The following is a 105,403-nucleotide window of genomic DNA, read 5'->3' on the forward strand; positions in this document are numbered from 1 at the left end:
ATTTACTTTTTATTTAAAAAAAAAAAATTTAATGACGAATCAAATAAAAATAAACTTTACTTTGGGCGAACCTTTTTTTTATATCTGTAAAAAATGAGTTTAATGCAAGATCAGTAATATTGAAAACAACCCTACAACCCAGAGCCCACACACCCCAACTAGAGGCAGGGGGCAGTCAATTTAGGGGTTCTTTTGCAAATTTAAGGAGCTTTTTTTTAACATGTGTGTCTATAGAGGAACACTATACCCTTGACTCCCCTATACTATACATCCTTTTATGTTGGCAAACTAGGATCTTTAGTCAGAAAACCAACTTTTTTTATTCTATTGGTTAGCTGGCTAATTATGGACAACAATGATACGGTATGGTTTGTTTGTTTGTTTGTTTGTTTTTTTCTAGTTGTTATTTATTCAAAAATATATAGTTATTAACAAGTACTTGTTAATACAAAAGACGCTATTTGAAAAAATAAAATTGAAAAAAGTCTTGAAAGTAGAGTATTCTTACATAATCACATTTGAATGTTTCAAATTTGAAAAAATTCATTTCAAGTTGTTATAAACTTAAAAATCTTAAAAAAATAATAAAAAGGCAAACTTAAGTAGAAATATTTTTAAAATTTTAAACAATGTGTTAAGTTATTATTGTTAGAGAAATTGATTTTTATTGCCTGTAAATGTTTTTAAAAATGCCAAAATGTATGCTTTATTTTGTATCACGTATCGTCAGCCGAGTACCAAAAGACTGTATGTCCACATTGTGTTTTTTCTGTTTATTATCAATAGATATTCAACAATCAATGGGGTATGCGTCCAATAAATCTAGTCTCAAGAATGATACAACTTTTTAAAATATTTTAAAAATTAGGCAAAATATTCTGGCAAAAAGTGTTTACAAATTAAATTTAAAATTTGATTTTCTTGGAATCAAAAAAAGTGTATATATGGCCTCTTGTTTCTCAGCTAACAATATGGTAAACATTATCTTGATTGAAAGATTAATTTAAAACATAAAATTGGTCATATAAACATTCAGTACATTTTTTTTTTTTTTTTATTATTTACAGTTTTTAGAATTTACCGATTTTAGTTCTAATTTATTTATTTTTGTGTTTTGTTTCAAAGAATGGAGTTATGGCATCTGTGTACCGCAAACGTCGCAACATGAAGTTAGCTTTCGATTGTTTGAAGGTCAAACACGGTTCCACATGGGTTCTGACATTTTCTAAATGGAAGCATTTACTCTATTTTCTAAGGCCAAAAATGGATCCATTACAAGCCGTCTTATATTGGAAAGTGCTTGATGAAAATCAAGAAAATGTTATAGGTACTGCTTTTACTTCAACTTGTTAAATTAAATATTAATGCTTATATTATTTTTACATGTTAATATATTTTACCATGTTAACTAGTGATTTCGCCGGTTATCCGGTTTTTCGGTTAACCGGATTTTCTTCGAATATCAAATATCTATTTTCGAATAATAAAAACCGACTTAAAATTTTTATAGAAAGTAACAACTTACTTATGACGCATATTGTTTGACATATCTTAATTGATAAAAGATTAGAAACTTCTTTTATTAATTTAAATGTTAATTTAATCAGTTTTGTTTGATAATATATTCTTATAACAATTTACAATAGAAATCTCAGGGTATTACTTATTACTTATGCAACTTTAACGATTCATTTTTAAGAAAGATTATAACAATTTACAATAGAAATCTTAAAGTATTACTTATTACTTATGCAACTTTAACAATTCATTTTTAAGAAAGATTTTTCGGAATATTCTGGAACTTTTTTTGCTTACTCAGCGTGTTTTTTGAACCAATAGAATTCGTTTATTTGTAGATTTGGCGGTATTTTAGTGTTATCAAATGTTCTTTAAATTATTTTCCGGACCAAGATGTTTTGAGAACATTCAAGTTTATCCATGCTTCAATCTATGTCCGCATAACAATAAGTTTTTTAAATACACGCAATTTAACTTAATAACATCTTTCTTTTCCTGATCAAATGTTTTTATATGAGAGAATGCTTTTAAAAATCCGCTGATATTAAAACATTTTGATATAAAAAAATTTGCAGGGCTTATAATTTGTAATTATATTAAGTTAAACGTTAGAATGTTCCGTGACGTCAAGTGGCTTTGTAATTATAGTGCATATATATTTGATAGTGGTTGTTAATATGTTTGTACGACTTTATGTGTAATTTTTTTGTAATGTCTTTTTCCATGTTTTTACTCTCGAGTTCCTAATAAACGTCACCTCCCCCCACCTCCCCCCCTCTCCCCCTCCCCCCGTTTATTAATTTTTGATTATTTTTCCCACCCACCCCAAGCTTATTAAGACCCCCCCCCCGTTTATTAATTTTTACTTGTTATCAAAGTTAAATTTATAAAAAAAAAAACTCTATAAAAATCGGCCTAAAAATTAAAAAATAATTATATCAGTTACAAATAAAAACAAAAAAGTTCAGCGAAAACAAGCTTTAAAAATCGTCGAACTTTTTATTTCTCACCAAAGTAAAAGCAAATTAAATTATATTGAAATTATGATAAAACGGCTGATAGAAAATGTGCATTTGACAGCAAGCCGCGCTAGAACTAAAAAGTTTTATTCGTGTTTTGTAAAAAACTTTTTAATTTGAATTTATAAATTAAAATTTTTTATAAAAAATCCCCCCTCCTTTTATTTACCCCCTCCGTAACCGAATAGTCGGTTAACCGCAAAATGATGGGAACTGTTATCCGGTTTTTGAAACGGTTAACCGGCGAAATCACTAATGTTAACATATTTTATCATGTTAAGATATTTTATCATGTTAAGATATTTTATCATGTTAAGATATTTTATCATGTTAAGATATTTTATTATGTTAATATATTTTGTCATGTTAACATATATTATCATGTTAGCATATTTTATCATGTTAACATATTTTAATATTGTTATATACACTATTTGTATTTAGGATTCAATAGTTTTTCTCAATTTTGTGATCTGTTGCATATCAAGATGGATTCCATAAATGTTAAAGGACATATATTTATGCGCTTAACACCAAATATATATTTTTCAAAAGTTGGGGTCTGGTTGCAGAAGTGTGTCAAACATAAGTAAATATTAGTTACACTTAATGTTTTTTTTTTTTGTTGATGTTTTTTAATATTAGTTTTTATGTAATCAATTTTTATCACGTTTGTTGTCATTATCCAATTATCACATATGCAGTATGGTGATACAATAAATATATTGCATGTGTTTAATCAAATAATTTAGCCTATACTATTCTTTATGTTTACATTATTAGCTTATTATTGTTACATATAAAGTATTATAAATTGTTACATTTAAAGTATTATGAATTGTTACATATAAATGTAACATTTCTAACTTGTTGTGACTGCAGAAAAAATTAAAACGGGTAATATAAAATGGTTATCTTTATTTTTAAGCAGTTTTACTTTACTCCACTGCGTCTATAGCTACATCCGGCGATGTATCACACTTTATATGAAAATAAAAAAATAAAAGTACAAAAAAATATAAAAGATGAGCATCTTTTTTAAAAATGATAAAGTTTATCACACAACTAATGTAATGTTTTTAAGATTTAGGTGACATTTAAAATTTATTTAGTTTTATAATAAATGTCTTTCCTATCTAGTATATGTTGTATATACATACATACATACATAAAATATGAATATATATATATATATATATATATATATATATATATATATATATATATATATATTTATATATATATATATATATGTATATATATATATGTATATGTATATATTTATATGTATATATTTATATGTATAGATATTAGGTCTACCGAAAAGTTCTGTCCTTTCCATAAAAACAACTTTCAACACGTTAGCACATGTTTATTTAGCGCATGTTCGGCTCATTATTTTTATCGTTTAACATATTCATACATGTATAGCAAGTTAACTCAAATAAAGTTATTTTACGTTTATCTTCATTATAAAGTGATATATTTTATTTTGAAAATGGACAGAACTTTCCAGTAGACCTAATATATATATTTATATATATATATATATATATATATATATATATATATACATACATATATATATATATATATATATATATATATATATATATATATATATATATATATATATATATATATATATATATATATATATACATATATATATATATATATATATATATATATATATATATATATATATATATATATATATATATATATATATACATGTTTACGCACACACACAAATATCTTTGCATACTTAGTGTTGCATGAAATTTTAATAGTTTGAAACCATTAACATTTTATCTTTAAGTTATTTTCCTTTTTTTTTTTTTTTTTTCTTTAAGCTCATTTTTATAATGAAAATAGTTTTTATATATATATAAAAATTTTTTTCATTAACTTTGGCTAAATTTGTTTTTTTGACTTTTTAATTAACTTTTGATTTTAATGCACATGAATTATACTTGCTATTAAATAAATATAATATTTGCTCATGGTAGTAAGCCATGATAAGTATGGTTGTACATGGTAGAAAGCTATGGTAAGTATAGTTGTATATGTTAAATGATGGTGTAATGCATCATACTTATAAAATGATATCATACTTATGTTATTTGGATTTTATATGCATGATATCTGGATTTTGAGCTAGGTATGTATGTGTAAGTATGCAAAGATATTTATGTAAGATATATATCTATATGTATAAGTATGTTAAGATATTTGTATATAAACATAATATAATATAACACACATATGTGTGTATATATGTGTGTGTATTATATATATATATATAAATATATATATATAAATTACGTTTAGATTTTTTGCATATTTTTTTGATATGGTAATTGTTTTGAATGCCATCAGTATTGGTTTGAACTATGAAATTATTGAGCCTTTATTTCTGACTCTCTTCAACATTGAGATTTTTCTTAAGTTCTACACTTTTGGACCAAAAGAGTTTTCAAGGAATATAATAAACAGGTATAGTTTTTATATAATCTTATAGTTTTAAATAATAAATAATCTTTTTTATCATATATATATATATATATATATATATATATATATATATATATATATATATATATATATATATATATATATATATATATATTCATATATATGAAATATAGGTTTGATACTGCTGTTATAGTTCCTGCAACCCTATTGTATATTTTAAAATCAATTACAGAGATTGGTAGTCTTTCTTTAATTTTTTTTATTTTTTACTCTTTTCTACTTTAAAAGTTGTTTAAAACTGTTTAAACGTTTACCATTTTTATTTTTTTATTTAAAGTTCGATATAGTGAATTTATTGTTGACTGCTTACTGATTCTTAGAATACTACGTTTGTTTAAGCTTGTAGCAAACTTCAATCGGTATGTATCAGTTAGTGTGTTCATATATAAGTTATATTAATGTTGACTTTTTCAAACTATTTTTTTCATTTAGTTTAAATGTTATCTTGAAGACCATTATACAAATCGGACCAGCTATAATTACTTATGGGGGGATCGTATTTGTAAGAATTCTTTCTAATTTTGTTATTCTACTCCATTAATACAAATATTAATACATTATACAAATTTCAAAATAATTTGTAATAGATTTCTTTTCTTTAGATACTATATTATATATATGGTATTGTTGGGATGGAAGTTTTCAGCAACCTTATACATGGTTATGTTGCTTATAATACAAGCAATATATCATCAAATGAGTTTTGTGGAAATATAAAGTTGAAAGATTCTGAGTTTGCTAGGTTAAAATATTGTGAAAAAAACTTTAATAATATTGTCAAGTCTTTTAACATTCTATTTGATCTAATGAATGTGAATCAGTGGCACAGTATCTTTTTCTAATTAAAAAAAAAGCAGTTAAACAAATTTTGTATATTTAATATATATATATATATATATATATACACACACACACACACACACACACGCGCGCGCGCGCGCGCACACACATTTGCAGGGTTCTTCTCTTTTTACAAAATTGATCCTTTTTTCATTTACATAGTTTTGTACAGATTTTGCATAATGAGACAATGCCAGATCAGGCCAAGATTATCAGAATGATGATCTTGGCCTGATCTGATCAAAAAAATATCATTATGATGTCATCAGAACGATGCTTTTTTGCTAAATGGATTTTTTTGTTCTTGATACAGTGATTTTTGTTGATTTTGTTGACCTCTTAATGATTGCAAAGCTAATTTGTCTGAATATTAGTGAATATATTCCTTTACTGGAAAAGCAAATCCAAACAAGTCATTTTTTTCATATTTTGCAGTGGTAAATATTGACACTTGCCAATGTTTGAGAAACATCACTTGAATAATAAATGTCATTTCCATTAATCCAAACTGATTAATTGCAAAATACTATTTGTTGTCAGGAATTAAAGAAATTCAATATAGTTGATAAGTTCTTAATGGAATGGCCTGAATAATGAATTTGTTTTCAATGTTTTGCTGATATATTCTTGGCTTGATTTAAATTTCTGAGCTGCTTGTGTTTGCGATATGTCATCTTTGTGGTCAAACATTGTTTTAAGTCATTTTTTGTTAATTTACATTAACAATGCTGCAAGCAAAATAAAGGTCAATAAAATAGCTGAAATATGATTTAAAAATTAAATTGTCAGGAAAGCATGAAGGCAGGAGAAAGTTCTAAAGCACTATTGTTCTAAAATATTGAGTAAAATACTTTATAAAATGAAAGAACAGTTACATTAAAAAGTTTTGACTTATTGAATTACAAGTCATTCAAGATTCTGGTTGGAACCAGAGATGATAGCTTGGTTGAGCAGTAACTGCAGTAGTGTTTGCAGAAAAAAGAAAAAGATGCAGTTTTACAACAATGGGATAAAATTTCAAGCTTGACTGCTAGATCCAAAAACATTTACAATGCATTTTTTGGACCTTGTTTAAAAGAGAAAGGGCCTTGTTAGAACCATATCAAATATATGATGACATACAAGCAGAGACATTAAGCCACTTATAGAGGTTGAGAATGGAATCAGAAGTAAGATAATGACGCAATAAAGTAAAGCAACTATAATAAATGCTAACTTATCAATGAAATGTATATATGGTTTCTATGAGAGATTTAGTAGAGAAATATAATTTGAGAAAGTATAAAGTAAAGGACTAGGTACAAGTGTCGCCATTATCAATATAGCAATATCAACAATATTGCAATAATTATTAATAGTAAAAAACTGAATTTTGTTTGAATTAAAATTCACAAGTCACTTCATGCCTCAGGTTGTCATAGAAACAAGATAGTATTTAAGATTATATTAAAGATTATATCTAAGACGTGTTCCAAATGATCAAAAAGTGACTTTTTTTGTCATGGCTAGAGTATATAGTTATTGTCATGGCTAGAGTATATAGTTATGTCATCAACACTTCGAATGTAAGATTATCAGAATGATCAATAATTGAGAAATAATGCATAGTCAAGGGTGGAATTTTGTGGTACCCCAAGAATTATTAGAAATTTTTTCTATCAAAAATGACTTTGATATTGTAGTTAGAAAGAAATGATTTGATAATTTTAAAAACTTTTGCAATCTGAAGTAAGCTTATGAGAATACCAGCATACCAGACTTTATCAAAAGCCTTCAAAGTTTGGTATACTGATTTTATCAAAGCTCTTAAATAAATATCAAAATCAATCTAGATTAAGAAAGTGGGGCTCATGCCCACTTTCTTAATCTAGTACTCAATAGAATCTTTCTGTTATTACAGTTAACAATATAGCAATAGAACAAGATGTTGGAAAGTTGTTTTATCATAAGGTTTATAATATTAATTAAAACATCTAATATCTTGCAAGAACTTGCAACTGTATTAAAGTGCAAGTATGAAATTTTTCAAAAGGTCATGGAACCAGGAGGCTATTTGTTGTTACAACTAAGGTCACAGGGGTCAGTAAATTATTGTTACAACCCTCGCTCAATCCTGTAACTCAAAAACGCTTTGACAAACGCTGTAACTGTACTCTGTAAGTACACCGTAAGTAACACCTTGACAAACAAATACGCTACTCTGAGAAACAAGTCTATGAAATATAAATTAATTCTGAAATAGTTTTGTACACTTTTGGGTTTAAATAAATACAATTTAATGCACAAAGCAAATTTATAATATGGCTACATTTTTGATCATGTTGGAAAAATTAATAATGTTTTATAATTAATGATATTTTAATATTAATATTTTATAATTAATAATGATGATATTTATTATTAATAATATATTAATATTATTAATAATATATTAATATTACTAATAATATATTAATATTATTAATAATATATTAATATTATTAATAATATATTAATATTATTAATAATATATTAATATTATTAATAATATATTAATATTATTAATAATATATTAATATTATTAATAATATATTAATAATAAATATCATTTTTATAAATAAATAATATTTTTATTGTTTTGTTATATTGTTTGTTATTTCACTTTAACTGTATAAAGTTATAACCGATGGTTTTGTTCGTGCAACCAACTCGTTCGCTCGAATTTACTTTGTGTCATTCCACTTCCTCTGTGTTATTGTTGTCCTTAAGTAAGTTATTTATCTATTTTTGTATTCGCGTTTTTTTCTAATGAGTGTTTTGATTTTTATATATGTATTTATATTTCTCTTAGTATTTTTGTTGCATTTATCTTGGAAGCATTCATTGTTCAGTATTCGCTTTCAAAACGGAATTCTAAATTAGCGTTGGAGAAGAAAATACTAGAGAAAGGAAAAGTCACATCTAATGCTGAGTAATTTTTAACTTTTTTATTTATTTTTTATTTTTTTTTTAATGCTTGTAAAAAAATTTTTAACTCATCTTTTTAAAAATAAATTCGAGAAAAATGTTCTCACTATTTTTAACTTATTTGTTTCACAAGTAATTTTAATTAAATTGAGAAATTTTAAGAATTAGTATTTGTATTTAAATTAAAAATAATAAAATGGAATCATAAAAAAAAATAAAATGGAATCTTATTTTAAAATTTTAATACTCTCAACCATTTTAAAATAATTTAGAATTAAAATAGAATTAAAACTTGGTAGGATGTAAAAGATTTAAAAAAGTAATAATACTGTTATAACAAGAACAATAACGGTGATAATAAGCTGATGATTGATAAAAATGGTGTCACTTGTTCATCACTTGATCAAACGAGTGACACCATAATTATAATATATTATAAAATTATATATAGTATCAGGTAACCAAAAAAGTTCGTGCGGTTTTTCCGTATATAATAAAAACACACAAAACGACAAAAGTAAGTACATTTATTCATCAAAATAGTCACCATTAGCATCTAAAACCTTTTCCCAACGTAAAACAAGCTTATTTATTCCACTTCTAAAAAATTCTCGGTCCTTTGAGTCTATAAAAGCTTTCAACTCCATTTCAACCGCGTCCTGGTCTCGGAACTGCTGTCCTTTAAAATGATTTCCCAGGGAAAGGAAAAAATGGAAATCAGTAGGGGAGAGGTCTGGCGAGTATGGTGGATGAGGCAAACTCTCCCAAACAAGGCTTTGGAGCTTGTCCTGAGTCACGCGAGCGGTGTGCGGTCTCGCGTTGTTGTGGAGAAGCAGAACTCCTCTCCTGTGCACCAGTGCAGGCTGCTTTACAAGCAACAGGTCGTGAACTCATTGCAGCTGTGCTGAGTAGACCAGTCCAGTAATGGTTTGGCCTGTTGGGAGCAGCTCGTAATGCACCACACCAGCTGTAGTCCACCAAATGCAGAGCAAAACCTTCCGCTCGTGGAGATTGGGCTTGGGTGTCTTTGGGATGGGGTCATCGGGGGACAACCAATGGTAGCAACGCTTGGTATTGTTGTACACAATCCATTTTTCGTCGCATGTCAATAAACGATCAAGAAAAGGCTCAACATTGTGGCGTGATAAGAGTGATGTGCAGATCGTAAGCCGTTGCTTCTTGTTGTCAATCGACAATTTGTGCGGAACCCACCGACTCAGCTTCCACGCTTTCCCAATCGCATGCAGATGCAGGCGGATGGTTTCAACACTCACAGCAAACCTCACTGCAAGTTCTTGGCAAGTTTAGCTGGAGTCAGACTCGACAGCGTCCTTCAGTTCATCCTCATCAACCAACAATGGGCGTCCAGAACGCGGCAGGTCTTCGATGGACTCATCTCCCGAAGAGAATCGCTGAAACCACTTCTGTGCTGTGCGTTCACTTACTGTACCTTCTCCAAATGCTGTGCAGATGTTTTTGGCCGCTTGTGTAGCATTCCTTCCAAGTTTGAACTCGTAAAGTAAGCAAGATCGAATAATCGTTGGTTGGGTTGCCATCCTTTCTTTACACAAAACCTTTCCTGTAAGCTCGTTACAAGCCTACACTATATATGCAGCAACTGCGCGTGACACACGCGTTCTATTACGCAACAAAGCTACTTGCCTTGTGCGATGTGGGTGTTGTAAAAAATGCTAAAAACAATTCGATTACCAAAAACCGCACGAACTTTTTTGGTTACCTAATAGTTGAAATCATGTATAAATGTATAATTATATTTAAAAGCTAATATTTTTTAAATAAAATGCAAAGTAAAAAAAAAAAAATTCAAAATGTGACCTCAGTTTGTTAGTTATAAGCATTCTTTATTATAGGTCAACTTAGTCAGTGAATAATGCAATCTTTATTATAGGCCAACTTTGTCAGTGAGTGATACAATCGATTTTGCTAATCTTGACAGCGACTTCAATATACAGGAATATCTTAATAAATCAGGTATGACGTTTCAACTTCGTAAAAGCCAGTGGAATAATGCAGAATATTTGTTACAACAAATGTTTGAAGACGAGCTTGATGAAAAAGATATAGGAGTTGAATTTAATGATGACTTTGATGATTTAGAGCCAATTGCATTTCAATCAACTAGTACTTTCAAAAAAGATAAAATAAATAATCTAGATTTTCTTTAAAAAAATTATAAAACGATTTATTTTACAGTTTTCTTTATTCTGTTACACTAATATTTCTTTGTTTATGTTTTTTCTTTGTACTGATAATCTTAAAGTTGCAAATTGTTCAATATTTTTTTAAATGTTTATAATTTACATTTTTAAATGTATAATTTTTTTTTAATTTATGTTTTAATATTATAATAATTATATATAAAAAAAATTAAATAATAATATTGTAAAATATAAATATTGTAAACGTTTTTAATATATGTTTATAGATATGTTGTATATGATTTATTTTTTTATATTTTCTTGGCTAATTAAAATAAATATTTTTGAGTGTGTTGATTGTTGTTATTTCTTGTTTTGTTGTTTTTGAGTCTTAGTTTTTTCTTTGTAGATTTTTTAGACTTTTAGAGTTTCTTTTTTAGCTCGGCATTTGTAACGGCTGACAAGAAATAACATCTAATAGCTACACTTGCTCCTTTTCAATATCGCTAATGCATATACGCGACATTTTTGTCTTGTGATTTCCACAACGGTTTTGATGATTCTTGACCTTATTTGCCTTTTTTTATAAATAATTGGTAACACAGGTTTTAATAAGCAATTTATAAGTTTTTTCTGGTTGGTCTTTTTTAATTGTCGAATTATTTAAGTCTTTCAATATTGCACTACAAATGAAGCGTTTCATTGATGAAGTTGTTTGAGTGACTTCGACGTCTTTATTCTATTATTAATTTCTTAGACAAATTTAATGTAAACAAAACGACAAAAAGGTGTTGGTTTTGTTAGTTCAATTTTTTTTCTCTTTTGCGAAAATCAATTTAAGCGTTCAAGAGAATTTTACAAATATGTATATATTTGTAAAATTCATTATACCGCTTGCATCAGAATTGACATCATTCAGAAATTTCTGTCTATATTGATATTTCTGTAATCCATCACAACTCTATTTACAATTTAATATTATTGATTTTTTTTTTTTTTAGTTTAAGTTATTGTACCACTTCTTTTAAATACATTTACAATCGTGTAGCCGTACATCTAATTAGAGAATACAATTATTCGTGAATTTTACTACCCGGGTACACGACGCTTCAATTTTCATCTACCCCGATTACCCAGGTAATTGTAGAAAAAAAATCAAACAATAAAAATTCAAGATAATAAATATATTTTGTGTATTATGAATAGTCAAAATTAGTTTAGTTTTCAGTATAAGAACAATTTGTTTTAATATGTAGTTATTTTAGTGTATAATTCATCAATTCTTTAAAATAATACTTTAAAATAGATTCTTTAAAATAATAGATAAAATAAAAGATTCTTGAAAATAATACTTTAACAATACTAAACCACTGAGAGTTTCGGCAGTCTATCTGGAACGTATTTTTGTAGAAAAATTTTCGGCAATGGAAAATACACAATTCACTGATGTAGACTTAATGGTCTGAAGTGCTTTGTCGCTTCTTATTTCCTTCAATAACTTTCGGCTCTTTTTTGAGTTACAATGGTTCGTGGGTTTGTTTTGGTGCTAGAAATGAAATGAAACGTTCGTGGGTTTGTTTTGGTGAAATGTTAACAACGAGTTATGAAGAGTGTCTTCACAATCTTTTTGCCAATTTTAAACTAAAAAATACCCTAGCAATAGATATGCTTAGCAACGGCTACTTTACAGCCTTAATAACTAGTACTGCAATTAAAAATGTTAATATAATATTTTTTTAAACGGAACTATACAAGAATACTTGATAAAACTAGTTTTAAAACTATACAAGAATACTTGATAAAACTAGTTTTAAAACTTTATCAATGAAAGAACCATTAAACTTCAAGATCAGCGTTTTCTCCGTTTAAAATTGATGGGAAATACAGCTTTCTAAGAATTACAAAAAAAACATAAGAAGTTTATTAATGGCCAATCTGAATTTCCACGTTGTCAATATGGTCTTTTGAGAGTGAATAATCTCGAATATTGGAGAATATTTTCTTTGGTTAGCCACTTGAAGCAGTTCTCTCCGGGTGCAACAGAATATTCCATACAAGAAACATAAATATCATCATAATTGCCCTAATGGTTAAGGTAAAGATAAAGTAACATCTAATCATTGCTGCTTCCTAAATATTCCTTAAAATTAGTTAATATGATTAATAAACCAATAATTTTGTAAAAGATCTTAATACACAAAAATACAATAGTATAGTGTTATAACTTCTTACATTTTGAATTATTGCAGGATACCATTGCATAAAGTATTGAACAACAATCTAATCACCGATTTGAAAATCAGCTGCTAACTCTTTTGCAATCAACTGAATATCGTTGTTTAAATCATCTTCGTTTTCAGGTGCATCTTTCAAATCAACAGTTTCATCAATCACATCATCAGTTAAGTTAAACTCTTTACAAAAAGTGGTTACCAACCTTCCTGTTTTTTTTTGTTTACTCCATCTAAAAAATTACACTTGAAGGATAAAGGAAATTGTTTAATATTTATCTTAAGTCCCAAGAAAAGAAAAAGTCACGTTTTTTATCATACATACTTTGGGAATTTGTAAATATACAAGTTAATTTACTTGCCTACAGAATAATGATCGAATTTGTCGAGTTGTCACATTCACTTGGTTTAACATTGCCCTCAGCTGCTGGCGAACTTGCTCTGAATTCATCTTCTTCCTTTTCAAGGAACTGAAAACTATAAGTTGAAAATTCTTCAACTGATTCAAACAGACATAGGTTTCAGTGATGAAAGAGTGCCTTTGGCTAGTTGTGATTCATGCAGATCTCAAGTTGGAAAACTTTGTGCTGGAAATATCAATCATGTGCCTAAACTTTTTGACTTCAAGTCAATTTCTATCAAACCTACAACCAGAGTTTCGTCAGTTTGTGAGTGCCTTTTATGCCAAATTGCCAAGATCAAAGGAAAGGAGAAGCATCCGTTTAACAAAGTCAAAGAATCCGAGGGAAAAATTCCAAAGCAAACTTCTCAGAGTTCTGAAAAGTTCTTTTCAGAACTCTGTTATTTTATTGTTTTCAGAACTCTGTTATTTTATTGTTTTCCTTTGAAGTTTGCTCTAGCCGGCCAGAAACTTAATAATCAAATCATGGTCAGCAACATCAGATTGGCAGAGAATGGTCAAACTTGTCAAGTTGTGCACTGCCAGAGCCTCAGCAATCTCAGTGATATTTTCAGAGCATCACGAAAAGTATCAGAATCTTCCATTTTAAAACTCGGGATTGATGGTGGTGGATCATTTCTGAAAGTGAGCTTCACTCACATTGTGTTGGAAGAAGATGAGACTCCTCCACACAGCTCAGTACAGAAGACAATCAAGCTGATGGCTGCATCTCCAGGTCTTGAAAATTGTGGACAACTTCGGACTTTTGGCCAGATCAGAAGACAGCATTCTGAATACATCCAGGCAGGAGGAGATTCAAGAAAGTCGAAGGAATTCAAAAATGTCATTCATGTACCTTTGATTGAATTTCAAGATGACAAGTTTGTCCTTGAGGCTATTCCACCAATGGAGCTCCACTTTTTACTTAGAGTTGTGAACCACATCTTTAAAAATCTTTGCGACCTGTGGCCAAGGGCCAAGGAATGGCCTCCATCACTTCATATCCCTATCCAGCCTTACCATGGGGGGCATTTCAATGGGAACGATTGCATGAAGCTTCTAAGAGATCTGAATAAGCTTCAACAACTTTCAGAAAAAGAAGGTTTTAGTCCAGCTCTTGGTTTCATTCAAACACTCACACTATTCAAGATTTTTTTTTAGAAAAGAAAATTTTCTTCAGAACATGCCTTTTCTCTGTAATCCATTAATGTAAATCCAAGGTTGTAACAGAACTTGAAAACAAACTCACTTAGAAAATAAATTAATTAAAGAATATTGGTTTTAATTTTACAGGCTAATATGTTGTGTTTTGTAAAAAAAAATGCAAAAAAGTTTTTTTTTCAATAAACTTTTTGGGCTACTCATTGCCTAAATGTCGTTTCGCTTATATAGCAAATATTAGTTGCATGAATAGAAATGCTTTTCAACATAATCATAAATTGATCATAGTTGCCTATGATTTTTCTGCTAAAGATTGTATGAAGTTTGCTGCAAATGAAGTTAAACCAAATGCTGTTGAGATATCCCCTACCGGTGTTCCATTAATACAAATTTCTATTGATGGTACTTGGCAGATGCGAGGATATTCTTCTCTTAATGGTGTAGTTGCTGCTATAATTGGAGGCCAATGTGTTGATGCAGATTTATTAAGCAAGTATTGCAGAGTGTTTCATATTTGGTTAAAAAAAAAAAAACATCCAACAACAATCCAACAACATGAAAACTGGAAAACAAATCACAATTGTTCTTTAAATCACACAAATTTGCCAGGAATTATGGAAAAAGTTGGTGCACTAAATATCTTTCAGCGCTCTTTGGAATTATATGGTCTTATAATACTATCTTGAAGATGGGAATTCATCTTCTTTTAACTATGTAGAAGAAAGTGATCCTTATGCTGAGTATAATGACAACTATAAACCAAAAGTTAATCTACCGATATGGGTCCATCATATTATATTAAGTGATTTTAACAATTTAAGCGATGACCAGTTGTTGAAAAAGTGTGCTCATGGAGAAACATAAAATTTTAATGAAGGGATCAATAATGTTATTTGGTCTAAGTGTCCCAAAATTGTATTTTTGAAGAAAGGTACCCTAGAAATTGAAGTGAATTCAGCTATATTGAGTTTTAACGAAGGAACATTAGGTCTTAGACGTGTTTTTGAATATCTTAATATTGAACACAGTGGTAAGACTGTAACCGGTTCATTGAAAAAGGACATGCGTCGAGTTAGTAATATGGAGAGAAAAGATAAAATTATCAATAAAAAAAGAATTCAATTAAGAGGGTTTTCTAAAGGCTGGTTTAATAAAGAACAAGAACTTGAAGCTACAAAATCGTATGCTTGTGGATGTTTTTAGACCATTTTTTATTTTTTTATTTTTAAAATGTTGTTTTCTCAATTTGTCATTTTTCACTATTTACGTTACGAGATATTTTCAGATTGGTTAAAGATATTGTGCATAAATTTTCAGCATTTGCATTAATCACTTAGATCTAGAGAATGAACTAAAACCAAGACTTAAGATGCTTTATTTACAGTGTTATTGCTCATTGTTCCTAATATTTTTATGCGTACCCCCCGAAAAGTACTAATATTTTTATGCGTACCCCCCGAAAAGTACTAATAGTAATAGTAAAATTTAAATTTTGACCTTTTTACCCAAGCAATTAGCTTCATTTTAGTTCAAAAGCTAGATAATATTATCAAGAATACTTGTGCAAAGTTTTGTGTGAAAAATATATTTTATTTGAGTTTTCTTGTTTCATCTATGTATACAGTTTTAGGCCGTTTTTAGCTAAAGTTTGATTTTTTTTAGAAAAAAAATAAAAAACTTACAGTTTTTTTTGATAACTAGTAACTAAAATGTGTTATTGGAACTATTTTATTAAATTAACAAAAAAAAAAAAAAAATTCAACTTGACAAAAAAAATGTATGTCTTGGTGAACCACCTTAAACAATAGTTACTTGACGTCAACATTACTGAAACAATCTCTTTTTAGAATTTTTACACATATTTTTATTTATCTAATAATTAAAAATGTTTATGGGTATATTTATAAAAATTTAACCAGTTATCATATTATTTTTCCTTTTAATACATTTACTTAGGTACTTTATTTATATTTGCTATAAAATATAATTGTTTTATAAATATTTCATGCCTTCACAGAACCGTGGTCATGTCACTTTTTTTTCTTAAGATTAAACTTTTGTCTTAATGCTACTCGTGCTTATTATGATTTTTTTCTTCATTGCAAAATTCTTTGAGATTATTATTTGAATCTTCGCAATAACTCTCATCAAATGTTTCTAAATTTTTTCTTTTTACCTGCAGAAATGGAAAATTTTATTTTGAAAAGCTTTTACAAAATCCAGAAAACTTTATTGTTTCATTACTGTCACTAATATTTCGAAGATATTCACACCACAATTAAAGAAATTAAATGTGGCGTGTTACATCGGGCTTGGTGACATGGGACACGATAGTGTTTTAGATGTCCCGTGACAAATAAAATGTTTAAACGTCACATCATACTTAAATAATAATAAGTAACAAAAAATAATAAAAATCATAATTTATTTGTTTTAAATGTTGAAATAGTCGAAGCATGAATTCTATTATCTTTACAAAAATTAGTTGATTCAATTGTTAATTATTGTGGTTCATAATTATTAAAAACAATAAGTCTGGAAGAATCTTTGTTGCATCTCACATGATTTATTTTAATTAGAACTAGAGTGTTCTAATTAAATTAGTATGTTCCTGTTGGTCCACCATCTACTATTCTTGTTTCCAGTTTTTGTGGAGAAATATCATAAATGGCAATAAGTGGTTTCCCAAAGCATTTAATCTTGCACACACAGTAGCAATATGCTTATACTCTCCTGAAGATACTTCTAAAACTTGCTATATACTTTTGCTAGCTACAATTTTTTTTTGGTTTATGGGCAGTAGTAATAGCTGACTCAATTACATTCCTAACATGCTTTGGACCAAAACTGTACCTTTTTTTTAAATTCTAAAAAGTTTTTTTTTTTTGTAATTGAAAAACGTATGATGTAATTTAGAACATGGAAGATGTAATTAAGAAACGTAAGATGTAATTTATATATAAGATTCAGTTAAACATCTCATTGTAATGGAATTTAAATTTCCGCTGCGAACCCAATTGTATGCTGTCTAATATTTGACACCTAAAGTTTGCACCAGAGTCACCCAATCGTCATTTCACTCAGCACATTCAATGACTCTTCTTCTATCATTCGATGAAGATAAAACATAATATTTTCTTTCAACTTGTTCAGTTGTATGTATTTTATGTTCTGGTTGTTCCAAAAGTGGTTGAAAATTTGGTGAAATAAATGCTTTCACGGATTCAATTTAATAACAGACTTTCTATTCATAGTGTATTGACAAATAACACAACGATCTTTCAATTCCATTACTGTATTACTGTATACATAACGATCTTTCAATTTCCTTACTGTATTACTGTATTGCTGGTGCATACAAATGTTAAATTTGATACTATTAGCTTATTAAGATGCATGTCTAAAAAGATCTTTTATAATGATCTTTAAGCTTACATTGTGAACTCGCAATTGTAAATAATGTATTCTCATTTATATATTAATTCTTATTCTTAATTACAACTTTTGTTTTTCTAATTACATATCTGCGATATATATGTTGGGTTTCTCAATTACATTTTAAAATTTCCTAATCACATGCGGTGTTTCTTAATTACATATTACGATTTCTTATTTACACGTTGTTTTCTTAATTACATTTTACGATTTCTTAATTACAACTTTCAAGTTCTCAATTACACCTTGAAAAAGTGTAGTTGTAATCCACGTCCCTTGTAGTACCGCGCTCAACTTCTTTCTCAGCGCAGCAGCCTTGTTCGTCATGGTTCGTGTTTTGGAGTAATACACCTTTTCAAGATGTAATTGAGAACATGAAAGTTGTAATTAAGAAATCTTAAAACTTCATTAAGGAACACAACGTGTAAATAAGAAATCGAATATGTAAATGAGAATTCATAATTTGTAATTCCAAACTCACAATGTTCAAAGCTCATAAGTCATAATAAAAGGTTTTCTAAAACATGGATTTGAATAAGCTAATAATATAAAATTAAGCATTTGTATGCACCAGTAGTAATAATGGAATTGAAAGATCGTTGTGTTGTTTGTCAATACACTATGACCCGAAAGTCTGCTGTTAAATTGAATCTGTGTTAGCATTTATTTTTCCAAATTGCTTACATCTACTTCCGGAACAACCAGAACTAATGTATCCAATTTGTCGGCATGAAGCACATACAAACAAACAAGTTGAAAGAAAACATTACACTTTATCTTCACCAAATGACAAAAGAAGAGTTGCTGAATGTGTTGTGCAAAATGACGATTGAGTGACTCTGGGGCAAAGTTTAGGGGTCAATTGTAAGTTAGCATTCAATTGGGTTCGCTGTAGAAATTCAAATTTTATCGTAAGAGGTGATTTTAAACCAAAAAAATTAACTGAGGATCAAAACGAAAATTTTATGACAATTTATCAAAACAAAAATATGAAGACAGTTTGAAGTATTAGCGTCAGAACAACAACAACCGCCAAGGCAGCACTTACCTCGAAGTCAGATAGCTTTCATTAAAAAAGTGCTAAAGGTACTTTCTACAAGAAACAGTAGTAAAAACAAACAAAAAAGAGCTGAATATGTTAGAAACATCAACGAACAAATCACAAATGATCATCAGATAGTTTGGTTTGATGAAACAAATTTTAACCTTTTTTGGAGAAAAACACAAAGACGTGTCAAACAGGAAAGAAGAGCAATAATGAAAATGTATGCTTCAAAAGGTGCAAACATACATTTGATTGCAGCTATATCAACAACAAATGTCGTCATGATGGAAACTCGCAGAGGATCATTTAATACTGATTCTTGCAACAATTAGATGTTGGTTATGTTTCACTAGTGTATTACATTTGGGAATCTTTTAGAGGGTTTGGTCATCGTAGCAGACAATGCTTCATGTCACGCTCGTTTGGAAAGGGTAATTATTCTCAAGCTGCATTGTAACGTTTAGGACCCTACAGTCCAATGTTAAACCCGGTGGAAATAATCTGTCTAAAATTAAAATTTACTTTAAAAATGCGATTTGCATTCGATCTGTATTTGGTGCTGGGGTTGTGGGAAAATGAAAACAGTATATGAAAAGAATTGGTACTGCGGCAAAAAAATAAAATAATAGAGGTGATTGTGTACGTGCTGCTCAACATACTACAATGTATTATGCAACGATTTTAAATATGGAAGATGCCCAAGTTTAACTGTGTTTTAATTGGATATTACAATGATTTGGTAATGATTTCAATACAATAAGGTGTTTAACTGAATATTACAATGATTTTTAATGAATTGTTTAAATGCAATTTAAATTTTTAAATAAGGCAACAAAATTAAAAATACAAAGAACTTCTTTTTGATAATCTATATTATAAACTTTTCTCAATTACAATTTAGAACATGAAAGTTGTAAATTACATGTTACATTTCTCAATTACAATTTTCATCTTCTAAATTACATCTTACGTTTCTCAACTACAACTTTAATCTTCTCAATTACATCTTAGGTTTTTTAATTACAACTTTAATCTTCTCAATTACATCTTGAAAAGATGTAGAGTTGAGAGAGGGTCATAACCACAATTAAGTAGCCTCCTCGTTTGAAGTGGCCTTTTCGGCCTTGGGGAGGTGAATTAACATTAAAAAAATTAAGAAAAGGTTATAAGATAGATTTTCAGAACAAAGTTCCTTGCATTTTTAATTTTGATGCCTTAATTAACCTTGTAATTTTAGTTTGGATCCTCATTTGCCAAGGTGACTTGGCAAATGAGGATCCAAATGGTTGGTTTTCAATAAATAATAATATTCTATCAATAAAATAAAAAAATTATGAATAAGACATTTGCTGTATTAGCGGTATCTGCAAAAAGACGGATGTCAGTTAGAACTCTCTTTTTCTTTTTTTTCTTTTTTTTGTTTGTAAAAAATTCGAGAACTCAAATGAATGATATAAATAGTAAAACACAAATAATTCATTTACAAAAAAATATAAAGTTTAAATTGAATTTAAACAACGTCATTAAAAATCATTGCAATATTCAATTAAACACCAACTTTGGCGTCTTCCATACTTAAAAGCGTTGCGTAATGCGTGGTCAAACGTTGTACAGCACATGTACAATCACCTCCCATTATTGTATTTTTTGCTGCAGTAACAATTCTTTCTAAATATTGCATTCGTTGTTTCATAATCCCCGCACCGAATACAGGTGGAATGCGAATCGCATTTTTAACGTTAATTTTAATTTTGGGCCATATTGCTTTTATTCGATTTAACATTGTACTGTTCGGTCCTTGTCGTAACTGAACTGATGAATTTTCAAACACCCTTTCCAAACGAGCGTGAAATGGAGCATTGTCTGTTATGACGACCAAATCTTCTCAATGATTCCCGGTTATAACCCACTGATTAAACATAGCAAACATCCACTCGTTACAAGAATCTGCTTTAAATGATCCTCTGCAAATTTCTATCATGACGACATTTATTATTGATGTAGCTGCAATCAAATGTATGTTTGCACTTATTAAAGCAGGTATTTTCATTATTGTTATTTTTCCCAGTTGGTTTGTTCCTTGCGTTTTTTTTTAAAAAAGGTTAAAATTTGTTTTATCCAACCAAACTATCTGATGACCATTTGTGAAGTGTTCATTGATGTTCCTAACATATTCAGCTCTTTTTTGTTCGTTTTCATTACTATTGATTGTAGTAGGCTCCTTTTGCACTTTTTTAAGTAAAAATAGTCTGTTTTCGAGGTAATTGGCGATTATTGGTGTGCTGTTAAATTGTAATAATATCCTTTTGTTGATAGCCACCAATGTCAATTGACATTCACTTTCAATCCATGTTCGTGTTTTTTCGATTTGATCATTGGGTAATTTTTTTGATTTAAAACAACCTTTTCCGATAAATTTTGAATTTCCGCTGCAGACCCAAATGTCTTATATTTGACACCTAAAGTTTGCGCCAGAGTCACCCAATCGTCATTTTGCACAGCACATTCAATAATTCTTCTTCTATCATTCGGTGAAGATAAAACGTAATGGTTCTTTCAACTTGTTAGGTTGTATGTATGTCATGTCAACAAATTTGACAAGTTGGTTCTGGTTGTTCCAGAAGTGGTTGTAAACAAATTTGGTGAAATAAATGCTTGCACGGATTCAATTTAATACCAGACTTTCTGTTCATAGTGTATTGACAAATAACGCAACGATCTTTCAATTCCATTATTATTGTTGTTGCATACAAATGTTAAATTTGTATTAGTAACTTAATCAATGCATGTCCAAAATGATCTTTTATAACGACCTTTAAGCTTACATTGTGAATTCCCAACTACAAATTATGGATTCTCATTTACATATGTCAATTTCTTAATTATATTTTTGTTTTTCTAATTACGTATTGTGATTTCTTTATTTTATGTATTGACTTACAAGGAGAAACTTGTGAGAGCATCAAAAAATTGAATCCAAACGTGACTTTCAGATCGCAAACAACGTGTAGTCATAAAAGGAGGTATACCAAATTGAGTACCTGTTTTAAAGGGAATTTCACAAGGATTGGTTCTAGAACCATTATTATTTGTCCTTTTTATCAAAGATCTTTCAAACAACATTGCGCATTACATCAAGTTATAAGCAGATGATAGAAAAATCATTGGTATCATCAAATCTGAAGAAGATTTGATCATACCACGTGGAGTGGTCCAGAATTTGGTGCATGCTTTTTAACGTGGAAAAATGCAGGGTAATGCACATAGGCCGTGGAACCAAAAGATCAACACAACAATATTCAATGTGCAGCAATGACGGATCTCGAATAGAAATTGCATTTACCAAAAACTAAAGAGACCTTAGCGCCATGGTCTCAGACGACTTAAGATGAAAAAATCAATTGTACGTCACTGGAATGTTCTACCGCAAAAGACCATCGATGCACAAAGTGTCAACTGCTTCAAAAACTTTTTTATTTAACTATAGCTGCTTTGTATGGAGTACAAGACTATCAGAACAGAGGAGTTTGATGCTGCCCCTCTTCATCTAATTACACATTAAGATTTCTAAATTACATGTTGTATTTCTAAATTACATCCCAGTAGGCATGTGTCGTCCGGGGGACGTCCGTCTGTCTCCCGGACGACGCATGCCCACTGGGGTGTTGCGATTTCCTAATTACTATTTTCATGTTCTCAATTGCATCTTGAAAAGGTGTAGTAGAACTTTTATTTTTATACATATCTTTTGAGAGACATAATTAAAATTTTGCAAGCAGTTCCACAAATACTTTTACCTTCTAAAACGTCATTCACTTTTTCTTCTCTATTATATTCTGGGGATACTGAATTCTAAAATAAAAAGAAACAAATTTCAAGATACATATGTTTATGGGAGACTTGACCCCCTGATCAAGTATCTCTAACAAAAATGTACCAAGAGTCCCCTATTATGTTTAAGGTGTTAAAATTGTACAACAAAAAACCCCTTTCACTATGTTTCTTTTTAAAAAATAATAAACTATATGACAGATACTTACTGCCGAAAATTATTGCATGTCAATGTTTTATTTTGCTAGCTAAAAATAATATGATGCATCTAATTTTTCCATAATTCTGGTGTACCAGATAGTATACTATAGATACTATGTTCTTATGTACTAATTCTGTGAATTTTTTTTTTGAAAAATGTTATATATAATTTAATGAAATATATTTTGTAATATGTATTGTGTATGAGTGTGTATATTTATATGTATATAGATATATATGTGTGTGTGTATGCGTAAGTATATCTATGTATAAATAAAAAGAAAAGGCATTTCATTTAGCAGTAAGTGTTTTTTAAAATGAAGGTGGAAGAAAATCCATTTGGCTTCATCATTATTGAGAGTTTATTTGTCTTGAATCAATCAGAAATTTTAATTAGTTCATTTTTTATATTTTCAAATAAATAATTTATGTTATTATGAGATAAAGACAGATTAGTTTCATCTGCGTACATAATATTCCTAAAGTTTGAAGCTTTGTAAAGATCATTGATGTAAATAAAAAATATTAAGGGCCCTAATATTGATCCTGGGGTTCTCTACATGTTATATCAAGCAAATTTCTATGCCAATTTGAATCAATGTAGACAAATTTCTTGCGATTACTTAGATAGTTTGTAATCCAATTTAGGACATTACTCGTTAGTCCACAATATTGTAATTTTTTTGTAAGAATTTATGATGTATGGTATGAAATGTCTTGCTAAATTTATGAAAACTCCCAAAGTATATGGGAAATTTTCAAACGATTTAGTTGTACTTCTTGAAAACTGGATAACTGCATGTTCCGTAGAACTATTTTTTTTAAAAGCGTATTGGTTGTTATATATGAGATTATTTTTTAATAGGTGATTATATATTCTATTATAAAAAATTCTATCTAAAACTTTTAAGAAAACGGAAAGAATGAATATAGGACAGTTATTGCTAATATTAATTAAATCTCTTCCTTTAAATATTGGTATAACCTTTGCTATTTTTAATTGATTAGGAAAAATTTCTTGTCTGATGGAACATATCCAAAAAATGATGGAAAGTATCTTGAAAAGAATATTTTTTAAGACATCATATGAACTAATATCAATGTTTCCATTGATATTATCGTGGCCATCGTGGATTTGTTAGGTTTGAGCATTTTAAAAGCACACTCAAATTCATCAAAAGTTTGCTCAAAAGAGTTAAGATGTTAGTAGAAAAGAAAGATATTTTTAAAAATTATCAGTTGATTGAATTTTTTTGGCCATGCTTGGGCCAACAGATACAAAATATTTATTTAGCTCAGCAGCTATCTTTTATTGATTAACCTCGAACACTTCATTTATTTTAATGGTTTTGGGTCAAGACATTTTTGTTTTGTTACTACCTGTAATTTTTCGAATGATTTCCCAAGTGCGTTTAGAATCTATTTTACATTTTTCTAGCAAATTAGTACTCTATTTATATTTAGGATTTTTTCTTTGTCGCTCAAAGACTTTAGCGTAAATTTTATAAATTGTTTTACTTTCCACTGATTTTGATTTTAAATATTTAATATATAGTTTTTGTTTAATTTTCGAAGATTTTATTAGTTCCATGGTGATTTATTGTTTTTTGGTTTAAGATTAATTTTTATTTATGGGAAATTTGATTCGTATATTTCAAAAAATATTTTAAAAAAAGTGTTGTAAAGTGTTGTAACAAGTTCATTACCTAGAATATTTATAAAAAGTTTATAAAATATTTATAAAATATTTATAAAATATTTATAAAATATTTATAAAATATTTATAAAATATTTATAAAATATTTATAAATAATTTATAAAATATTTATAAAATATTTATAAAATATTTATAAAATATTTATAAAATATTTATAAAATATTTATAAAATATTTATAAAATATTTATAAAATATTTATAAAATATTTATAAAATATTTATAAAATATTTATAAAATATTTATAAAATATTTATAAAATATTTATAAAATATTTATAAAATATTTATAAAATATTTATAAAATATTTATAAAATATTTATAAAATATTTATAAAATATTTATAAAATATTTATAAAATATTTATAAAATATTTATAAAATATTTATAAAATATTTATAAAATATTTATAATATATTTATAATATATTTATATGTTCACAATGTTGCAGAGACAGCTGTTCCTGATGTTAAATTTGCTTTATTAAAAATACGTTTAATATGATATTGGTTTGTATGTGGCACTATTTTGTTATTAGTAATAATCGAGGAGAATATTGAAAAATGATCTGAGATATTGTTTTTAATTATGCCTTTTTAAATAGTTTCATTAAGTAAATCATTGTTTATTATATTATTTATAAGAGATGTTGCTGATTGAGTGATTCTAGTTGGTTTATTAATTAGGGGAATAAAGCCAATTTCAAATAATACATTTTAATTTTTTTTTTTTTTTTTTTGAATCGTTATTCGAAGCAATCGAGATTATAGTCTCCAAATATATAGATTTTCTTGTTTGCATTTTTTTATTATATTATGAAATAGAAATGTACTAAAAATTTCAATTACGCCAGATGGCGGCCGATAGCAACAGCTAAGTAAAATGTTTTTGGTTCTTTTGGTTAAGATTTCCATAATTAAAACCTTTATACCGATGTCAGAAATAATCATGTCTTGCCTATATATAAGTCTTGCCTATATATAATCGTGTCATGCCTGATATACTGTACCTTAAAGAGTCAGCATAACCTCGGACTTTTTCCAGCAGAAAATTTTATATACCTTTTAAAACGAGAATTAATGTTGGATGAAAGTTTTGTTTGAGTAAAAATGAGTTTAGCTCATTATATGGTTCTTAGATGGCATTTTTAATAATAAGTTCGCCGTCTTTTGGCTAAACTCAAAACTTTTGAGCTTATTTTATTCTTCAGACAGCTTCCATACAAAATTGCTAAAAATTAAATTTACAGTTTAAATAGGTAAAAATTTGATAAATTTGTTGCGCGTGTAACGTAAATTAAAAATGAAATTGCCCATATAACTATAATTATTTTTTATAGATTAAAATAATGCAAAGTCTAAAGACAATAAAGCTATATGTTTTATAAAACCTGTGACCAAATAGTTTAGACTAATAGCTGCATATTTACATATACATAAATACATATTTACATAAACAAACACTTTATTATTAACAGATATAGGTGGGGTCGCATCCCTATGGCGACTTGTCTCTGCTGCTATTCTAAACAATTACTTACAAAAAGAATTGTCACCTATTACTTACCTTTGGCTTTAATTTTACAGCATATATAAATGTTGAAATAATTTTTTTCTATGTTTTAATAAAATTACTCGTTTTCATAGAAATCCCGCTATAACTACTTTTTAAAACATTTTTTGTATTGTAAATTTTTAAATGTTTTGCATTTGTTTAAATTTTTAACTGCTAGTGAATGAAACCTTATTAATATGTTGAGGTACAAAGTTTCCGATAGTTTTCCTAAATAACTCATTTTAAAGATACGTAAATAGTACTAAAATTTAACATGATTTTAAAGGGCAAATACATAAACTTTATATATTTGCCCTTTAAAATCATGTTAAATTTCAGTACTATTTACGTATCTTTAAAATGAGTTATTATTAACTTATTATTAACTTTATGATAAAGTTAATTCCCGTTAATTTGAACTGCCAAGGGACCAAGGAAAACAGTTCGACTATACGAATGTTCGAAAAAGCTAAACCATTGTTTTTGCTTTTAAAGGACTATAGAAAACAGTTCGAGATAAAAAAAAAAGTCGAATTAACCAGTATTCGACTTACCGGGAATTAACTGTATTCTTTAAAAAAAATCAGTTTCACGCGAAGTTAATTTTACGGCACGTAAAATAATTAAAATGAAACTTTTGTTGTTTTTTGAAGTCTACTTTGCTTTAATATACGTGTACTTACGTGTTTATAAATTGATAGATTGCTTACTTAAGAGATCAAAACACAATAGGTTTTATTCCTACAGAAGTATTGTTTTTGCAAAATGGCGGACGGAGCAGAAAGTACGTTTAATCCACAAAACCCAAATAATTTTAACGTTGAAGCAAAGTTTCTTTTAATACCTGGCTTTGTCATAGTATGTTTAGCTCGTAAGTATAGTAAATTTTTTTGTATTTAATTTTCATTATATTTTTTAAAATTAAAGTAATTTAAAGAGAATTATCTTAGAATTTAAATATTTTAAATATTTTTACTCATAAACAGAGTCAATAAAATCTAAGAGCTAGTACAGTGTTTTGTATTCCTTTTTTATACATTGGATAATGGTTTATTTAATTTTGTTATTATAATTGTTTTTGTTATATTATTATTGTTGTGTTATTATTGTTGTTGTTGTTATTATTTTTATTGGCATTATTACTAATACTATTATTATTATAGCATAGTATATACTTTTTATAATCTTTACTTTTAATTGCTATTATCACTATTATTATTTTTACTACTCCTTCTTGTATTATAATTATTATTATTATCTCCATTTTATTATTATTAAATTTGACAGGTGTTTACTTTATATTAGTACTTATTACTATACGTAAATATCCTTGATGCAACAACTTTATACACAATACATTTGATTTGATTTAAGAGGGATTTTTTTTGTGTATTACTGTCTAGTGATATTAGCTGTCTAATGTCTATAATATTTTTTATTTTTTTTAAAGTGCTTATTAAGTGACGTACTTTATAACTGCTAATTATTATTTTTTCTATATGGTTTTTGTTTAAGATTAGAAATTCTTTCTATTATTATTTATTATTTATTAGTAATTCAATTTGATTAGTTGTTGTTTTGTTTATGTAAATGTTAATTAATTGGGTGAAGTCTTAGATCAAGGTTTGTAATATGATTACTTGACCCTACCCTGATCAATCATAACACTAAATCTGACCCTTGTGTGAGTGACTCAGACATTATTGAGTTTTGTGGAAGGGTGAGTTATTTCAGACATTATTGGTAAGCAATAAAAGCATATAAATAATTTTATGTCACTCTACTGAAGAACTACCAAATAATGTTATTATTGTTATTATTTTTTTATTCTCTATTAATTATGACTATTATTTTGGTTTATAACTAAAACTATGCATATATATATATATATATATATATATATATATATATATATATATATATATATATATATATATATATATATATATATATATATTGGGTTGAGGAATAATTCATGAGCGTTTTTTTCAAATTTATTTTAAACAAAAAAACTACAACGATTTAATCAATAATATACTCTCCGTTGTTGTTTACGACTTCCTCCCATCGTTCAATAAGTTTTTCGATGCCTCGGCAATAGAAATCTCCCGGTCTTGACTCAAAGAATTCATCCAACCAAGCCCTCAATTCCACGTCATTATTGAACGATACACCGCGCAAAGCGTTCTAAAGCGATCAAAACAGATGAAAATCTGACGGCGCCAAGTCTGGAGAGTATGAAGGATGAGGCAGCACTTCCCATTCGAGTTCTTGAATCGCGGCTTTGGTCATATTGGCGATGTGAGGACGGGCGTTGTCGTGTTGCAGAAGAATGTCATTTCGCCTATTTGGTCTTTTTTGCTGAATTGCTTCGTTGAGTCGGTGCAGTTGTTGAACGTAGAGCTCCGTATTGACTGTTTGGTTGTGCTCAAGCAGTTCGTAATGAATTATGCCTTCCCAATCCCACCATACACACAACATGATCTTTCGAGGATGAAGGTCTTTTTTTGCTCGCGGAGTCGCTTGTTTTTTGGGGCTGAGCCATTCTTTTCGCTGCTTCATATTGACGTAAAGGCATCATTTTTCATTGCCAGTGACAATGCGGTAAAGAAAACGCTGTTTGTGACCATGTGTTGAGCGATGTCGAGCGAGCAAACCGGCGGCGATTGTGGAACGTTGATTTTTGTTGTTTTCGCTCAAAGTGTGTGGCACCCAAGCGCCGAGTTTCTGAACCTTGCCCATTGAGTGAAGGTGGTTCACCACAGTTTTTTGATCACAATCCATCTGCTCCACCAATTCTCTGGTCGTTTGACGTGGATTTTCGTGAAGAAGTTGATTCAATCGCTCTTCGTCGAACTCAATTGGTCGACCGGTGTGTGATCCGTCCTTGAGGTCAAAATTCCCATTTTTGAAGCGCGAAAACCAACGGCGGGCGGTACTTTCAGGCATTGCTCCTTCTCCATACACAGCACTACAATCTCACGAGCAGCTTCGGCGGCCTTAACACCTCGATTAAATGCAAAAAGCAAATGGTGTCGAAAATGCTCAGTTTTGTCCACTTGACATTCCATTTTAATGATCTGAAAATACACAAAAATAAAAAAAACTAACAAATCAAAACACACTATCTTGTAGAGCAAAACATTCTCTTTCAAACAACATATATATATGTATATATATATGTTGTTTGAAATGTATATATATATATATATATATATATATATATATATATATATATATATATATATATATATATATTTAAATGGTTTTATATATTATTATTTATTGAGTATTTTGCATTTTTTGTGGCATTCTATTCAGGCTTGTGGAGCTGAATGTTTTTTTTACGGCTCGGCTCTGGTTTCTAAGAAATGTCAGGCTTGGCTCCGGCTCCCATACTTTATGAACAAAAATCGCAAGTTTTGCAATATTTTTTTTGATCGCATTTGCCAACCCAAATCCAAACCAATTACAGAAATTAAGATGTTTAAAACACTCTTAAACAATGCTTAAAAGACATCTTTTGTACGTCCCTGTGCCCACTGGGTAAAGTATGTTAAATTCAAAACAAAAAATTCATAAAAAATGAAAAATAGTTAAACTAATGCTAAAACTTCAATATTTATTTTAATCTTAAGATTTTGAAGATTATAAAAGTTCTTTTTATTTTAATATTTTTGATTATTTCAAATAAATAAATGAACATTTACGCTAATTGACGGTATCAACTTCTGCACAGTGTCTTTGGCAATTTTTTTTCCTACTAATATCCACTCTCTAATCAAATCTTTAGCTGTGCTAATTGTTTTGCCACTCTTACACAAATGTTCTTTGCTAATTCCCCAAAATTTCCTAATGGGACAGAACTTTGGGCAGATTGATGGAATCAAGCTTTTTGGTATGATTTTGGTATGTCTCTTAAATCGTACCACTCTACGGTCTTCTTAGAATAATGGCAAGAAGCAAGATCGGGCCAGAACCAACAGGGGACATCATGATTTCGATAAAATGACATATTCCTGTATTGTTTTATAAGCATATAAACAGTAGTTTTGCTAGATTCAGATGCTTTAGTGATTGAAAGTAACAATGCAGAAGGATTTTGTGATAGTTGTGAAGAATTTTTTTTTTTTTTTACTAACTGTTTCAATGACATTTTAATTAAGAAAAAAATTTTGACTCGTTTATGTTTTTAATTAATACTATCATTACTTAGTGTATTTATGCAAAAAAAATAACTTTAAAATGTATAAGTGACAAGTTTCATAACGAAGTTCTGAATTTATTGATTGCACGCTTTAGTATAATTTTTAAAATGAATAAAAACCTTTGATCATTAAATCATTCATCAAATATTTAACAGCATGATATCAGTATATAAATATAAAATAATATAAAGCAATACATGTAATACTGTAAGAATGTTTTCATATATAATTTACTTGTTGTTTTTTTAATAAAGCATTTTAAGAAATGCTATTAAAGGATAGTATTTGTTGAGTACAAAATCGTTTTAATATTCATTTTTATTACGCTTTGGTAAGACTATAACTGTTAGAAAAAATATTTAAAAAAATAGAAGTTCAATAAATAATTGATTCAACAAATTTTTTCAAAAGTTAAACAATGAATGAATAAAGTGTCTACAGTAAAAAAAAATCATACATTCTATGCCTTTAAAAAAACACAAGAGCTGAGAGCCGCTCCACCAAAAAACAGCGACCCCTCTGCTCTACAAGCCTGACTCTGTTGACTAGTTCGTAATTATATTAGAGACCTTTTTAACACATTTGTGTAATCAGCTTTTTGGTTGCTATTTTGATCTCTTATGACTGAGAATTTCATGCTTTTTTAGAATCATGTAAAAATATAGGTTTAAAAATAGATAAATATATGATCAAAGTAGGTATTGATAGAAGAAATTGTATTTTTAATTGTTTGTATAAGAAACTTATAAGAACTAAAAGTAAATTTTTGAGTTACTTTGTTGTAAAAGTGTTGCTTTTATATTAGCAGCCACTAAACTTGCAAATATTTTTAAAATGTAAACATCTTTTAAACAATGTTTGCTTATTAAAAAAGTTGCTTGAAAATCTTAAAATACCCATTTAACTGCAAGAGGCTTTCTTTTTTTTTCTTTTTTTTATCTCTGCATGATGAATATGTTAAAGTTGTAAAATAAGGTTTTTTATTAAAAATATGTATTGGCTTAAAAGTAATTTTTACATCTTTAAAAATTTAAATGAAAGTTGTCTTATGTGTCCTTTAAAAATAGCCTCCTCAACTGTAGTGACCACCATGGCCTTAGGAAGGTGAATAAAAAGATAGACTATATTTTAAAAATATTTAACTTTTACATTAAACTATAATTTATTATTTATGCGCTTAAAAATATTATAACTAAATGCTAAAAACAATGCTATAAAATCGAAAAAATGCTTTACTTCAAATATTATATATGCAGTGATGATGGATCCAGGAATTTTTTTGGAGGGGGGGGGGGATGTATAATATTTTTGTATTTTATATCACATTTGCATCTCCTAAAAAAAAAGTCCTCCATTTTAGGACTTTTAGACTCTGATGGGGGGATGCATTCCCCCTCCCTTCCTCCCTGGGATCCGTCACTGATTATATAGTTTAAAATAAATTTCATTTTCATCTTTGTCAGTAAAAGGTAAGGTCAGGGTTTATATAAACTTAACATTTGTTTTATTTATTAATATTTCAAGTATCAGACTATAAAAAAATAAGGCATGTAAAATAATTTCATTTCTTTCTGTTTTAGTATTCTTAGTTTATCGCTTGCTAACGAGCTATAAAAAAAAGGAGCTTGAAAAGCTTGAAAAGAAGAGAAAAAAGGAAGAGAAGAAAAAGAAATAATTTTATTTAAAGTTATAACTGAATTGTAATATAGTCAAGAATAAAAGTATAAACAGTTAACAGGTTTAGTTTATATATAATTCCAAAGCATATGGGTAAATGTCTGATGTGTCCTTAGCCATCGCTTTTAGAACAAGTTTAATGAATAAAAATTTACAATTTATGTGGATAGTGTGGTATTTAGTTTTTCAATATAGAATATTTAATGTATTTTTTTGATTTAGATATATTTTTTCAAATAAACAATCTTTTTTTTTGTATATCAAATATAATTATATTTTTATTTAAAGTGTATATATATATATATATATATACATATATATATATATATATATATATATATATATATATATATATATATATATATATATATATATATATATATATATATATATATATATATATTCTTCTCGTAACATTTATAACTAATAATAATTTGAGTTACACAACGCAGATGTGAACCATTCAGTCACCATTACATACACAGTCACAGAATGCAATGCTAGATGAGACACTAACGACCTCATCTAGCATTGCATTCCAAGTAATTTGATTGTTAATCGATTGTTGAAATGTTAAATTAAGCGATGTAGGTGCAGAAACAATTTTTATTGTAACTATTGATAAATACTAGTTAGATAATTCCCTCTGAAAGACTGCATAAAATTGTTCACATCTAATGTTTCCATTCATTTTTGCTAAATTTAATTTGTTATTTTAGTATGATTATTAATCATCTCAAAATGCAGTAAGAGAATCAGCCGAATGGTAAATATTAGGTATTAATAATAATTTTTAGACCATCCGCAGCTTATTAGGACTAATTACGTGAGCAAATTAGTAACATAAGTATCTCTGTCATAACATAAGTACCTTTGTCATGACAACAAGTTTCACACGGTGTTTCTACCTTTCCTTTGTTATAGTATATAATATCTTTAAATATGTTACTTATATAGTATTTATAGAACTTCAAAAAAACTTTATTTCGTATTTTTTTAAATCCTTAATGGAGTTGTTTTGATTTTTTATTTGACTTGAGGCTCTGCCGAGGAAAACTTTTAACTTTTTTTGTTTTGTTTATTGGTGAAATTTAGCGTTGCGTAATTTATGGACGATCCCTTATAGCATAGCATTCTAGAATTTTTATAGGCCAAATGTTTTAAAAGTTGATCGAAGTTGTAAAGAACTTTTTTTCATGGGGTGCTATACCATCTTTTGGTATAGTACCCCATGACAAAAATAAGCTTCTTTTAAAAGTAAGGCATGTTAGGTTAGAGCTTAACTTTTTATAATATGTTTTCTTTTCTCATCATGTACTATAGACAAACCAGTATCCCTTTGTTTTTTTATAAGATAATGAAAAAATGGTAAAATCAACTATTTTTTTCTTTACCACTACCAATTTCTTTTTCTTGTGAACTGTTATGAATTAACAGATTAAAATCTGCGGTTTTGCAGGTTTTTTTTTTTTTTTTTTTTTTTTCTTTTTATTTATTCAAAATAAGTTTTACAATATAAGAATGAATAAAATACGTATAGTCAGAATTACAATTTTGTTAACGTTACAACAAGAACGCGGATACTCGCAGAAGATCATAAGATCTTGTCATCGAGAACCGCCTAAACAGATTTTAAATAATAAATAATCCTTTAATAATTCATAGACAAATATTCACTCATAAATACAAATATAGTTATTTATACATATTTAAACATACAAACGTGTAAATAAATATACTTACACATCAATATATATATATATACACATACAAATAATACGCACAAATACACATACATATATACGTATATATATATATATATATATATATATATATATATATATATATATATATATATATATATATATATATATATATATATATATATATATATATACACATATATATATATATATATATATATATATATATATACATATATACATATATATATATATATATATATATATATATATATATATATATATATATATATATATATATATATATATATATATATATATATATATATATATATATATATATATATAAGTTAAGATAAAAGATTTCGTATATATAAATTACGATAAAATATTTCCTAAGAGTATTAATAAAAAACAAAACAAACTTAAAAATATATCAGAATGTTTTCAACTGAGAAAAGAATTTCTTTCAATTTTCTTTTAAATAAGAAAAAGTTCCATTCATGAGAGAAATCAAAAAGTTTTAACACTATTTTGTTCCATAAAAATGCCCCTCTAAATGAAATACAAAATTTACCAAAATTAGTTTTGAAAACTGGTTGAAGAATAAAATTTTCATTACGCAAATTGTATTTATTTTTAACTTTTAAAGAATATAAATTGTGAAAAGAAATTGGAGATGTGCGAGACTTACATTTAAACATAAAACACAATACATTAAAAATATTAAGTTGATATATATTAAGAATATTCATTTCGTTTAAAAGAGGCTTAGCATGATAAAATCGATGTTTAAAATTAATAAGTCGTGCAACATGTTTCTGTTGGCGATAAAGTGGTTCTAATTTAGTTTTACTTACACTACCCCAAGCCGCATTAGCATAGTTTAGATGGCAATGAATAAAAGAGTGGTAAAGCTGAATTAAAGTATGTTTATTTAGCATGCTTCTTATTTTAAATAGTATTCCTATACTTTTGGAAATTTTAGAGGATAAGTTTTCAATGTGTTTTTTCCATGTCAGATTTTCATCAATAAAAACCCCTAAAAAATTTGTAGCCGTTACCCTTTTAATTTGAATGTCATCTATAAAAAGAGCAGGCAATTCACTTGGTAGAATATGTTTTTTGTAGTATGGATGAAAGAGAGACCATTTTGTTTTTTCAATGTTAAGAGAAAGCTTATTTAATTTAAACCATTCTGAAATTTTAATTAATTCTATGTTCATACTTTGAAATAGGGTAATTATGTTACTATGAGATAGAAAAAAATTCGTGTCGTCAGCAAACATAATTGTCATTAAATTAGATGCTTCATAAAGATCGTTTATGTAAATGAGAAATAGGAGAGGTCCTAGGACAGACCCTTGAGGAACTCCGCATGTTACATCTAACAAGTTTGATTTCAATGATACGTTATAGTGAACAAATTGCTTTCTATTACTTAAATAACTTTTTAAAAGCTTCAAAACATTGCCAGAGATTCCATAATATTAAAGTTTTTTAAAAAGAATTTTATGATCTATCGTATCAAAGGCTTTAGACAAGTCAATAAAAATGCCTAAAGTAAATTTGGAACTTTCAAATGATTCAGTAATATATTGTGTTATTTGGAGTATAGCGTGTTCAGTGGAGTTATTTTTTTTAAACCTATATTGATTTTTGTATAGGATATTATTTTGAGAAAGATGATTAAAAATTTTATTATAAAGAATTCTCTCTATAATCTTTGAGAAAACAGAGAGAACAGATATTGGACGGTAATTACTAACATTAAGTAAGTCTCCACCTTTAAATATTGGTGAAACTCTAGCTATTTTTAATTCATCAGGAAAAATTCCTTGTTGAATTGAACATTTAAATATTTTAAAAAGGATATTTTTTATGATATCATATGAATCAATGACAATGTTTCCATTGATATCATCAGGACCGACTGCTCTATTTAACTTTAGCATTTTAAAAGCTCTATCAAATTCATCAAAAGACAATTCAAAAGAATTTAGATAAGATATTAAAGGAAAACTACATCTGTTTATTGTTTTGTTTGTGTTTGAAATTTTTTTTGCTAAATTTGGTCCAACTGAAGTAAAGAATTCATTCATTTTATTAGCTACCACTCCTGGATCATCAAATATTTTATTATCAATTTTAATAGCTTTAGGTAAAGAGCTAGCTTTCAATTTCTTACTGCCTGTAATTTCTCTTAAAACTTGCCATGTTTGCTTTGAATTATCTTTATATTTTTCTAGTAAGTTTATGTAGTATCTTTTTTTTAAATCTTTTCTTTGCATTTCAAATTTTTTAGCGTAATTCTTATAAATTGTTTTACTTTCTAATGTTCTCGTTTTTAAATACTTTATATACAACTTTTGCTTAACTTTAGAACTTTTTCTGAGATCTTTTGTAATCCATGGTGACGTGAAATATTTTTTTTTTTTTAGTATTTTATGTTTAGGAAAATTAATATCATAAATTTCAAAAAATGTTTTAAAAAACGAATTAAAAGCTAAATTAGCATCATTAGAATCTATATGTTTCCAATGAAGTAAAGATAATTGTTCCTTAAAAGCAAAGCAATTCGCTTCCGTAAAAAAACGTTTGATGAAAGATTTATTATGGTGTAGAATTTTTTTGATGTTTGTGTTTATGGAGAAAAAAATGGGAAAGTGATCAGAGACGTCACTTTTAATAATATCTTTTTTTAAAGATAAGTTAAAAACGTCAGTTGTAATTATATTATCTAATATAGAGGCTGATGTTGATGATATTCTGGTAGGCTTATTTATTAACGGTATCGCTCCAATTTCGAAAATGTCATTGTAAAACTTTTTAATGTTAGTATTAGTGTGGTATTCAAAACAGTTTAAATTAAAATCACCAATTATGTAGTTTAATTTCTTTTCATGTGAACTTTTTTTAATTATATCATTATGTAAAAAGGCATTAAAATCCTCAATTACGCCATTTGGTGGGTGATAACAACAACTTAAAATTATATTTTTGGCATTTTTAGTTAAAATTTCAATATTTAAAACCTCTTTATCGCCATCAGAAATGCTTAAGTCTGGCCTGTTAATAAACCGCAAGTATTCATTCACGTAAAAAAGAATACCACCACCTTGCTTTTTATTTTTACGCGCTAAAGAAATTAAATTAAAACCTGGAAGGTGGAGATTTGAGTTTTTAACATCATCAGAACTGCACCATGTCTCTGTAATGCATATTATGTTAAAAATATTAGAAGTTTCTTCTATATTACTATGAAAAGTATCAAAGTTTTTTTTCAAACTTCTTATATTAAAATGAATAACATTAAGAAAATCCCTATTAAGATAATCTTTCAATTCATTGTTATAAAAATAAGAGCAGTTTTGAAGAGCACTTGCTTCACTAAAATAATTTATGTCAGGATCGGATTCATTATCAAGTAAAAAATCATTAATTTGAAAAAAGTTAAATGAAATTGACTCAAAATTTAGTTGGTTTGAATCCATTTCAGAATTTAAATAATTTTATAACTATGAATTGAAAAAAAAAAAATTTACTTAAAATCGCGTGTGAATAATTTGTTATAAGTAACCTTAGCATACTTTCCTTTACTTCGTAGCTCCTTTGCTTCCGCGAATAATTTTCTTCTTATTTCCATAGTACGTTCGCTAAAATCTTCATTTATAAACAAATTTTCATTCCAGAGTTTTGCCTTTACGAACTTATCCAAAATCGCGTTCTTGTCTTTATAGTTTAAAAATTTTACAATAATAGTTCTATTTATTCTTTTAACACCCATCACCTTTTTTCCAACTCTATGGGCTCTCTCAATTTCGATATTACCATTTAAACCCAATTTAGTTTTTAAAATTTCTCTTATTTTACTTTCAGTCTTGCCAGGTTTCAATTTCTTTTTCTTCTATACCATTAAATCTCAAATTATTTCTGCGACTCCTATCTTCAAGTTCAGCCAACTTATCTTTAATAACGTTATCATTTTCTATATTTATTTTTGTGTCGTTCAGTTGATATACTGATGACATTGCTGTTTTTTTAGAAACATCTATTTCCAATAGTAAATTTTCATATTTGTCACTGACAAATTCAACACTTTTTTTCAGGTCACTTACTTCATTTTTTAAATTTTTATTTTCTTCTTGAATAACTGATATTTTACTCTCTAGTTTATCAATCCTGTCGCTAAATAGCTTCATTATTGTGTTTTCATGAATATCCATAATTTCTTTTAATTGAGTAATTGAAATACTTTTATTAGCCATTTTTAAGTTTAATAATAAACACGTCTGTTCACTAAAATGTTCACGGCCGAAAAGGTTCATAAATAAATACACATAAAAACAGTTTTAATAAGTTTATTCTGAAAAATAGTCTCCTTCAGAAAGAATAACTTTCTCCCACCGTGAAACAAGCTGGTATATTCCATTTTTATGAAAGTCTTGAGTTTGGTAGCTAAAAAATTGAATTAACTCATTTTCGAGATCTTCTCTATTTCGAAACTGTCAATTCCTCATATGATTATCCAGAGCCAAAAACAGGTGATAGTCGCTTGGCGCAAGGTCTGGTCAATACGGAGGGTGAGGTAGAATCTTCCATTGTAAACGTGCTAGAGTTTACCGCGTGACCTTTGCGGTGTGCGGTCTGGCGTTGTCCTGGTGGAATACAACACCTTTTCCCGGTTGCCAAAGCTGCTTGTTTTTGGTGAAGAGCAACCGAAACTCTGTCCAATTGGGCTGAGTATATCTTAGCAGTAATGGTTTGTCCACTTGGTAGCAACTCATAATGAACAATACCTGCTGTAGTCCACCATACACACAGTAAAACCTTTTGTTGGTGAATGCTTGGTTAAGGAGTCATCGGTACTGGATCGTTATTGGCTAGCCAATGATATGTTCGTTTTTTGTTGCAGTACATAATCCATTTTTTATCGCAAAAGCTTGTTTGTTTCACTCAACTCATAAGGTACCCATTTGCTCAACTTCCAACGTTTTCCAAGTTGGTGCAAATGTAAACGAATAGTTTCATCACTCACATTAAATCTTAAGGCAAGGTCCTGACATGTTTGACTGGAGTCCTGCTCGATTGCCAGTTTGATATCCTCGTTGTTTACGATGGATGGTCTTCCAGATCTTGGTTCATCTTCAAGGTTTTCATTTCCAGAAGCAAATTTTTAAACCACTTTTGACCGGCCGTTCTTTACCTTCCCCAAAAGCAGCGCATATCTTACGACAAGCTTGTGCAGCTTTGGTTCCAAGTTTGAACTCATAAAGTAAACAGGCGCGAATTATCGCATCTGACACAGCCATACTCCACTTAAGACTTTTAAATTTAAAACGCACTAAGAAAACTTATGAAACACGCTGATTGATTCTCCTTAAAACAAGCTTTAATTTATATGCAAAATCATCCCCCCACCATAACCAGTTTTCTTAATATATTTCTTAGAAATAGGCAATTAGTATAAACCGCACGAACTTTTTTGGATGCCTGATACTTTTTAGTTCAGTCGTATCAATTCTTTTAATTTAAAGTTATTAATTAAACTTAAAGCTTTAATTGATGCTGAACCACTGTAAATTTTGCGTAACAATTCAATGTGCGCTAAAATATTTCTGCCATAGCCACTTTGACTTCCTTTTAATACTGCAGTGGTAAACTTCTGTCTTATTTCTTTAACCTTTTTAAGTACACGATGGTAGCAAACTTTTACTAATCTACTTTTTTCTTTAATGTCTTGATTTATTTCGTTAACTTCGTTTTCTAAAGTTCCATTTGTACACAGAAGACTTTTTTTTAATTTAAAGGTTTACAAAAAAATGTTGCATGGGCATACAATGCCTGTCAACCTGGTTGTATAAAAGTTTAACAATGTCAGTTTTTAAAAAAACTAATATAAAAAGAAATGCATATCAATATTAAAGAAGCCTTTCGTTTTTAAGATGGTTGAGAGATGTCAAGAAGGATTTTAAACTTTTTAGTGAAGATTCTTTTACGGCGTCATTTGGAAAAGAATTCTATTTAATAATCATTTTTACAACAAAAAAAAGTTTGTACACATACTTAAGCGGGAGGAATGTTTTTTTAGTTCGAATATATGACCATGGGTAATGAATTGCTTATCAATTTCAATTACATTTTAATGATGATTAATATTATTGCACCAATTGAAGACAATTAGATCTCCACGAATTAGTCTGTATTTTACAATTGTCATATTTCAATCCCAATAATCATTGTTCATATGGGAGATCTTTTAAACTTCTAATTCGTTTAAAAGATCTTTTCTATTTTACGTCTATTTGACGTCTAAAATACCTTTTCTATTTGACGTCTGTCGACCAAATCACTATTCCATCTAAATGGTTTCTTTTCTAAACACGCAGCCAATTTAAAATTGTTATCAATATTGAGAACGCATGCGCATCAAAAGTAAACCACCTCGTTTAGGCAAGGTAATGCAATTACAAGAGAAAAAACATCCCAGTCAAAAAAAGTAGCATACCCATATAACCTTCTTGCTAATACACCCATACATCAAAAAAAGTAGCATACCCATATAACCTTCTTGCTAATACACCCATACATCAAAAAAAGAAATAATTAAAATAAAAAATTTTTTGTGTTACATTAATTATAAAATCCTCATAAACAAACAAACTTAAAATATATTTTAGAAATTATGCAGGACAAAACTGTTATATATTATTAAATCGGTCACAACTATTTTATTTAAAATTAAACAAAAAATATTTTGTTTAATTTTAAATTTAGTAGTTGTATTAATACATAACCACAAAAAAAATCTCCTGAAACTATTTGGCAACAATTTTGATAAGCTGACTTATTAGCAATATGCCATTGTAGAGCAGATTTAGATATGTATCAACAGCTTTTCTAATTCTAAGTTCCTTTTTACTTACAGCTAAAACTAATTTTCACTCTACTTTGGACGATTGGTCTTTCTTATATAATTTTTACCATTGTTATTTACATTAAACACTATTAATAATCGAAGTTAAGTTATAAAAATAATAATTTCTTTGAATTTATAACTAATTTTCTGAATAAGAAAAAAGATTTTGAATTAAAAATCATCTAATTGTAAACAGCATGATAGTCACAAAGTATTATATAGTATCATAGTCAATAATATAAATAACTCATTGTCCTGATATGCCCCACTAATGTCATTTTACTAAAATTAAAACTAGGGGAAAGGCGCCTATGATGGCATACTTAACTTTGAAGCTTCATTATTCAGTATCCTGAAGACCAATAATAGAAGTTTTGATATGGATACATTCCTTGTTACATCTAGAACAATAATTACCCTGGGAGTTTTTATCAGTTTTATTTTTTTTATAAGTTATTCTTATTGTAAAAAATAAGTAATAATTGTAAAAAAAAGCACAAGTATGCCATCATAGGCAACCACTGCTCCTATGATGGCATAGGGGAGGATGGGGCTAGTTAGGATCGAGGGTAACTTAATGATTTCATTTAACCTTAGAGTCTTCCCTCAGAAAAGTCAGAAATTACTCGAAACCATCTGAATTTACCATTTCATGCTACACACCCGCATTGTAAAATTTTGCGCATGCGCATATGATATATTTCGTTTTACGTATTTTTTCGACCAAAAAAAAATTTTGGAGCATCGCTTTCTTTTAACTTTACTTAAAAATAAGTTTTCCTTACAAAAAAAAAAGGTTTTCCCAACTCGTCAATATTTCAACACCCCCAACTCGTCAGTATGCCATCATGGGTAAAAGTCATCGTTTTCATTAAAACAAGCTGTGTCTGCTTTGTTCAAAATATAAAATTAAAGTAACTATTCCACTAAATGCACAAAACTTGAATATAAAATGCATGAAAATTTCATTTCTGCACAGTTAATAGAATAATCACAATCTTAAATATATGAAGGAAATAAAACTACAACAGCACATCCCAAAATCGATTTTTGTTGATTATAAAAACAATACTTGTGCGCAAGGGACGTTTTTTCACTAAAACTAATGTAATGTCAGTATAGTCATGTAGGTCTAATCATTTTTTTACCAAAACCAATTTTAATGGAAATATGACCGGTATGCCATCATAGGCGCTATGCCATCATAGGCGCCTTTCCCCTATTCAAAAAGTTCAATTCCAGATATTTTTTTTAAAACCAGATTCTAAAGGAGGATAAAATATAATGTCTGAAAAATATAAACTTTTTATAAATAAAGCGATTTAGCAACAGTTCAAGATAAATCTTGTGTCGTTGTACAAATAAATACAAAAATTTTGTTTTTCGCAAACTTACTGATGTATTTTAGTACTTTTAACACATTTTGGTACTTCTGAAAAATATTTCTTTTTACAATAATGAAACACAATAATTTAAGAAGTTTCATCAAAAAAAAAAAAAAATTTTTTTTAGCTGAGATATAGGGTTTCTGACTAAACTGTCCCAATATACCCCACTGTATTGATATGCCCCCGCTCTACCCTATATATGGCATTTAATTAAGAACCTTTATACTATAATAGTCAGCGTTTAAATGTGTGTTGAAATATAATATACAATGAAAATAGCAATATACATCAGCTGTCTATAAATGGTATGACTGACAACTTGGTATGACTGACAATCAACTTTGGTATGACTGACAACTTGGTATGACATACAATCAACTTTAGAAATAAGTTACACAAAAATTCTAAAAAGTTAACATAAAAATCCACAAAAAGCTAGCAAAAGAATTATATTTATAAACGCAAAACAAAATAAGTGTACAATCAGGGTTAGCAGCAGAGTTAAAACATATTGATCAGAAATTTTTTCCCTCAAGGGATTTAATTTAGATAAAATCTAAATTAAATTCCTTGAGGGAGAAAAATTCTTTAAACTGATCCCATTTATTAAAATAACTAATGTCAATGATTCTTTGGCAAATAATGGACAAAACAGAAGCTTACCTTCAAAATTAGTCTGTAAAAATATCCATCAATGATCATCGGGGATATTCTTAAGACAAGGCCGGCACAAGGGGTGTGTAGGGTTTCTTTAGCGAGCAAGTAGGGGAAGCTGTTCACTACTCCTTTTTAAAGGAGCCATGGAATAACAATCAACAGTAAGTAAAGTATTTGAAAAAGCAGTAGTTAGTTTCATAAGTTCAATTATTATAATAAATATATTAGACACAATACTAAAAATTGAATTTTTTTAAGACGTAGAAGACAAAATCAAACAATAATGTGATAAAAAAAAGCCTCAAAAATTCCTATAAAGCTATTTGCTACCCCATTTCGCAATAGGATAACTCTTGAACTAAATAAACTTATATTATCAATTTTGATCATGTTTACTGTAGTTTTAAATGAAATAAGCGAGACCAATAAAGGCGTTTACAGTAGTTTTTTAAGTGAAATAAGTAATTGAGACCAATTAATTTTTTTTGTGCGTATTTTTTGATAAGATTTTTAAATTCTTTTATTTATTTATTTTTTCAAAAAACTCATATATAGATTCTATACGATCCTCGATAATTTATTAAGTCTTTATCAGAATTTAGTAAGTCTTCATTAGAAATAGTAAGTCTTTATTAGAACATACTAGCTTTTTAGCAAATCGATTCAAACAACGCTTTAGATGCATTTTTTTTACAACTAAATTATGATGCTTGCGAGTTTTAAACCAAAATCAATGAGATAATGTTTCAAAAAGAAATATTATGCTTTGATTTTATTTTAGCTTGCGCTTGACAAAATAAAGAAAAAAACTACATTCTCAACAACAGAAACACTATTTATCAAAAAATTTCTAACAGAAGACCTGGTGTTAACTGGAATATTTATTTGAGAAACTACCGCGCTCAAAAAAAGTTTGGTTCTTATATGTTTAACTTTTGCAATAAGTTTATACTAAAAATAAACAACAACAAAAACAATTAATCAGGAAAAAAAAAGATTTAGAGAAAAACAAACTAGGCTATAAGATAGTTATACAAAGATTCAGTTGAAAAAAATAAACAAATTTAATTAAACAAGTAACAGCAAAGCCCAGTAAGGTCAAAAATATTTTCATAAAAGCCTAATTAAAGAAGCATAAAATAGTTCAATAATCTGTTTTTAGAGAAATAGTTAAAAAATAAAGTTAAAACGGGTAGTAAAACACGGTTTAAAAAGTCAGCTAAAATCACTAAAATAATAATTAAACTAAACAAATAATTTATCAATAGGGGTGGTGAGCAACCACTAGTCTATAGTAAAAGGACAAATAAACTTGTAAATATCGGCATAAATTACAAGCAAACAGTGAAATCGCTTAAAGGTTTAGAAAAAGATGAAGCCATCTATGTCGTCTAGACATTTTAAATGGTGATTATTTCTCTGCTAAATTAATTGCTGTGCCAATAACAATGATATTAAAGAAATTAATTGAGACAATGATACAATGATATTAAAGAAATTAATCAATGGAAATCAACAGATACATGCTTTTTATAAAAAAAAAAAAGAAACCGATGATCAATATATGCCATTAGTTATAGGCCAATCTTGCTAATGCCCATTTCATGCAAAATGCTTGAAGATATAATAGCGAGGGAAAAAAAAAATCTTCAAATATTCTCGTATCTAAAAGTCAACAAATTAAAAAAAATTAGATTATATCACAAAAGCTCTGATAAATGGTAACCCATTTGATGTTTATTAGTTATATTTTGCAAAAGCTTTCGATACAGTACCACATAAAACACTGCTTGTCAAAAAAACTGCTCTCGTAACTGAGTTAGGGTACGTTAAGAGTTACTGGAAAACTGTTATTATTGATCAAAGCGTTTTTGAGTGGTAGAAAGCAAAAAGTAAAAACTGAAAATATTTTTTTGTTATAGATCTTAGTTCTCAGCAGCATGCCCTTAGGATTAGTTTTAGGATTTTTATTATTTATGATACAGATAAATAGCCTACCAGAAATTATAAAAAACGTAATGAAAATGCTGATGACATCAAAATTGTAGCAAAAGTTAGGCGAGAAGAAAAATCAAAAACAGCTTAATTGAATTTAGACAATGGAATCAAATAGTTAAAATAAGGAATGCTTGAGCTCAATGAAGACAAATGTATAGTCATGCATTATGGTTCCAACAATAGCCAAAAGAAGACAAATTTTAAAAAATCCAAAAAGGTTCAAACAATCTGAAAGCAGAGTACAAAGTAAGAGATCTAAAGCTAAGAGAAACAAAACAAGAAAAAAAAATTTTAAATGTAAAAGCCATAAAGAGACCTGCAAATCAAAAACTCTGTGATAGGTATGATCAGAAAGGCTTTCAGCTAGGCTCAAAAATACTCAAAATAGTTTATCTAAGTTAGAATATCTAAGGTTCATCAGACCAATAGTAAAACATGCTGTATGGTTACCATTCTGAAAATATGATATTGAAGAAGTAAAAAGAATACAACACAAAGTAAAAAGACTATTACCAGCCTTTAAAACGATTTCATACTAAGAAAGATTAGAACTACTAAACATAACCACTCTTAAAATAAGAAAAAGCAAAAAAGAACTAACAAAATTTTGAACGACTATGAAAAAATAAATCTAATAAATAAACCAAACTTCTTGCTTAGCTATTATCTCTCCAATAAGAAGGGAATTTTAAATTTGGCACAGTTTTCAAATAGAAAAAAATTCGTTTCTTCTTTTGTTTCGAGCTCCATAAGTCACAACTTTTAGAAGAGCATACTCATTTTGAAATTTTAAGTTTACTCTGAAAATTCCCCAAAACAAGACAAAACCAAGTGTTGCTTCTGTGTTATGCATACCATTATTTTTCCCCTAACTTAGATTACTTCGGAAAAAAAAAGGGTTTTGTAATACGATAGCGTTATCAAGTATTATGTAATAAACTTCTTGAAACTTCCCCCTTCTTGAAAATAGGAAATAACTTTGTACCATAAAGAAATCAAATCAAAAATACCATGTGGGAAAAAATGATATATTGTTTCTTAAAAATATATGGAGGTTTTAAGTATTTGGAATACGCTTGATGGTGTTATTTTAAACTACTTAACTCCTCCCTCGTAGGCTAAAAGCCTAAAAACAAATTATCAAAAATATTTCTACGTTCCTAGTTACCAAATAACAAATTTTACTCCGGTATTTTTTATTAAACCTAAAAAAAAAACAAAAAAACAAAAACAAATCGCAGTCCATGGCGCGTACAACTGAAGTAATCATGATTCAGGATTACTTCAGTTGAATCAGGATAACTTCAGTTCTATTTTTTTATAACAAAAAAATTAGATTATAAAATCATAAAAAACTAATTAATTTTTTAATATAAAAAACTAATGTTTTATATAATACTGTGTATAAAATGAAAAGTTCTGTTTCATGTCATGTCGAACTGTTGTTAACAAGCGTGCTATATAATATATAATATATTATAGAGTTATAAAACTAACTTTAGTGCTATAATTGTTATATATATTAATATGTTGATATATTTAAATAAGAATAGAGTGGTTTTAAAATGGTAGATCTTGCCAAAAAAAAACTTTCCATACCTTTTCCTCAAATCAATTTTTTGCTTTTATTATTTTATAAAGAAACGTATTCTTGTTTTACTCAAATCATATTCTTTACCATTTATTAATGATAAGGAATATATCAGATATCTTTTAGAATTTTTTGTAAATTGCTTTTTTTAAGGTTAAAAAATTAAGGTTTTAACAAAAAGTTACAACAGAATTGAAATTTTTAATTATTATCAGTCATTAATTATTTATTTTACATGATTGTTAACAAATTTGGCCAAAAAAACTCAAAATGAATGATCAGTTTTTATTACCCCATCTTATCACATTATACACTTATAATGTGATAAGATGGGGTAATATTACCCCATCTTATATATATATATATATATATATATATATATATATATATATATATATATATATATATATATATATATATATATATATATATATATATATATATATATATTATATATATATATATATATATATATATATATATATAAGATGGGGTATATATATATATATATATATATATATATATATAAATATATATATATATATATATATATATATATATATATATATATATATATATATATATGTACGTATGTATGTATGTATGTATGTATGTATGTATGTATATATGTACGTATGTATGTATGTATGTATGTATGTATGTATGTATGTATGTATGTATGTATGTATGTATGTATGTATGTATGTATGTATGTATGTATGTATGTATGTATGTATGCATGCATGTAAGATAACTAATAGATAAACTTTAAATATTTTACAACCTAGAGGTAATCCCTCCTTTCAAAAAAAAATTGTATAAAAAATTATTAAAAGACTCTTTGTTTATCAAAACAACTACAGGATTTCTGCAACAAAAAAAAAACAACTAGCCATTACTAGACAGTAGAACTAGAAAATCAAGTAAGCAGGTACATAAATGGTGTGAAAGTATCTATAATATAAGATCTTCAGTGGTTTACCACAAGGTTCTGTAATTCAGTCAACAAAAATACTCTCACATTTATCCTCACAAACATGCGCTACTAAATTTCAAATGGATTTAAATATTGCTGACAAACCTGGCTTCTGCTATTTAACATATCAAATTGTGTATCATAGCAACAAGAATATCTCATTATATATAAATGGCATGCAGTTGACAGAGTCAGATATATAAAGTAATCTTGGAGCGTTTTTTGGTACAAATTTAAAGTAGAAAATCAAGTTATTATTGTTTCTAACAAAACAATTCAATTGTTTGTTTGCATCAAAAAATATTTTGCTCGCTTTGATCATAAATTACTTGGATTACTTTATTTAACTTTTATTTTTGAATTATATTATTTATTAAATTTAACTAGTAGAAAAGAGATTTGATACAAATGTATAGAATTATGTATTATATAGACAAACTAGAAAAATAACATTATTTTCCTTTTGTTAACAATCAGGTCACTGTTTTGAATATTTTATAGGAATGAAAAGGCATAAGCACCAAGTGAATTTGTGAAACACTGTCAAAAAAAGTTTAACTCAATTGTCTTCAGTCAATGGTTTTAAAAGATAAGCAGCAATTGATCACTTTAACTGTCATAGCATGTCTGATACACTTGCTGTGTTTGCCAGTTGCAGCTTTTACTACTAACTATATATAGCCTTTGGAATTAGGTTTGGCATTTGGCAATACTGACTTAACTGCTGGCTCAAATGGTTGACAATTGTTTGCTAACCTTATTTTTTTTCTAATTTTGCTATGATTGCTAAACTATTTTTTAATACAGTTTTATATTTTATTTTTTTATTATTTTGTTAATTATTGTATTAAATTTTAAATTGTATCAACTATATTCTGTAACAACCCTCAGAATTAGGAAAAATGAGGTCGGCAAAAAAAAATTGATATAATAGTATACATACTGAACTTTTTGTTAAAGCCATCACCAGTAAAATTTTGAACAGATGGTCAACTAATTAAAAACTGGTAAACATTAGGCAGAAAATAAAACATTCATACATGTATGAATGTTTTATCTATGAAAATAGTTTAATATACATATATTTTTTGTTTATAGAAACACTTCTTGTGTAATTTTATAGAAATAATTTAAGATGCCATTCAGGCATGTTGTTTTGAGTCATGCAAAGGATCAAAAAATTTCCAATCAAAATAGAAGATATGAATTGGAAAGAGATGAAGCTCTTCGCCATTTGCAGCAGGTATAGTTGTTTATAATATTTATTTTTCTATTGTTCATATATAAAAAATGATATGAATCTCTCTTGTCTTATTAATAAAGTTTAGATAAAAATTTGCTTATTGGTAAATGATTTTTTTTTTGAGGACAAAATTATCCAAGCAAATATGGAAAGTGAGGACCTAATAGAAGAACGAAGAAATTTAAGGAATGCTCAAAGAATTCTTATGGAACAAGAAAAGGAGGAATCCATTAGAAATGTAATACAATGTTGTATCAGTAAACATAGTTTTTTTAATTATTTTTAGTTTATTTGTTAGTTATTTATATCAGCTGGTGAATTAAAAAAGGTTTTTTATAATATTATTTTGAATTCTTTTACAAGAACTTTAATTTTTATACTTAGTTTTCAAAAATGTTATTTTGTAAAATAGATTAAGACAATATACATTTATTTGAAGTGTTAAGGGATCTAGTAGTTTAAGTTTATGTAAATATTTGTGATAAGTAATTTATTAATAAAAATCTAAGTTTTACTCACTGAATAACTAATCACTATAAAAAAACAACAGTTTTTTACAAACTACTTTTATGGAAAGAGTTTTGTTAAAACATTTTTATAGTTGTTGATAAACATAAAATAGAAATCAGAAATTCCCTAAATATTGGAAAAATAAAAAGAACAATAATATTTTTTTAATTTTTACCTTATGTCAGCAGATTAGCTCATAGTAATTACAAGTTTTGTAATTGGTTGGGTGAAGTTATATGAAATAAAGTCTGTGCATGACATGAATGAGTTAATTTACTATACAACTGAGGCATGTAACTTATTTATTCCAACTATAGGCGCTTCACTAATTAAAATTTCAACAGTCCTTTGGATTAACAATGATTTCAAGTAATTAAGATACAGAAATTGTGCTCATAAATAGAAGGATGTTAACCTGACTAAAGAATATAAGCTGCTATGCAATTTAGTTACAACAGAAATACAATCAGCTTGACTTTTATTTGAAAAAAAATTAGGGTATAACTCTAAACATAATCCAAAACTGCTATACAAGTATTTAAATAGTGCAAAATCAATCAATAGTTCAATAAAAGCAATGATAATGCCTAATGGTAATTTATCCCATGAACCAATAGAAATTGTATATTATCTCAATAAACATTCTCTGGATGTCTTTACTATTGAAAAAAAATAAGATTTCTCATCTTTTAATTTTGAATTAAATGATGTAAATAAATTTGAAGACATTGAACCTGATGATATAAGCTTTGAGTTTGTTCTGTTAAAACCTATATCACTGAAAGAAAACAAAAAGTTGTTCTATATTGTTTGCTTTACCACTAACTCTTATCTTTAGAGCATCACTCTGGACCAGTCAACTCCCAACCCAATTCAAGTCTGAAAACACAGCACCAATCCATAAAAAGGATGACAAAACTATTGCCAGCAACTATCGCCTTGTCTCGTTAACATCTGTTTCCTGCTATATATTTAAGTTTATTATATAAGAAAAAATTGAAACATCTTGACAACAACAATTTATTGACAATCCAACAACATAAATTTATAAAAGGGAAATCTTGCATCACAAATTTGTTAGAAACTCTAGGCTTTATTTCTTCTTGCATTAACAATGGTATACTTGTGGATTTAGTAACGCTAGACTTTGCTAAAGCTTTCAACACAGTTCCACACAAGAGAGTATTAGCTAGATTAAATGCGTATGGAATTCAGGGTTTAGCTTTTGAAATGGATTGAAAGCTTTTCAAAAAATAGAAGACAAAGAATTGTTCTTGGAAATTTTTAGTGGCGTGCTACAGGTCATTGAACCCTTGATGTTTATTCTATATATTAATGATCTACCAGACAAGTTAGTCAATTTATGCAAATTATTTGCTAATGATACCAAGATTCTATCCAAGGTAGTCTCAGAGGGAGGTATCTCTACAGTAACTAAGTCTACAGAAAGATTTAAATGCACCATTTAAATTGACAGAAGACTGGTTTTTAAGATTTAATGTCCAAAAATGTGGAATAATGCACTATAGAGTAAACAATAAAAAGAACCCTCTATATTAATGGTAAATAATTGCCTGAATCAGAAAGTACAAAAGATTTAGAATGTGGAAGGACCAAGTGATTTCCACAACAAGTAATGCAAGTAGCATGTTGGGTTGTGCGAAGAAAGCTTTTGCCATATTTGATTGCCAAACACTAAAATCACTTTATGTGATTATCCGTTCTCTTCTAGAGTTTTCTTTTTTACCAGTTTGGTCCCCATACTTTAAAAGTGACTGTAAAGTAATTGAAAGAGTGAAGCATCAAGCCACTAAATTGGTTAAATCAAATCAGTGATTAAGTTATGAAGAGTGTTTAAAAGTTCTAGGGTTGACAACTCTAACTGAACGGAGAGAAAGGGGGAAATAATCCAACTAAATAAAATCATGAGCAAAATAATAAAACAGAAAACAACATAAAGATGGTTAAAAATCAAGTTTGAGGTCACTATTTCAAATATTACAGAAAAACAGTGAAAAATCTATTAAAAAATAATTATTTTTTACAACAGATCTGCAAAACTATGGAACTCAATGCCTCCAGAACTTCTGTAGTTGTCTTCAGTTTACTCCTTTAAAGCAAGATTCGACTGTTGAATGAATAACAATCAATTAATTAGGTTGTCACAGTATCCTTAAAGGCATACTCACTGGCTTACCAAGCCAGTTACAGCAAAACTTACTAACTAAATATAGAGTAATTCCACGTCAAAACAACCAATTTTTTTAAAAATGCAACCCTATGTCCTCAGATTTTTTTTATATTTTTACCATAGTACATTATAGTATAAGATAAAGTACATTATAAAATAAAAAAAATCCCAAAATTTCAAGGTCTAACTCCCAACGGTTCGTGAGTAATGGTTGTTTTAATTTTGGCTACTATTATTGTTTTGGTCGTTTTCCGTCATTTTTAAATTTACATTTCTCCTTATAAAATTAAGTCTATAAACATGTGAGTTCTAAAAATAAGTGACTTAGTTAATTTCTAGGTGAGGAATTTGAATATATAAATAAAAAACTCATTTTATAACTAAAAAGTACCTAAATGTCAATTATAAATGTTAAAATAATGGACACCTGCCACTGTAAAATTTTTAGGTGTGCAGTAAATTTTTTAAGCCTAAAATTTCAAATTAGATCATTATATGTTTGAAGAACATTGTGTAAAAAAATCATTTCTGCCAAATACATAGTTTAAAAATTAAATGAAAACTATTACAAAAAAAAGCAAATATTGCATATTTCGCTTATCGCAGCATCCAAAATAAATAAAAATGATGCATACTTAAATTGATATACAATTTTTTATAATATATCCATTAAAAATTAGTGATTTAAAAATACATACTTATTAATTTTGTTAAAATCTTTTTTTGAAAGTTCATATTTGTCTGATATTATTTTTGGTGCACTTTTTAATGTTGTTACATTGGTGATTGGTATCCAACAATAATCACCCCTTTTCGGCCAGAAAAACTGTTCAGATGGACCGTGTGGATGCATAAACTTAATTTTTATATCATTATATTCTTCATCTTTTTCTTCGACTACTGCAATCCACCAAAACGAGTCATATGTACATGCGTAATATTTGTATTTCTGCATTAGCTCAAAATTTATTAAACTTAAATTTTGGTAACTTGATTTTTTAGTCATATTAATAGATTTTGGATTTATATTGTTACTAGTTTTTTTAAATAACATAGATGTTTTCGAAACTGGTATGCAATGGTGAAATCCTCGACTTCCTGGTATTGTTTTTCTCTTCTCAAATCGTTTATTTTATGTAGCTCTAACATTAACCATAGTTCCTTTATCGATTTTAAAGAACTTTATTGTGAGCATTTTTTGAGTGCAAAATTCAAACATTGCATCGATTGTTAGTATTTGATTTTTCTTTGGACGTTCTCTTGCTGTTGTTCGTTTTACTGTACCACCTATTGCATCACAAGAAGATTTCCCATGACTGGTTGCAAAAAATGTCCATTCAGCTTCCAATAAAAAATCTTCTGAATGATTGCATAGATTTAGAAAATTTTTATAATTTTTATACTGTCCTCCACATACATCAGAAAAGTAATACAATTTGAAAATTAAAGAAGGGTAATTAAGGTACAATTTGAAAATTAAAGAAGGGTAATATAATTACATAAAATATATTTGAAATCAAATTACCTTTTATTTTTTTTTTTTTAATGCACTTTATAAACATTACAACAATTGCCATTTTTCTTTTCAAATCTTTTTCTAAAGTAGTGAAAATGGTGATTACAAATGCTGAATAGTTCTTCACAAGCACACAACTCAGATCTCCATAAAATGTTTTTACGAGTATCAGTGTCTAGGTCATGAAGTAAAAAAATCTCTTTATTTCTAGAATATTAGGTTTTATGGCATTCTGATTTTTTATATGATATTGGTAAAACTTTACCAATATCATATGAAATCATTTTGATAATGAATTAAATGTTATACTTGCATATTTAAAAATGCACAAGTTTTAATTACATTATTTATGTAGAATTAATTGCAACATTTAAATTAGATGAATATATCTGAATTCAGCAATTAAACTTTGATAATTGGAAAAGACAAGGAACCAAGGAACAAAAAGGAAATAAAAAAATACATTAAAAAAACTTTCATAACTTAAGAACCACTTAGATTTAGATAGGAATTATCATTTTTTTCTAAAGTACTTTGGCGAAAATTGAAAAAAAAAAATCAGAGAATTTCGGGTTGTATTTTAAATAACTTCCAGTTAAGTTCTTTACTCCAAACCTTTGAATGTTTATACTTATGTCATTTAAAGTGTTTTGCAAAAATTTGAGCTAAAAGGAACCTGGGAACAAAAATACCCTAAAAATTAGAAATCTAAAACGTGGGGGAAATTTATTTTTTTGAAATATGAATTCTAATATCCTAAATTAGGTAGAAATTTCTTTAAGGTAATAAAATTTCATTGAAAAATAATGATTTGAAAAATAATGATTTTTACAACCCGCCCGTTTTGAGGGGGTTGTAAACTTTACATGGTTATATCTTTTGAATGCCAAATGATTTTTTGACAAAATTTTAAAAATATGTACAATTTTTAGTCTTATTAAGGCAAGTAATTTTTATGTTTGGAAAAATCAATTCCCCTCACGTTTGGGCGAATGATTTCTACTTTTTAGGGTATTTTTGTTCCCAGACTCTTTGCAGCACAATTTTTCGCAAAACATCTATAAATGACATATGTATGAACATTCAAAGGTTCGGAGTATAGAACTTACCTGGAAATTATTTAACTCAAACACCGAAAAATCGTGGTCCGCCCCTGCAATTATATATACATTTTTAGTACAAAAGTAAAATATTTACAAAACTATGCATTTGGCATAAATGAATTTTTCACACAATGTTCTTCAAACATACAATGATCTTATTTGAAATTTTAAGCTTAAAAAATTTACCGCACACCTAAAAATTTTACAGTGGCAGGTGTCCATTATTTTAACATTTATAATTGATATTTATGTACTTTTTAATTATAAAATGAGTTTTTTATTTACATATTCAACTTCATATTTATGTACTTTTTAATTACAACAACATATTTATGTACAACAACATATTTATGTACAACAACATATTTATGTACTTTTTAATTATAAAATGAGTTTTTTATTTATATATTCAACTTCCTCACCTAGAATTAACTAAGTCACTTATTTTTAAAACTCACATGTTTATAGACTTGATTTTATAAGGAGAAATGTAAATTTAAAAATGGCGGAAAATGACCAAAACAACAGTAGCCAAAATTAAAACAACCATTACTCACGAACTGTTGGGAGTTAGACCTTGAAATTTTGGGATTTATCTTATTTTATAATGTACTATGGTAAAAATATAAAGAAAATCCAAGGACATAGGGTTGCATGGCCTGGTTGTTTTGACATAGAATTACTCTATAATAAAAAATGTATAAAATCTATAATAAAGTATATAATACAATATTTCCAAAAAATTTTATTTTATGAAAATATCAAAACTTTTACTAGAATTAATAAAATTTATTTAAATTATTTAAAGAAATTTAATTAAATGTCAAAAAAGTCAACAACAAAAAACGATGAGTGCAGATGATCACTCAATGATGATCATCATAATAATACTGCTCAAGTTGAACTATACATGTCATTAAACAAAAATGTTAAAACAATGATTATTCACAAAAAATAATTGAGGTCTACCATTTTTCATAAAACAAACTCTTCGTGGCCCTTTTAATATGTCATTTTTGGTGAAAGTGCTGCTGTGTTGATGTTACCATAAACCTTTTCATTGTTGTTACAGTAAACACCCTTTTACTGACAAAGATGTAAATGAAACACTTAAAGGTGCATTAGCAAAAGATCAAGCTCAACTTTAAGACCATATTAAACTATATTTTTCAGTTTGTAATAATATATTGCATAAAGCTTTAAATAAAATGTCAAGAATAATAGTTCTGCTCAGATAACTTCTTAAGTCTTCTAGGGCTTTAAAACTTATAATAAAAAAAGAAAATGAATGAAAAGGCCATTGCTAGTTATTTTATTAAACTTACAAACAGCCATCAAACTTACTGAAACAAATAACGTGCTCAAAATTTCGCTCTACATTATTTATCAAAAAAATAGGACTATTCAAATGCAAAAACAGTCAATGTAAAATCTGCTGAATGTATTTACTAGAAGTAGATACGTTTGAGACATCCAATGGCACTATTTGGAACATAAAAAGTCACATTTCTTGTAATAGGAAAAAGTTCATTTATTATCCAAAATGTTTATCATATTATGGACTATCTACTTATACTGGAAAAACAAACAGTTAAAGAAATTCACAAATGAACATATTTCCAGTCACAGAATTGGAAATTCAATATATACATTTGACAACCATATATATAATTGTAAAAAATTACACAACAAAATTATGGAGTCATTCACTCAGCTTTTTGATAGTTAGTCGATGTATGTACTGAAGGCCCCCACAGCTACCTATTTCAGTATGGCATTATTAGTGTGCTATAATACTGCATTTATATACGTGCATATATATATATATATATATATATATATTTATGTATATATCAATCTTTTAGAGGTCAGCATGAGGTCGGGAAAGAGTATTTGATACAAAGGTCTTACCATAAAACATAAAAACAAGGTTGGCAATTTTTTGCCGACCTTAAACACATTCAGGTCGGCTGTTAGGTCGGCATATATATATACATATATATATATATATATATATATATATATATATATATATATATATATATATATATATATATATATATATATATATATATATATGTATGTATGTATGTACTTAAATTATGTTAGTGTATTCTACAAATAGAGTGCTCAATGTTCCTAAAGAACAGAGCAATAATAAATTTAATATATATATATATATATATGTATATATGGTATGGTATATTTACACATACATACATATTTACCATGATCTTCTTACTGCTGGAGACTTTAACTTTCCTTATGTGGAAATGTTTAATGACAGTTATGTATTGATATGTGGTAACAAAACTAGACAGCATAAAAATTTATTGATAAGCTTAGTATTAAAGTAATTTTACAAGCAATGAGCTTTTTACCTTTTATTAGTAATGATACATCATTTAAAAACAACCTAGATTATATAATGTCTGAATCTTCTGAGAGTTTTAGTGGTATAACCATCTCTGTATAAAATAAATTATAAAAACTATTAAAAATCCTATAGAGTCCTTGAAATACAAACGAAGTTATGTACTTGAAATTTTGAAAATTTACTTGCTACCAACAATAAGAATCTAAAGCACTTATACGCATACTTTACCAGAAAAAAAAACTGTCAAAAACATTTTGACATTATCAAATATTACTACTAAAACCAATATGCAAATGCTTTGAAAATGCAATTTAGCTCAGTATTTGTACATGAAAATATAAATAATCTACTATCAAATTACAACTTTTGCATTAATGCTGTTCTCTCAGATTGTATCATTTTGCCAGCTACTATTTTGAATATTTTACTTAGTTCAAACACTAACAAATCGATTGAAATATATAAAGTTCATCCATCCGTACATAAAGAGTGTGCGATCCTTACCACTTGCTCTTTTGTTTCAACTTTCATTTGTTAGAATTCTAATAAAGGATCCTGTGCCAACATTACACCAATCTTTAAAAAAGAGAATTAAAGTGAGCCAACCAGTAACAAATCAATCTCCTTATGCAAGATAGCGGAATGCATCATAAAAAATATACCTAATATAATCATCTAAATTCAAATAATTTTTTTTCAAACGGGCTGATATTTTTAGTGGAGTTCCTTGAGGCTCTGTTCTGGGTCTAATATTAATTATTACTTAATCAACCACCTTTCCAATTATTTCTTAGTCCTACCCAAAATGTAGGCTGATTTTTAAAGCTTGGGTAAACAAAATGAACTAGTATCATTTAATCTTAAATCTGCAGTAGAAGATAGAATTTATGTGTGTGTGTGTGTGTGTGTGTGTGTGTGTGTGTGTGTGTGTGTGTGTGTGTGTGTGTGTATGTGTATTTATCTACTCTGTTCATGGCATTAAAATGATTCTATATTGGGGTGTGATTTGTTAAGAGATATGGAGTTGACTACCGAAAATTTTAAACTGCTTGGCTTTAGGCTTAATTAAAAGTATTTTTGGCATCAGGAACATCTACTTATGAGTTTATTTATTTTTTTTAAAAAAAAGATCAACATTACTATAAGAGACAATTTATGCTCAGAATTGGATATGCTGAGATTTGAATGATTTACTAAATTTCCATGTTTTATATGTGAGACAGCAGAACATGAGATTGACGCTGGTTAATAAAACAAACTTTAACCACATCTACACATTAAATTGGGTTTAATGAAACAGTTTGTAAAAGCCTTGTCTGAAGATGGTGAATGTTTTAAGTAATTATGTGAAAAGATTTCTCATTTATCAGAATGATGTTTGCTTATAACTTTGAAAAATGTGACCAAAAAAAAAAGACAAAGTTTTGTATATTAAAAAAATATTAAAGACCTACCCCCAATAACATTTTAAAGTTGCGTTATGTTTCAATCAATTACAATCGGTAACAAAGTTACATTCTCTTGTTTTTAATTAAATATTAATTAAATAAACTTGATAACAAAGTAAATGTTTGTTTATTATTGCTATTTATTTTATTTTTATTGTAAAATTGCTTTGTCTCAATTAGTTTTTTCAAAAAAACATACTTTTTTTAAATGTTTTATTGTAGTTCCATTTTCGAGGGAACACCTGCTATTTTTATATCTTAGTGCATAAACATTTTACATGGTTTAATTAAGGAAAATTTTGAAAGAAAAGAAATAAATACGGTCTTACCTTCTCTCAAATCTTTAAATTAGTTCAACATATATATATATATATATATATATATATATATATATATATATATATATATATATATATATATATATATATATATATATATATATATATATATATATATAGATAGATAGATAGATAGATAGATAGATAGATAGATATATGTTGAACTAATTTTAAAAAAAAAGAAATTATTTATAAAAATTTAAAGAAACCACATGTTACAACGTCCCAAATCAAGGGGGGAAGAAGGGCAACTAACTTACAAAGATATAAACATTCATTTTCTAGCATGAAGCATACATAATTTATTTTCTAATGAATATACAGTTAAGGTCATTAGATCTTTATTGCATTTTTTGATGCTTTTACCATAAGATTCAAATTTTCATAGTAACTATCAAAAATGTGTGCAAGATTTTCTAGCAAATATACAATGTAATGGTCTTAAAAGGGAATTAACAAAAGTTAATTAAATTACTAAAAGTTAGTAGAATTTGATTGGTGCCACCCCTCCCCCTCCTCTTAATGAGTGTGGGGGGGGGGGGGGAAGGGTCCAGACCACATAAACACCACTGATTACCTATAATAAAATAGAATTTAAAGAAATAATGGTTTTATTTTGAAATTTATTAAGATATTTAGGTATTAAGTACCTAAATATCTAAATTAATTTAGAGACCTTTATTTGAACCATAATGAAGGTCTCCAAAAAGTTACTGCCCCCTTTATTTGTGCCCCTATCTACTATAAAGACCAGATTAAGGAGAGGACAACCAACCATATCTTTCCTTTTATTAAGAAATGACTTATAATTAGTTGCACCCTTTACATAGGCCAGTTGGCAGATTAGAGGGGCACTGGTTTTTGGTAACACATACAATTGTTGATGATTGAAAAATAGGGTAATTTAAAAATGCTGGCATTTTTGGTGTGGATTTGGCAAGTTTATAATGTTTGCATTTTCAGATAGTTAGGTCTAATGGTCTTAAATGCTGTTAATCTTAGATCAAAACAAAGTGTTAGAAAAATTTACAAGCATCTCATTGTACACTTTCCTAAAAATTGGACTTTTTAGGGAAGTGTACATTTTGCTTTTAGGTATATTTAAGTTCTAAACTGCAACAAGCTGCTTATTTTTTGCCCATTTATTGCAGACAGTAGTAGCTAATCAGAAAAGCTATCTGTAAAGACTTGTGGATGAACAGAATAATGCTACAGTTAGTTTCATTTTGGCATATTTTAGCAATTTTATGATTTTTTTCAAAGTTGAGGAGGTCATAATTTTTTTTTAATTTAACACAAGTTAATTAAAACCACTTTTTTAAAGAGAGAATTATCCAGAAATAGTTCTAGAAAAAAGATACTTGTTGAAAGTTAGAAAAAAGTTATACAGCTCTAAAGTAGTCTGTTTTGACCATTTGTAAATCGAGGGGGGCCACTGTGTCCTGTTTGTAAGGCTATAATTTCCGAACCGTTGTACTTGGAAGTCTGAAATTTCAAATTTAATCTATCTACATGATGCACATAATATGTAAAAACCAAGAAAATCAGAGATGGTGCCCCACAAAGTTTTCTTTAAATTGGTTGAAATATAATGATTTGACCCATATACAGAATTTTTAAGCTTCAATTAGACCATGCCATATACACATTTTTCACATAACCTTAATTATTTAATACTATCTTTCTATTCCTGTACATTTTTTATCCCCAATCTTTTAGTGCTTTGTAATTTTGAATGCCTGTTGCTTTTAACATTCGACTCTGTGGGTTTAGTTCTACCTGCCCCTTCTCTTTTGGCCTACAATGTTATTGGTGAACAATAATTATTAATAATAATAATTAATTGTTATCGAATTATTAATAATAATTGTTAATAATTGTTGCGTATATTTCACCAATAACATTGTAGAACAAAAGGGAGAAGGCGGGTATAAAAACAAAACAAAAATTTGTGAAGAGGTGGGATTCAAACCATGGACATTCCGTGTATGAAATAAGCCCCTTATTCAAATAAGCTAAACGTGCGTATAATTGTGAAACAAATAAATATAATTATATAATTAAAAAAGTTATACATAAAAGTATACGTATACATTACATAAACATTTTCATATAGGGACAATACATACTTGTTACATTCAAATTATACCAATATATTTTATAAACAGGTAGCAATTTATATTGTTGCTTTCCTCTATTAAAAAAAAACAAATAAAATATAGGAAAATTATTCTTTTTGCAAATATGCAAATGGCCGTAACCAAGTTGTCTAAAATAAAATATGAATAAAAATATTGTCTTGTTACATAAAAATGTTACATCTAATTACATAAAAGTGTTATATCTCGTTACATAAAAATAACGGACACTTTGCACATAATGTAACCTACCTCGGTTACATTGCAATACTTTGTGTTACCTAAAAATGTTATAGGGGTACACTATAAAACAATCATTGCAATAAGATAGACAATTTTAAATAATAATCTTGATTTTTTTCCTAAAAACTTGGATGAAGAGAATTTATCCAAATTGAAAAGCATAATTACATTTAAGTTTTTTGGTTGCATTTTTTTTTTTTATGGCTTTAAAGATTTGCAAATCTTTAAAGTTTCCTAATATACATGCATCATTCAACCATAAAGAATTATTTTTATCTTTAGTTAATCTATATGTTTAAAGAGAGTAATTATGTTTTGAAACTTACTTTTATTAAGGCAGAAATTCAGAAAGTGCTGAAAGAACAACAAAAAGAACAAGAAGAAAGATTAGCCAAGGTTGAAATTTAATTAGAATTATCTATTAAACTTTTTAAGTGAATGTTATTTGTACTTAACTTGCATTTTTTAAAACTTTTTTTATTTTTATTTTCAAATATTGATATAAGTGTTGAATAATTTTTTTTATTAAATTTTTTTTATTTTAAATTGAATAAATTTTTAATTAAAAAAAAATGTAGCTTCAAACTTTTTATATTAAGTTTGTATATTATTTGGGAAATTATATTTTTTATTTGTCATGATTTAAAGGAATTGCAAGCAATAAAGTTGGAAAAATTAAGAAATGAAAAATTAAAACAGAAGTACCGTGTTAACAGGTAATTGTGAGTTAAGCTAATTAATTCCTAATATTGCGGAAGTTGTACATGTGCAAATTCACCTTCCGTAACGCATTATACGAAAAAAATAAATAATAATGATTCTGTAATAATTTTTTAAGAAAAAAACTTGCAAAAAAATCATTTTGAAAGAATACTTGCGAAACAGTTCCGTACGGAATGAGCATTTCGGAATGTGTACTTACAGAAAAGACTCAAAAGCATTTATTAAACTGTTATTTAAAAAAATGTTATTATTTATTATTATTTAAATAAGAATTATGTTGTTAAATGGTTCTTCTGTAATTTATACATATATATCTAGTATACATACATACATACATATATATATATATATATATATATATATTATATATATATATATATATATATATATATATATATATATATATATATATATATATATATAAATCTGTGTGTGTACATGGCTCGAAACAACTGCACTTGTCCGGTAAAAAATGACATCTATCGATCATTTTGTTTGACTAATATTTTATGTGTATTTATTTAATAATAATTAAATTCAGATTCTTTTTTTTTCTTGCGTTGTTTACAATAATTTTCATGCATTCAAATCACCATTTTAAATAACTTTTTACATGATAACTTAGAGTTTCGATTAATTCCACATAGAAGCCGCTAAAGCTATTTAAACAAAACAACCTTGCAATGTTGTTTTAATAAAACACGATTAAGACAGTTTATTTAAGTGCATGTTTGGTGTGAATGAGGTATTAGTAGTTAATTAGTCTAACAGCAATTTCTTTTATTAGGGAAACTATATCTTTAAATCTTTTACATATATATTTTTTTTTTATTGCTTTTTGTTTTGAAAATATTTTGATTGCATAAAAAGGTCAGATAACTTGAGATTTCTTATGACATTGTTTTAATTCCTTGATTACATGCCAGTTTAATATTCCGGTGGTTGGTGAAACAAGCAATTATTAAATTTAAAACTAAAAGTTTTAGTTAAAAAAAAATTTTAATTCAAAAAGCAATATTTTTTTAATACATAAAAATCAGTAATTGCGATTTATTTTAAATAATATTAGGATTTTAAATTCTCACCTGATTGTCGCGATTGCTTAATTCAACCGTGACACAGTTTTTTAAATTTATTACAACCATTAAAAGCAATTTAAGTGATGCAATAAAAACATTTTTTGCAATTATTTTTGAGGCCGATATTAGATGTTTTCCTTTTGGTATGCAAAATACTAATATAATAACAGTCAAGTTTAACACTTCATATCAGATAAAGAAAGAGTTTAATTAGTAAAAGCAAAAACAAAGTGAATAATTATTTGTTGATCATTCAAAGAATATAGTAAAAAAAGTTTTTTTCCAAAAGGACCTTATGAGATTGAAAGCTTAAGGCCCAGGCAGGATTCCTCTAGGACATAACCTCTGATTTATCTTAATGCCTTCCATTATAAATATTTTTCTGTTATATATTTTTTTCTTATTCACTTCCAACAAGACTGCAAGCAACAACTATTAAGTTGGGAGTTACTAGGAAAAAAAGAATAGAGTTTTAGAGCATTTCATATTTTGTTAAAGGAACTTTAGTTGAAAACCTGACTGTATCCTTAAAATTTAGTTTTGCTAAAAGATCACAGCGTTTTTTCAGATTTTTCAATTAGATAATTTTTTTTCAGTTTTCACTTCTCCCAATTTAGCAGAGATATATATATTTTTCAAAATTTAAAGCCACTATCTCACTATCTATAGCTATCTCATCATCTCAAGGTTGCATCTCTTTTTATTTTTTACAAATGGTATCATGGTTGCTGCTCTCTAACAAGGTACCATCTTTTGTTCCATTAACCAAAACTTAATCTTGCGTAACTTGTCATTTAGCAAAGTTGCATCTTTTTATTGCATCTGTCTCTTCATGCTCTAAAAACTTTATTATCCAGTTTTCTTCTGCAAACATCACTGTTTTGGAATTCTCTCCCACCTTTAGGTTTTCCTGAAATATTCAATTTATAATTTTCATTTGTCAATAATTTTCTTCCTCTTTAACAATGTTCTTTGTTTTCTAGAAGCTCTTGACTTATAAGTGGTTGCTTACAGCCTTGTTTAGAGTAAATTATTTTTTAAAAAAGCTAAAAGATCTCTAATGAAATTTGACTTAATGACTTTTTTCCTAAAATTGTTGTTTTAAAGATGCCGAAATCATATTTTTTTTGGGGTGCATGCCTTGAGCAAGTATTAGAGAGGCAAATTATAAAGATAAAATCATTATTTTACAATTTACCTCATTCCTAACAACTTTTAGATGACATTGATTTTATTTTCTAAAACAATTTACAAAAATGAGTAAAAATACTTATTTATTTAATTTCTAAAAATAAAAGTAAAACAAATATTTTATATTTGTGTAAAATTGTTTTTTGTAACAATGTTAAATCTATTTAAACTAATATACTTAAAACTAAAGTAATTTGTTTTTAGTTTAGAGTTACGTGAATTAGAAGCTAAACTGCGTGCAGGATACATGAACAAAGAAAGAGCAGCTCAACTTGCTGAAAAACAAGCTTTACAGATAAGCTTAGCAGTACTGATTTTTTTTATTTAAAAACATTTTTTTTCTTTCTCTTTTTGATGTTACTTTTACTTGTTTCAGCAAAATGTTTGTCTTATGTTTTAGCAAAATATTTGTTTTATTTTTTAGCAAAGGGAATCTGAAACAGCTAAAGAGATGCTAGAGGATTATGAACGTGCTATAAAACATGACCAAATAAAAGAACGTGAGCGTTGGGAAAAAAGTGTTCAGTACCAAGAACAACTGGAAAGTCAGCTACAAGAGCAAGAACAAACTAAACAAAAGCAATACGAAGAATTTTTAAAAGAGAAGCACATGATTGATGAGATTGTAAGAAAGATTTATGAAGAAGATCAAAGGTTTAAAATTGTTCTGCAAAAATTTATTTTCATAGGATTAAAACAAAAAATAAAGAACAAAAAGTCTAATTAATATTTATAAAATTTTTTTTTCCAAATTTATAAATAAAGTTTTCATTTCTTCTTTTTACTTTTCTATTTCTGTCTCAGAAACTGTTCTGTGAAATGTTCTGTGAACTGTTCTGTGAAATGCTCTTCCACTAAAATATTTTTATTTTATGATTATTCTAAAGTTTGGTAAATTTCTTTTTTTTTGAATTTCTTTTTTTTCTTATATAACTTAAAATAGATTATGATTTATTTTGTGTTTGCAAAAGGAGTACATTAAATTGACATTCAAAGTATGGCAAGTATTTATTTGTTTGAAACATCCAATATATTGCAAGTATTTATTTGTTTGAAACATCCAATATATTGCAAGTATTTATTTGTTTGAAACATCTAATTGCAAGAAGTCCAACTAATAACATCATGCGCTTTTAAATTGTTCAACAAATATTTACTTTCATGAGAGTTTTTAAAAAGATAGTTTTGAAATTAAGTTTATCTAAAATGGTTTGTAACATAAGGACTCTAAAGTTTATTGTTTATTAAATTAATGAGCTAAAGTAGTAAAAAATGTTTTGAATTTATATTTTAGAGAAATGGAAGCACGATTATTAAAGCAAAAAGAAAATAGGGAGCTTATTGAAGATTTTATTAAGAAACGAGAACAGGTTAGCTTAAAGTTAGTTTGCATCAACACAGGTTAGCTTAAAGTTAGTTTGCATCAGTTAACAGGTTAGTTTACTCCATCAGCTGACAGTTTGTTTTTTACTAAAAACTGACTCAAGGTTTTGCTCTTTCCAATTTGAGAGTTACATCAGCAGTTGACTATAAGTTGAATAATTTTTGAAATATTTCAAGTATTTAAATATTTTGGTATAAAATAATAGAATGCATAACTTTCATATGGTGGATAAAGCAATACTGTTTATTTAGTTGTTAATTAGGTTGTTATATGGCTACTTAAAATGCATAGCAATTGTATATTTTTTAAATTTAAATGTTATCACTGTTGCTAAAGAATTAATAATGACCAAGAGCGTGACACTTCTCTGTTTTGTAAATTTTTTTTTTACTGTCTTATTATTATACTCGTTTATAGTGGAAGTTGCAAGAACGCTTGAATGTGGCAGAAGAAAATGAAAGAATTATGAGGTTTGTTAAAGAGATTCAACATCGTGAAAAAGAAAGAACATTAGAACGAAAAAAGAAAGAACAAGCAATCATTGAAGTTCAAAAACTTGTTAGTTTTTTTTAATGAATTTATGTTGTTAATAAAAAATAGTTATTGTTATTATTAAACATAATTTAAAAAATATATATTAATACAACTTTATATTTGATATTTCTATTACTATAAAAAACATATTTATTATAACTTTTTGTTTAGAAAATTACATTAGCAAATGTGTATTATTTTTTTATACGTTTTATACATATTCAGTGTTTAATTTTTCATAAATGTTAAACTGCACTTGTAATCATAATTGTTTCATTTCTTATAATTTTAAAATTAACTTCAAATAAATATTAATATATATAATTTTTTTTCTTTTTTTTAGCTTTCTGAAAAATTAGCTGCAGAATTACATGAGAAAGAAGAAACAGAAAGGTAATTAAACATAATTGTTAATCTTTCTTGTTTATTTTATAATAAATTTTTTTGTATCTTGTTATTTTATAATCCAAAAATTTACTATTAACATGGCTGCAGGCAACCAATATTTGTGGTGGGAGTTGCCATAAAAAATAAATCAGTTAAAGCACACTGAAATGATTAGACTTTAAAATGCATTGCAGAAGATTTTAAAATGCTTGCAGAAACCTTAAAAATGCTTTTCAGAAAACTTAATATGAATAAAAGTTTTTTCGAGAATTTAGGAACAATCACTGTGCAAGCGATGTACATTAACTAAATGATAAATCACACAATAAATTTTAGCTAGAACAGATTCAACCAAGGAAGGTCTAGTATAATGTGTTTTTAACTTTTTTTAAAAGAAAAAAAAAATGAATTTTAAGATCTGTATACAATATAAAAACAGTATTCCATAAAAAAATGAATAAAAGATTTATAGAGGCAGAGAGTTAAGACAGGAGAAGGAAATAAAGAAAAGCATGATAAAGAAAATAATAAGCATGATCTGGAGAAATTAATATGGTTTAGCAGATACTGATTTTATAATTTATAATGAAGTTTCTATGAGAAATTAATAGGAAAATATAATTTGAGAAATCCTAAAGTATAAACCACAATTTATTGATGTTTTAAATTACAACTATTTTGTTTCAATTAAATTAAATTATTTTGTTACAGGTTTTTGTGGATTATTATTGATTTCAGCAAAAAATTTGCATCAATAATTTCATTATTTTCATAAAGATGAACATTATTTGTAGTTTTTTTACAATAATATACACATAATTTTTTATAAAGGTAGGTACAGTATTTGTCAGTTTACTGCTTATAAAAACTTTTGTGTAGAATTCGTACTGAGCTTTATTTTGAAGAACAAGAAGAGATTGATCGTCAAAAAGAAATGGTACGCTTTTTTTAACCTATGAATATTTAAAAATCAACAATATTGATTTAAATAATGTGCTAGAATTATTAAACTTTAAAGTTACTGGTAGAAAAAAGAATTCGTGATCGATTAGAATTACAAGAAACGATTAAAGAACAACTTAATTTAAGAGAGCGAAAAAAAGCTGCAGAAAAAGAAGAAGAAGAAGAGTTTCGCCAAAAGGTCATTATAAGCATTATTTTATTATTGATAGAAAGTAGTCTTTTAAGTATAAAATTCTGTGTGATACCCCCAGTGCACATGACTGATATTTTACCAATTCTTTTATAGTATATAAATGTATTTACATTATATATATATATATATATATATATATATATATATATATATATATATATATATATATATATATATATATATATATATACACTATACACACTCACACACATATATTAATATAAAGTGTATATATAGTAAATATATATATATATATATATATATATATATATATATATATATATATATATATATATATATATATATACACACATTTACATATATATGTATATATATATATTACTATTATAGATAATTATAAATGCAAAACATTTGTGCTTGCAACAGATTAAACAATCACACCTTGCTTGAGTGATTGCATAGTTATCAACAAATTTGAAAATATTTTATATTCTCCATATACATCATTAAGTTAATAGATGCCCTTAATCCGGTAAAATTTTTTGGAAAACCGTAAATTACTACTATAAAAACTGATGACATGTCTCCAGACCAAGAATTATCACTTCAAAAATCGACGACAGTTTTTGGAGCGGTAACTCCTGGACTTTGATTAGCTGATTAACTTTGATTAACTGATTAAAAATATTTGTGATTGCCTTAAATTTTGCAAAGAACACAATGATTGTACTAATAAAATGTGACTTTTAATAAAATGTAAGTTGATGTTCTTAGATAAAACACAATTTAAGCTGTTTGCAGCACATAAGATCAATGTTGCCATCATTCTCCTGTCCCTGATATGTTGCATCTTCTGTTAAGCAGTTTCCTGCTTAATATGATTCAATACAATCCATAATTATGATTTCGGTTACAACCTCTGCCTACACCTTTCAGGTAAGGTGTAGGCAAAGATTGCAACCCAAACAAGATAATTTTGAAAGAAAATGTATCTAATTTGTTTCAAATTCAAAAATTTGATATTTTTATGCACAATGGTGCAACTTGCTATTAGGTAAAACTCCAAAAAAATGAGATTAATATTCTTGCCCTGTGGTCAACAATTTGCTTGATTTAAATCTCCTTGAAAAGCTATTCAAGTAGCTATTGTAAAAATTACTAAAGTAGAAGTTTTTATACAGTACCCAACTTCACTAGCAGATTCACTGGAAATAGCGATAACATAGTGTGATGTCATAAAATACTACCTGAATATTGTGTCTAATGATGCCTCAATATCACACAGTGTGTTATTTTAACAATCTAGAAAGAAAATAATAATTTTTTAACTTATCTTTATTTTTGATTTTATATTTCAATAGCATATAGACCATAATGATTAAAAACCAAACCAGATTTTTTTTAGGTTACTTAATTGCAATTATAACCCTCTCTCAACTCTATAACTCCAAAACACGAACCTTGTCAAACAAGGCCACTGCGTGGAGAAACAAGTTAAGCTCAATACTACCAGGAACATGGTGGGTATCAAACTCTGAACCTCTCCATTATGAAGCGAGTACTCTACCACTACACCATTACCAAATTATTATTATAAGCCATGTTACATATTTGAGCAACAGCTATCTTTCTTCTTTTTTAGAGAATCGATCCTTCAATTTCCCAGATATCTCTTTTGATATATATTATATATTTATAAATATGATATATTTTGATTTTTGTATATCTTTTTGATATACAAACCTCGAAAAATCTTAAGTTTGATGCAATGATGAGTTATGTTATTGGAGAAATTAGAGATGTTGAAATATCTGATGCTGCTTTAAAGTGTTTGAAAATTAAAGTTATATGCTTTAATCAAACATTGAAACAATTTTCATCAAACATTGAATTTTTTCAAATGAAGACAATGACAGCACTTCACAAACACCTATTCTACTTGGTTAAGTAAAAACTTCAAATTTACTGACCCTATATTTCGAAGTGCGCTAAGTACCTTAAAAAAGAATATCACAAAAATTAGACCTGGCCGGCTAACAAAATCTTTCATCACCTGCGGTCCTAAAGTTTAAAAATACAAAGTACAAAAATCTCCCAGATTCAAGTAGCTTTAAGATAAGTATGGTCATGGCAATGAAGCTAAGAAAACAAGAAAAAAGGGATTTAGCTTATAGTTGATGCTTATCTCTCCACTTGACAATACTAATAAATTGATAAGCAAGCTTATAGCTTAAGTTGCAAGTCATATCCTTTGTACCACAAAGTTAATAAGGCCTCATGTTCAATTAGAAAAGAAGGAAAAAGAGATTCAGCTTCCATTATTAAAGAAATTTTGATTTCACCTCCTAAATAAGTTAATTTTGAAAAAGGTATGAAAGTCATTTCTAAAATCACTATTTAAGTTTTAACTGAACAAAAGCTTCTAAGATATACATAGTATGTATTATCTCATTTGAAATAAACTTGATATTTTTCGCTTAAATTTTGTCCATAATTTTACCAATAGGATGGGAAAAAAATCAATTAGCTCTGAAGTAAAACAGCGTATTGTAGGACTACACCTTGGTGGTTTAAACAGTTCTAAAATTGCTCGAACTCTTAAGTCTGTATCTCGTTCATGTGTACTCAGAACAATTCAAAAATTTGAAAAAACTGGCACTACACTAAAAATATAATTTTGAAAAAGGTATAAAAATCATTTCTAAAATCACTATTTAAGTTTTAACTGAACAAAAGCTTCTAAGCTTTTGTTCAGTTTGTTCTATTTTTTAGCAGCAACGTAGCAACAAAGTTTTCGATTAATCAATCTTCTATTTACAGTTTGTCTTGAGATATGATTTTTTAGAGCCAAATTTACTTCTTATGCAATCTCTTTGGCTGAGTATTTAGGGTTTTTTCTTGCAATTCTATAGATACTATTATCATCGGTGATACTTGTTATTCTTGTTCGTCCAGATCGGTTTTTGTCTGACTTAAGAGTTCGAGCAATTTCAGAACTGTTTAAACCACCAAGGTGTAGTCCTACAAAACGCTGTTTTATTTCAGAGCTAATTGATTTTTTTCCCATCCTATTGGTCAAATTATGGACAAAATTTAAGCGAAAAATACCAAGTTTATTTCAAATGAGATAATACATACTATATATATCTTAGAAGCTTTTGTTCAGTTAAAATGTAAAAATGAATAGTTAAATTTACTTTTTAGTAAAAATTTGACGTCAAAAAGTAAAGAGTGGCAGTTAAAAGACAATAGAAGTGCAAGTGTGCTAAACTTATGAGCAGCTTTTTTACACCGCTTTAATTAGCGGTTTCTGTTTAAGTTAAAAATAGATGGTTAAATTAACGTAATTTTTTTTCTTTTTTTTTTCTATATAAGGTATGTTTTAATTAACTGTAAAAAAAATAAACTGAAAGGGCATAAGAAGTTTACCGCCTAAAAATTCAATTAAAAGAAGAAAAATGAAACTTAAATCTTATGTGCGCTAAATTTTTGAGCAGCATTGTATATCCTTTGTACCACAGAGTTAATAAGGCCTCATGGGCACAATGCTGCTACTTCATTATCAAGCAAAGAAGTAAAAAAAATATATATCTTTCCTCTGGATTATCACCTTTTCATAGCTGGATTAGAATTTTTGAACTAGCAGGCAGTTTAGGAATAATTTAAAAAGAAAATATCATGAATAGACACATAATGATTTATTAAAAAGACTTCTAATTACTTCAGATCCAGCTATAGCAAGTTTGAGAGGATGATCCAAAACTAAAAATAATAAAAGAAATCCAGAATTGTTTAATTTATTAGAAAGTGAGCAAAGTGAATTAGAAAGTGAAAATTCTAAGAATACATTTGAGAATTTGTTTGAAGAATATGTCATTACCAGTGATACTGACTAATTGAGTAATTTATTTTATTTGTTTAAAACTGTATTTTCTTATTTAAATGTAAAAAGAAATTTTGACAAAAAATTTTTTTTAGAAAATAAAATGAGGAAATTCTTAATTTACTCATTTTATTTTCATTATTTTGCATTTTACTTTGTAATTGTTCTATAAATAAGCATGATCAAATTTATATATATTAATTATAGTTCATATTTGTATTCAGAATTTCTTCCTCCTTAAATTGTTAAAATGGCATACTGCGCGCCGTGAAGCATAGAAGTTTTTCTAAAAGTTTGATTCAAATCACTAAAATATATTTTTATACTTTTTTATTCTTTTGTGTTTATTTATGTTGTTTTTGGCTTTAAAACATTTTCTAGTAATAAATACATGAATAATGAGTAAATAGTGATACATAAATAGTAAATAAATGTTTTGTACTATACAATACTGTATTGCAAGCCTTGTTTAAAATAGAAAATGCTTAACACAATAGCCTAATAACACAATAGCCTAATAACACAATAGCCTAATAACACAATAGCCTAATAACACAATAGCCTAATAACACAATAGCCTAATAACACAATAGCCTAATAACACAATAGCCTTTTATACTTTTAACACAATAGCCTAATATGAATTTGACATCATAAAGTTCTCTTTATTTTTTGCAACAATATTAATTACCGAAAAAAGAGTTAAATATTATTTAACTTCTTTTTTATTATTACTATAAGGGAATGTTTATTTATTTTTTTTAATATTAAATAATTAAATTTAATACCACATTTTCAAAAATGTTTGATATTAACAAATTTCTTTCTTTTCTCTACATTTGCATAAATTGTTATTAATATATATATTAATTACATAAATTGCATTAAAATATGTTAAATTTTTGAATTTTTAAATGATTATTTCTTAAATTTCTAATTGCGGCTTTGCAATTAGAAGTTTTATTTTTTTGTTTTAAAAAAATTAGCGAGTAACAAATGAAAAAATTACTTTGATTTATTTACTTTATTTGTTAAAATTTTTTTATTAACGATTTTGTTGTGAAAGCAAAGATTATTTTTCCAAACATCATTTATTTAAATTGTATTGCTGTATATATCATTTATTAAAAAATAATCGCTGCAATTTAGCTTGCGTTATAAGAAAAAAGTTTTACTTATGTTTTGTGCAAATTTTTGACAAACTAAAACTCATTCTCGTCAAACCAGAGTGAGTTTTAGTTTACAAACTGAAAGTTTTATCAAATAAAACTGGTTTGACTTGTCAAACCAGTTTTTTTAATGGAACTAGATTTCATTCAGCAAAGTCTCATTCGTTTACTGTATCTGTCCCTGCATGCTAAAAAAACTTTTATTCGTCTAGTTTTTTTCTTCTCACTTTAACTCTTTGGAACTCTCTCCCATTCTTATGTCTTCCTGACTCATGTCTTCTGTCAACCGTTTCCTTGCTCTATAACTATTCTTTTTTTCTAGTAACTCCCAACTTAATAGTGGTTGCAGCCTTATTGGGAGTGAATCAAAATAAAAAAATATATACATAAATTACCAATGTTTAGAGTACCAGTTATAACATTAAAAAATAAAAGTTTTCTTTTAAAAGAAAAATTACAACTAGTTATCTAAGCTATTAAAATTTAAATTATGCAATTTATGTAATTATTTATTATATAATTTTTGGGGAATAATAGTTTTAATAGGGAATGCAAATTTTGAAGGAAATTAAAAAAAATCGGAATTCGGAATTCGAAATTAAATTTTTTATGTCTATAAAAATTATAAAGATAACTTATTTGAGATAATTCATTGTTATTTATTGCATAAAAAATACTTTCTTTATAAGTAAAAATGGAACATAAAATTATATCAAATTCAATTAGTACAGAAACATTCTAATATGGTATATCATTTGATAATAAAAAATATAAAATTATTGTTTGATTTGGCTAAAATATGCCTTGAGGAAGCAGAGATCTCTTAAAGTTGGGTCTCCGAGTTTCGTTCAAACTTTTGTACTAAATTTACAAACAATTGAGAAGGCTTGCTCAGACTCTTCGCTCGATGGCGTAATCAAAATCAAATGTGAGTAGACGGACTCTAATATTTTGCCACGAGCGCTGTTCTTTTCAAAGAATTTCATTTCAGATTTAATTTTTAAAATTAAGCTCCTATTTATTATTTGTTGAGTTGAGTTGGACGTTATGTTGGACAATAAATTCAATTGAACTTTGTTCTCCAACTTTTGCATTAATGTTGAGGGCTTAGTTTGTTCTTCCAATATCACTTCTATCACATTGTCAGCTTCTGACTGTTCGCCTGAGTAAGTTTCCATGTTAGTGTTAAATATCAATCTTTGTGCAAAGTTTTCAATAACTTTGGCTATTGTTTTTTTCAATAGTCTAGTGAAAGATGCGTGAATAAGCTATCTAGTTCTAGTATCCATAATAAGTTTCAATTGTTTTCTAAATTCTTGTTTCACTTATATTTGAAGAATATCATTTGATGTTTTCGAAAAATGAAATTCCTTTACAATCGAGCGAACTTTTTTGATAAGAAAACTAAATCCAAATTCTTCAGTCTCAACAAGCTCAGCTTCATTATAAGCTTGTTAAATGAATCCAACATTTTCATCTTTAACATATTTCTCATTTGATTCACTTACTTGATCTTCTACACCAACATTTTCTGTATATGTATGTGGTAGTGGTGTAGTGGTAGAGCGCTCGCTTCATAAGCGAGAGGCTCCAAGTTCGATCCCTACCACATCCCTGGTAGTACCGCACTCAACTTGTTTCTCCGCGTAGCGGCCTTGTTCGTCAAGTTTCGTGTTTTGGAGTTATAGAGTTAAGAGAGGGTTATAACCACAATTAAGTAGCCTCCTTATCTGTAGTGGCCTTCTGGGCCTCGGGGAGGTGAATTAACAAACAAAAAAGATGTGAGCCACCAATTCAGTTGTATTTGAACTATTATACAGAAAATCAATTACAGCTAAATGTATCGCATGTGCAAAGTACATCTGCTGATTACAGGGCAAAAGCATCATTTTTGATGCGCTGCTTTCTGGACCTCCATCTTGCACGACATTCCTTTTTAATACATTAATATTGTGTATTGTTCTAAAATGGGTGTGCTGCGGTTTGTTGTTGAACCAGCGGTTTTTACTATTTCATAACATATTTACATTTTGCTGTTAGTTTTTTTGATCCTTATAAAAAATGAATCCAAACAGAATTTTGATTTTTACATTGCTTTGTGTGTTCCAAATAGGAAAGTTCCAAGGAAAGTTCCAAGAATATTCCCAAGGAAAGCTCCTTTGAAGACATTTTAGGATATACTGTTGATAATAATTTAACTTGTTAAACAAAACAAAATTAAAATTAAATAGTTATCAAATAATGTTGTTAAATTAAAACTATTATTCCTGCTATTATTTGCTTACCTATTTAAAAAATATTGATCCAAATAATTCAATACACACTGCACTCCAATAAGTAAATTATTACATGTAGATATGAAATGAAGGCATGAAACCATCGACTGCAATTTAGAAATGTTTTCTCTATGTCTATTTATATGTACAGAAACAAAAATACAATTTAAAAGTTGGGGAAAGCACGAAAAAGTAAATTTTAATTTGGGAATTTGCTGGAAAAATTTTTGGAATTCAAAACTATATTATGAAAACGAATTCCAGAATTCTCAAATTTCGAATTTTGAGATACAATCCCTAAGTTTTATTGACCGGTAACAAGGGGGTGAATAGCTTGTATAGTTGCTGTTTTTTTTAAATAACAATTAATTATCAATTGTGTAAGAGAGATTCATAGCTGTGATCAAATGGTTTTTAAATGTTTTTTTTTTTAAATCTATTGATTTAGATGCTGCAAAAATTTTCAGAAGATGATCGTATCGATCAAATGAATGCACAAAAGAGAAGATTGAAACAACAAGAACATAAACGTGCTGTTGAAAAACTTATTGAAGAAAGAAGAATTTACCAGCAAAAAGATAAGGTAAATATTTAAAGTATATTACAATTAGAAGGATATCTAGTTAGTAATATATACTGTTTAATGCATACAAAAATTAAATTTAAATATCAGCAATTGAAAAATTTGACCATTTTTTAGCAACGTGCACTTGAAGAACAAAAAGAAATTGAACTTATTGAATCTCACCGAATGCAAATCATTGAAGAAGAAAGACAACGCCTATTGCAAGAACATGCCAGCAAACTTGTTGGATTTTTGCCAAAGGTATTGGTTTTGTTATTTTTGCAGATATTTATTATTATAATTATAACTAAATACAACTTTTATTTTTTTCTGAAATTAAGATATTAATTAAAATAGTAATTTCTATTAATCTATTAATTTTAATATCTATTTAATATTTTAATTATATCTATTATAGACATATCGATGTCTATTTTAATTGCTAAATATATTCAATGTAAAAATAATTTGTATTCAATTTGGATTCACCTATATACAAATCTGGTTGATGTCGATTTGCCAAAAAAATAAAATTAAAGTTCAACTTTTAAAAAATGTGGACCCATACAATGAATGTGTACCCACACAAACAAATATTGGATGCAATTCATGTGATTGATGATCCAATTCATATGATTGATGATACAATTCATATCATTGGTGATGCAATTCATATCATTTGTGATGCAATTCATATCATTGGTGATGCAATTCATATCATTGGTGATGCAATTCATATCATTGAAGAGAGTAAAAAGCTGAAGTTATTGATTTATAATTTTATGAATAAAATCAAAATCTTTAGCTAAATAAATTCTTCATTCTTACCATTAAAATTTGACAGTTTTAGTTTTTGTCTTAGATTAGTAATTTTTTTTCTTTTTTTCTCCCTTTGTCAGTGTTTTTATAATTTTTAAAGACATTTTTTTAATTTCAAATTTCATTTTTTCAAGACAATTTTTCATGTTTGTAATGATTTGGTGGATGAAGCTGTGTGTGCCCACGGTCATTAGTTTTGATTTTTTTAACTGGAGAACCATAACCATCATGATCAGAGTCCAAATTTTGAAGTTAAAAACTTGGAAATGAATTAAGTATTCCTTCTGAGTCTGATCCATTGCCTTCTGCATCAGTGCTGTCAACTTCTTTTGCTTGTTGTAAATGAGATTCTAAATGAAAGGGTAGTACTCTTAATTGAGTATTACCGCTTTCATTTTCTTTGATTGTTATTATGATTAGTTTCTTCAACAAACTTTAATTTAAAATCTGGTTCAAACATTAATTTAATTTAGCTTTGCCACAGCACTGAACAAACCATGGAAATTTCCTGCTGGTGTTCAAAAAGTGTGTTGCTTGCTGCTCATAGTTCTCTGTGTTGCTATGCAACTGCTCATAGTACTCTGAAAATTTTCATCTTAATATTAGGTCTTAAAGTATGGCATTTAGCGCAATGGATGTTTATTCTGTTTGGAACGCTTTACTAAGAATTCACTGGTATTATGAAACTGTGTGAAACTGCGAAAGGTATGTAACTAATAACATGACATGTCTAATTTTATATTCAGCTGTCAGGTGTGCTGCATGTATAACAATTACTAGTTAAACTGATAAAATCTGGGCTCGTGGTAATAGCTGGGTTCGTGGCGCTTTAGAAATTCAGGCCTTGACAACGCGCTAAAATTTTTACTGACTGGAGGCCGAGTGAAGCACTAATAAGTAAAGTGACATGGACATGGAGAGCAAAAAAAGTATAACAACGATATATAAGAACTGCCTTAGTTAATAAACTATAATATACTTTTTATATGAGATAATTTAAATAAAGACTCATTGTCATGACAGTTTTAAAACATTTTGCCTAGACTTCATGGAGCATCTTGGAGATTTTATTATTGCTAGATTTTTTAGAAATATATTTGCTAAAGTGTGGCAATGTCTGTTATAAATACCAAATTGAAACTTTTTCGATACAGATAAGAATTGCTTCATCAAAAATGTTCAACAAAATTCATCTGATAATTGCTCATATAAAACCAAACAAAATATGCATCATTGAACAATATTGTCAAAGGGAATACCAACACCTCCCAGCTAAAAAAATTGAAAGCAACCCAGCTAAAAAAATTGGAAGCAACCCAGCTAAAAGAATTGGAAGCAACCCAGCTAAAAGAAAAATTAAGAAGAAAATAAGTGAAAATATAATCTGGATTTTTTCTGGATATTTTACCTAAATAATTTTCCGGATTTTTAAGATATGACCTGGATGATCTGTCAGATAGAAATTTGATTTAATTTGCTAAGCTTTAAAAGATTAGCAGATTTCAACTAATAAAAGTTTATTAAATTACTCCATTTTGCTACATGTTTGTTACCGTGAAACTCAAAAACTTCCCCATTTTCTTCAGTTAATCAGTTATTATGAACACACTCTATGACATTAACATAATCAAACAACAATAATGATTTCATTATATTATTTTCAATATGTATTCAAAAATTTCATACTATCTTGTGATAAGACTTTTAAAGTGGTTCTTGTAAGAGTTCTAATACTTATTAATTTATATTCATTAGAAATATGGCTGTATAGACCCCTGGATATAGCAAAATAATTAAATGCTTGAGTTATTAAATCAGGAGAATAAGTAAATGTACCAGCTTTCTTTTGAAACATTCCATATGTTTGAATAATACATTTTTATAGCAAATATTTTTATTTTTATTATTAAGACTGACCAATACTTACAACATGATTATGCCTTACTTGATAGTAAAATGGGAATACTGCAAGATGACCCTAAGTGAAACAAAGTTAAAGTTAAATTCTTATTAATGATAACTAAAAACTTACCACATGCAAATTCTTTTGACTGAATGTAAACAATATCATTATTATTTATGTTGTATACAATAGGATTGTTAATATGGTAGAGTCTCGCTTTTATGCTATCGAATCGAAAAAAATCTCTCTAAAGTTATCTAGTTCATCTGATGTTGTATTTCTTATACTGGATGATGACAATTTTGTTGTTCTGGGTTTAGAAGAAGATGAACTAAGACAGCTGGTATTTTAGGAAAGACAGTTGATGGTTCTGTAGGACAGTCTTTTCCAAATTAAAATGTGAAGGCTTTGCAATCTATAGGCCAATGAAGTCGGCACACCACAGTGTACTTATTCACAATCAGATTTTTCTTTTCATAGCCTTTATCCATTTTTCTTTTTTCGTATTCATCACTAGGAAATTGATAAATGGACACCTTTGTAGTTGATGACGCATAACCATGCAGTATATAGTATGTGTAGTGGTAGAGCACTTGTCTCATAAGTGAGAAGTTCCAAGTTCAATCCCCACCATGTTCCTGGTAGTACAGCATTCAACTTGTTTCTCTGCACAGCGGCCTTGTTCATCAAGGTTTGTATTTCAGAGTTAAAGAGTTAAAAGGGCATTGTTTGCAGATGATACTACTATTTATTCTTGTCTTGATAAGAAGCCAACTTAAAATATAAACTTAAATTAAAAGTAATATATAGTTAAAAGTAGTATTTTTGCTGTAATAATATTTATTAATATAAGTACATACTATACATTATAAATTAGTATTTGCTATTTTACATCGAATAAGTATATAAGATATATAGATCTAATAGAGTAAATACTAATTTGATTTATTTTCATAGGTATTTATATTGTTTAGAATAATTCAGCATTCAAAATAAAAAATTCAAATTTAGTTGGTCAATTCAACCAGCTAACAGATAGACTTGATTGTCTATTGTGTTTTTTTTCTAACTGTTGATTTTTACCATCATAATCAATGAACTTTGCAAATAAAAATATACTTTATACTTTAAAGTTATTTGCATTAATAATTCAAAATAACTCTTGTGCGCAAAGTTTTTTATTAGATTAAAATTTAAAGTTTGAGTAACATCTAAATAATTTTCAATATTTTTATTTTTTTCAGAATTTAACTTTATTTTTAGTAAACTAGTTTAAATGATAAAAATAGTATAATTCAGAAACTTCTGATAACTCAAACCCAGTAGCCGATAACTCTCATAAATGCTGGTCCCTTATATGTTTGAGTTATCAAGAGTTTACTGTAGTTTACTTCACATATAATATGCATCATATATGCATATGTATCAATGAGCGTATGTGTCAATGAGTGTACGTGTCAATGAATGTATGTGTCAATGAACATACATGTTGATGACTGTTTGTGTCAATGAATGTACATGTCAATAAAGCAATTTAAAGTGTTAAACTTAAAAGTATTTTAGACTTTCAAAATTTGTTATAAAATTTATTTTTGAAAAAAATCTTAATTATCACTGGAACATCATATTTTAATAATTCCACAAGAATATCTCCTCTAAATGCTGGTCAGCTAAAGATAAGATAACATGTAAAATACCAAGTGTGTCTGAGAATATAAAGATTAGGAGCTTTGCCAATCTTTCTGTACTTCTTGGAATAAAGTGAATCTATCATGATCTGCAATGAAATCTTGAATGCTCTAAGATCATTGGACGGAGCCTGAGCTGCCATTGGGCTTTTCAGAAAGAAAAAACAGTAAAAGATCACTATATAATTGTTGCATCCTGTATCATCTTAATCTCATTGATACTGAGTTGCTTGTTGTAATTCTTGGTCATTTACATTGCTAACAGATACAATGAATCAGCCATAAATCTTGCTTCATAATGTGCACCTGGTTGTAGAAACCTGAAGTTCAACAAATCTGAGGTAAAAAGCTACCAGTTGACATAAATACTTGTAATCACCTCTATCAAAAATATTTGTTTTAAGAGCTGTCATGCAGAACTCCATTGTTTCATTTGCAAGATTGTAAAAGAGGGTTCCAAGAGCAAACTCAGTTCTGTTCCAATCAAATTTCTCAATGTTGGCCAATGTATTCACACCTTTTTCAATCTTAGACCAAAGATCTTGATGTTTTTTGCATAAGGATTGACTAGGTCCCTTTGTTTCTCCCTGTAATTCCATCATAACATCATGAACATGTTGATCCATGATATGGTGCCTAAATTTATTAGTATTATCATTTTCTGTCATTACACTCAGAAAAAATGAAAAGAAAAAAATACCTGTAATTTATATAGTAAAGCATCATACCTGCACATTAGCCAAAGAATTGGACAAGGTAGAGAACAAACTGCAATATTTCTAATTGCACCATTATGTTTTCCAGTGTTTGAGCAGGTTTTGTCAGCACAAAAAGCTATGATCTGGTCTGTTAATTCATAATATTCCACAAGACTTTGGATAGCCAGTGCTTGATCTTTCCCTTTGGAGGTGGGTACTTCAAGTATTCCAAGAAGAAAGTCAAGTGAGCAGGTCTCTGGAGAGGAAACACTAATTGCAAACCTTTCTACTGTTTCCGAAATCTTTATCTCCGTCCTGTACTGCTTAACCAACTTTGTGTCAAAGTGAAGAACAAGTTTTAAACCCTTTATCTTATCCAGGTTCTGCTCTCTTATTATAAGTGCTTCATTCTTTATAATTTCATGGTTTTTTCTTGCCATCTGTGACTTAGAAATGTTCAACATGCCAATATCTACTCCCCCAACTTGGAAAAGGGAAGACAACATTGCTGTTTCAGCTCTCACACTTACTTGATACCTAAAAAACCATTGTCATTTTTTAAATACCATTGTCATTTTTTAAATACCAACAGACCATTGTCATTTTTTAAATTATGTAACATTTAAGTTGTTTTAAATTGAAGTTTTATATATACTTGTAATATACTTAACTTTTTTATACATAAACTTATTTACCTTGTCATAAATGGAATCCACTTATCCAAAACATCATTCAGACTGAGTTGAAGGCAAATCTTGGTTGAACAATGCAATTTTTTTTTCTTTACAGTAGGAGTTTCAAAGTCTGAATCATAATCTGTTCCACTACACCCACTGGAGAATTCCTGCTCAAAATTTCTCAAAGCTTCTTCTGCTGCTTTTTCCAGTAATTGACTTTCTTTTTTTTTGCTCAACAATTGCTTTTAATCTCTCCTCCTGTTACTCTTCTTCTACCATCTTCCTCAGTAGGTTTTTCATTCTTTCCTCACCTTCAGCAACTATTTCAGCAAATGTTTTGTCATTTTTGTAGGACACTTTGACCATATCCCCTTTCAAACATCTTTTCAAAAAAATTGAATCCGCCTTTAGAGCCTCTACTCCTTCTAGGATCCTGGCTAATTAACTTGAAAGTGTCTTCTTTGTGTATAGGAAACAAAACATTGGGGGTTTGTCTAGGAACTCTTGAGTGTGTTGGCTCATGGTTTCTTTGCTCATCTCTAGGGTTCTCATCTTTAAAACTTTAATATACTGGGTATACAGAGCAATGATTCTATTCCTAAATTAAAAAGTTACAACATTTAAAAAATGTCAACATTTTAAAATATAGCATAAAAACTTATATGTAATTATATTTCACAGATAAATGTTTCACAGAATACTTAATTTTTATGAGAGATTTTTGCTAGAGAAAATTGTTCTAGTATATTTAGTAACTTACTTAATCGATCGTTCACTGATGATAAAATTTTCATCAAAGCCTGCTTTGTTTCGAATGTTAATCAGCTCCCTTATGATGCACACATTTGATAATTCGTTTCTGCTATCAGTATAACACATACCACTACTGCATTTGAGTTTGCCTGTACTCTCCAGAGGACATCCAATTTTAGATAACAATGTTTTGATTGCAGTTGCATGACTGGTTAATCTAGTAAATTCTGCAACAAACTTCCCCACTGGTCGAAAGTCTATTTGGAGAAAATATTTGGAGAGAGTGCCCCAACAGATAAAGAATTTTTCTTCCATTAGCTGCTCCAACATGCCCTGCACTAGCCATATTTAATACTATTTTCTATATTATAAAATACAACAGAATTGATTACAAAATATACAATGTTTTTATATATATTTTAAAAATATGTAAAAATTGTCTTAATCAAATTTATAATTTTTATTAAATTGGCCTACAAGTTACTGAAAACTGTAAAATTATATATAAAAAGATTTAATTGAATATTTACAGTATTTTACAAAATTTTCTTGATTTAAAAATAATGAATTTTGAATAATGAATGGCAAAAAGTAAAAAAAATTTTGAACTATTTAAAAATATTGCAATAAAAATAATGAACTAATGATTTCGAGGTCATAAATTCCATCGCTATGTTTAAATAAGTGCTTTTAAGACTTAAGTCTAGCTCGCCACAACCTTGCTAGGGCACTTTTGACTTTATAAATCAATAAATTAAAAAATAAAGGGGGGGAGGGGTAAATCCATAAAAAGTACCATTTCTTAAAAAAGAAAAAGGTCCTTAAAAGCTAAAATTAACTTGACTGTATTGTGTCAAATACCCGACTAGCTGACTAAATTCATTGAAAAACTGACTCTAACTTGAAAATCAACTTCTTTGTGGAAGTCGAACAACCTCTTCCCCCACACAACCTCCCCTAAAATGGTCTTTGTATGCAATCTTTACGTATAAAAATTTTTTTTTCTTTAAAACACTCTACAAAAATAATACACAATAAAAGTTGTTAATCTAAAAAAGAAATTTTTCTTTGTATTTTTTATGAATATTTTACATCGTAGTTGAGGTAAAGGCTAAAAATATTTTATACACACGTTAAAAAGACAAGCTAACTCAGAAAACATCTACTTTTTGTTGTTTCACAAAAGTAATGTAAGTAAAAGTAACATGTTACAAATTGAGCATTTTATTACTTTTTTTTAAAAAAGCTATTATATAGTTTTATAAAATTCAAAGAATTTTATAAAACTATATAATAGCTACAAGTTTATTGCAATAAAAAGTTTTTGAAAATTTCCAGAAATTTAAAGCAAAATTTCCTGGAAATTTTCAACCCTAATATGTATAAACTTCTTTAAAACATCAGATAATACTAATTCTTTCTATAATAAATAATTTATTTGAAATTTTTGCAGGATTATAGGCATTGGCATTATTAGCTTATAATATTTGTGCTGTATTATATGCTGATGATGCTGTTGCCTATAATCCTGTGAAAGTTTCAAATAAATTATTTAGTATAGAGAGAATTCGTATTATCTGATGTTTTAAAGTAGTTTAACTTTAAAACATCAGGTTTTAAATCATCACATCATACAGGTCTTGGAAAACTTCAATCCCACGCTTACTGCACTAGTTGCTTCAGGCGTTGTCGATTGGAGATATGCATGTTTTCCATTGATTTTGCAAGCATCTGAGACCTTTTAAATAGTCATTCAGCACTGTAGATAGTTCATCAAAATCTTCAGCGCGGAACAATTGGCTGCGAAATCAGTGGTAGACCCACAAGTAGGATTTTTACGCAGCCTATTACGGGTTTCAGGCATCACGATAAACACAAGAAGGGCTAGAGTTCTAGCGTGCGTTGCTGATGTTTGGGATTACTCATTTTGCGAATCTCATTCATCTCAGTGTGGTGACGGATGACACAAGTGAGATGTTAAAGAAACTTTATATTGTCTCTCCAGCCGCCTGTTGTTCTCATTTTTACCGTTGCTGAAGGCTGATTTCAATTTATCATATTTGCACATCAAATCCTTCACAAAGAAGTATTCAATGTTTGGTGATTTAGTCAATTCATTGAGCTCATCATACTTGACAATGTGAAGAATGCAATCCAGCACATGGTGTTGGAAACACATGAACTTGGGTTTGTGCTAACCTTTCTCCTCAAACATTTGGTGCTGCCAAACAACAATGCCTGTCTTCTTGCCATTATTTACAGTTGTTGTAACATTAAAAGGACTTCATAATGCGTTAGAGGAATTCAGCTTACAGGTTGAATTCTTCTACCGCACAGTGAGTTTCTTCTGCGATTGTTTGAGCTTTCCCATTATTCAATTTAAGCGCAGGGGCTGGGATTTCAATGCCCTACCAGAAAACTGGTGGCACACTTTTGCTGCTCCGTGGGAAGACAGCTTCGAGATTGTAACAAGGTGTCTTGCAATGCGTGTTGGTTTATGCTTCCTTTTGCTCGTTGATGTTGCAATTTCATCATCTTAAGAAGTGTATTCATATGAGTTGGAGTCCATGCTAATTTCAAACTAATCAGGAGGCGCTGAGCTGGTAACTATGAACAATGTTGCTTTGATTACCATCTTTGGCTTGGATGGGTGGATGGTCTTGCCACTAGCAGGTTTGCCTGGCCTTTGCATTTAATTTGCAGTTTATACAGGTTTTTGTTCTCTTTGCAAAACTGTTCATTCAATGCACTAAAGTTTTGTTTCTTTCTGCAGCGCTTGTAGTCTTTCAAAAGTTTTGATAATTTTGCACAAAGGACTTGATCAGATACATGTGGAAAGTTCAATGCTCCATAGGGCTAAGGGCTCAATAAAAATCTGGCGCATGGGACTCCTTTCACTCAAGGATGCTTCGTAAATTGCCACTTTACCTCTTTATGTTGGCTCTTGAAACTAGATTAAGTTCTTTATTCAAGTTTCTTACTTCTTTTTAGTGTTAAAAGAGCTCTTTTTAAACTACATGTTACATTCTACTCGCTAACTTAAACAGAAAAGGCCTAAATGTAAATATTAAACACATAACAAATTAAAGAAGCTGTTACTGAGTTTTCATATATTTTATTTAAAAACAAGCAGTTTAAAATTATAGAAAATAAAAAAACTAAGACACTAATTAAATATTGTGTTATATGTTTATATGTAAAGCACAAATATCAATGTAGCTCACCAAATAATACAAGATCTCTTTCAATTAGGCAATGATAGTGTTGACACAAAATTAAGCTAATTTAAACTTAACTATTTGCTTTTAACACCTCAATTATATATCAGTTTATACCACACTGCAAAATAACTAAAGAAAATTTTACAACTCTGCAGGACCTTCTTGAAAGCAAGTTACATAAAATTCTGGAAAATTGCAAAAAATTCTCTCGGCAGTACCGCAAGGATTTTTTAGGGAGGTTCGTTTTTGTAAAATGAAGAAATTTAGAGTAAAAAATAAATATTTTGCTATTTTTTTATAACCAAATTTGCGTGTAACAAAGACCACTTGGTACAAAAAGAGGGGTCAATTGCACCCAACGACTCCCCCAGGGTACGAGCCTGTCTCTATAATAATATGTAGTATATAAATTATTTTACAAGTTGGTTTAATGACATATTATATATAAATATTATTGAAACAAATATATATTATGCTAAAATGGTCTATATTACATTTCAATTTGGTTTGTGGGTGACCTTTTTTAATATTTTATTGGAATATAAGTCATTTTAGTCAGTAATAGGCAAAAGTTCATCCATTCCTAATATATATATATATATATATATATATATATATATATATATATATATATATATATATATATATATATATATATATATATATATATATATATATATATATATATATATATATTAAGTTCGTGCCCAGGCTCCAGAGGTGTACACTAGTCAAGGAGGGGATTTTTTATTATTTTTTATCTTAATTTTATTTGCAACTCTCTCATCTCTAAATTCAGAAACACAAAATGAACCATCACTACTGGATAAGTACTTATTGAACTTCTTAACTTAACAAAATGAACAAGCTATTGAAATGCTTAGCTTTACTTATGTGATGTAATAACTAAAAATCTGAACAAAATGTTTTATAAAACTATAAAAGCATGAAGACTTTAATATACTTGTTACAAATATATTTTTTTTATATGTATATATAATACATAATTTTGAAAAGAAAAGAAAATGGTATGAAAAGTATAACTAAGTATGACTTGTTTAATTAAAAATTATTTTGATAAACAAGAAAAACATTTTAATTATTAAAACCGTTTTATAAAAAACAATACATGTTTTAACTACCACTAGTCATCTTTAGTTAAAATATTTAAAATTTGTTTAAATGCCTATAAAATTGATATAAAAAAACAATACAACATGTAGTTATCTGTGTACAAACTATTTATAATTTCCAAAATACAACAAAATATAATAAAAAATTTAATGTCATACTAAAAAACAAATAGGAAGTTAAAAAGTTAAAAAGATACACAATATTTAATAAAAGTAATAGCTAAACAAAATCTATCATTTGGGCACTTCGAATTCCTTTAAGAGTTATGTGAAGCTTTTTGATACTTCAAGAATCATCGCAAATTACCAAAAATTAATTAGCAAATTAATCACCAATAAACAGTGCAAAATGAAACTCCAGAGTATCATGTTCTTATTGCCTATTTTTTTATACTAACATGAAGATTAACCTTTATTGCAAATCTGTGACAAAAATTATTATTCAGCAAGCTGTTATATGATTATAAATCACTATATGCTAGATGCATTGACTGAAGTGCAAAGTTGCTTTATGAAGCACTGGGGATTCAACATTCCAAGAACAAACATTGAACATGATGTTAATTGATCGAAGAACTTCTTCCAAATTAAAACTAGTAACTACTTATTTCAACAAGATAATGATCCTAAGCACACTGTGAAACCTAACAAAGCATATGTTTTAAAAAAAAACATTCTGACCTTGGACTGGTGGCCTAGAAATCAGCCGACCTAAATCCAATTGAAAACCTATGGATAATACTCAAAGATAAAATTAAAAAAAGAACCTGTAATGAAAAGCTTGTCTTTTCAATTGCCTTAAAGAGGTATGCAATAGCTTAGAGCCATTGTTATTAACAAGGCTTATTAAAAGTATGCCTCAAAGAATTAAAGCAGCTCTTGCTGTAAAAAGTGCTATGACCAAGTACTAATTTAGGAAATTTTGTTTTTGCCAAAAAGATTTGATAAGATAATAATGTTAGTTCTGTCAACAATTATTTTGAGTTGTATGCCTGGTAATACCTTTCTATTTGTTAAAGCAGCATTACACTATAAAAGTGTTTTTTTAATAGTGTGACATTCTTTTCATTCTTCAAAAAAACAATTTGGTGTTCTTTCTTTCCTTTTTAATATAAATATATTACACCGGGATATATATATATAGTAATCACCGGTGGGAAAGTTAAAAATTGAATTTATTTTTTCGAGCGATTTTTTTTTTTATCACAATGTTGTTTAGTCTTCTACGTCTTAAAAAATTTTGTTTTTAGTATTGGATGTAATATATTCATGATATTAATTAAACTTGTAATATTGCAATTTCATTGTCGCTATCTAGATATCGCAGCTTTGTAGCTATTGATATTACTACAATGTATCTTAATCTACGATATATCGTTAGCTACATATCGTAGCATTGTAGCTAGCTACAAAATAACGACAAATCAGTAGCTAGTAGATTGCTACACATCTCAGCTTTGTAGCTAGCGATTTTATTACAATATATGCAGATCGCAGGCATGCAGCATAATATAGCATAGCAACAAATCTAAAGATGCTAGCTAGCTAATCGTTATAAAAAATGATACAAGTTCGGGTGGTATAAATAGCTGACATCGTTATATAATAATGGTAGTTGTGTATAATTGGTTTACGAAATTATCTGCGACAATAGTAAGTATATAAGATAATAATATGTAATCATAATTATATAGCATTTGATATAAATATAGATATGAGTAAGTAATAGAATGCAAATTTTTGCTAGTTAATTACTAGCTTTTCTAATTAGCAATTAGCTAGCGATTCTCGTAGCCAAATCTTTGTCTTTTTTGTTACGACTATCGCTAGCTAGTCGCTAGCCGATTTCCCCCACTAGGATATATATATATCCCTAATATGAACACGCATTAGAGTTGTATTTTTCAATTTAATAAAATAGTTCTGAAAAAAGCTAATATTTTTTACTTTATTAAGGGCGTTCTTCGTGATGCTAATGATCTTCAATTGTTTGACGAACGATTTCAACAAATGTATTCAAAAAGAAAATCAGATAGTTTTGATGAAACACTATCTTGATATTATATACTTGTGTGTATATATTATATACTTATGTCTTGATATACATACTTTTGTGTATGTATTATATACTTGTGTGTCTTGATATACATACTTGTGTGTATATATTATATACTTGTGTGTCTTGATATATAGATACTTGTGTGTATTGGTCTGTTAAGTATTTGTGTGTTAAAAAGAGTATTTTGTTGTATATTAAAAATAAGTGAGTACACTATTTTATTATATTATCTAGAAAAGGTTTTATTGTATTAAATAAAATAGCCTATATATATATATATATATATATATATATATATATATATATATATATATATATATATATATATATATATATATATATATATATATATATATATAGATGATTTTCAGAAGTTTTTAGCTTGTCGTAGTTATACGTAGAAAATAAATGATTAATTAATAAAATATATATTCGACTTATTGAATATTATTGCGATGTGGTGATTAATCTTTTTAAGTAAATTTGTGTAAATGAGTTTATTTATTAAATTTTACTTAAGTTTATTTTAAATTGTAATTTAGTATTTCAGTTTATAATAATTATATATCTTCATCGCTCTTTTAAATTTTTTTTATTTTAATTATTCATTTAAAAACGTTTTAAAATATAGTAATATGATTTTGAAACCACAAACGTTTGTTTTTTCCCCTGGTTTCTTTTTTATAAAAATATACGTTTATTTTGCCCCCTGGTTTCTTTTTTATAAAGTTTTGATTAATTTTGATAAACTTTATTATAGTAAAACTTTTGTTCTAAATTTCCCTAATTAATGTTTGACTAGAAATTTTTGTGCGTTATTTCGCCCTGGTTTTGCTTTGAATCTTTATTTTGAAGCTATTACAATTTATTAATTTGTCTTAACAAATTACGTTATTGTCTGATTTAATTTAACTATCTGATACAGATTTATAAAATTTAAATAACTTAATATAGAATTTTTTTTTTTTAATTAATACTAAATAAGCCAGTAAACGTCAAGAGGTTATTCAAGAGGTTTGTTTATCGCAAACCTAAAAATCATAAGTGGTGAAAACGCTTTTTCGGTTAAGAAGACATAAAGATAAACCCATATATTAGGAACAGCTCTTTCTACTTCTTATTTTTTGATTATCTTGGATATAATCCAAGGACTTTCAGGTTATTAGCGGGTAAATTTGGAAGATATTAATTAAAAGGTAAACTTCTAATTACAAAAGTGTCACCAACGCCTGTTGAATTAGAAATTAAGAAAATTATCAAATTAATTTAACACATAAATGCAATCATAATAAACAGATGTAAGTAAAATTACTGATCTCTACTTTATTAATAAAATTTTAATGAATTTTCTAGAAAAATACTGTTTTCAGGTAGTGAACCAACCACGGTAAAGTTTAAAAATTTTTGGACAAATAGCACTTAATGAATAACACTTAATAAGAACTATTATTATTTAATATATTAAATATTTAGTTTATATTAGTATACTAAATATTATTTAGTATATTAATATACTAAATAATAAGGCGAAATGAATTTTTGCTTGCTAATTGTTAGCTTTTCTAGCTATCCTCGTGACCAAATCGTTGTCTTTATCACTACGAGCTGTCCCTATCTAGTTGCTAGCTGATTTAGCTAGAAATCCTCGTGAATAAAATGCTGTTGCTTATTGTTTAGAATATCGCTAGCTATTCGCCGTTAATCGCTATTCGCCAGGCGATTTTCCACTGCGATTTATAAAATGGGATTTCTCACTAGGATAATAAGATTAATATTGACAAGTTTCACAATTAAAGATAAGTAACGTAAACTAGTAATAAAACTATATATTAAAAAAAGTCATAGTATATAAGTTAATATGATAAAAGTTATCAATATTTAAATAATAAAAAAATTATAATAAACTACAATAATAATAAGAAAAAATCTTAAAATACTTTAGATAAATTAATTAGATTTTAACTAGTGATAAGTTACTAAGCAAAATAAATACGTTATAATTTAAAAAAATAAATAAATGAAAATCAATGCAGGTATGAATCTAAAAATTTTCAAACGCGTCATAATCGCATCTATTTAATAAACTGGTTTTTCAACATCAAAAGACGTCCGATAGTCACATCATAGAGACGTATTAAGACGCTGTTTTATTTAATAAATTTAAGGGTTAATCAGTTGCTGCAGATTAAACATAGTTTAGTTTTCATTCAATTTATGTCGTTTTATTTATATTTAACAATATTCAGCAAAATTTCTAGTGTTAAAACTGATTCAAAATTTGCCTTGGCTGTTCTGTTCATAAGTTTGACATTTTAATGTAAGAACTATGTGTAAGTTTTAATGTTTCTTAATGCTAAGCCAACATTATAATCCTGCTCTTTCTTGATAAGCATTGTAAAATAATATAATGAAAAAATAATGTAGTATGTAAGTCTTTGTAAATAATTGTAACCCCTTTGATATGGGGAGTTAAAAATTTTTTATGGTCATAATTTGGGGGCTTTTTTGTTCCCAGACTTCAATAATTGCATTTTTTTGCAAATCATTATTTGATATTAGTATAAACATATAAATGTCTGGAAACTCAAACACCAAAAAATGCTGGATTGCCCAAACCACAATCAGCAATTCTAAATAGATATTTCTGAAATAATTCTAAGTCTCTCTCTAGAAGATTAAAGTGTGTTACTAACCCTATCAATATCTGGAATAAACTTTGTAGGGTCAGGGTAACCACATCAGTTTATGCTATGTCTAAAAACATTTGTCCAACAACATCTGTAAATATAATGATGTATTACTACATCTGTCCAATAAAATCTGTAAATACACTGAGGTGTGATAATATATGCCCAACATTATGATTGATGTCTAATAACATCTAATAACATCAGTTACACCTTTTCATTTATCTAAGTACAACAACATCCGCGCAACTACATCTGGAAATTTTACAGATGTAGTTGCATCTTTTCAATTATGTTAAGAATAACTACATCTGTACAACTACATTTGTTATTTTTACAAATGTAGTTACATCTTGTCAATTATTTTACATATAACTACAGTATTTCATGAAACTATTAAATTATAATGCATTTTTTTAACCATATGTAGTTACATATAAGATTTTTTTCAGATGTAATTACATCTAGAGGAAATTCCTCCAGTTATTGAATGAATTTCCTCTAGATGTTATTGGACTTGAAGAAAAATTTCCAGATGTAGTTACATGTTCCTAAAGATGTTGTTAAGGGTCATTATACTTCCAGATGATATTGGACAGATGTTGTTTGAGTAAAAAAAAAATACAGGCTGTCTTGGACAAAAGTGTACAGATGATCTTGGACTACTCTACAGATGTTGTTGAACAGATGTAGTAATCTTTTACTATTTTTTATGAATTAATTTTAAGACCAAATTATTCATTTTTTAAACAACCTGCTATTTATGTATGTTTTTAATCACCTGATATGGACCCTTCACATTAAGATTTTGTTTAATATACCTAAAATAAAAAATACTTTAATGATTTTCAGAAAACCATTCATATTTCATTGTTTTTGATTTTAAAAATACTAGTTACCCGTCTTTCTTTTTTAGTTTTTTCAAAATGCAACTCATAAATATACTTTTTCATTAATAGAAGTTGGATGCACATATTATAGGCTTTAGTTACCACATGTTTTAGGCTTTACTTACTTTACATCTAGAGAAAAACCTTAAGAGCAATATTGTACCGTTAAACAGTGGGCCAAGATTGTACCGTTACACAGAGGGCCAAGATTGTACCGTTATATTGAAAATCAATCTTAAGCTTAACTGCAGCTTTTTTTTAATTCTATAACCCTTTGCTCATCTGGAGATCTAATTATTATCTCCAAAAAATAATCCATCGAGTTTTTATATAAAACTAAAGTAACAGTGAAAAAAAAATCATTAACCTTATATAAAGAATGCTTTTGAATAGTTTGTAATATTAATACTCATTTTCTCATCTGCAAGAAGAAACGGTAAAAAAACTTTATAATATATGTCCAGCACTTTCAGTTTCTTAACCATAAGGTGTACAATAAACAACAGGTAGCTATACTTAACCAACAAAAAGATAATATTTTAACATGCACTTCGTTTTGAAGGCAAATTTAAAAAGTAAGAAACGTCTTCAAATTTCAAAATAAACAAATATGGTCTTGCAGTTTTCTGAAACCTTGCTGTAACCACCTTAAATTATCCTGATAAAGCTGCAGCACCAACATTTCCTTTTAGATGTAAAGTTACTTTATCTAGTCCTCTTAGATGTAAAGACCAAGACTACTTAGCATAGAGAGTATAATCTCAATCATACACAATCAAATAATGCCAAGTTTACAATACCTAGGAAAATTATCACAAGTTATAGTTACTGCTAGCAAAACCGGCTCGTCATATGGGGCCATAAAGACGCGGCCTTACCTATATTTGTTTAAAACAAAGTATTTCTTTATGTAAATATGTGCTTATATGTGTGTAAAAATGTAATTATTAGTCTAAACAATTTGCACAGAGGTTTTATAAAACATTTAGTTTTAAGTTATTTAGATTTTACATTATTTTTGTTCATAAGTAATAATTTTAGTTACAATTTTCTTATAAGTATTGTAGTGTTATTTTATTTGATTCGTATTTGTTGTGTTATTATTTCAATTGATTATGGCTGGGCTGATTTTTACTGGCCCTATTTAATAACCACACAGTATAAAAACTTATGATGCGCGCAGTGAGCTTATTTTGCTTTCAAATTGAACGAAAATTGCACCGCCTGGGCCTTTTTGAACTGGGTTAAAATCTTGATAGGCATTTTATATTTTTAATGAATTTTAAAAGATTGCTTGTAGGCCGCTATCTATCAGAGAATTCAATGTATTTTTATATTCTTTGTTGTTTTATTGATTTTTAATTTAAGTTATTTGCAATCCGTGTCCTGAGGGAATTATCAGTGGCTTTGTTTAGGAAACTTAATGCCCTGAGCCCATCTCGATTAAACTACTGTTAAAAAAAAACTACTGTTAAAAATCGTTTTAACTCATACTAAAGTCATACTCTAGTTAGAATATAGTTTAAAGCTATTTTGTTATATTGTTTTAGGAAAATTGTTAAAAGAAGTTAACATAAACAAAACTGACAATTTATTGGAAAAAAAATTTTCGTACTTAGGTTTTCAAGAAAAACTAGAAATCAATAAGCTTGAGGCATAGCAACCAAAAGATGTTAAATGAAGTTCATATTACTCAACATGATGGTAAAAAAACACGAAGCGTTTTAAAAAAAATAAATGGTTTAGTGTAAGTGTTGAAAAAAATTCGTTGTTTGTATTGTGTTTTGTTTGGTGGCGAGAACTTGTGGACAGAATATGGCTGTAAAGATATGAAACATCTTTCTGAGCAAAACAAAAACACAAATCAAGTAAAACACATAAGTGATTCGTTGCAGTTTCGAATGTTTGGTGAAACTAAGATTTTATCTACAATTAATGCTGGATACAGTCATTAGTTAAATAATAAATTGCAACTGATGTTAATCGATTGAAAGAAACGGGTTTACTTTTAAGTGCAAAAAAGTTCAAGAAAAAACTTTTGCGCTTTTAATATGACTTCGAAATGTCACAATGTTGGCTGTGCTGAATGTCAATTGTAAAATTTTGTTTCACTTTTTCAAGACAATATATCGACTTTAAAATTCAGGAAATAAGGACGACACCTTTCATTTGGTATTAGGGATTCCCTTTCAGTTTTAAAGTTAAATTTATCTTTTTATTGTAAATTTTTATAATACTGAAATTGTAATAAATAATAATAATAAAAAATTAAATATAGTTTTGTTTTACATGAGTTGCCCATGAGTTATAGAGTTGATTACATGAGAAAGCATAACCAACCTATTGACTTATGCGCAGCTACCTTAATAATAAATACTGCGTGTAGCAATCATCTAAAAATTAAAAAAAAACAAAAAATGCTTTAAAAACTAAAATGACTGTATGTATAAAGTATACATACGAGAAATTAAACGTGAGATTGATTCCCTCGCAAAAGGAGCGCTATGAGCGAGGCTTGGGAGAAAGTTTGTTAAAAGTAGCTTAATATTCTTAACTAAAGTGTATGTAAAGGCTTAACTCTCTTAACTAATTAAAAAACACGCTGGCGACTAAAAACTTCCTAACGAAGCCAAAATTTACAAATACGCAGACAACGAGTCGTTGCATACATTTTCGGTTGATTTTTTCTGGCCCCACCAAAAGTTATTGTCACTGGTCACTACTAATGATAGATATATTACTGGCCGCTACTAATGAGTGTTATATTGCTCAAATATTTCGTTGATAATTTTAAGTGTAGCCGTAGCTACAACGGTTGTACCCTAGTTCTGCGCCTACAATGAATGCATGAAAATAAATATTATTTAAATTAAAGAAAAGAAAAAAAAAATTAAGTAAGTAGTAGCGATATAAAACAAGCAAACAAATAAAACTCTTCTATCTTCAAATATTAAAATTTTCCAATTCTTGTTTTCCTTTCAATAAACTTTCTACTATTTTAAAAGCTTTATATGTATATATATATATATATATATATATATATATATATATATATATATATATATATATATATATATATATATATATATATATATATATATATATATATATATATATATATATATATATATATATATATATATATTATGGCCATTCTCTTTCTTCCATTTCAATTAAACAGGTTAACCCATTGTTAGACATTCTGTCGCTCTAGCTTCCGTTGCTAAAGTCATATTTCAATTAAACTCTTCTACGGCTTGTGGTCCAGACAACATTCCTGTCATTATTTTACAAAACTAAATTTTTCTCTCTTTAATTCTCTCTAAACTATTTGATAAACGCTTGACTTAGTCTTGCTTTCCTGCCTGCTGAAAAATGCTATCTGTTGTTCTAATTTTCAAAAACTCAGGTGAACATTCTGATTCCTCCAATTATTGTCCAATCAGTCTTCTTTCTGTTATTAGCAAGGTCTTTGAATCTTTGATCAACAAATTTTTTACATCCCATCTTGAGTCAAATAACTTACTGTCTGACAATCGATACGGTTTTCGATCCTCTCGCTCTACGGCTGACTTGCTAACTGCTGTGACTGAAAGAATTTATTGTGCATTAGATGGAGGCGGAGAGGCTAGAGCTATTGCTCTTGAAAGATCTAAAACTTTCGACAAAGTTTGACATGCTGGTCTTCTTCATTAGATTGTTTCATATGATGTATCTGGGAAAGTTTTGAGATCATCAAATTGTTTCTTTCTAACCGCTTTATCAAAGTCATCCTTGAAGGCCAACACATTTCCTCATTTCTAGAAATCTCTGGGGTACCTCAAGGATCTATCTTTGGTCCTGTTTTGTTTCCTATTTACATTAATGATCTTCCTGACAACCTTATATCTAAAGTAGCTCTTTTTGCTGATGACTCAAATTTATATTCTTGTCTTGACAAAAAGTCTTCTCTTCTCGATCGCTCAGAACAGGCAGCCAATCTTGAATCTGATCCCATTTCTGTAACAGATTGGGGCTTGCAGTGGCTTGTTAATTTTAACTCCAATAAAACTAAATTATTTACTGCAAACAACTATCGCAATACTGCCGACATTCCCATATTAATGAACGGCAACCCTCTCACTAAATCTCTTTATGTCTTCTTGAATTATCGCTTACTACTGACCTTTCATGGAAACCATATACAATTGCTAAATTGGCATTCGCTAAGGTTGCTTCTCGTTATTGTGCTCGCCATTTCCTCTTTTCTGATTCTATTCTCTACTTCTACAAATCTCTGATTTGTCCTTGTATGGAATACTGTTGTCATATTTATGCTGGTTCTTCTAATGATGTTCTTCCTCTTCTAGACAAGGTTCAAAAACGAATTGTAAAAATAGTTGGACCAGCTCTATCAGCGAAGCTTGAGTCTCTTTCTCATTCTCGTAAAGTTGCATCTTTTTCTCTTTTTTACAAATACTATCATGGACGCTGCTCAAAGAGCTATGATCTCTAGTTCCATCAACTAAAACTCTCGTTTGACTCGTCGTTCAGCAAAGTCTCATTCGTTTTTGTCATTCGTCTCGTCGTTCAGCAAAGTCTCATTTGTCTAGCTTTTTTCCCCGCACTTCAACCCTTTGGAACTTTCTCCCATCTTCATGTTTTCCTGACTTATATAACCTTTAACTTTTTAAGTCTTTTATCAACCGTTTTCTTGCTCTATAATTCTAGTCTTTTTTTCTTGTTACTCCCAAGTTAATAGTGGTTGCTTGCAGCCTTGTTGGGAGTGAATCAGAATAAAATAATAATAATATATATATATATATATATATATATATATATATATATATATATATATATATATATATATATATATATATATATATATATATATATATATATATATATATTATAATTCGAAACTCTATGTTTGTTTGTTTTAATTTTCTCCTTTTCTTTATCACTTTTTTTTTACTTTTTATCGTTTTGTCAGTTAAATTTTATTTATTTTTTTTCTTTTATTATTTCTTTTATTATGATTAATTTTATTTGTTATCATTAGTTTAATATAGTGTAGTAACATTAATTATCAGGTATTTAATATATTAATATTTGATATATTTTTTATTATTTTTTATTTAGTATATTTTAATTATTTTATTATTTAGTATATTTTAATTTTTAATATATTTTAATAATCTATTTAATTAAATAGATAGTAAATTAGTTATTAAATATATTAATATATTTAATAACTAATTTACTAAAACAAAAGTAAATGTAACAATTTAGTAAATATTTAGTACATATATACTTATAATCTCTCTCCCTTTTTTTTTTTTTTATAAAAAAAACGTGCCATTTTTAAGCTTATTTTGGTTTTAAAATTTCTTAAAATCAGCCTAATTTGGTTTTAAAATTTCTTAAAAACAGCCTAATTTGGTTTTAAAATTTCTTAAAATCAGCCTAATTTGGTTTTAAAATTTCTTAAAATCAGCCTAATTTGGTTTTAAAATTTCTTAAAAACAGCCTAATTTGGTTTTAAAATTTCTTAAAATCAGCCTAATTTGGTTTTAAAATTTCTTAAAAACAGCCTAATTTGGTTTTAAAATTTCTTAAAAACAGCCTAATTTGGTTTTAAAATTTCTTAAAAACAGCCTAATTTGGTTTTAAAATTTCTTAAAAACAGCCTAATTTGGTTTTAAAATTTCTTAAAATCAGCCTAATTTGGTTTTAAAATTTCTTAAAAACAGCCTAATTTGGTTTTAAAATTTCTTAAAAACAGCCTAATTTGGTTTTAAAATTTCTTAAAAACAGCCTAATTTGGTTTTAAAATTTCTTAAAAACAGCCTAATTTGGTTTTAAAATTTCTTAAAAACAGCCTAATTTGGTTTTAAAATTTCTTAAAAACAGCCTAATTTGGTTTTAAAATTTCTTAAAAACAGCCTAATTTGGTTTTAAAATTTCTTAAAATCAGCCTAATTTGGTTTTAAAATTTCTTAAAAACAGCCTAATTTGGTTTTAAAATTTCTTAAAAACAGCCTAATTTGGTTTTAAAATTTCTTAAAAACAGCCTAATTTGGTTTTAAAATTTCTTAAAAACAGCCTAATTTTAAAACTTGTGTAAAATTAAGAAGTAGCACAATTATTAATAAAGAATGTCGAAAAATCAAAACCTGAAAACTATTGGTTAGGTCAAACGCAAAAAAAATTTGTTTTATGCGTTTAAAAAAAACAAAAAACACAAATATGATTACATAGGCAGTTATAGATGCAATATTTGCACTTTTTATTTATTTTAATGCCACCCCTCTGCGTCAGGTTGTTATAGTGACGTCACTGAAGTCTGACACAGTGTTGCGAAAACTTATGTCGTAAAGTAAAATGTACGCAGAAAATATAAAACTTGTTTTACTTAAAACATGTCGTAGTTAAAAATTATCTCGCAAAAAATTATTTCGCATATTTTAATCGTGTATTTAAAACGTTACCGAGCTTACGTAGTTAGCTCGGTAACGTTTCATATTTACGGAAAATGCGATTTAAGAAATGGGTTCACGATGTATTATTTTCAAAATATTTCTACGTTCTAAAATCTAGAAGTTAAACTATAAAAAGTGTAAAGAACTTTTTAAAAGTTTTTAGCTAATAAAAGTATTTTATACTATTTTTTATGCTGTTTTTTTACCATCATGAATACGAATGAAAACGCTTAGAAACAAATATACGAGGTTTTATATACTAATATATTTAGTTATGTCATAACTTATGAAATTATTTTAAATATTAATTTAATTATTATTTTGTTAAATAAATAGTTTGTTAGACATATTGTGGATTGTTATTGTTTTTGCTAATGCTTTTTTTTATTATTATTTTGTTGTTAATAATTTTTAATACTATCATTATTAATTATAATATTGTTTAATATTATTTATTATTAATTAATTATTATTTTTGTAATTATTGTTACAAATAAAATCATATTATTTTCAATATTATATCTAATAGTATTATTGTTATAATTTTCCTCATTATTTTTATTTTAATATTATTATATGATTGCTATTATTATTTAGTTGGTGTTAACCTTAGATTAGAACTTATAATATTTGTAAATAACCATGAAATGTAATAACTTTTATTTCAAATTATATATTGTTATTCTTGTTATTGTAGTTTTAGTATATTAATAATATATTTAGCTCAAGTATATTAAATGATGACATATGAAGTCTTATAATTTTATTAATGTGAATAAGTATTTAATCAATTTATCAAATAATTTCTTTAAAATATTCATTTAGCAAAAAAGTGCATATTAAAAGTGTTTCACATTATTCATATTTAAATACAGAAAGATAATTGTTCAATATCGACTCACTTACATTATGGGTTAGTTATTATTTTTTGTGTTGATAAAAATATAAAACTAAATGGTTTTTTTCAATAATTTTTTTACTTTATAAATTAAGATTTTTTTATTATGATGAAATTTTTTTAAATTAAGTAGTTCTGAAACTTTATGCAAGTTTTAATTTGATCTTGCACAAAATAAATCCCTTACTATTTCTCAATTTTTCTACTAAATCAAAGATTTTTTGGAATGAAAGCAAATAGCTATACTAAAATAACACAGTTGTTAAAAAATTAGGAATAATGTATCTAAAACTACTATACAGCATTATCTAACTATGATAATTCTTAGAATGGTTTTTGTTTTTGTTAATATAAACACCAATTTTATATTTATTGTATTTAAAATAAATCCAGCTCTAATAAAAAATGACAATGTTTCACAATGTATTTAAAGTTTTTTAACTTTTTTGTTTATAAAAGAGAGGTACCATTGATTCTATTGATGGGTGTCCAATTTCCTTTTCATAGGCAATGAGCAATGCATATAGGGCGCCATTAGTCTATGTCATATTGTAATATAAGTCGAAAACCAAGAGCACTATATTTAGCAATCTATGTTATTAACACTAAAATAGTCTTATTTTAAGTTTCTGGATCCAAGGTCTTGTGCAACAGGATTAGGTCATGGTTGATTTTTCCTTTTTTTTTCATGCTTTCTATGGAAAATGCAATTGTTACAAAATTCTATATTGATAGCAAAAAAATATTGAAAACTTAATAGTATCTATTATCTAACTTAACAGTATCTATTAATCAAATGTATCAAAATGAATGTTTCAGAGATATATAATATCAGTCTACAAAATTCTTATTTTGTACTTTTGATTTTTCATGTTAATCTGAATACCAGGTGTGATGAGTTGAGCTTTTTATTAGTTATTAATCTATAACTAAGGTTTTGTTATGAAGTGGATAAGTAAAGTAGGTTGGGGGTTCTTTAACACTTACATTTTTTTTTTCCTAATGTTAATTCACCTCCCCAAGGGCAAGAAGGCCATACATATGAGGAGGCTATTTAATTATGGTTATACCCCTCTCTCAACTCTATAACTCTGAAACACGAACCTTGACAAACAAGGTCACTGCGCAGAATAAATTTTTAAGAAATGTGAAATGTAGGCTTCATATATATGAGGCCTACAGATAACCCAAAGTATGTTGTAATTAGTTGTTATTGCTACATAGTATTTACCAGTGTTGCAATTGGTTGTCTGAATTAACTGCAAACACCTGATTGACACAATCATATTATTGAAGAAGGTTAAAAATCTCATTAGCCTGAACTTCTTGATTGAGTTTCAATTATGTGAAGCTGGAGCAGCTGGAGTGGTTTAATACCAGTCTATCATTTGTAACAGAGATATTTTTCTGCATAAAAATTTGCTTCACAAGTTACTATGTGAAACATTAATCGTGTGCTTTTAATTATCTATGATTTTTTTCTTTAAATGTAAATCTTTTGAAAAATTCATACAATTAATTTTATAAAAACAAAACTTTCAACAACAACTGCGTTTTCAATAAAATTAAAAAAGTTACTCATTAAATAGTCATCTAAGTTAATAAAATTGATAATCAAATAAACATACAGAAACTTACAGGTGACCAAAATACAAATATACATTTATATTAAGTGACTTACTGGTGAACCAGCACCACGCTAGAGGTCCATACAGAATACAAATTTACATGTATATTAAAAAGCCCACTCACTAAACATCATCAGCGGTTTTGTGAAGCAGTTCCGCTTCCTATTAATAAATAATTTTTAACTTTTTAGTTTAACCATAAAAGTTTGCTTTCAAATAATTTAATGCAATAAAAACTTGCTTCTAGTTTGCAAAATACAAAATAAAATTATAATTTACTTAGAATGTAATATTCTTCATATATATTAATTTATAATATGTTATAGTAAAATAAACTGATGGACTTGAGTAAAATATAAAGTTAGTAAATGTAACATAGTCTGCAGTTTGGATACTGATCATTATAGACCGCTATTTCAGGGGTTGGGTGCATCACTATTTTTTCAAACATTTTAAAGACACTAAAAGAAAAAAATTGTTATAATATTTCTCTAGTAACTCAATGTTTAAATTATTTCTTTTGTTTATCTACAAGATGAATTGTTTTAAATATTTTATACTTTGCAAACTACAAAACCATACAATGGTTATAAAAAAATATTTACTTTTTTATTTATTACAGAGTTCAACTACCATTAATTTTATTAGAATCTTGTTGAAATAAAACATAAATACTTGAATAAAGAATTATATTATACTCTTTGATAAATTAAAAAAAATTTATTTCTTTACTAAACGAGCATTAATACTAAGTTGTTACTTTCTATAAAAATGAGTTGCCTAATTTTATAAAAAAATATCAGAGAGTAGTTTAGAAATAATTAATTCTAAATGTAATTTACTTTGTAGTAGTTTGTATAAGTTTTTTTCTTCATTAAGAATTCATTAATATTTTAGTTAATTTTTTTAGTAATTGTCTCCCGTCAGTCAAGTTTTTTTTTGCGCTTTCTGAAATGGTCTCAAAACATCTAAAAAACTGTGACTATGTTGTTGCAACTAAATATTATATGCAACAAGATACAATATTAAAAACAAGATTCAGTCAACACTTAACAAATAATTTAAAGACAATTAAAAAGAGTTCTAGGAAACACTTTTCAAAGACTATGACAGAAATGTTGTCTGAAGCCATAAAAGAGTTTAATTGAGAAATGACTTTAGCAACGGAAGCCAGAATGACTTGGATGCCTAACAATTGATTAACCTGTTTAACTGGAATGGCTGGTTTAGTATTGCCATTAGATCCAAGAATTAAATAGAAGAAATGGTATTAGTAAATAGTTTAGCCTTATTCTTGGAAGAGGTAATAAGTAATAAGATCAGTCCCATAATTTAGAGATTAATTGTTTGACTTACCTTTGTTAATGACAATGTTGAATATTTTCCAAAAGTCTTTAGAGCCTAAGTTCTAAGATAAGCTACAAGATTCAGTAAACTAGAAATAATAGAAAGAAAAAATAATAAAAGCATCAGACTTTTTACATTAATTTCTTGCAATATTAAAAAGGTGTTTATTCTAGTGTTGTTATGACTTATAAATAATTCGACTGTCAACTTAATCAACGAATAAATTTTTTAAAGTGGACTAAAATCGGCTAATGCATTTTTGAAATCAACTAAGTTGACTAAAAGCTGATATAGTCAAAATATGGGAATAAACTTTTTTTTCAAAATAAATTGTATTGAAAATATTAAAGCAATTTATATTTGCTTTCTATTTTCTAACATCATATCATTTAAATAATAATAGAACAAAACAATATGAGAGCATAGCCAGTTAATACCCAGAGCACACTTGCTATACTTACTATAGGGATCATACTTGCTAAATATCAAAAAAACTATACAATCATATTTACAATATGATTGTACAGATGACAATTAGAAACAAGCTGGGGTGGGGGTGGGGATGGTTTTTTATGTTTAATATTATTGGTTACTTTAGGCACAGTTTAAAGTTTTAGTTGTATTAGACTTATCCTATAGTGCTAAAACTTAAAATATTGTCATTTTTGGCCAAATGAAAAAGATTGAAGAGTATAGTGTTATTTTTATTATTTTTTTAATTTTATTATTATTATTTTTTTTCACAGATTAGTGACTATTGCCTTAGTTTTACATACAATGCAAATTTTTTATTTAGAACGCAATCCAAATGGTAATTGTTTTGCAGTGCAAATCAATTAAAATTTGCATTGCGTTCTACATAAAAAACCAGGATAATGGATACCCTAGCAAGTGAATTTTAACTTTTTGCAAGTGTCGCTTTTTAGATCTGTTGACATTTTATGTATTGGTACATTTTTTTTTTAGAATTATTCTTCTAATTTAGGGTTTGCTTTGTTTGATTCCACTTCATGTAATTGGAAAAATTCATCAGTTGTTAGATATCTTGCCAACTTTTGCTTGATTCTTGGCCCATGGGGTGACTAAGTTTTACTTTTCTTTAAACTAAAGTTTTTTAGCAAAAAAAACTAGAAATTAGTTTAATATATGCCCTCTGTATTGTGTTGTTATTTACACTTACTATTATGCAACAACATCTTTTAAATTAATTTAAACAATAATCAATAGTTAACTGGTAAAAACATTTAATCTAATACATGTCAATGTTACTCATATGTCAAAGTAACCCTGCTTTACCTTACAAGCCAAAAGTTTTTAATGTACATTAAAATTTTTTGGCTTGTACAATATATTCTACACTGCTATGAATTTATTGTTTAAATTTATTCTATAAATTAACTAGATTTACAGTTTGCATTTCATCATCTCGATATTATTTTTATCAAGAGAATAGTTGTCTTAATTGCTACAAAGTTTATTAAAATCCCACTTTTTAAAAGGTATCCACTCATTCTATTTTGTCACAATGTACACTCTAACCTTTTTTGTTGTTGTTGTTCGGAATTATAGTTTTCTAGTCAAAGGGGCCTCTGCAATCAAGAAAGCTACTACTTTAAAAAAAATTAAAAACCAGTTATCAAAATTAAATTAATAGTTTCAATCTATTTCACTAGTTGCAAAATGATACCCTCAGAGATAGTAAACGACCGGGGCTGGTATTTGACCCGGGCTAAAGCCGGGTTTATGACTGGGGTTGTATAAATGTTGGTGCATATTGATATGATATATAAAAAAAAGTCAATATGCACCAATGTTTATGCAGTACCGTCCGTAGAACCAGCCTTGGCCACAGTCAAATACCAGCCCTGGTCATTTACTACTCAGAGATACCAAATTCTTATATGTAGTATTCATTCATGTATTGTTCGCCAAAATTAACTCTTGCACTGTCAGCTATACCTGAAACTAATTTTTTAATTTAGTGTTGGGTATTTATTCAACAAAATAAATCATCTAATTGAACTCTTTACACTAGTAGTATTTAAAATTGAGTCACTGCCACCAATTTGTAAAATTTCCAACAACTTGCTAGCCACATAACTTGTAAGCTTCTGCATTACGGGTGACAAAGTCTTTCGAAGTCGAAGTTTCGAAGTATACATTTGTAACTACTAAAATCAAAGTCAAAGTTTCGAAGTCAATCAAAGCAAATTTGGACTTGTTCGAATTTTTTTCCGAAGTATTTCAAAATTTTTTCGAATTTTTTTCGAAGTATTCCGAAATTTTCCTGATGTATATCAAACTCAGTTTTAGACCATTTTTAATGGATTTAAGATTGTAAAAATTAAGCAAAGCAGAAAAGTAAATATATAAAATTTTTTTTAGATTTTATTCTTTGTAACAACTATTATTGCTTGTAAATGATTTGTATTACAATTTACAGATGTACAAATTAAGTTTAATCATCAGAAATATCAATGGAACCACTGTTTGTTCGGATCCTCTTGTTTTGTTGTAGTGGAGTGACTGCAGATTGATCTTTTTGGTAAGTAGTGGTGTAGTGGTAGAGCGCTCGCTTCATAAGCGAGAGGTTCCGAGTTCGATCCCCACCACGTCCCTGGTAGTACCGCGCTCAACTTGTTTCTCCGCGCAGCGGCCTTGTTCGTCAAGGTTCGTGTTTCGGAGTTATAGAGTTGAGAGAGGGTTATAACCACAATTAAGTAGCCTCCTCATCTGTAGTGGCCTTCTAGGCCTTGGGGAGGTGAAATAACAAAAAAAAAAAAAAAAAAAAAAAAAAAGTCTTGGATTTCCTTTCTGTTTCTTCTTCTGCTGTTTCAATTGTCAAAGCAGATTGTGCATTATTCATCTTTCCAATGTTGGTCTTGAGGTAAACAATTTTATCAACATTTTGGGGATCCAATTTTGTTCTTGAATCAGTGACCACTCTGCCTGCAGCTGAGAAAACTCTTTCACTTGATGCAGAAGTTAAATGAATGGCCAAGTATTTTCTTGCAACTTGGGAAAGTAGTGGAATCATTTTTGCATGGGTTTCCCACCACTTTAGGATATCAGTGTTTGAGGAATCGGGGCGAGGGAGACCTTTGTATGTGTCTAACTCAATTTCAATTTCAATTTTTGACTTTCCATCCTTGAACAGAATTTCTTCTCCAGACATTTCTAATGTCATTTTTTTAGCTTCGTCAAGGTCAAAGCCAGACCCTGTCAGATTAAGGGAAGCATTCCTGATTTGAGACAAAAATTCTTGATGACTTGGATGCTCATTCACCAACCTGTCCTTGAGCCCTTCCAAATCATCATACTTTTGTGGCAGATTGTATGTCTAATTGAGCAATGGAGTTTAGCTTCATCTGAAGGTTGATCAGTTTGCTGCAGGCAACATGAAGTGTAGGATGCTT

At 27.7% G+C, this 105,403-nt stretch overlaps 5 protein-coding genes and 1 long non-coding RNA gene across 6 annotated transcripts in view; 4 read left to right on the plus strand and 2 right to left on the minus strand.

Moving 5' to 3' along the window:
* Positions 1–11,148, plus strand: part of LOC100203991 (two pore channel protein 2) — a 33,753-nt gene extending 22,605 nt beyond the window's left edge. The window contains exons 9-18 of the mRNA XM_065805478.1: positions 1,126–1,327; positions 2,982–3,126; positions 4,872–5,036; positions 5,189–5,253; positions 5,353–5,434; positions 5,508–5,577; positions 5,678–5,903; positions 8,572–8,662; positions 8,746–8,865; positions 10,771–11,148. Of these exons, the coding sequence (XP_065661550.1) occupies positions 1,126–1,327; positions 2,982–3,126; positions 4,872–5,036; positions 5,189–5,253; positions 5,353–5,434; positions 5,508–5,577; positions 5,678–5,903; positions 8,572–8,662; positions 8,746–8,865; positions 10,771–11,047 (1,443 nt within the window). The 3' untranslated portion in view covers positions 11,048–11,148. The remainder of the gene's footprint in view (positions 1–1,125; positions 1,328–2,981; positions 3,127–4,871; positions 5,037–5,188; positions 5,254–5,352; positions 5,435–5,507; positions 5,578–5,677; positions 5,904–8,571; positions 8,663–8,745; positions 8,866–10,770) is intronic.
* A 16,048-nt stretch (positions 11,149–27,196) lies between these two features.
* LOC100201350 (uncharacterized) lies at positions 27,197–32,522 on the plus strand. The gene is made up of 2 exons (XR_010640820.1): positions 27,197–27,464; positions 32,382–32,522. It is a non-coding gene; the product is annotated as an uncharacterized LOC100201350 (long non-coding RNA).
* A 5,534-nt stretch (positions 32,523–38,056) lies between these two features.
* LOC136085427 (uncharacterized) lies at positions 38,057–38,449 on the minus strand. Its single transcript, XM_065806732.1, has one exon. It carries the CDS (start codon positions 38,447–38,449, stop codon positions 38,057–38,059), a length of 393 nt encoding a protein of 130 aa, XP_065662804.1.
* Positions 38,450–48,787: 10,338 nt separating this feature from the next.
* LOC100199126 (meiosis-specific nuclear structural protein 1) lies at positions 48,788–88,178 on the plus strand. Its single transcript, XM_065805479.1, has 14 exons — positions 48,788–48,953; positions 49,078–49,191; positions 61,154–61,213; positions 61,466–61,533; positions 64,015–64,117; positions 64,235–64,464; positions 65,105–65,180; positions 65,612–65,752; positions 66,072–66,121; positions 66,995–67,052; positions 67,134–67,256; positions 75,009–75,143; positions 75,261–75,386; positions 87,974–88,178. The coding sequence occupies exons 1-14, from the start codon at positions 48,846–48,848 to the stop codon at positions 88,073–88,075; spliced, it is 1,494 nt and encodes a 497-aa protein (XP_065661551.1). The 5' UTR covers positions 48,788–48,845; the 3' UTR covers positions 88,076–88,178.
* Positions 75,996–81,508, minus strand: LOC136085087 (uncharacterized). Its single transcript, XM_065806417.1, has 3 exons — positions 80,929–81,508; positions 80,264–80,770; positions 75,996–80,171 (listed from the first exon to the last, which is right to left on the minus strand). Exons 1-3 carry the CDS (start codon positions 80,934–80,936, stop codon positions 79,829–79,831), a joined length of 858 nt encoding a protein of 285 aa, XP_065662489.1. The 5' UTR covers positions 80,937–81,508; the 3' UTR covers positions 75,996–79,828.
* Positions 88,179–98,930: 10,752 nt separating the features above from the next.
* LOC100198425 (uncharacterized protein C19orf47 homolog) overlaps positions 98,931–105,403 on the plus strand; it is a 23,671-nt gene continuing 17,198 nt past the window's right edge. The window contains exon 1 of the mRNA XM_065805481.1: positions 98,931–99,027. Within this exon, the coding sequence (XP_065661553.1) occupies positions 99,024–99,027 (4 nt within the window). The 5' untranslated portion in view covers positions 98,931–99,023. The remainder of the gene's footprint in view (positions 99,028–105,403) is intronic.

The sequence above is a fragment of the Hydra vulgaris genome, chromosome 09, assembly GCF_038396675.1.
Source record: "Hydra vulgaris chromosome 09, alternate assembly HydraT2T_AEP".
In the NCBI taxonomy this organism is placed as follows: domain Eukaryota; kingdom Metazoa; phylum Cnidaria; class Hydrozoa; order Anthoathecata; family Hydridae; genus Hydra; species Hydra vulgaris.

Coding starts and splice junctions, on each gene's coding strand:
- LOC136085427 (XM_065806732.1), bottom strand. CDS start 38,449: ATGGCTAATAAAAGTATTTCAATTACTCAATTAAAAGAAATTATGGAT.
- LOC100199126 (XM_065805479.1), top strand. CDS start 48,846: ATGCCATTCAGGCATGTTGTTTTGAGTCATGCAAAGGATCAAAAAATT. Junction 64,465..65,104: donor ATTTATGAAGAAGATCAAAG/GTTTAAAATTGT, acceptor TTTATATTTTAG/AGAAATGGAAGCACGATTAT. Junction 67,257..75,008: donor AAGAAGAGTTTCGCCAAAAG/GTCATTATAAGC, acceptor CTATTGATTTAG/ATGCTGCAAAAATTTTCAGA.
- LOC136085087 (XM_065806417.1), bottom strand. Junction 80,172..80,263: donor ATTCTTTGGCTAATGTGCAG/GTATGATGCTTT, acceptor TAATAAATTTAG/GCACCATATCATGGATCAAC.